The 120,974-nt window shown below is 47.0% G+C and overlaps 4 protein-coding genes across 5 annotated transcripts; 2 read left to right on the plus strand and 2 right to left on the minus strand.

Annotated features, from left to right (window-relative positions):
* Positions 1-15,053: 15,053 nt before the first annotated feature.
* On the minus strand, positions 15,054-30,248 carry EMP1 (epithelial membrane protein 1). Of its 2 annotated transcripts, XM_050899249.1 has the most exons (6): positions 30,155-30,248; positions 22,178-22,245; positions 18,685-18,802; positions 17,630-17,732; positions 17,382-17,522; positions 15,054-16,773 (listed from the first exon to the last, which is right to left on the minus strand). In XM_050899249.1, the coding sequence occupies exons 3-6, from the start codon at positions 18,760-18,762 to the stop codon at positions 16,610-16,612; spliced, it is 486 nt and encodes a 161-aa protein (XP_050755206.1). In that variant the 5' UTR covers positions 18,763-18,802; positions 22,178-22,245; positions 30,155-30,248; the 3' UTR covers positions 15,054-16,609. The 2 variants fall into 2 exon arrangements, with proteins under 2 accessions (XP_050755206.1, XP_050755197.1); XM_050899240.1 differs by lacking the exon at positions 22,178-22,245.
* A 24,232-nt stretch (positions 30,249-54,480) lies between these two features.
* GSG1 (germ cell associated 1) lies at positions 54,481-68,900 on the plus strand. The gene is given in 9 exon segments (XM_050910135.1): positions 54,481-54,528; positions 54,531-54,607; positions 55,145-55,161; positions 57,817-57,843; positions 60,912-61,253; positions 63,789-63,836; positions 67,097-67,249; positions 67,373-67,484; positions 68,585-68,900. Coding segments are annotated over 9 exon segments (1,140 nt in total).
* Positions 68,901-71,494: 2,594 nt separating this feature from the next.
* FAM234B (family with sequence similarity 234 member B) lies at positions 71,495-92,530 on the minus strand. The gene is made up of 13 exons (XM_050910285.1): positions 92,494-92,530; positions 85,970-86,362; positions 84,919-85,017; positions 82,076-82,264; positions 80,429-80,559; positions 79,596-79,743; positions 79,102-79,243; positions 78,295-78,438; positions 74,723-74,804; positions 74,336-74,491; positions 73,606-73,723; positions 72,216-72,442; positions 71,495-71,795 (listed from the first exon to the last, which is right to left on the minus strand). The coding sequence occupies exons 1-13, from the start codon at positions 92,528-92,530 to the stop codon at positions 71,790-71,792; spliced, it is 1,872 nt and encodes a 623-aa protein (XP_050766242.1). The 3' UTR covers positions 71,495-71,789.
* A 20,851-nt stretch (positions 92,531-113,381) lies between these two features.
* On the plus strand, positions 113,382-119,314 carry HEBP1 (heme binding protein 1). The gene is made up of 4 exons (XM_050913814.1): positions 113,382-113,604; positions 113,755-113,893; positions 115,448-115,628; positions 116,946-119,314. The coding sequence occupies exons 1-4, from the start codon at positions 113,527-113,529 to the stop codon at positions 117,115-117,117; spliced, it is 570 nt and encodes a 189-aa protein (XP_050769771.1). The 5' UTR covers positions 113,382-113,526; the 3' UTR covers positions 117,118-119,314.
* Positions 119,315-120,974: the final 1,660 nt, after the last annotated feature.

Here is a 120,974-nt window from a genome sequence, read left to right on the forward strand (position 1 = left end):
GAGTGTTGGAATTTAACCCCATCCATAAAACACTCCAGTACTCTTGCTATCCCTCAGCTCTGGTCCCCAGTCCTAGTCCTGGCTTTGCTGCTCTGCCAGACAGATACACCTCCCTGCATTTCTCACTTCACTTGTCCACGCTTCTACCACCCTGCTGCTGTCCTCCTGACCCACATGTCTTATGTCACTGGCTGTGCACTGCCTCAAGGACTCCTGAGCAGAGCTGGGACCTCAGGGGCCTGTGATGTGGTTTTTGTTCATGGAGGTCTCCTTGAGCTGTCGATGTGCTCCTGTTGAAGGGAAGATGGCAGACAAGGGGGGTTTTTGCATAGTCAGTGGCTGGACATCTACTGTTTTCCTGCCCTTCTCTCTCTCGGTAGGCTTCTCCCCATTCAGCCTCATGACCTCCCACAACCCGTGTAATAGTCTCCCTCCTGGGAGCCTCCCAAGTGCCTTGCCTCTGGGACAAGTGCCCCTCTTGAAGACACTCTCTTTGGTCACTTGCAGATTTCCTGGGAGGAAGGAGATGGGAGTTGGTCACCTTTATTCATTTAGGCTTGGTGGAGTTAACCTGTCCTGTCAGCAACTTCCTCATCAATGTGACTCTCCGGGATGGCTTTCACAGTGCTGAGGAAGAGGAGTGCACAGAGAGGAGTGGGCAGTTGCCCCTCTGCCAGGCTGTCTTGAGGACTTTGGTGACTGCTTTCTCTCAAGCCACCATGCTCTCACAGAGGAGAGGACTGAGTGACTTGCTTGTACTGTGAGGGCTTGAAGAGTCACATTACGCACAGAGGCTCTCAGGTGTTGCACAGAGGCATGAGAGGATGGAGATGCTGGCTCTGGGAGATTTGTTGGTGGGTTGAGAGGCTCCAGGCAGTACCCTGATGCTTGAGTCATTTGGACTACATGTGCCCTGGGGGTCCTAGAAGGATCTGAGACTCTTGAGATCCCTTACTTCTCATTGCTTCCAGCTGGCAGTCCTCAGAGTGGGCTCTTCAGTCCAGTCAAGGTTTGTGGTGTTGGGGTTTGGCTTCAGAAGTGCTTCTGGGGGTTGTGTTCTGGCAGGGTAGACCCGTTCTCAGGTACTGGTTCCCTGAAGGCCTTATGTTTGTACTTAGCTCTGTCATTGCACTGCAGGATACTCTAGACCGTGATTTATGAAAGCCCTTAAAGCTGTGTTTGAGCACTCCAAATTAGACTTTCCTACCTCACAGAATTATTGTGAGGGGAAAATAATAATTCAGGGTATATTTGATCCTATGAGGAAACAGAATGGGCATGGAGTTGGGCAGGAATATTAACACAAGGTGCAGAGAGTGCTCAGATGCTGGAAGTGCTTCTGTAAAGAAAATCTGGAGTCATGGTTTGGTTGTGGATTACTTTGTGGCTTTCATTGCTAATTGTCAGAGGGGATTACCTCTGCGTTGGAAGAAAGCACCAAAGTAACTGTTCAGTATAGAAGATGGAGAATGTCTCCACTTGCAAAAGGTCCAAAAAGGTTCAGTGTGCAGCAGGTGAGTGGCAGTTAAGGCTATGGTTTCGAGCAGTAGATGCTGAAGTGCTCATATTGTTGTTGCATCCAGCATGCTCCCCAGGATGGAGAAGGGCTGGTGCTGGCAGGTGTAAATGGCTTATGCGTAGTGCTAATGCAGAAACTGGTTAACTCTATTGCAGATAGAGTTAGGATTAAAACTGGGCTAGGCAATGGCTGCACTGCTACCAGGGGTCTGGCAGGGCAAGGGTGAATGTCTTACACATAGTCCCAGAGCTGTTAGGATCTCTGGGCCCGGACTTGTTTCCAAGCAGTTGAGCTATCCCTGAACTCAGCCTGATCCCATGGCATATCTTGTCCTAACCCCCTCCTTCCCAAATAGCTTTCAGTCTTGTGCTGGTGATATCAGGCCACCAGCTTGCTCTTTAGGATCCACAGATATTCCAGGACTGCCAGGTCCTGAGCCCTGTGTATGTGGCTATTTGGAATAAAATGAGAGAAGAGTTGAAGGGATACTTAAAGCAAACATTTAGGCACTGATATCAACAGAGATGAAAGTGCACCAGCTTAAATTAAGCATTAGTTTGAACAATGCAAAGTTAGTGCATCTTGGGGGAAAGACATGTAGAGCTGGAAAGGCAAGATAACCCTAACATAGCAGGTAAGCACCTTATCAGAGTCTGTGGTTCTGTATGGTCATCATCAACCTCATTAGTACATCTTAATTTTGAGTTAGGCTATCATTTGCAGAATCAATTATAACTTAAGAAACTGAGGCCGGGGGGGGGGGAGGATAAAGAATTAAATTAAGCTTAAGGATGCACAAATTGTTTAAAAATTGCTGGGTCTGAATTTCCTATCATGTGCAAAGTACTTTTTATCTCATTTGCCTATTCCTCCTTCTACCCATCTGACAATGACTGAGCTGACAACTACATTGTTTTTTAAAAAAAGCTAAAGGAGAAGCAAGTGCTGTGGACAAGACACACAACCATGTCGTTTGCTGACAAATCTCAGGCAGGTGCGTGGTCTGACATGCATACAGGTGAGCTGGCTGTAGGCACGGGCAGAGCGGGACGCTTCCTAGGGAGGCAGGCTGCCCAGAGCGGCGGAACGGCAGGATCTGCCTCTGCAAGAGGAGACTGGTACCAGCCACTTGAGCAGTAAGCACTGGCAGTCTCTGCCTCCTCGCACTGTAGGCAGAGCAGGGCAGCCTGGCTGGTGTGTCTGTCAGGAGCAGGTTTGATGGTATTTGGTCCTTCTGTCTCCCTGGGTGGGGTTTGTCCCAGCACCAAGTGTTGCTACCCTGCCCCAACACAGTGGCAGATCCCACACGGTCAGCGGCTTGGGTTTGGTGCTTTCACTGCTGTCACGTGGATCTGATTTCCTGCCAGGGAAGAGAGGTTTTCTGTTTAAAATAAAATATTTCCAGGGTCTTGTCACAGCTAATATATACGACCTTTTGTCCTGGGTGTCAACACTATATTTTGCCTGTGCTGCTGGGCATTTTTGAACTAGCTCTGAACCTCTCTTCACAGGCACACACATGCACGCTTGTACTTATGCAACACCCATTAACAGGAAAGAACACTCAGTATAAACACATACACACATAGAGCCATATGGACACATGCTCATTAACTGAAACTAGGCCCATGTACTGAATCTCTTTGTTAGCATCCAAATCCTGGCCAATCTGCCAGTACTTATGAGATGCAAGACTGGATCACTTCCATTGTCTGTCACTTAAAAGCTGAAAATTATTTCGCTGGACCCTGGCCCTTGCTCCCATATTCTTTGAGAAATAGCATTGACATTTTGTTTGAATGCACATGTGGATGTATTTATATTTTGTGCGGTATACTACATGTAAGCTATAACTGATGCTTACTCCTATGAAGATGGCTAGCTCAAGGCATGCAAATAACTTAAGTTGTCAGATCCACCTTAAGCGGACAGAAATACAGTGAACTGCACAGGAGGGAATTTCTTCTTATAAGTATACTGCACACACTGGAAAACAGTCTTTTGATGATAAAAAGACTTAATTTGAGGAACAAAATTGAGTACCCAGGAAACGTCACAATTAAGTTTGGTGTGAACCTGAATTAATTGCTTTGGCATCCCGAACCATTCACCGATCTTTAAATGCAAGAGCACATGGTGTTTCAACACAGGACCATGCCTCACTGAGCAGGCACAGTGGGAGCAGCTTTTGGGAGAGGTCAGAGCTTGGTAGCAATAAGGACTGCAGAGCACGAAGCCTTTGCCTTAGTCACTACAGATATTGGAAAGCTTGAAGAGAATGAGATGGAGGTCCCCAGGCTGGACACAGAGGTATCTTCACATTAAGACTGTTAAGTGCTGTCAGGACAATTCAGAGGCAGTGCCTGCCTCTGCCACATCTTTCTGTGTAATGTTGTGGAGGTCAGTCAGATCGCTGTGGCAATTTACTGAGACTAAGTTTGTGTGTGCCACTTTACCCTCTCATCAAATGAGAAAAGTATCTTATGTGGCCATACATAAAGATATCTTAAGATCTCTCTCCAGTGTTTGAGGTCTGGTCCTGCGAGCAGATCCCTGTATTCGGCGCAGTACTCTGTGGGCAGAAGATGCAGCCAGGTCTCATGTCATGAACGCGTACATCTCCTGGTCATGACTTGTGTATGTAAAATTCTGCCCTGGAAGCCAGGGCTCCAAGCAGCCTCTGTGGTGAGCAGCGCCCAACCTTCAAACAGACCAAACTCTAGCTTTTCTTCTTGAGATTTCTCCAAAAGTTTTGGTCTGCCTGTCTCTGCTAAAAGAGCCTGTCTTTGGAGGGGGCAGGGAACTGCAGTGACCAAGAGTGGAGTGAGCAAGCCAAGTCTGGCAAAATCTTTTTCTGGCGAAGAAGAGAGTCCCAGACATGGGGACTTGGGAAGGGTGGGCTGGCAGGGAAAGCTTACTTGCAAGCATTTTAAGTCATCCAGTTGAATCCATGCTCTGCACCAATGCTGCAGACCATAATTTTCCCGAGGGCTTGGTATTTTAAAACACACTATATGTATTTGATCTGTCTTCCCTCTAAAAGACTATCGGGAAGATTTGCCAGTGATTTACAGTGCCCGTACTGGGGGGAGGGGAAGCAGATCATTAAGCCTCGAATACAGCCTGCCATCTGGATGGGCTCAATGCGCAAGAAGGTGTAAAGTTGGGATGCAAATATGCAGCACTTGGTTCTCAGCCAAAACAGAGCTTGTGCTCAATTGTTTAAAAGCAGATCTACGCAGACATGACTTATTGCAGGGGAGGAAAGGGGCTGATGGGAGCCCTTGGTGTCTGCTTTGCAGAAATCACCACTACAGCTGAAACCCATGGGAGCTGTGCTTTGAGTGCATGGAGATTTCTATACATGGGCTATTGGTGTCTTGATAGTGGCACCTAGGATTAATTGATCCTTTTGACATTTATCTTTGTGTTCTTGTGTTTCCCATCCAGAGGGTTCACATTGGTGGGAAGTTTCCTGGTTTTTCCCAAATCAGGAATCCTGACCTGAGGTGACTGGTGGCTTAAGGAGATGCATGCAACCTTCCTTCTACCTCTGTGTGCAGACAAGAAGATTAATACAGCTAGCCGCATTGAGAACATTGCAGTGGGTTGTAGAAACCCACTCTTCTCTCTCTGCCTTTACCATGGACTCTGAATGTGATGCTGAGCAAATCACATACACCCAACTTTTCAGTAGTGGCCACGAGCTGTTTCCTTTTGTATGTAGAGGCAGCCAGCCACTGTGGTGGCCAAAATTAATGGTCAGCATTGCAGATATTTAGCTGTGATCTGCCAATGAGTCAATTCCCCTGTCTCTAAAATGCCTGTGATAATGGTTTGGTTTTGTAAGGGTGACTGGAAGACAAAAGTCCTTTTGAGTTTGGGAACTGTTCAGCAGTGATAATAACGAGGCAAATGTAAAAGCCCAGGAGGGAAGCAGAGCTCTGTATGCTGTGCAGTGCACTGCTGGAGTGCAGATAAATACAGCCACACAGTGAATAAGGAAGATAGCCTCATCCATGGAGCACTTCTGTATGCTGAATGAGGCTGTGGGTCCAGTAGAAAGGGGAAGAATATAAGATCAGTTAATTAAAATCATACCTCTATTATTATTCCTGTTTCTAGAGTTTGGTCCTTCTCCACAATCCATTTGGTATCAAATCAAGGGCGAGTGGGAATAAAATGCTTATTTTTAGAGACTCTTGTGGGGTTGAAACTTGTATTTGATATTAAAAGCCATTTCCTGTCCATATTTGAAGTTGGTATCGTGCTATTCTGCAGCAGTTGCTAGTGGAAACTGTTGATGTGTTGGTACACTTCCATTATCCATCACTCTGCTCTGCAGTTCGGGAACTGGAAGGCATGCAGGTGGCTTTGTTTTAATATGTAACCTCATGAAGTTCAACAAGGCCAAGTGCAAGGTCCTGCACACGCGTCGGGGCAATCCCAAGCACAAATACAGGCTGGGAGGAGAATGGATTGAGAGCAGCCTTGAGGAGAAGGATTTGGGGGTGTTGATTGACAGAAGCTCAACATGACCTGACAATGTGTGCTTGCAGCCCAGAAAGCCAAGTGTATCCTGGGCTGCATCAAAAGAAGCATGACCAGCAGGTCGAGGGAGGTGATTCTCCCCCTCTACTCCGCTCTCGTGAGACCCCACCTGGAGTACTGCGTTCAGCTCTGGGGCCCCCAACATAAGAAGGACATGGACCTTCAGAGGAGGGCCACAAAGATGATCAGAGGGCTGGAGCACCTCTCCTATGAAGACAGGCTGAGAGAGTTGGCCTTTTCAGCCTGGAGAAGAGAAGGCTCCAGGGAGACCTTATAGCAGCCTGCCAGTACCTAAAGGGGGCCTACAAGAAAGCTGGAGAGGGACTTTTTACAAGGACGTGTAGTGATAGGACAAGGGGTGATGGCTTTAAACTGAAAGAGGGTAGCTCTAGACTAGATGTGAGGAAGAAGTTCTTCACTGTGAGGGTGGTGAGGCACTGGAACAGGTTGGCCAGAGAGGTTGTGGATGCCCCATCCCTGGAAATGGTCAAGGCCAGGTTGGATGTGGCTTTGAGCAACCTGGTCTAGTGGAAAGTGTCCCTGCCCATGGCAGGGGCGCTGGAACTAGATGATCTTTAAGGGCCCTTCCAACTCAAACGATTCAATGATTCTATGATTCTATTATCTATTTAAAGTGTAAATGGCTGTCTGCAGTGCCCTTTGAAAAGGCAAGGGCTGTTGGAAGCTTTCAACACTCGTGGGAACTAAGAGTGCACATGTGATAGAGAAGAGTGGCAAATGTAATGCAAGATAATTGCTGATGGCTTTGAGGATTAAACCTGAGACATTTGCCCTTTGAGTACCTGTGGGAGCTCTGGAAGGTGGCAGCACTGGGAAGCAAGAGGAAGGCAGTCCCCAAGGAGGCAGTGTGGTGGGGGGTGACAGGGCATGTGTCAGCCAGTCCACCCCTGGAAAGGTTGGGGATTAGATCGGGAGAAGGGCGCTTTTAGTTAAATAATGACAAATGGTGCCTACACTGTCCCTGTTAATCTGGCTGTCTTGAAGGTGGGAATGCAGATAGTAACCTTGTTTTGCATATCAGGAACAGTCAGGTGTAAGGTTTTGGTAGACCCAGAAGGCAGAAGTAGTGTAATTTCTCCCTCTCATACTAGAAATCCGTCTTCCCAGACCTGCTGGAGGTGACTTTGCAGCCACGCTCTCAACCTTTTTAAAATAGGTTATGTGAAACTATGAAGGTTGAGATGAATCCATGCATATGAAGGATGCTGTTTTAAACAGAGCAAGTCCAGACAGTGAAAGAGATGAGAAGCAAGAGCTCAGGGTTTGTGGCTTCCCATCCATTGCACCTTCTCATAGAGAGAGCACTCTGATGAAAGAAGAGCTCCATTTTGCTTGGATCCCATTAAGATCAGTGATTCTGGGGAAAAGAGTAAGGTTACAACATAGGGACGTGGATTTGTTCTCTTAGCTCCACCTGGCGTGACACGTGTGTGGCTGTGCAGTGTTTTCCACCTGAATTGCATCTAGATCTGACTCTACTATGGCACAAAAGCTTTGCTGATATTTGGAGATGGGCAACACAGCTAGAACGGTCAGAAAATTAGGAACAGGCTAACTTCCCTGATCGTGGCTTCTCTGAGCAAGTAGTGCTTTTATCTATAGCATATGTGTTGATCTAAGTGGCATTGATTTTCCCCTGGGCCATAAAGAGCTCCTGCATGACTCCCAGCTTGCTGCTCTACCAAACTTTGCTTCCATCTCTGCAGTAGGGAGAGGGTAGAAGTCATCTAGGGAAGGATGAAAGGAAACAGTCATGGTAGAAAGCATCTGCTTTTCATTAAGCTTTGCCTTAGAAGCAGATAGTGAAAAAATCAGTTTTTTCCCTGTGAGTGGAAAAATAAAATGAGACAGAGAGACCCAGCATAGGAGAAGGTTAGCGTGGGCGCTTAGTATGTGTCAAAGCCATAGTCATCTGAATGTGAATGTTTGTAAGGGCCAGTGTGCAGTACCGGCTCCATTGGCACTATGGGTCAGCCCAGTCTCACTCCCTGTGCTGCACTGGTTCTACTCCAAAGCACACTGGATCTGGATGCGACTGTGCTTGATTCTTCATGACTGATATCTGCTTGAGGGTTTGTGAATCCTGACCTGAATGCCCTTGTTTGCTAGTCACATTGTGAAAGTAATATGGAAATGTTCTCCTTGGAGGCCTGTCTCCTTTCACCACTCATTACTGCTTGTTAGCTGCAGGCACAGGTGAAGCAGGCAGCTGCCCAGGACAGCAGCTGGGGAGGTGGTGAGGAGTGAGCTGACCACCAGCTTTACCTGTGCTAGCACGCAGCAAGCATGGCCTTAACAGCCAATCCCCCCTCCTGCCTGGGGGGCAGGATATCCCCTCCTTGCCCTCTGAGCTCTCTGCTGCCAGGAGAGGCATAGTTGAAGGCTATAGAGTAGCTGGATCAGTCCTGCCCCCCAGATCTCTGCTGAACTGCCTGCTATGTCCACAACCTTACCCTTTCCCTTGTCCCAAGCGCAGTACATTGCAGAAAGAGCCCGGGAGGTCCCCTCTGATATCCTGCTCCTGTGGAGGCAGCCTTAGAGGTGACAGCTGAGGGAGCTGTGTGCCAAGGGTGCAAATGGCTGGAGGGAAAGGGAGGTCGTCTCTACAACATCTGAGAGGTTAGGCTGAGGGGGCAGAAGGAGGCACTTGTCCAAAGCAGAACAGAAACTCCCAGAACTCCCCAAAGCCATGGCCTTTTCCTGGACCTCTCTTACCTCTGCCAGAGCTTTGATGATTGGATCAAACAAATGCTTTATAATTTGCAGAATCCTCTGAATTTGAGTGGAAGAACTCACCTCCTATGCTCAGCTTTATTTATCTCCTGTTGTTTGGGCTCTACTACACTTCCACCCCATGATTCCCTTTTCCCCAGCAAGAGAGCAGTCGTGCCTCTCTCTGGGCATCCATTATACAGCAGGGACCACTAGATTTACTGCATCACAAATACAAACTTTGCCTTTATTGCAGCAAGGTCATTGCAAATCTTCTGGTAGGCACATGGCAAAAAAAGCAATGACTGCTCTGATCTCTTTGTCTCCCTGCTGTGGGGTTTCAAGGGTGTCTGTGTTCAGTTTTTTTGGCTTGGGTGTTTGAAATGAGATACTTAAATTGATGGACCTTGCTGAGCCTCTGCAGCTTCCACATATTTCGCTGGCAACTCATCAGTATTAAAACCACATCCCTGAAAGCTGGTTACCTTAATACAGATTTAGCTACTGGCCTGCTGCAATCAGTCTTTAGGAACCTAGGGCTCGCTCTTTGGGAAACTGAGAAAGACCCTGTTTTGTTAAGATCCACTGGAAGTGGAGTTAGCTGGAAAGAGTGCCCCCTGAAGCAGGAACTGTGGAGGTCCTAAAGGACTGTAGTCTTTCCATCTTCAGGCCACCCCAGCATCTCCTCCATTCTCTGCTTCCACCCTGCTTGCCCCAGCTTGATGCAATTTCTCTGCCTCAGTTTCTCTGACAGTACACAGCAGAGGGGATGGCATTAACTGCAGGAGTGAGGGGCAAACCCATTTATTTCCTTGAGCCCAAAACAGCTCTCAATGGCTGAAGGGAATTGAGCCACAGTCATCTGTTCAGGCCTGATGGTTAGAAAGTTTTTGCTCATTACCCCATAGAGTTTCTTCTTCCATTTGTATTTGCCCTGTAGGTTTCTGATTGGCAATAAACGCTCCCACAATGTTACCTTTTATGTGGGACAAGATACCCCTGACATGCCTCTTTCTTCTTCTACATGACGTGCCACAGGCCAGCAGGGAGCCCATCTGAGGGCTGCCGAGTGAGGCTGGGGCATGCTCCTATTTCTGAATTATACTGTGATAAAGCAGCACTGTCCCTGTCTGGGGATGCCCATGCCTCAAATCATAGGATCGTAACATATATTCAGCAGAGGCTTTTACTGGACTTGCACTGACCTCTAGTGACAATGCAGGGGACTGGGGTCTTCAGCCATCAAGGGGCTGAGAGGTCACACGTGGGACCTCGGCTCTAGATTGTTTACAATGGTTTGCCCCAGTTTTTGGCAGGATTGTGCACATGAGCCTCTGGTACTGCCTTGGGGAAGCTAGCCTACTGCCTGATCAGGGTCTGTCTGCTTGGTAGACGACTGCAGTGAGTCTCAGGTGTCCCAAACTCCATACACCTCCCCACTAAACCACTTGTCCTTCCGCAACACAGTGCTGTGATGGTCTTCAGGTCTTCTGCAGTGTTTGTTCTTCCTGTCCATCTCATTCTCCCTCCCATCCATAAATCTAATCCCCCATTTCTTTCTGCTGCCCCATTCCTGCATGGCATCTGATCACTGCCAGTCCACCCTCCTGGCTAGGTAGTGCCCATGCTTCTTGTTTTTGGGGTGGTCCTGAGTATTTCACTCCTGCCTCTCACCTCTGCCTTCCCCTCCCCACACCCTAGCTCTCTTGCAGAGCCTGCAAGCCCTTTCCAGAGCTGGGATGCAAAGTGCAGGAGTTCTGGTTTCTTTGCCACAAAGCTGCTTGCTGTGCTGCATGGTTGATCATCCTCTATGTGATCCACATGAAGCATTTCCTGCTTCAGAATGCCATTTAGAAACAGAACCCCCTAAAAAAATACATTCAGGCTGTGCTGAGGCTATCTTTTACCTCCCTGTGTCTGTAAACAAAAATGGTGGGCGCTTTGGACCCAATCCTGGGAGCTACTAAACATGTTCCCAAAATGCTGAGCAGCCTCAGCTTTTAGGGACATCAGTAGGACTCATGGGCTGTCAGCAGCTCCCAGGGAGCCCTGCATTGCCCAGGAGCATGGCAGAGACCTGCCATGGCTGCAGTGTGAGGAGCACGTGGAAGCCTCTTTCCCAGTCCCCCCCACCCAGTCTCTGCATGCTGACCCCCCTGACATGCCTACAGCACCACCTTTTCCTTGCTTGGCTGAGCTGCCCTGGTGTGTGCATATATGGTTTCTGGGCTCTCATAACAAGATAGTGCCTCATTCAGTTGATATTCCCCTGTCTCAGAGCCACACATCCCCCTACCCTCCCAAAGCCCTAGGAAGTGCTTTTACTCACTGAATTACAGCTCAGCCCCCTCAGCTCCACATTATCATCAGAGCAAGGCCCAAAAAGCTCTACAGTGAGCATGTCAATCAAATGAACCTTTTATTCTGGGATTTGCTTCCAGAGGAAGAAATAAGCTATGATGCCCCACGAAACTCAGGAAAAAAAGTCACATCCATCTGTGAATGCCAAAAGCCAGGCTTCTGTCCACCTGCAGATTTATCTGGAAGGTGGCGAGAGGCAGGAGCACACCCAACACCCCTTCCTTTAGCACCTCGGACTGCGTTTGCTCTCCAGGTCATCTGTATGAGAGTGGCCATACTCACAGGGCAGAGCTCCACAGCACTGCCTCTTCCCCTAGACCTCACTGCAGATAGATCCAGCTCTGTTGCCCAAAGCTTGACACTGGGATTAGCCTAAGAGATCAGATGAAGCACCTTGGCTTCTCACAAATCTCTGCTGAGGAGCATGCCTCCTGTACTTGCCTCTAGGCATATGCTGGCGGAGGCCCCTCACCCTATGGATTGACCTCTCTGGTCCCTGGCTAGCCTGGTCCACATGAGAAGCCTGAGAAGCGGTGGAACAGAGGAAGGCTGCCAGCTACAGCCTTCCACGCTAGGTTGAGCAGAAAGGCAATCAAGTTTCCTAAGCACTGTAACAGATGACAAGGTGTATATTTATACCAGATACCCACATACTTTGAGTGAATTGTGCAACATAAGATTTGTCATCATGCATCAGATCACTGTGTATCTAATCCAATACCATGGCTCTGACAATGTCGGGAGAGCTGAGCTGCCTGCAGTGATGCACCTTGCCAACTGTGCAATGCGGGAACAGAGGGTCTGGGATTAAAATTCCTCCCCAGTTCCTCCAGCAATCAACTGGTACCCTGACTGCTCTTACTATCTGAGCAGGCAGAGCTGCAAATGTAAATAATCACAAGATTAGGCAGCCTTCTAAAGACAACTAGTACAACTGCAGCATACATTTCTGGGCTGCCCCCTGGGCTGGATATATTTTGAGTGGGATAATATTTCATGCTGATTTCACCTTACTTTCCCCTGTTAAATGATTCTTGGGCTAACTGCGCCCTGGATGCCAGCAGTGGAGAGTTACTCCAGTGCTGGAAGTAACCCATAATCTTTTACATCACTCCTAGCATCACCTTTTATGCCTCCCATGATCTTCACATTCCTTGCACACTTGGGTTTTTTTGTTGGTGTTGGTGTGGTTTGTTTTTTCTCTGTTGTCTTTGCTGCAAGGGAATCAAGCCATTCTCCGCTCTGGGTGTGCTGGCAGGCAGCTGCATTCTGTAATGGTGCTGCTGCCTTTGTGTTTGCAGTGCTGTCATCACCCCTTGATCAGCCCAGGAGTCAGTTACTTTGCTTGGCCGGTTTTGTCTTCTGCCATTCATTCACAGAGCAGGGCTCTCCCCTGAGCTGTCTGCACCACCTTTTGCAACACTCCCATGAACATGTACAGATAATTTCAAACCCGTTAATGTGAGCAGTTATTGGACTACTTCTTCCAAGCCTGCATAGCTTGACTCTCTGGTCAGAGCAAGAGTGTCTCTTGCTCTTGCCCCCTTGGCTGTCCCTCATTTTTAGCGCTTCCTGAAGCTGATTTACTGTAGTCAAATGCCCTGAATTAGTCAGTCGTTTGTCTATGGAAAATCCTTTCCTCCTTGCACTGTGACCTGCAGAAAAAGGACCAGGGAGGGGGAATCCTTCCTTTGCTCTGCAGTGGGGTCTCAGGCATGGAAATAATTTTCTTTCTCTGCTTCCCCTCTTCCAAAAGCTTCTCTTCCTAGTGCAAGGACTATGCTGTGAAGTAATGGAGTCAGTTTTGGTCCTGGCCCTTGTGAGGCTTGGTCCCTGAAATCGTTGTAATGGCTCTTGCAGGACTGCCATGACTTTGTGTCTCACAGTCTGTGTGCCACTGGGTCAGTGTCGCTTCAGGCTGTGTTGAAGATGATTTTTGAGCAAACACCCGTCATATGACACAACCAATAGTGCCGTTTGCTTCTATCCTTTTCTGCTTCCTTCTGTTTTGTAATTGATTCATCTTTGTTGGCATCTGCTTTTCTGTTTGGTGTGTGTCATGATTTAACTCCAGCCGGCAACTAAGCACCACACAGCTGCTTGCTCACTCCCCCCATGGCAGGCGGGATGGAGGAGAGAATCAGAAGAGTAAAAGTGAGAAAACTCGTAGGATGAGATAAAGACAGTTTAATAGGTAAAGCAAAATCCACACGCGCAAGCAAAGCAAAGCAAGGAATTCATTCACTACTTCCCATGGGCAAGCAGGCGTTCAGCCATCTCCAGGAAAGCAGGGCTCCATCACGCATGACGGTTATTTGGGAAGACAAACGCCACAACTCTGAATGTCTCCCCCTGCCTCCTTCTTCCCCCAGCTTTATATGCTGCGCATGACGTCCTATGGTATGGAATATCCCTTTGGTCAGTTGGGGTCAGCTGTCCCAGCTGTGTCCCCTCCCAACTTCTTGTGCACCCCCAGCCTACTTGCTGTCGGGGCAGTATGAGGAGCAGAAAAGGCCTTGACTCTGTGTAAGCACTACTCAGCAATAATGAAAACTTCTCTGTATTATCAACACTGTTTTCAGCACAAATCCAAAACTAGCTACTCCCCATGCTAGCTACTATGAAGAAAATGAACTCTATCCCAGCCAAAAGCAGCACAGTGTGTTCTGTCCTGCCAGTGCCCAATGTAATTGCCTGCCTGCCAGCCCCTAACGTAACAGGACTCAAGATGGTGGTGGGAGCTACCAGGTGTGGAGCAAAGACTGTCTCATTTGGAATGGGTTATACTTCAGGGACTACATCGACTAGGTTTGCCAGATGCCAGAGGACCCACTGATTTTTTCCAACTGTAGATTAGGGCACTGATCCTTTAAAAGCCCAAGTGGTTTTTCAGGCAAACCAAGCTGCCCAGAGTGTCCAATAGCCTTCATATCCTTGCTGAGCTGCCAATGACAACAGTTTGTGGTGAGGCAAAATTTGTTGGAGACCATTGTTCAAAAATTGAGACCATTGCCTGTGACATGTCCTGGGCATCTCAACAAAGTTGGGATTGCTTTGTCATCCTGTAAGGTATCATATTGTCACGTGTGATCTGTGCCCTGCTAGAAACAGGGCACGGATACCAGCCTAGCAGTGCGCATGCTCCTGCAAAGCTCCCTGGCTAGCATCCCCCGGTGTTCCCACCTCAGCCCCTGGCTCATGTCTCACCTGCCAGTGTTAGCTTGTAGCCAGAGGAGCCTTGTCCCCAGTGCTTGACTGGTCTTTGGTTACCCTGCACTTAGGAGTGCCAGGAGGATGAGGCACAGCAGGACTCCTGGAACCTCCTGAGACCAAGACAAGTGTCCACCCATCACACACCATGAGCCTTCCCACACCCAGCTGTGTTTGAGGTCCTTCTCTGGTGAAACTTCAGTTCCTGAAGATTCATGTCACTGTTCTGCCCTTAAATAGCATGTGTCTTAGCTCTCCCTAAGGTGGATTAATTGATAAAGAAAAATTTCCTACCCAGCTGATTCCCACTAGGCCTTACCTCACCTCATAGCTCACAGGATTGTGCCCCAAGTTTGCTGAGATCTGCCTGTGTCCTGGACTTTGGACTCCTTGCTCAAGCTCTAGAGCTGCTGAGGTGTTTGGTCAGACAACTCTAAGGAGGCAACAGCTATACCAACTCAAGTGGCCCAGGCAAACACCTCGGTGTTATACCTCTCTGTATTATCAATGCTGTTTTCAGCACAAATCCAAAACATAGCCCCATACTAGCTACTATGAAGAAAATTAACTCTGTCCCAGCCAAAACCAGCACAAGGGGTGAGCTTTGATTCAGTGAGAACAGCAAATGCTTCTATTAACAAATATCTGAAACACTAATAAAAAAAACAGAGAAAAGCTCTTTATAATAAAGAGAATCAGATTTTATTTTTATACCCTCAAAGTTAAAAATATGCATTTCAAAATATTTACAATGACTATATATGAAATAACCTTTGTTAATGAAACAGCAATATACAGTACTAGAATATATCCACCAAATTGATAAAGTCTACATAAGAAGAAAACGTAACAGAAAGAGAGAAAGAGAGAGAGAGGTAAATAGCATCCATGCACAATCTGCACCTGTATGTTTTTTTATACTCTCTGCCTTTTAGTTGTGGATGGAGTCACAGGAAGTTTTGACCTCTTGTCCCTTACAAAAGCCGCTTGTGACTGAGATTCTTCGAACTGACAGAAATTTGTGGGTTGCAGCAGTATCAATGCTTTACTTTCCCATGCCAGCTTTTCACATGGGGACCTTGTGTTACAGAGTGGACTCAAAATCTCTCAGCAACCCTGGGAGGTAGGTATAGTTTTATGGAAGAATTTGGCAGATGGAAAAGCACTGGGTTAAGTGACTGGCCTAAGGTTGTGCAGCAAGGAGCAGAACTCACAAGCCACTGCCTCATCTCTCCTAATCTCTCATTAGGGAATAGATTTCCTCTGCTAACCAGTATCATCTGCCTTTGAGATGAGCTGTGTCACAAGGTAGGGCTCTCAATTAATACCATGTACTGGGTGATGATGTGGGAAAAAAACCCTGCCTACAGATAAGGACTTGTCTCAGTAAAGATCTGCAATGTTGTAGTGCTGTTACCATGTTCTGGAGCTAAACAGAAGATTTTAGTGTAGACACACACCCAGATGATTCCCTCCCTGCATGTGCGTCATTGAGCAACTGCATCCTCTGTAATTAGGAACCCCTGTGTATCTTAAACCCCACACTTTCTCTCTCTCTCTCTGTCTCCCCCGCCCCATCATCCACGTCTGTATATTTGCCCTTCCTACCTGATTCAACCATGGGAATGTCAAGTAGTAGACAGAACAGCAAAAAAATTTGCTACGTTATTTCTGTAGATATTTTAATACAAATTTAATCTGATTTCTATTGGGTTGCTTCTCAATTTTATGTCTTTAACTTTCACATGTGTGCATATATATATATATATATAAAAAAATGTAACAAAAGGCCCATCCCATTTGTTTCAATGGACAAAAAAAGGGGTCATAAGCCTCACTGCCCAACCCACAAGGCACACCGAAAGGTAAGTGAGAAGGGCTCTAGGAAGGGAAAAAGATGTAGCCCTTGTTTTTGTGGTGCCCTTCAGTCATCACTGCTGAGCTTGAAGCTCTGTGAAGGTATGACATGACTTTGCAGAAAAGGAGAAGAGCTGTCTGGGTCACTTGCAGATTTCTGGTGCAATGGCCCCAGGAGTGCTAGATCAGTTGGAGCTGTTTCTCCCTCTCTTTGATGAAGGAGTTTCTGAGGATTCTAGCTTTGTTAGTGATTTTTCCATGGTGGTGGCAGTGGTGATGATGGTGGCTGTTTCTGTCTATTGGCCCAACAGTTCTCTCAGCAGAGCAATTCTTCCCCATTCCCAGTAGCCAACCCTCTCCCCTGGACTCCCATCAGCCTTATTTTTTCCTAAGAACAAGGTAGAGGATGCTGATGATGAAACTGAAGCAAAAGCAGATCCAGGCCAATATGAAGCAGTAGCCGTGGTGAGAACTTGTGGACTCGGGCATCTTGCCTGTGAACCGAGCTGTGTAAATGGAGACTCCAATCAGAATGCACAGCCCTGTGGGAAGGAAGGGGGAGAAGAAAGAGAGTTGGAAAACGCACAGAAACCAGCATTGCTGCAGGGCTTCTGAAGTACTGTTGTCCCCTGAGATTGTAATGCATGTCTTGTGCCATATGAGAGAGGGGCTGCTGCCCATTAGGCTTATTTATGGAGGATTTCTCTTGCAGACGTGATGACATAAGACACTTGGGGCTTGTTTAGTGGGTGCCATGGGGAATAAACCTTTGTTAGGAGGAAATCAGTAATAAGATCTGCAGACAGTTTAGTGCTACGTGTTGAATCCCATGAGCAGTAGCTGTCTAACTGTTTATTCCCCTGCCCTCCAAAATATTTGAATCCTTTTTGTTGTCTTTCAAAGGTATTTTGCAAAACCCATTGGGCTCTTCTAATGAAAATCTGGAAATATTTTCATTATATACAGTAAAAAAAAACCCAACACTTTCCAATTCCTCAGTACTTTGTTTTATCGAAAAAATGGGCCACTGGAAACGTTTAGCTGGCTGACAGCCTCCCCTGATGGCCATGTGTGGCAGACACGTGTGGCTACTTGTACTTGCAGAGGCAGCGGGACGCATGCAGAGCAATCGCAAGGCGTGCATACTTACAGCAAACCAGCATGATGGCTCCAGTGATGTAGAAACGTTTGCCTTTCTCCAGGGTGAACAGCTGGACAATGAACATGACAAGCGCAATGACGGAGAAAATGATCGAGAGGATCATAAAGGCTTGCACGGCTTTGAGGGAAGCTGTGAACACACAGGGAATAGATTTGAGAAGGTCAGGACTCAGCCTTGGTATTGTGCACCAAGGTCCTGCAATTCATCACCACAATGAAAATGCAGATGTATCTTACCCTCATCACGACTGTTGACTGGCAGCTGCTCGCAGGTCTTGTTGCACAGTAGCCAGAGTCCCGATGAGGCCGTTCCTAAGTTGGAAGTACCCACCATCCAAACCTGAAACAGGATGAAGCAGTTGCGTCAAGGGGGAGGGGGGCTTCCTTGCTCTTCTGGCCAGTTGTCAGACTGAACCGTAAGGGGAGCAAGAGTAGCCCAAGTGCCACGAGACAGAGAGCTGAAAAAGTCAGCATGTGTCAGCAGCAGATGAACAGCCCAAGCGGGTGGGAGATGACGCAGGCTTCCAAAGCCAGGATGCATTTAGTCCAGGCAAAACACCGGGGAAGTCTGTTCCCATGATCGGGGGGAAATTGCTCAGACCATCCTCTCCTTCTCCCCCGTGCGAGGCGGCAGGAGGGCACGGTGGGGCGAGCAAGCTGCCGAGACGGGTGCGAGGGGCCCCCCGAAATCCGCCCCAGCGGGGGGCGGGGGGCGCGGGGAGACCCCGGCCGCGCCGCCCCCGCCGAGCCGCCAGGGGTCACCCTCGCCCCGGGTTTCCCCAGCGGCCGGAGGCGGGGGGGGGGGGGCGGCTGCCCCCCCTTTGCTTGGGCTTTCCATCAGGAGCAGCGCTGGGAGCTCTGCTTGTGGCGGCCCCCCCCCAGCCCCCGGCAGCGGGCTGCTGCCGTTAAAACAGACAGGCATGGGGGAGCGCCCAGTTGTGCAACAGCCTGGCCGCCAGATGGGATGATAAATACCGCTTCAGAGCCGTCATCTGCTGATCTCCCCTGCTCCTCATTGCGCTCTCTTGGATGAAGAGTGTTGAGGTGCCGCTGGCTCTGGGATTTGGGAGCGGGAGGCAGCAGGCAGAGGCTGCGTCCCATACCACCCCGGCTGCCTTTCTGCTCCTTGAGCGCACCCATCACTGCTTCATATTTACTCATGGCCGTGAGTGGGTGTCCCTCACCTATAGACCTGAGCACCCACCCACCTGTCCCCCTGCCAGCTGTATAAAGGGCTGGCTGCTGCTGCGGAAGGCGACAGCCGTGTCTTATCCAGGGTGGTCTCTACTTACGTTGGCAATGGTGGAGACAAAGAGCATGATGACAGTGGCGATGTGAACCACAAAGATACCAGCCAGTAGCACCAACATCTTGGGTCCCTTCTAGGTGGTGTCACCGATACAGAGAACTCTAGAGGAGAACAAGAACAGAGGGAGGAGGTGAGGGGAAGGGCTGAATCAAAGAATAGCATTACTATAAGCTTTATTTACATGCAAGAAAACAGATTGATCTTAAATCCATTCTGGAAGCATGTAGTCACAAAAAAACATCGCTAAAACCTTTGTCAAAATCTGCAAGAGAGTTGCTCAAGAGGTTAAAGAAAGCCTGGAGGTAAAGGAACCAGTCTGGGAGGAGATGTAGAGCAGGGGTAGTTAGCTTGGGGGCATTTTAAAAATAGCCTGTGTATATACACAGGTTGCTTAAATTGGTGTGTGGTTATGTAAAGTAAAAATGACATACTCCAGGCCTACACTCCAGGAAGAGGAGTTTTTGCCTACAGGATTCACAGAGGTCAGGAAAGATTTTCTTTTCCTATTCTCCCTTTCCCTCTCGTGGCACAGCCTCCTCCAGCTGGTCTGGGACACAGACAGGTGGTGTGGAGTGGAGGACTGTGTGTTCCTGGGTGCATCAGATGTTGAGCAGCAGTGGAGAGTGGACTGAGGGGCTACCCCTACTCAATGGCCCGCTCCATTATGTGAAGAAAATAACCAGAACAGAAACACCACTGAGGTGTTCTGGGGGAGAGGAAGATGCTTAGGTTTGCAATGAAAACTGCCTGTTTCCCTTTTAAAACTTGAGGCATGCAGATCACTTTATTACTGCAATAAGATTCTCTTATAATGCAAATTCCTCTTTGGTTTGTTTTGGGTTTTTTTTGCCTCTGTGCCCTGCAAGCTTTTACTTTTTGTGAGAGTCCCTGTCATTGATGAACATGTGATTGGAAAGGGAGGGGAATGTGCTTTAGATAGCTCTCATGACACTGTTAGTCAAGGCTGCTGACTTCTCCCCTGAAAACGTGAAATACAAGGAACAAATCTAAGCTGTGAGAGTGAGTGCAGACAATTCACACAAAGTGAGTGAGCATATTTGTCCTCCTTTCAGGCATTTATTAGTAATCGTGCAGTATAGCCACAGAAATCAGGCAGAAAAGTTTACTGGGTCCACTTGGTGGCCGGTGAAAGACTGCTTCCTAGAAAGTTTCACAGGGCTGTGTTGCTCTTTCTCTTGGTAGTGCTGGTACTGAAGAGCAGTATCAAGTATGTGATTAATGTTGGCTGTCACATTATTTTGGTCCAGGTGACTCAGGTAAGGTTTGACGCTGTCACCATTTGTACAGGGTGTGGTAACATTGTCATGGAACAACACAATTATACTTTATGATGTCTTTCACGCAAACTGTAACAAAAGGCTTTGTAAAGTCCCATAAACGTGGAGTTTTTTACTCAATGACTCCACCTTCTCCACTCATGTCTTTCCTCTCATTGTGGCCATGTGTGGGAGTGTATTCCTGTAAAGTACTGCAGCTATTCCTTGCACTGCTTTGCATACAGTTTCCCAAACCACAGCGGGCAGGCAGGCTTCTCCATCAGTGGCTCTTTGTCCAGTTCAGTATTAGCTGATGACCAGGAGGAATTCCTTGAGTTCAGGATCTCAAGGAACCAGCTCTGTTAGGTCACTCCTCCCACCCAAACAAGGCCACTCCTTAGAAAGACAGATTAGGTTTGGTGACTGGTCCTATCTCCTCAGCAAGAACTTGTCTGCTGTGAGGTTTCCTTCACCTGGGAGAACTCTCTGGAGTTGTTTAGCCCAGGCTTGCTTGTCTGCTTTGGGGTGTCCCAGAAAACTCCTCATGGACTAGGGCTTGATTTGCCTGGATGGCCTGGTCACTGTGCCCTCTCTTGTCACAGTACCTCCCTTAGTGATAATCTTGGAGAAAGTACAGCCTTCTTAGGAGTTCCTCTCTGACTGTAGTGACAGTCATTTATGAGTTCAGCATTGCTAAAATCCAGGTTCTCAATACTACATGCACGCTACCACATGAACACACCTGACCTGAGCGTTAAACCCCTTCTTTCTTTTGACTGCAACAGGAATGAGGGTTTCAAAATGCTGGATGGCAACTGATACGGATATCGCCCCTGTACCTTGAGTTGAGAAACTATTGCTGTTGCCATGACTAAGTTATATACCTGCAGCAGGTGCCTTGAATAGAACCTCTGAGTCAAATCTTCCCATCCCTTTGACTACTCGTCATCCTTTTTTCTGATTACCTTGGTTCTTACACAAACTGTAACGAGTCCTCTTGCCACCATAGTGTATTGGTATGCATACACCAAACTGTGGCAAATTTGCCTGCTGTGACTTTTGCCTTTACTGAACAGTGGCTAAACTTTCTTCTTTCTTAGATGGACGTATTTTTCCATGGCCTCTTTAAAAACTAATTCAGCAGTTTTTTTCCCGATTATTTTTGAGGACCTTCAGAAAAGCCCTGTACTTGAAAGACTAAAAACCTACTTTCATGACACCCTAACGGACTAGAACAGTCCTTTTAAATGCGTCTTCTGTTTGCATTCAGAAATGAAAATGAGGGATAAATGTTACTTTTCAATGTGAAAAAAAAACCCTACACCCAGAACTTTGTCCAATATGCTAAGAAAAAAACCAAATGCTTTATTCCCTTTGCTTTTTCTGCCCTGTTCTTGCACTGCTTGAGAGCACTGTTAGTTCAGGTGCTTTCAGTGCACCTACTTCCTGAGCATGTCAGCACCTATCCATGAATACACACGCTATCAAATGCAAACTCCCCCGGGGATATGTGCTCACAGTTTAGTTTTGATTCTTTGTGAGTTAAAGCACAAGCCTCCCTCTCTATTCATTTGCTTTCCCCTTCCTTCATCTCTCCCTGCCTTTTAAATAAAACACTAGAGAACAATCCCAAAGGAGCAGTGGGTGAACGAACGGCATTGAAATAGAGTCATCTCTGTCTCTGACGATACAGCACAGACTTTTCCTCCCATTAGACAGAGAAGCTGGCAAAGCACTGGTGACAGGATACTCTTTCCATTTGTTAAGTGTGAGACATCTTTCTCCGCTACAGGGTGGGGTCACATTGCTGGAGCAATAGGACACAATTGCATGCAAATGCCTTTTCTTCCATTCCCCTACCTAAACTGCAGCTGGATTTGGAGCTCCTCAGGCTCTTCTTGGGCTATGAGTCAGTCTTAGCCTTCCTAGAGCTGCCAGTTTTTTCCACTGACTCACCCCAAAGCTCCCAAAACCACAATTATTTAACCCTGCAAGTGTTCAGGACACTCTGTCAGTTTTAGGACTGCTTCTCAAGAACCAGTCAAGCAACCAGGTTGTGAATCCTGCATTGAGCCTCCTGGCGTGCCTTCCAGAGGAAAGACCCCAGCTAAGCCAAGAAAAACAGAGCTGAGACATAAGAGTAGAATGACTACTGAGGTAGGACAGGCTGGTGGGGAAGAAGGAGTGAAGGTCATGCACCTGCTGAACAGCTTGCGTGAGTCAAGAGAAGATCTTGCACTGATGAAAGTGGACTGAGTTTCCTTTTCCTGGGTGATGGATGAGGAGAAATAACAAGCCACACCAACAGTAACAATTAATAACAATCACCACAGCAGCCTTCAGCACAAAAAAGCCTACAGATAAGCATGACAGACTCCTATCTGTGTAGAGACTATTTCTCTGACCATGCAGGAGTACACGTACTGGGGAACGACACATAGCTCTGCTGCACCCTAGTTCAAGTTCAACCAGGCAAGCACTATCCGTTAAAAACTAAGACAAAGTCTACTCATGCAGGCAAAGTGTAGCCACCCGTATCGCCCCTCTGTGTACTTAAGTGTTTCGGATCCTTCTATCTGGAGGGCAATCTGGAGAAGTGAGTCCTTGCCCTTGGTTTGCTGCTTCGCAAAGCATCAGGATGGAATGCAAAGTGCCACTCGGAGATATGAAAAAGGCCAACGGTATAGTTCCTCAAATACAGGGAGTGGGTTACTCAAGAGGGTAAGCCAGATTAGGTAGTCGTCCTTTGTTTCTGGCAGAAGGTGCACTGCAGTGAAAGAAGTAGAGGGCAAGTGTACAGGATGTTTCTGCAGGAATGATCAGGTTGGTTGGGGTGAAAAATCAGAGCACTCTCAACTGAATCTGAAATATTTCAGATCTGAAGTGTTCCTAAGGGATGTAGCTCATCTGACTTCCATTCCCATTCTCCTCTCTGAACTGAGGTTCCTGCTTGGGACTGCCTCTCCCAGGGTGAGTTGGTGAGGTGTACTGTGAGAGATGCTGGCTGAGGGGAGAACTCAGCCAATAGCCTATAGCAGCCTATAGTGTCTGGGGAGCAGAGGACCTGTAAATCACACCACCTGTGAGCAGCGTGGTGACCTCTGACTCCTCTAAAACTCGTTTTTCAGCTGAATTCCCTTGGGTTTGATACATTCAGTTTCTCAACAAGGGAAAGATGGCATTTTGGTGAAAAAGCAAATGCTTTTGGCCAGAATGTCAACAAAAATCTGCATAGATTGAAAGCAACCAAGATGAAAGAAATTCTGCCTTCCCCAGCTGCCACCACAGAATATAAGGAATGCAGTAGTAAGTCAGACCAGTGGTCTGTCTCACCCAGTATGCTGTCTCTCATGGTGGCAGTAGGAGATCCAATATTTAGAGAAAGCATGTGAACCTGGCCACTGTCTGAGGTAGCACAAAGTCACACCAGGAATACTGGTGGTTCGAATCAGGGCCAAGGCCACTTGGAAAGGAAGGGGAAAATTGGAGAGGACGGGACAGAAAAAGAAAACTATTTGATATTGTTTGAGACAGCCACAAACTGCCATCTCTGTCACTGGTGCATTCCTCGGTGCAAAGCCAACCCACAAATAGCAATGCTGCCATGATGCTACCAGTAAGGGAAACCTCGGGGTGGGATAAAAACTTCTGCACAATTTGTAGAGCTGCCTTTTGACTGAGCTGAGGCCCTGACTGCATCTTAGCCCTGCTACAGCTGCACGCCTTGTCATTTTGTGCAATATGAGCATGAGTCCTCATTGTGCCCAGGGTCATTTGGCAGGATGCAAAGATGTGAAGATCTCTGTGATCTTCTGGTGGCATGGTGACTTTGGACCCATCACATTGTTAATAGAAAGCTCATGACAACATTAAACAACCACAGGGAAGGATCTTTTTGCTTTCACCCTTTGCTCTGTTTCTTGCTTCAGATCCAGCTGAATCCAGAGTCCTTGCTGACTCCAGACTTTTATAAACCACTGTACGCCAGCACTGCTGTTGACAACCTGGTTTTGACAGACTGGCCTGACTCAATTTACAAGTCAGATGCTTTTTATAGACATGTGGATGAGTAGGCTGGTGCCTCTGGAAAGAGATTTCACTCATGTGGGAAAAGGGTTGGGCAGGAGGTGTGCGTGGGCACACGGGGACCTTTGGAGCCTCTGGTTTATGGCAGTGAGAAGATTTTGTGCATGCATGGGTGGTGGCTGTGGTGACCACATGGGGTACAGCGAGGCTGTAAAAGTAGCAGATGAATGTCAACAAAAGGAAAGTGTAGAGCAGCCTGAGGGGCTACAACTGGAAATAAGTTTAAGTAAATGGAAGATTTTGTCTGGTTCTTGGCAAGTGTTTCCTGGTGGTATGGTCTCCAAGGGATCAGGGGAATTGCTTTCCCAGGGGAGTGGTAAAGCCCCAGCATCTGAATCATTTCTTGTGAGACCAGACAAAGTCCTCAAGAATCCACCCTTGGTAACGAACCTCCACTCGCTGAGAGATGCAAGGGGGAGTCATGAAAAATGACACACAAGGGTTTTCCAGCTCTCATGCTTGTGATTCATATGAGAGTGGGGAAATATCAGAGCTCTTAGGGCAGACAGTGAGAAATTGGCATTTTCTCCAGAAGAAACCACCCTCAAGCACTCAGCCATGTGACAACATCAGCTGAAACTCCAAAGCTCGGTTGGCAGTAGGAAGGGGAAGAGACAGCTGCCTGGGGCCTGGCAGGCAGCCAGCAGCCGCTGCTGGAGGAAAACACTGTCACTCCTCACACTAGACATGCAAAGGAAGGGCTGGGACTGATGGCAGCGAGTAAGAGGGAGGGGTGGGGAAGGGGACCTCAGAGCTAATGGAAGGACAGAAGTGTTCCTTTGCACCTTTGGAGGTGCAGTGGGGAGCACCCTCACCCCTTAGCATGTTGGATGGTCCCTGGGTGGGTTAATTAGACACGGGAGTTGCCGGGACTTGCAGGGGTTCAGGCAAGATGCCGAGATACGCAAGAAACATTTGTGGGAGGACTGACGGTCTGGGCGATGACATGGTGTGTGTAGAGGTGTGCATCTGCAGCTCCGCGTGGCTCCCCCTGTGAATGGGAGTGTGCATCTTTGGTTTCCCTGTGAGCAGAGCTGAACCATGTGTGTGAGTGTGTGTCTGTCTGTGTGCGTGCTCATGCATGGCTTCCTTATGGGTGCGCATATCTATCTGTGCGACTTTGACACTGACAGTGCCCATGTGGGAGAAACCATCTGACAGCTCTGACAGGAAAGTTCAGGTTACAGTGTGGTGCGAGCAAAAGTGCACAGATCATTTCTGGTGGGAATTCCTGCTTTTCCTCCTTACAACAGCCTTTAGATAGAGGTAGAAGGTCTGTGGAGCCCACATCAGCTGTGCTTTTGGCTGCATTTTTAAATTAAAACTGCAATTCTCTGATTTACATAGACAGTTTTGTAAAGATCTTCCCTTTATTTTTCAAGGGAGGGTAACTCTGAAAAAGAAGTGGCTCCTTATCAGATAGCATCCCTCTCTCAAGGTACAGCCTATGAGACACTGAGGTCAATGCAACTCAGGCATCTAAAGAGTCTGAGCTTTTGGGTCAGTCTGCCTCCAGGGTGTCCTTGTTCCTGCAAGCCAGCTTGGAAAAGACTGTGCAGGATTAAATTGCAAAATTGTGTGATAGCTCCTTCTTTCAACCCACAGTGCACGAGTGATGGACTGGGGGGAGCAGGGGCGTAAGCATAAAGCAGAAGCGAGAGGATGCTGTGAAGCCTGGAGTTGGTCGGTGCTTTGTGCAGGGTGGGGTAAAGGTGGTCGTGAGGTAAAATGCCCCATCTGGCTTCAAGAGGGCTTCTTACACTTGTGATTAGTATGGGCTGGCAGAACGGTATAAGGGTCATTCTAGCTCATGTTACATGCAGAAATGGCTTTCCAGGAGGCATCAAGAACTCCCCTTGTCGGGGCACACCACGCTGGCCTGGCTGCAGCTGCTGGAGGCCAGCTAGCAGGCAGGTTGGCTCAGCTGCCTGAGCTGGCATGACCAGCGGCTCTGACAGTCTCAGAGCCCAGCTTTCCTTCAGCAGTGGTCCATGTTCCTGGAGCTGGTCTTCAGCAACCCCCTGACCAGCCTGCTCCCAGCTCTGAGCATTTTGCAGCTCTCCCCTCTTGCTCCCACGGCTCTCACTGTCCTTTCCAGATGCTTGCTGGGGCTGGTAGGGGAGATGTCTCTCCGGAATGAGAAGAATGTGGACTCTGGACCCAGTCGTGGCAGCTGCTTTCACAACTCCCCTCCTTGAGCAGACTCTGCCCTGAGAGGGCAGAAGGAGAGCGAAGGTCCTCGTCCTGGATTTCCTCTAATCCAAACGTATTGCCAGGTGGCCCCACATCACAAGAGCTAAGACTTTGGCGTGAGTCACTGCTCACCTGCCGTCAACCACTCCAACGCTCATAGTTCATTGCATTTCTCTGCAAGGCTGGGGATGACCTAGCCCAGGATCTGTCCCTGGGTTCTCATCGTGGGTGTCTCCCCATGCCTGTGGTACAGACTGGTTTTCACAGGGGAAAGGGGATAGATCTTAATTATGAGCTTGGCAAACCAGTCACTCCCACGGGCAACGTGGGTTCTGGAGCTGAGTTGTCCTAACCTGTCCCTCCCTACCATGACAAGGCATGGGCTACGTTTGGTCTTACTCAGAGAGCAGCTTCCATGTACTCTCTGCCCTGCTGCAAACAGTTCAGGAGGAGGAGGGTGCGTGGAGCTGCAAATTTGGCCAGGGTTTCCTTTGTTCATTGTCCGGCTGTTCTAACTAAGGAGGTACTTTCCAAAACTCTCCCAGCAGGGTTTAAAGAAATCATGCTCCAGATGGTAGCCCCCAGATGTGCTGCTTTGCTGCCCTCCCTGCAGTGTAACAGCAGAAAGCAGTTTAAGAAAGGAGGCACTTCAGATTTCCCTCTGGGCAGTTTATATGGGGAACTGCTGCTGGACCCTGTGTCATGCTGTGGGATGACTGGGTGTGGACTGGCTTTGACAGAGGATCTGTATAGTCACATCTGAACTGGTGCTTCAGCATGTTTATTCAGGGCCAGTATTACAGCACTGTGCCTACCAGTTAGTTATCAGTCCTGGCAGGGGTGTCAAAAGAGCAGGGCCATGGCAAAGAGCCTCCTTTTCTGTGCACGCTGCTTTGCCTCAGCAGAAAAGGCCCATGAAGTACTAAGCATCCATCTTCAGATGGGGAGATAGGAAATCCCCTTCCTTGCCCTCCCTTTTGGACGTGTAAAAGAGCACCTCTGGATCTCTTACTTCTCCCTTCCTTGAAGGAAGAGTAAAGAAATCTCATCTTTTAGTCCTTTTTCATTACTTTTTTTGCAGGAGAACAAGAGGAAGGAAAAAATTAGGAGTGCCACGCCCTGCAGCCTGCCCTGTGTTGTGTTGGGTGACAGTGCTGTCACCTCCCTATTGAAGGGTACAGGCACGGGAGCCCACTGAGACCAAAGGGATCTAGTAGTGCTATTTCTTGCGTTGTGGGGTACTTGAGGTCAGAGGGCAAATCTCAGCCCGGCATCAGATGCCTCCCCCTTCGCCACTGGGTGTAGCACTCAGTGAAGAGAGCACCCATCCAGCAGCCAAAGGGAACTGGGGGGGTGAGCAGGTGGAAACGTGCCATGGAAGGGCTGTCGCAGCTGCCGCGTGGGGTTGATGGGGCCTGTGAAGCCCCGTGGGAGCGGGCACGGCTAAGGAAGCAGGCTGTACCCCACCATCCTTCCCGCTTTTGCTCTGAGGAAACTCAAGCAGGCGCAGGCTGAGTACCATGTGCCAGCCTTGCAGCTGGGAGGGTGTGAATAGAGGAGAGGAGGATTCGTGCTTGCAGCAAATGTCCCCCATCTCATTATAAACAAGGCCCTGAGGTTGGTCTTTTAAAAAAAAAAAACCGCTGGCTATTATCAGCAGATCTCCCAGAACTGTTTCAAAATACAACCTCTGCTCCACCCCAGGCCACCAAACAGTAATTCCTGCATGCACTTGCATTGCTTGCACACTGCAAAATTCAAAGACCACTGGCTAGGCCAGCAGGGCTGGTTTTCCAAGCCCAGGGCTCTCTGTCCTCAGCAGGGTACTGGGGAGCACTAGCAACCCTGCAGCTCTGAGGCACCCACTCCAAAACTGGGTGTTTCTCCACAAGATCCCATGTCCCTCCTCCATTAATGTGTCCCTGGGTGTGGCTCAACTCCATCTCTCTCAGATGTCTACCTCAGCATGGCACGTGCCCGGTGGAGATGCCCAGCTCCACACGAGGGTAGCCTGGATGAATGGCTCAGGCTGTGCCACGTGTTTGAATGGTTAGTCATAGCTGGGGGGAGCTTCCATGGGAGCCTACTGGGCAGAACTCCTTAGGTGGGTGTGCAGTGCCTCACATGAAGGAGCTGCACGTCAGAGTGTGCTTCCAGGCACTGCAGTGTTAGTGATAGTGAGATACCTCAATTTTGATCCTTTTCCTATGCTGAGCCCCAAGGGAGCAAATAGAAATAAGCTGCCTTTAAGCCTGCACTCTCTCAGTGCACACAGTCCCCAGGTTTGACAGCTGTGTGAGGTGGGCTGGGTGGAGGCATTCGGCTGACTTGAACCCCTGTTATTAAAGGAACAATAGCTAATGGGCTCCAAGTTTTCACACTCTTCATGCCCAGCTCCCTCTTGTGTGTTTGCTCAGAAAAGAATCCCACTCCGTCCAGAAATGTCACGTGGGCAGTTCCTGGGCAAAGGTGCTCTCAGAGGTGCCTTGAGGAATTCAAAGCTTTTGAGTGAAAGTTGCCACAGCAATTTTTTTTTTTTTTTTTTTTTTTTGCAAACTGATTTCATTGTTAATTGTGGTAAATTACAACTTCCAAAAACGCTTTCTACCCAGACTGATTGCTGACTGCCCTGGAAACACTCGCTGCCTCAGTCAGCTTCCCTACCACTCAAACACATCTATTTCTCAGGCAGGAGGCACCCCTGCATGACCGAGCCACAAGCAGTAGGGCCAGGGGGGACCTCGAAATTCACAAAATCCATCCTTCTGCCACAAGGTTAAGGCCAGCTCACCTTCTTGGCCATTCATATAGTAACTGTCCACAGCACCAGCCTGAGCCCCAGCCGTTCCTGGCCGGACTGGGCTAAATACTGTTTCAGTCTCTTTCAGACACATGAAACTGTGCAGGGGAGGGCTAGGTTCCTGCAACAGGAACCAAAGCCTGGTGCCAACAAACTGCCTTTGCTGCACTCCCTTTCTCAGACCTTAAAAATAGTTCAGATTTGACCGCAGGATACAAACCATAGCAGACAGATGAAGTGAGAGAACTGGTGACCAAGAGGAGGGAGGGAGGGGGTGGTTGCGTGGAAAAAGGCAGGTGAATAGGGAAAATTGCCAGTCTCTGCAATCCTACACTTCCCATCAGTGCCTCCCTCCACCACACCCTACCATGCAGCCCGCGGTGCTCTTAGCAATTCCACCCGCTCCCTCACTTCGCCTCTCAGTGCTCCCCACTCCAGGGTCCGTGCTGCCAAGGAAGGCGTAGCATGCATTTCTGCCCATCGCATGGCTTTGCTTAAGAACTGGGGCTTTGCTTCAGCTTCAGGAGCCAAGACCCCAACAGAAAAAGAGAAGTCCTCTCCATTTTACCCCAAAATCTGCACCTTTGGGGCCTCTCAGACTTCACTTGGAATGATTGTTGTTGTTTTAAATTAAAGCTTGGCAAACTACTGATGGAGGGGAGAGAGACATGCAGAAAAATGCGAGCGAGAGCCAGAAATGCTGAACCAGCAGCCCTAGTTTCAAGCAGGTGTTTTCTCACGTTTGTAAACAATGCTACTCCAAAAGCGCATGGCAGCTCATACGCCGGGGCTGGCCCAGATTGGGCACCCTGTGCCTGCGCCCTGGCTGCACATGCCCTGGAGGTGAAAATAACATTGCTGCTGCCAGCACTCTACGGTTGCAACTGGGACGCCTTGCAGTGTCGCTTTGCCCCGTAACGCAGCTGGATTTCAAAACAAAAGCTGAAAGGTTAAGGTGCGTCCCGTAGCCAGCTCGTGTGCCAAGTTGAAGAGAAGTGGCAGAGCAGAGGAGAAAAGCAGGCTGGAGCTGCTGGGCGAGGGGAGCAGGCACCAGTGAGGGAGAAAAGTCGCTGAGGATTTTCAAGAGCAGCTCTTACCGTGTGGGCTGGGGCCAGTCCTGGCACCTGTAGGAGCAGGAGCGTGCTGGGCTGCAGTGCTGATGTCCGTGAGCGCGGAGCTGTAGTGAAGGGGAGTGACCTGGTGGTGGTTTAAGTTTCCTCCGGTGGTGCAGGAGGGTGGTGTCTTTCCGCTCTCTTTTAAAGGAGTTACTATGAATCAGTCTGCCTTTAAAGAGAGGGAGAAGGGGGAAAAAAAAAATTAATGAGCTACGCCCTGCTTTGTTGGCAGGGAGTCAAGAGTTGCTGGGAGGAAACCAGAGTTTCAAAGAAATCTGTGCAGGGCTGTATCTGACTCAGTGTGCAGTACAGAGACCGCAGCCTGGAAAAACGACTGACGCTGATCCAGCTGAGTAATAGAGGCCCACAACAGCATCTGTTTATAAAACTAAACTTCTGGTTGTCATAAAAAAAAATGTATAGTTACAAATGTGGCAACCGGACTTCAACAATACAAACACTCAAACAAACAAACAGCCGGTTGGCAGGGGGCATCGTGAGGCTGGGTGAGTCACAGCATGCCCTTCCCGTGCTGCACAGAGAGAAGTCACCGAGGTTGGCGGCGCGGGGGAATGCAAATCAGACCTGTGGGCTTGGCATGGACAAGACTTTTGGGAATATACCAAGGAGCAGGGATGCTCAAAATGCAGCTCTGGCCTGGTGGTGACTCTGGAGCAAGTTGGCCAGATGGTGATGGTTTGCTTTCATGGAGAAAGAGCAGGCAAGGAAGATGAAATAAGGAGTTTGTGATTCACAGTTTTCTGAGGTCAGCATTTCTTGTCATCTTAAAGACCTCTAAAAATAGATCCTTTACATTTGCAGAGAATTGACTGGTATCGTTGTCTTGTGGATGCTACAGGCAAGATTGAGTGGGGATGTGCTTGAGATGTGGGTGAAGGGGAAGAAGTTTGTCAGAAAGCATCTGGGTTAAAATGTGATCCATATTGTGATAGAATTGGTGATCTGCTACTGCAAGGAATCAAGCCTGCCTTTGCAGACGCCCAGAAAGATAAGCAGATACTGATAAAATACCTGGCAAAGGCCTTTCCCGCTTTAATGAGGAGGACACTGGATTGCCTTTATTTGAAAGACAAAGCTGGTGCTCTTTGAAGTCTACACAAATTAAAAGACCTTGATATTTTTCAGATTATTCCTTCTCTCTGGTGTTATTGATATGTGTCTGGTCTAATTTTAGACTACAGCAACCTGCTTGAAAACAGAGCTATGGATAAAAGAGCAGCAAAGACGACATATATGGTGGGCAAAGACATCGTGCCCAGACAATCCCATGGGAATTTTGCCACTGATGGAAAATAAAGACAGATTTTTGTTCCCCAAGGATAGAATAAGCCTAACTGTGTTTAATATCTATGGGTTAGAACGTGCTTCTTGGTGATATACATGAATACAATATCCAGGGAAAGGAAAATATATTTGCTTACCCTGCAGAAGGAGCTGGCATTTGCATTGAGCTGCACTGTCCATTTGCTCTTCCCTGTTCCCCCAGCAGAGTTTATTGGAGTGAGGGATGCTCATCTCCACACAAAATACTGCAGCGCACAGTGCCAAAGCAGACTCTGTGGACCAGAGTTCAGCTGTGGTGGAGCATCCTCTGCCCCAGACCTGTTCACAAGTGACTGTCCACCTGCCAGAGGCAGCTGCCTGCACACTCGCAGAATTGCTTATCTGAGACCCAGCAGCCAAAACACCTGCATCTAAAACACACTCACATGGGGCAACAACAGTGGAGCCCCGTAAGAAGCTGGATATGAAGTGATCCGTGACTGGCAAAGCATTATTTGTCCAGAGAGAGCAAACTCATTTTGTACAAATTGCTCTCTAGCCTGGGAGGCCGTGTCAGGCAATGGCCAACATCAGACGCTTCGCAGGGAGGCAGCGGGGTTCTGCAGCGTCAGCGGCAGCTTGCCCACAGGAGCATTGCTTCCTAGCTCTCCATCTGGAAATGTTGGTGCCCAGCCAGCAGAGTAAAGAAAAGGAACCAGACAGGCCACATAGGCTGTGACTATGGCCCTGGAGGAGCACTGGTACCCTGCCAGCAATTGGCTTCATCCCTGTTGCTATACCTGTCAAGCCGGGTATGAGAGGGGGTAACAGCGAGTGTCAAACAAACGAAGGTGCGAATAGCTGTTCCTGTTTGGGAGCAATGCTGCATGTGGGCAAGATGATGGTTTAAGCAGGTGAGGGTACCCCCCTAATGTCAGGGTACAGTGAGGTCAGGGGAGAACTCAGCTTCCACTGAGCAGATTGGCAGCTCTTTGGGATATTTCCACCTTGCATCTAGACAGGGAGACAAGGCAGAAGTGAGAGAACTTCCTACCAATAGGTAAAGGTAGGAGAACATTTCAAGTTGATAAGATTTGTCATGTTTTCTGTAGCTGTTTGTGGATGAAGCGTTAGCTCAATAAGCCTTTATGTGTGTGTGATGGAGAACCAGCTCTATCCACCCATCTAGAGAAGAGGCCAGTCTTTCTGTGTGCCTCCAGCAACTTCTCCCTTTAGTGTGTGTGGTTTTCACAAGGCAGGTTGCAATAGAAAAGCCATGATGTAAAAAGTCTCATCATGGGATCAAAAGTCTAAAGCATGCTGCCAGTTTCACACACTAAGTTTGAATTGCCTAAGATCCCCACACCATAATCCATGGTGTCCCTTGACCTAAGCATCACTCATTTCACAAGATTTTCTGAATGCCTACAGCCAACTAACAGGAGGTGATCAGCTCAAAGCCATGAGAATTTAAGCTGTGGGAATCTGGATTGGCATTTCCACAGGCAATGAGAGGGTGAAGCTTTCCCATGTGTGCCATGCCTTTGCTGAAGCTCTTCCCAAACAAGCAGCTTGCAGCTGCTGTATGTCTGCTTGTTTTGCCATGCCCCAGACATTTGCAGACATCACTACTGTGTGTGAACAGTAGCCCTTGGTGTAACAAGATGAGCATCCACAGTGACATTAGATAAGACAAACATTAAGTTTTCACAAGCCTAGATCAAAGGAGGAATTGATGACAAGGAGTGGGAGATGGGGTGTGGAGTTAGGGGTGGGAGAGGCATGGTCAGGTTCGGCTGGAAGCATCCAGAACAGATCGTTTCTAGAGAGGGGGGTGCCAGGCGAAATAGGCCGTGGTCTCTCTGCACTTTCTTCAGATGCCAGAATCTATGCTTGGGAGAAGTCTGTAGCTGAGTTCCCATGCTCTCTGGGATGCTTTCAAGTACAAATTCAACAGGAATTCAACATATGCTATTTGGACATCCTTTTCTGGATAACTATCTGCAAACACACATTGCATATTAAGCCCTCCCCAGTCTAAACAGCATGTCTTTCCACCTAAAGATACTTAAACCCTTTCCTCTCTCTTATATGTGCTATTTACCCTGCGCAACATCCTGCTGGCTGGTTGCAGGACAAGTGGAAATGATATGCTCCATGGTGTTTGCTACTTCTCTGTTTGTCATGACATGGAGAAGGCGGGGTTGAGCCTGAGCTAATGTGTGGGTTTAAAAAAACAGAAACCAACAAGTTTCATACTGCTCTGTAGTGGTGTAACTGATGTGTTTATGTGTGTATCCTGGGATTATCCATGTGATACAGTAATTTGCAGAGACATATGATACATCTCAGAGTCATATGATAAACTGCATTTATCACGCGTGACCCTGTAGGGCTTCAAATGGGAGCATTCATCCACTGGAGAGGAAAGGGCGATGGTTCCCTTATTTATAGCTTCACTAAGTTCTAAGGAAGCAGATATTGGAAGTCACACCTTTATGGTTTTGGTTGTTTCTCTAATGTGTCTTGTTATGTTCCTGTCCTCCCAAGGACTCCTAGATTTCCAGTACTTATGGACGCTGGCTTTACAAGCTCAGTGATACAAGAAAGGAGTGGATTGCAGTCAACACTGAAGAGATGTAACTCTTCCTGTGCACAGTTTGGTTTTTGTTTTTATTTTTTTATGGTGGCAGGGATGATCTCTGGCCCAAGTACTTTGGTAAACTGTATGAAGAACAAAACCTACAGAAACATCTACATCTGATTTTTCCAAAATCAATAAGGACTGCCAGACTGACCAATCTTTTGAAAGTGGGTGATAGGTACAGAGTTGAAAATGCCCTGGGTTTATAGTATTTGTGTAGGAATGGTTTGTCACAAAGCTTGAACAGGCAAGAACTGCAATAGTTCCCTCCAGGACTTGAGCGTTGAGTAGGGTCTATGCCAGAATGCATTCCCTGCATCCCACCTACTACATCTGGGAAGCCCCCAAACTTTCCTTGTTTCTTAACAGGAATAAAAAATGAATATGGGCATGAGATAAGGAGACAATTCCTACCATAATTTGCATAGTGATTAGAATTTAGTTTTGTCCTACCATGTGAAAAGGACCATACACTTCCTTCTTATGTTGGAAAGGGAGATGAGGATGGATTATGATTCCTCTGTGCAGTGGGTGGACTGGCATCTCACGCTGTCTTAGAGTACTAACATTCACATTGTGGTCTCTGCAGCAGATTTGGAGATTCTGCCAGACTGGGTAAATGGCAATCCATTCGTAACTGGCTGAGGGCTTTGGACTAGTTCTCAGGGGGTCAGTTAGCCCAGAAGTGCCTTGCCTTCCCAGGCGCTCTTGGGTGGGCTGAATGTGATCCTCAGGCTGAGGTTCTGAACACCTGGAGGAGGCAGCATGAGCTGGCTGGTGCTGGGAATAGAGACCTGAAGCTGGGAAAACATAACTTTATTCCATGCTCTGGAGCAAAAGAAGGTGTGGTGAGATGAGAGCCATCTGAAATGAGGCAGTCTTCCCCTGCTTTTATGGGAGTGGGGGAACTGCACTCCCCATTTCATTTTCCCTTACTTTAACCTCTACCTCAGTCTCTTCCTTTTTTCCATTGGAAACAGCCCAGCTGAAGACATTTGCTTGTAATGTGCAAATGGTACCTCTGCCCTGGCAGACCCATCTGAGCTGTCACTTTCCCCAAGAACCTCTCCCATTCCACATCAAAGAGGTAGTGGCTGGTGGTACTCTTCACCTGCACATGAAGGCCTCTCTCATCCATTCTGGCAACCAAGAAGGTTTTCTTTATTGCTTTCTCCTGCTCCTGGCTCATTTCTACCTCTGCCTTCTGTGGCTTCTGTATTGTGTGGTACACACTACTGATTGCTTCACCGACAGGTTTTACCACGTTAGTGGAGGAAAAAAAAATCCTGCAAGCACCAAGAAATGGCATGAGTTGACAGTGCCTTTTTGTTCTCCTTTCATTCAGTGCTGACAAAGGGAATTAGCTGCATGACCGTCCTGTGTCCTGGACTGCAACTGTGTCATTGGCTGTGGAAATGGACCTTGGCTAAGAGGCCAAGGCAAAGGCAAGTGCCATTTGTGCTGTGGCTGAGGTTTGATAATGGGACATCTTTCTATTTACCTGCTGCTCCCATGGGCTGTTTGCACGTGCTAGCTCTACTCAAGGTTTGCTGGACTTTCTTCTTAGAGCAGATGTCAGTGTCCTGAGAAAGTTGTAGGATCTGCCTCTGCAGTCAGAGATAAGGTTTGGAGGGTGCATGAAGGCTAACTGTACCTGCTTCTCACTCTCTGCAATATCTTGCTTTTTTTAATCTCAGGATGCATTTATTTAAGTAACATTGTAGCGTCACAGGCTCTACATGTATGCAGGAAGGGAGAGTGCTAGCCTAGGAAGATAAATGGCAGAGACTGCAAGGGACCTGGCATATGAACAAACCAAGCAGGCAGATTACTTACTCAACTGAACTGAAAGAAAAGCCCAGGGAAGGCTTGCTAGGGAGGGCAGTGGTACCTGGACTGGTCTCCCAGTGAGGGGAAGGGTTGGTGGGAGGGGAAAAGCACCAAGCTCAGTGCATAGTGAGGAGGGAGGAGAAGGAAAATAGGGAAGTGTAGCTGAGATGGAAAGACAGGCTGGGCATCGACAGGGTCAGGGCAGGGCAGAGAGGGCTGAACACCATGGGTGATGCAGCCAATAAGGAAAGCACCTCCAAGCTCCAAGTCCCTGAGCAAAGTGCAGAGGGCTGGCAGGAGGCTGGAAAGTCCTCTCCCTCCTGTTGCTGTTGCATGGCAGAAGGGAGGGGATGATCTCTAGGCTTGCTTTTTCATTCCCTGACAAAGAGGGAAACGATTCCTGTGACTGCAGAGGCATGGTTCCCTTCTGAAAGAGGAAACTTCTACATATGGGCCAGCTTCTGAGTTTATTTGCAGCAGCACAGAACTGGAGCAACTCACATTGACTTCATGGCAGTCTTCCTGATTTTGAATCAAGGATTGAAGCAGTGCCACCATGTCAAGAAATTGGTGGTAAAGAGAGAATTTGTGAGGGGGGAAAACCTCTCACCTCAGCACAGAGACTGAGCATTGAACTAAGCTCTCTCCTTCCTTGCTACCTGCTCCCCTGTTTCTTGCCAGCTGTCCATTGGTCTTTTGAGAGGGAACATAAATTATGCTTTGCTTCCCCTCGCACACACATGCTCCTTTTCTGTGCCTTATGCATTCACAAACACAAAAATTTTCATGACTCCATTCCTTCTCCTTTTGTAATGTACAGTCACCACTTTCGTGGCTCCCTTGTGTTTGAGGCAGGATATGGGCAGGAAATAATAACACAAGATTCAAACTGGAAAAATGCAAACCTATTATCTGGGGGAAAATAAACCCAAAGTTAGCTATTCAGAGGGCGGGAGCCTTTGGAACTTGCAAGAGAAATAAAGCTGGAAGTAACTTAACAGGGACAGCAGACAGCTTGGAGAAGAGCTTGCAACGTGATATAGCACTTAGCTGGGGAGAAGGCAGCCAATGCATTTAGAGCTCTTCAGATGCTGATATCCCTCTGGCATCCACAAATCTCAGAGCCACATTTCACCCCTGGAGAGGCCCTATCAGTGGTAATGACAGTGAAAGCTGAAGGTTCTCATTGCTGAGAGGATTTCCCTCAAATCCTATGGCAAGGGATCGCTCTAGAGTAGTCCCAGCAGTGCTGTGGGACTGAGGAATTGCCTGGCTGGTCTGTTGTACCTTCATACTAGTCAAAGTCAGAGGCATCATGTCCCTGTGCAGCTCCATGCTGGGAGCGTGGGGGAAGACATGAGCTAGACAAGGGGGAGGAGAAAGGGAGCATTCACCACATTGCCTGGCTCTGAGGATAGTTAGATAGCACAAAGAATTAAAAGCCTGGCCTTTTTGACTTCAAGTGTGGTTATAAAGGGTGATGCTTTGTGAGTGTGGAACAAAAATCAGCCAAATGTCTCAATGGCACAAAATGGTTGCTTGAATTTGATAGATGTGTCTGGGCATTGCCATCTCTGTGAGACATATGATCAACTGGACAAAAAAAGTGAGAACGAATGAATTGAAGCAAAGGACACAGCAGACTGGTAAAGAGTGCTCCCAGGTGAAGAATAAGGACTCTTGGAGGTTAACTGAAGAAATGCTTAGGAGGATGTGGTTGAGGGAATTTTTGAACTTTGGACTGAAGCTTAAGGGTAACCCCAAAGCTGTAGGTACTGCCTTGCTGAGAACAAATGTTACGTCTCCTGTGATATGCAAGAGCATGGGTCTACTTTATAATACTGGTCCAAATTGGACTAGAGGGTGAAACTGAGCAAAATGAGGCACAGGCTGAATAACCTGCAACAATAGTTTTGTGGTGGCCAGGGTCGGTACGAATGATGAGTTTACTGGGTCAAGGTGAAACACAGAGGAGCAAGGGGCACCATCATCTTCATCATTTCCAGAAGAACAGGGCAAAAGCCTTCTGAGTGCAGGGTCTGATCCTCTTCACAGTGCTGCTGTGTGTGTGTCGGGGTGAGCAATGTGAAGGCAGGGTGATAGGCCACTCTGACATCCCATTTCTATTATTGTGGGTAAAGAGGCAGTGAGTCATGTGTTAGGAACTCCTATGAGGTAATTGAGTTACATCTCTTATAGCTGGTTATACTCCTTAAGCTGGTGATGTTTTCTACAGGTGATGGGGAAAGAGGCCCTTCTGCCTCATGGACCACTTGCAGAGCAGCTATTCCCACAAGGCATCACCAGCAGCTCCATCTGGCTGGCTGTGGAGTCCTTTTCTCTGTAAGAAAAGTGGTCAGGGTGGAGGGGAAGGGCGGTACTCATCTCCTTTGAACCCTCCAAGTTTCATGGCAAGGATGGGCTCCATGTGACTCAGAAGCAGTGGTGTGGCCAGGCAGACCAGCTCTGATCAGGCAATGAATCCTTGTAAGCTGCACTGCTGCTTATGGAGGCTCCTTGTGCTGCCTCCCATTCGCTTGCTCCAGTCCAGTGCTGTCACCTTCATGGCTCATTGTAGAAGTGATATCCATACCACGGGCCAAAGAGTGGGCATGATGGAGCTCTGAAAGTTAACGGAGACCTCTGCATGTCACAGCTACCAAAATAAGTGATTGCAGAGTGAAAGCAGGGTGGAAACAGCAATGAAAAATAGAAGCTGCAAAGTCTTTGGTAGCTGACGTGCATCTCCGTCTCTCAGAGGGGTTTTACTGCTGTCTCTGCTCTCCCCTTTTGGGGGAGCAGGATATGCGGGTGCGTTGGAGACATGAATTCCCAGCCTTTCTCTTTGATGGAAACTGATCCCGCCCAATACTCACACAAGTGGCAACTGCTGGTTGTCCCACTCTCCACGCTAGCTGGCAGCTGAGTCTGTCCCAGCAGCAGCTGATGCTGCTCACCAGCGTGGGTCACTGGGTATGCACTGTGTCCCTCCCAAAATGCCTGGAGAGAGTTGCCGAGCTGAGAGGCACTGAGTCACAGGAGATCTGTGGGGGTTTCTCCTCCCAGGAGAGCAGTCTCTGAAGGCAGGCTGCTGCTCAGCCAGTGCCTTGCTGGGTACTATGTGCTATTTGTAAAGCTGAGTTCTTAATACAAGAAAGGCCAGCTTGTCACTGTAATTTAAAAATCCTTTTGCCATCTAGGGAAATGTCAGCAGGCAGAAACAAGTAATGGGAGGGTTTGACCCAGACACAAAGAAGCTGTTGTTTTCTGCCTGTCCCAGCTGTCAGTGATGTTGGGTTGCTCAATGCTGCTCAGGAAAGCAGCTCTGGAATTTCTCTGCCTTCCATAAAGGCTCAAGACATGCAAAGTGAAATGCCTCTGCCTGAATAAACACCTGCCAGACTGTCATGGGAAGAGCTGGGATGCTGAAATGCAACAGGCACTGGGCCCAAACTGGGAGTCAAGGAGAATCCTCTGGCAAAGCTGACATCTTGTTTTTGATTGCCTGGTTTTCGCCTGGTTTCCACCTGCAGATGTAATCAATACCCAGGTGGTGGAGTGACTACACTTGCCCGCTGTTGCTGCTGCTGCGTTTTCAGCTGCACCAAGCAGTGGGGAGGAATAGAGGGGAGGGGATGGGTGTGAGAGAAATTCCTGTCTCAAGAACCACAGAAGCATTTTCATGCCTGGGATACTTTCCTATTTGCTTTCCCCCAAGGTGGCCCCTCTCACCTTGGAGACAGTGTGGCACCTGAAACCATGGGCCACATGACCATGAGGTTATTTACAGCTGCAAAGTCAGGAGCAGAAGACATATTTTGCAGGTCAGAATCCCAGTTGGGGGAATCTGAGAGGCTGGATGTGGAGGAGCTCGGGTGTATCAGAAGAGGATATCAGGGTGACATCCTGGCTCAGAGAGCCTGTGGTTTGGCAGAGGAGAGTGGAGGATGTGCTGTGCCCACACTTGGCCCACTGATCTGTTTTCTGATTCATCCCACTCTTGATGGATGTCTCAAGGAGGACCCTTCTGTGTGCAGGCTTGTTCACACCTGGTGGAAACCTGCCCAAGGCATCCTTGCCTGCCATCGCCAGCCCCATAGAGAAAGGGAAGGGAAATATCAGGAATGATCCAAGTGAAGGGAGGCGAGGAGTTGCAGTGGGATGGTGCAGATCTGCACCGTATCCTCCACTGATGTGAAGAGCCCCAACCTTTGCCATGCAGTAACTCTGTTTTTCCTATGCAGCCCTCATATCCCCTGGAACTCAGTAACACAGAAACCAGCAAGCATCTGTGCCCAGTTTCTTCCATCCCTGGATTTGCTAGATTTAAGGTCCAGGCCATTAAAACAATTAGGTCTAGTTATCACAGAGAGTGTCCTTACATACCTGCTGTCTGAGCACGCTGCATCTGTAAAAGGCTGGTGCCAGGCAGTCCTCTGCACTGGACCACTCTCAAAGGTGAGCCCTGGCTGTGGAGAGCTCTGCCAAATGGGATCACAAGTAAGAAAGCAAGCGTCAACCTGAGCACTTCAAATGGTCAGTCTCGACAAAGAGCTCATCAGAAGGACCTCACAGGGCTCTGTGCTAACACTAGTGCTATTCAGCACACTTGTCATGATCTGGAGAGGAATGTGAACAGCAAGTTAACAGTTTACTTGTGGCCCACAATTATTCCAGAGAGGCAATATAAAGCTGACTGCAAATGGTTGCAGAAAATCTCCTGGCACTGAGTGGCTGGGCACTCCCTGGCAGATGAAGTTCAGCGGCAGCAAAGGCAAGAGAATTCCACGAGGAAGAAAACAGCCTGGCTGTACAGATACACTGAACGGCTCTAAGTCAGCTGCTGCCAGCAGAGAAAGAGATCTTGGATTCATTGCAGACAGCCTGCTGAAAACACTCTCTCAAGGCTCTGTAGAGGTCAAAAAGCCAAACAGAAATGTTAGGAATGAGTACAGAAGAAACAAAGAACAAGATTACGCCTCTGTGTACTTCACGGTGTGCTGAAAGTTTGAAAGTTGTGAGTGCTTCTGGTTACTCCTTTGAAGAGCATAGAGAAACACTAGGTAGAATAGAGAAGACATGAACAATGATCAGAAGTAAGAGACAGTTTCTGGGCAAGCACAGATTGCTAATCTTGGAAAAGAGATGCCTGAAAGGGAATTGCAAATGGTATGGAGAATGTCAACAGACAACTAACGTTCATGCAGTCCCATATCACAAAAACTAATGGCACCTGATAAAATGGTTAGGCAACAGGTTTAAAGCAAACAAGCTATGGACTTTTCCACGTAGGCATCAAGGAATAATGGAACTCATTGCCAGAGTCTGTTGGTGGAAGACAATGCATGAATGTGTTGGGCACATCTATGCAGCATATTTCCTTTGGTGACTGCTGAATGCAGCAGCACAGATGCTACCTTTGCATCAGAAGTGTCTTAAACAGCAGGCTGATGGAAGGTGAGCAGATGTACTGGGATGTAGTTTATGTTTCCTCTGTTTCTTATACTTCTTCCCTTAATACCTGGTGACTGCTAGAGAAGAGATACTGGTTCTTCAGTCTGGGCTAGTACAGGTTGTCTTACATTTTTAGTAAAACTTTTTTTTTTCCTTTTGCTACAGTCATTTCCCAAATTATTATCTGACAGCTGGTGAGATATTACAGGAGAAGCAGAAAGTGAACCAATGAGCTGGAGAAGACCACAAACTTCCAGGTGGAGAGCTGACATCTCTTATGGACATTCCTAATGTTCTTTGCACTGGTGTGCTAGGCCATGCCATAAACGGGAAATAGGGACTTTTGAGTGAAAGTAAGCAAAGATTGTGGTCATATTTTTAGAATGAGAAAAGCATTGTTTTCCCTATTAGCTTTGCCAGGGCAGTAGATGTCCTTAGACATTTAGAAGATAGAAGAGAGACATAGTCTTCTCTTGCTGGACGAGTAGTGAATACACTCTGGCTATCTGACCCAAATGGTTGCACCTGTCCAAGCAGGAAATGCCAAGTTCCATATCAGCAATGAAATTTGGATTCTGCGTATTTGCAACCGTGAGTAGAACATTTGCAGAAATAACTGAGAGTAAAATTTGTCCCCAGGGACGTTGATCTTTCCAGCTTGCACAGATTCATTGCTTGGGGCCAAATTTCAATTGAGGAGAATAATTTTGCATGAATAAGCTGGCAGGAGGTATAAACTGTCCACAGACAATCTTTGCAGAGGAAAAGATAACTAGCTACAAGCTCAGGACTGTGGGATGCTGGTAAGAGAAGCAAGTTGGTTGTGGCTTGGCACAGTTTCAACCGGTAAGCAGTCCTGGCCACAGCCTCTCTGGGGGTGTTTCACAGTGTAAGATCCTGTCACAGCTCTGGGAGAGGGAGAATATACTTTCTGCAGACAAAACTACATTTTGGTTTATTTGGCCCTTTCCATTTCAACTGCCTTGATTGCTGATGTCTGCCATGTCGTTTAATGACCAACCTCTACTCAGAGACTACAGCTTTTAAGATGATACACGTCCTGAACCATTTCAGCTGTGGTTCTGCTTTTTTTTCCTCTTCTGCCCGGTTTCTGACTCCACCTTCTCTGCCTGCCCACCCTCCTCGGTAGACAATGTTTTTCCATTTAATTTTATGAGACAAACGCAAGGCATTCTCATCCCCTCCCCCAGGCCTGGAGAAGAAGAGCCCACATCTGGAGGCCATTCACAGCTGGAAGATCTCTTCTGACATTCCTTGCTTTGAAATCCAAACCATGTAACTTTCTGTCTAAATACTCTGTGCAGGCATAGCAGAAAAGGGCTTTGTGAGGGGAGTCCGTGAAGAAGCCTGTGACCCCTACATCCTTTTGCAAGTGCCAGACTTCAAGGTTACAGACTTTCTTCCCCAAAAGGCAATTGTTATTTGGGTTTAGGGTTTCCTAGTTTTGAGGTCTCCAAATACCCACTTTGAAAGCAATTCAAAAAGGGGACTTTATTCTTCTGAGGTGTTAAACATACCCAGCAACAGTTAAATGAAGCTGTCTGAAGCATTGTGTAGGTTCCAACATCCACAACTGATTTTGTCCGAACAGTCCAGCCAGTGGCCTCTGGGCTGCATTTTGTCTGTAGAGCAGTTCACCCAGGCTCCTACTGACTTTTCCACCACCGAAGAATAAAACTTTGGATTTCTTGCATCCTCCTTGCCCACTTAGAGTAAATTGCTGTAATCTGACCCCTGCTTGCCAGGAAGGTGGATAATTTGTAATTCCATTTTAAATACCTTGGAACAGAGATTTACTTGTTATCTCTGCGTTTGCTTAGCCTGTATATGCTTTCATCTATGACTGCATTACCTACCTACCAAGTGCTTTACAATGCTGGCAGCCACACTCATCGATTTCGTAAATGCCCCTGTCATGACTAACAGGACAAAGATCATTGAGCTGCTGGTCTGGTATTTAAGGCCTGGCACAGAGGAAGCAGGTGTGTCTTTTCCCTAAAAAAAAAAATGAGGGAGGTGTGCTCTTTGTTTCCCAATGGGATTCTGTCTGCTTTTATGTTCTGATAACAGCCAGCGGCTCCCTGCACCCCATAACATGTCCCTTCGCTGAGGGAGCTCACTGGTCTGGCTGTGCAATAGCCTCAGGTGTTTCACACTGTATTGGGTCTCAGGGACCCAAATGGGTCCAACTACCTTGACTTCTGGTGTCACACCAAGGTACTGTTGCACTCATATTGTATGCCTGCTTGCCTGGAAACATCCGCCTCAATTTTCCTTCTTGTATTGCAAATCTGAGCAGACTAGAGAAGCTATATCCTTCTACGTTAGTATGATTTGGGAACTGTTTGTAGTTGGTTGTTGAATTTTTACTCTTAAAGAAAGTGAGCCTTATTCTGAGAAGAATAGATGTATGTGTATGTACATGCACTCAAGAGGTGGAGGAATACATCATAAAAGAGCTGTATCAATTTTCTAGTTCTCAACCTCTGAGTGATTAAAGGCATCCATTCACCTTTTTAAAAGTTAACTATTGCAGGATATGATTTATGCTGTCCTGTTTCACTTCATACTACTACAGACACTGTTCAGCTCATGTGTCTTAGCTGAGAGGATAGTAATAAACTGCTGAACAAGAGTGACTTAAACCATGACACATTTTATAGGGACTTGTCTGACTCAATTTAGCTTTCTAGGCTGCCCCATATAATGTAATGTAATATAATGGTCTGCATGTATTTGGGCCATATTCAGCCTACATGCTACCTCAGTTTGACTCACATGTTGTGACTATTTCCCTGAGAAGACTGCTGAGGGAACAAGGGGTTAATAGCTCTGGGGAATAAGTGACTTTTTTTTCTTTTATCAAGCTAGGATTGTTCTTTGTGTGATACAATCACTAGAACATCTGAAATAGACATGTATTTTGGGCAATATGGCTGCTTGTGCCTAGAGCTAGAGTGTCGCTAAGGCTTCATATACCCAAAGGAATACCTTTGTAGTGCTGGGATTAAATTTGCACTGGTATGAAAGACAAGCACAATGCTCAGTACTCTTACTGACACCTTATTCTAACAGTTTGAGGAAACAAACCAAGCCATATTATTACTAATGATTATTACTGTTATCTGCTCTATGGCAATGCTGAGAAGCTAGGGTCCCAGCATGCTAGGTGCTGGTCAGAAGTATAATGAGCCACCACTGCTCTTAGAGGTAAATGTGATGCTGAAATGCAATAGTGATCACTATAGCGTGGCCATCACAGAGATTTGGGTCCCTGTTTCAGAGTGCAAGGGTTGGCGTGAAAGGAAGCCATTTTCTTTTCATGTGCTCTTCGGTTTGGATACTTTGGGGAATGTTTCTAGACATGTGATGCTGACCTTCCCACTTCAGTTATTCTGTTGCTGGTGACCACATGGCTGTCATCAGGAGCAGTGAGACCTGCCTCTGGAGGCAACCAGTCCTGTCACACCAGGATTGTAGGCTCTTTGCCTGCTGTGGTCAGCTGGAGATGGTCACCGCTGCTGCTCCCACAGACTGCTCTGGAATTGTGGTTTCTTATCACTTCTGAAAATCTGGCTCTTGCTCCCAGCATTGCAATCAGTGTGCTTCCTTTTGACAGGGGGGTAAACCAGGGCAGGGCAAGGCTGGGACAGGCAGTTCTTCTGAAAAGCTGGGCTTGCACACACAGTGATGAAACTTTGTCTTGGAAGGATGGAGGCAAGTGGAATACACTGCTTAAGGGAGAAGATCCAAAAGAAAATAGCTGGAGTAATGGAAAGAGATTGAGTGAAAGGAAATTTTCAGTTGAATATCAGGAAATCTTTGCTAGCAACTGACTTTTGTTGGTGTGTGGAATAGCTTCCCAAGGGAAACCCAGTAATGGAAGCCTAGCCTATCAGTTCTGGTCTCCAAAACTGGACTGGACACAGGAGAACACACTGCAGGCCAGGAAATGAACTTGCTTTGGCTGGGACGAAGACTATGGGTGTGACCCAGCACCATAAAAAAACAATGCGAGTGTTGCCAGTCACCTCAGGGAACACAGGCTCTTAAACAGTAATCCAGTGCTGATCTTCCATCTCTCTTCTGCACTCGAAGGTGTTTCTTGTCAGTGTGGTGGTGGCAGAGTCACCAGGATATCCAAACCCATGCCTTTCCATTAAATTCTGCTGCGTGTTCCCTTCAGGCAGCTGTTAAGGAATGGTGTAAGAGTCTCTGAGATGCACAGAGCGTTAGGAGGAGAGAGCCACATCTACTTCTCACCAGCAGGGATGGGAGGAAGCACATCCATACTGTGTATGAGGCCTGTAAAGCTGTGTTTATTTGATTAATTGAAACTCACCCCTGCCTCTGATCTGGCAGAGGCAGGGAAAGGGGAAGGAATAGATGCCTTTCTACCAGGCTTGGTCTTACTTCACTTGTGCCCTTTGCTCCCCTGGGACTCCTGTCCAGTAGTCCTTACAGCAGAGGCAGGTGACACTTTTTTTCTCTCTGGTGCTGATGACTGGTCCCAGTGGACATCTCTGTCTCTTGCCAGATGTATCCCGGAGCAGCCATCCTCCTAGCACTTTTTACAGTCCTTCCCCATGTTCCCCAGTTATGCTAAGGTGTGTTAGCGCTGGGGTCCACAGGGCATCATGAGAAGGGTGGAGGCAAATAACTGTGGTTTTAAAAGTAAATAATTTAAGCAACAATAACCTCTCCACCCAGGTAATCACGGTGAACAAACATTCTGCATATCAAAGGTGTTTCTGGAGATAAGGGCTAGCACAACAAGACTCCTGCTTTCTTAGCTTTATCTAGTACTCAGCACTTAATGCCACCTAGCTCTCTGCTGAAGGCAAAGTCTTGTCCCTCTAAGCAGCAGTGCCCCAGTAGAGGTTACCAGTCATTTGTGCTTTTGTGCATTTGTGGGGAAGTCTTTGTGCTGACAATAAGCTCCTAGTGTGACAGGTATAGTATTTTCCAATGGGGCTGGATTTAACCCCTAAAACTTTGCCCTTGACTCAGAGAGTGCAGTATTTGTCTGGAGGAGGAGAGAAAAGGGACAGATAGGGAGAAAAACTCATTCTGATGGCTGAGAAATTCAGCTTCATAGTTGCAAACTGCACTTGTGCTTGCAAAGCAGGCTGAGACATTTATTTTCTCTTTTTTCTCTTTTAATTACCTCTGCAAATACCGCTTTCTGGAGAAAATCTCTGTTTCCTCAGCTAGCCAGCCAAGGGGACCTCTACAAAAAAAGTCCTGGAGATTGCTGCTGAAGATTTGGCCTTGTGACCTTCCTGCTGTATATTGACAGGCCATTACCATGTTGTGATGGTTGCCTAGCACGGTGGTGACAATTATGCTGAGGCACAGTGACAGCTGTGTCACACCAGAGGGCTGGTGAGGCTGAAACTCTAATATTCGTTTTGCAACAGTGCAGTGCTTGCATCAGTGTATCCCCAAGTCATGACTGCAGGTGTAGTGACAAGGTGACACTGTCTACGTGCTCACCTAACTCTATCACTGAGTGCCCTGCAGTGGCTCCCTGGTTTGGTGTTACCAACATCCCTGCGAACAGAAATGACCAAGCCTTGCTGTGCTCATAGAGATGAGAGGTAGAGTGGCTGAGTGGCAGTTCTGTAGACCTGTATAGCTGAGCTTGGAACTGTGTTCAAGAGCAATGCCTTACATACAAAACGATCCTTTCATTTGTAGTACAGTTATTTTTGCATTACGATGTAATGATCAAGACCGTGGCATGTAAGAGTCTGTGGGCTGTGATACAGAAACCTTCTTGTGGATGGCAGGGTTAGAGGCAAAGATAACCAACACCACCTCTGTTGCATGGCTTGAAAGCTTAGCAATGGTTAGACTTCAGAAAGTACCTGCCAAGGTGGGGATCCTGTTATCAGCAAGTGCTTCTAGTGGGGTTCCTATGGAGGTAAACTTTTAGCCTGATGGTACTGAACTCATTTATCAGGAAAATTTAAGTGCTGGCGTATTTGCATGTCACACAAATAATAGCGGGGAGGGCAACAACAGCAAGGTCAGCTCAAATTGCAGAGGCAGAGATGGATCTCTTGAGTGCATTTCAACAACGAAATGCAACGGCTACCTTCTTCTAGCAAAGTGTGTATGTGGGATGTGCCAGGGAGATTGAAGACAGTATCCTGGAACACAGTGCCACTATAGAGAATATGGGCATCATGGTAAATAATCTTTAGGCTAAAAAACTCAACAGTTTAGGAAAGACATAATTCCTAAATGTATGAGGGGAATAGCAAGTGGGACATTTTTATTTTTTCAGTTCCGCTAACCTCTGTGTCGAAGCGGAGCAGCAGAAGTATAACTTGGCACTCTTTAAACTCTTGGTCCCCTTAGAGCTCATGTCAGGGACCAGATTAGTGTATTGTCCAGTTGGCCCACACCTGTAGGATTCCTGACCCTGGAAATGAGGTACACAGGTGAGGACAGGAGGACTTGTGCCTTGTGCTATGCTCATAAGGGGAAGGGAAGCTGGGAAGGAGCTGGAGTACGGGCATGGCTGGTGAGATCATACTGGAGTACTGTCTTCTGTTTTCCTGTTTGTATTTCTCAAAGGATGCTGAAAACTGGAAAGGACTCAAAATATAGTTTATATAAGAGAAAGTTAAGAATTTACTTAATCACAGTCTACAAATACTTGACTTGGGAGAGAGATTTCTAATAGTAAACAATGCTGGCAGAAAAGGTCTCGTCGAAATCTAGGTTACACCTACACTAGTAAATAAAGTGATCCAGGACCAGTTCTCTGAACCTGAGAGCAAGTGGCACAGCATCCCTCTGAATAAAATTTCTTCTCCCCCAAAGAAGGTAGCCTTGCCCAAATAACCTGTTGGGAACAATGCCCTGACCTGTGGTGTCAGACTCAGCCCTGCTGTTGTTGGGAGAGTACTAGCTGCCACAAGCCAAAACTTGCCACGAAGCATGCTAACAGTTTAACAATGCAGAAAATTGCATGTTAGGGCTTGAGTGCATGGCCTGAACTGCTTAGCTTGCTAGTGCAGAAGTCACCTCAGTGGCTGGCAGTTGAAGGCCATCTACAAATAGGGTGTGCACTCTGAACTGTGAGGCTGGTTAGCCAGTAGGACAGTTTAGGGACAGTAAGTTCCTTGTAATTTGAAGTCTTTCAGTCCAGCTTGGATGTCATCCTAAAAAGACAGAGATGTAAGAGAAACCATGGCCTTAGTGTGGGCAGGAGAGAGCCCAAAGGTGAATGCTGTGCACGGGGTCAGATCAGGTATTTGCAGTGTCCAGCAGATGCACCTGTATTCCTGAAGGGTGTGATCACTACAGGGAAAGCCTCCGTGAGAACCTTCTAATGATTGGAAAGAGACTCATTCTCCATCATCACTGCTAGGAGCCCTAAGCTCTGTGGAAAGCACTTGATTAAAACTCTCTGCCTCCAGGATAGGAGATGGAAGCAGCACTCCCTGTGCTCCCTGCTGCTCTCTTCTGTGGGAAGTCTCAGCGCCTACACATAACCTAGTAGCCAAGAGGGGCTGTGGGGGCTCAGAAAAAGAGAGAAGCTTTTTGGGGGCGGACATAGGCATTCCAAGCCATGGACGTTTTCCAAGCAGTGATGCAATAAGCTGGCTGAGATCCTGCAGGCGTCAAATCACTTTCCCTGGATGTACATTTTGGTTATGTGCTAGTGAGCCAGGTGTCAGAGTCAGGGCCCCAGTGAAAGCCTGGGAGTGAGGAGGTGGAGAAGGAATAGTACAGAAATCTTCCCATTAGGAAATACAGTAAAGAAGGCCAGATAGGACGCATGGCTCCTCTGACATCCCTGCCTCCACTTGCCAGGATACGTCCCCAAAACAGCAATTGGTGCTGTCTGGGACACCTTGTGCCTTACCAAATTTGATCTGTGATCCACAGGCTTTGTTCTTTAGCAACAAGAAAAAGACTTCAGTAGCTCTTCTGTCCTAGAGGATCTCAAAGCCTCTTGAGGACCACATTTGAGCTTTTAAAAAACAGTCTCCAGATCTTCAGTGCAGAGGTTAAGCCAGCTGTGAAAATGGCTATGAAGGATTGTGGGGAAGTTCAATCACTCTAGATTTTAATTTTCATTTAATAATTAATAAATGCATTTTAATCTATGAAGAGAGGGGAACAGCAGATCTGCTCCAGCAAAGCTGTGATGCACACATTGAAGGTCTGTAATAGACAGTGGGTGGAAAGAAACACCAGTAAATTCCAGAATGGTTTTGTTGAGAATCTTAGCAATATTGCACTTCAAACATCACTGTCATCTCAAGCCCGGAGCATGACGATTGCAGAGGGAGGTGTTATCCTGGACTGCTGTGTTAGCCCAAACCAGGAGGTGTTCCAAGACTGGAATAGTAAAACATGTGCTACAGGACAGACGGACTTTCCTAGGGCTGATTGAGGATTGCTCAATACAGGTTGGACTTCAGGTGCCCATTAGCAGAGCCCTAGGACACCACAGGGCATTGCAACACAGACAGACTTACCAGGAGTGGTAAAGGGCTGTAGCACAGGCCAGTGACCTGCTTTGAGTCTCATGAAAGCGGAGTGGCTGACCTGTGACTGCATCCAGTTATGAATTGAAATGCTAGGGCTTTTGAAAGTCAGGATTGTGGTGCATTGGTAAAGCTGCGTATGAGGCTTCAGGACTAATGGGAGTAATTAAGGATGTTTGTTGTGTCCAGCACTGGATTAATGAAGGAGTGAAAGACCAGCTCTGCAATCTCAGTTTTAATCCAACCCTTTGAAAGCTGATTTCAAACCAAAGCAAAACAGAGAACTCTTGCTTTAAAAGGAAGGAGGGTGGGAAAGAAGCCCCTAATCAAATGTTCTGCTGACTCAAAAATCCTTTGGTGAAAACTAGCAGGGGAGAGTCATGCAGAGAGCTAGAGCTGAGCCTTCCCACTTCTTGCCCAGTGCTGAAGACTGACCATGAGTGACCGCAGCATGCTTAAGTAGGGTCACAGCTCTCTCAAAGCCACCCTCTTTACCATTGACCTAACCCCTAATCTTCACCCATGGTGTCCTCAGCATAGCTCACCTGCACATGCATCAGCCCAGTGGGAGCAGCCCCTCCGAGCTGTGTTCCCTCCTGTTCTCTCCAGCCAGTCTTTCTAGTTTCACAGCCTCTGAGAGGCTGCATGCTTCTTTTTTTTGTGTCATCCAGGAAACACACCCACCTCTCTCTCTCCAGCCCCATCTTCTGCCTCGCTCAGAGATTCTGTAACTCATGTGAAGGAATTTCAAGCAATGCAGACTACAGCCAATTAAAAAAAAAAAAAAAATCATAGAAATTGGAGATGGGAAAATCTTGCTAGCTCATCTAGTCCATCTTCTCACATTCTAGCCCAGCCCAGTTCCTGCAAGATTCTTGCCTACAGTACATTTTCCAGTGCATTATCCAGTCTGGTTGTGTATGATTTAAGCAATGGGCATCCTTTACTTCCCATGAGAGACTGTTCCACAGACGACTGCTTTTCACTGTTTGGAAGAGGTTTCTGAAGTTTTCTTTCCATTCTGCCTGACCTAATTTCTCTAAGCTCTGCCCATGGTAACACGCTAGCCAAATGTTCTCCTTCCTTCATGCTCACCCTGTTCAGGTGATGGCAAATTTTTCTTGTTCAGTCAAGCTGTTTAGCCATGACGCTTAATACTTAGTTGTAAAGCTCAGCAATTATAGTCCTTGGCTACCTGGGAAAGACTAATGTTGAGATTAGCATGTTAATGGGTGCACAGAACATAGAAGACATTGCTAGTAGCGTTGCCTCTTTATTATAATAGTCACTTGACACATCCCATCACAAGGTTTGGCTTTGGTTGCTTTTGCCTTTGCCAAACTTGGAGCCAACATCTTCTAGCTCACGTCTGCTTCAGCTGTTTTATTGGGTTCTTTTTGGTTTTGTTTTTAATTTGACGCAAAACCACTTAGCTGTTTCTGAGAACAAGGCTGGCAGGGGAGTATTCTGTTTTATCCACATTTAAAAAAAAATCTTGATGACTTTTTCTTTTAAAAAAACACCCTCTGAGCAATGTCTTGCTTTAAAATAAATCACAATTTTTCTGTCAGGAACATGCCTTTTGCCATCTATGACATTCCCCCCCCCCCCCCGAATTTGGCTAAAAAATGAGCCTTTGAATAATTGCAGCTTGAGCCTGCTCAGAAAAAAATAATGGGGGCTGGGAAGGACAGTTGTTTTTTTGTTTTTTTTTTTAACTGTGGGCCTGATGGAAATAATAGCACATGATTTAAGGCCCATGTTACAATGCACTTGCACAAAGGGCCCTAGCTGTGGCTGCAGGGTCACCTTGCTCTGGCCTCCCCTGGCCCAGGATGGTGTCACCACTCCTGGACCCCTCCTGCCCATGGCTGGGGCCGCCCTGGGGAAGCAATGTCCCTGCTCTGCATGTGGGACCAGGGTTGCCGAGGCAAGCAGAAACTTGGCTGTGAGAAAACAGGGAGGTACGGAGAGAGGAGGAGGAGAAAGAAAAGAAAAAAAAAAAAACGAAAAAACCCCAACCAAAAAAAACAGCAGAAGAGAGGGAGACGCCCATGTTCTCTGCCGGCAGTCTCCAAAATATTTCTCGTTTCCGTTTCCACCGACTGGGGCCCTCCCTTCCCCCAGGACATGTAGGGAAGCCTGGACGCCCCGCAGCTCCCCAGCCACGGCACATGTGCTGCATCCGCCCCGTGCCCACGACGGCGACACTGCCTGCTCCGCTGCTCATGGCACCGCCTGCTCCCTCTGGGCCTCCAAGGCACGGGGCCGGGGCCCAAACTTGTGTCACCACTGCCCTGTCCTGACCTCTCCCCTCCCCAGTGTACAGGCAGCCCCACCATGCTGCCCACTGCAGTGTCCAAGGGCAGAGGAGGCATGAGAACTGGGGTGGTGATCGGCAGCAGGACCGTCTGTGAAGCTGCAGCTCCAAAATGCCATGAAGGAATGGAAAAGGATCCGAAATCCTCATTAAATCTGGGAAAAAAGGAGATGTGCTCAATCATGGATAATTACCAGGACATCCAGAAAGATAAAAGGTGCAATTATAATACCTAGCACCGTTGTTTTCAAAGCACCCACTGTAACATAACCCCTCTGCTCAGCGCTGTGGAGAAAGCTGGTTTTATTATTCCCTTTAGACCACTGTATGAGACTTTGGCTCCTCTGACCTGTGCTCACTATCGTCTCTGCTCCATCAGGGAAGTCAGCCTGAGAAACTCGCTTGTGCCTTCTGGCCACCCTGGTTGCTGTACCTCTTGCCATGCTGCGTCTTTATTCATGAATCTTTCCCCTCCCAGTTTTCTCTCCCCTCTTTTTTTTTCTTGCCAAAGCAAGGAGTTTTTAATAGCTAAAGAACAAAAACACCTCCCACGCCTCACCTCAAAAAAGCTAACTCTCTGTCTTACTCAGTCTTTTTGATTTCCAAACCGCTCGAGCTAGCTTAGAGTCTTCCTTTGAAGCACTGGTTCCTCAAATACTAGTGCATGAGTATAACTTTAGTAAACCGTGTAGTTCCAATGGCCTCAAGGGGACAATCCACGTGAGTAAATAATTCAGATGTGGGATGGAGACCATGGCATTTAGCAGAGATGGAAAAGTTTTCTGTTGGATATTGTGATTTGGTTGGAATGAAGATATTACAAGGGAAGACACTGACTTCAATCCAGGATGGAGTAGTATCTGCCTTGCAGAAAATTTTAACAGTAGGCTTGAAGGTCTTCAGGGTGCCAAGATCGTATTAATGCAGGTGGATTGACTAGATAACCTTTGGAGGTTTCCTCTAGCTCTGTTTATTCTGATTCACCATAGTGAAATGGAGGAAAAGATAAATTGAAGCAAAGAACAATTGCTTTGACTTACTCATTTCCATATATGAAACCAAAGTGCAGTGTGGTTCAACTGTACTGTTTCAAATTTTTTTTTGCTTCAAAACTGGTATTAAACATCTCTGACTCCAAGATCACCTGCATATGTGATGTACTCTTTGCACAGATTAATTTTAGATCCTCCAGTTTTGTCATTATCAAAACATAGTGTCTCTTTCCCACCGGCTTTGTGCTGATTCCAATGTCAACAAGGATCAGCTGTGTGGTAGTTTTGCATTTGTGGGAATGACTATGAAGACCCAATTTTATAGTATAGGGAAACAAGAGCTGTTCTTGAACTATCAGTCCAGCCATACCTTACTCCGTTTCTGGACTGAGGTTTGTACCCTGCATTGTGCTCCATATTGCTGGAGCGAAATTGCTAGCAACACCCAATTAAAACAAGCACTGAATGTTTACTCCCCATCACTGCCACTGCTTTGACTGCAGTGTAAATGCACCACTAATGACTTGGCCGATGGGAGGGGAAAATTATGTGTCAGAGCCGAGTACAGAACCAGGAATTTGGGCTGTCAGCCAGCTTGCTAGATCACACTGTGTGCCTCTAATGAAATGCATTGATTTGTGACTCTTACAATAACATTTTTAGGAAATCATTTCACTGGCTATTTATTTGTGTGTTGGAGCGGCCTGATAAGGTTGGAAAACTAAAGCAGACACTGAGCTTACAAATCAAGAGCAAAATTTTGAGAATGAGGTTAATTAACCATTGGAATACCTTTTCTAAGGATGTGATGGATTTTCCATCATATTCGGTTGCACAGTCAATACTAGTTAGTTGTATCAAATATGTGCTATAGCTCCAGCAGGAGCTCTGTGTATGGCTAGAAATGATTGTCTTAAGTTCTTTGGGCTCTGTTACACCCGAGATAAGACTATGTTGTTGTAACGGTCCCTCTTGATGATAAAAAAAACTATGAGCCTATGACAGCCATTGAGTCTGGATGTTTGTGATTCTGTGGAGTAACAGACTGAGATCCCATAAGTGGTAGATTTAAAACTGGCAATAATTTTCATAAAGGGGACTACCAAATTACAAAGATACATTCTGCAGAAGTGGACGCCCTGCCAATCCTGTGGCTGATATAATGTACTGCGATGAATTAGCAAGCTCAAAAAGAACTAACTCATCAATAAAATTACAGACTTGGTACATTTCAAAGCATCTGGTCAGATCTCATGGAATTTCTTGGCTGCTACATGTTCAGTCAGAGAGAAAGAAATAGTGGGGAGAGTCCATGATCACCTTATAGTATTTCACTGGATGCCTCAGAAGAGCAGATGGGAATAGTGAGCAGTGGATGAGGTAAGGGTTTATCTACTTGGGGGTTTGTATGGACCCTTTCCTGGACTGGCTCCTCTTTAATATCCTTATAGGTCTATATAAAAAGTTGTCTTTTTCTTGTCTGCTTACAGTTTATGGTTGGCTAAATTTCATAAATAACATTTTTTTCTGTGTGCTCAGATGAACACATCCTAGAGTTGCCAGAGTTTAAGTACCCTGTGAAAAGCAACACCCTTTAAATAGTCTTATGTTTCCTATCTAGAAATTGAGGCATCTAGAATCTCTAGTGAGTCCTCAAAGTCTGTGTTGCTGCATTTGATTTTTTTTCTTTTCATGTCTACTTTCTATGTGGTTTTTGAATGGTTGATAACCATAAAGATTAGGAAAAAATCCAGCCAAGTAAGACTTGTTTTGAGAAAAAAAAAAGAAAAAAAAGTAGGGGGGGGAAAAAAGTAGTTAGGTCCAAACTGATGGCAAGCTTGTTTTTTCATCTTTAAAATGCATTTACTTATTCCCATTCAATCTTTATTTCTGTTCTGCCACAGACTTGATGTCTAGCAATGTAAGCTGTTCATGTTTAAAAACAGAATTCACCTTTAAATGTACTTAGACTAGAAAAAATATGCCTGGTGAGGACATTTGCAGAGCAAGAGTTAATGCATCATGCAAACAGCTAAATAAAGGTTACAATCTGAGTGGAATTATTCAGAGCTCAGGGAGAAATCTGGCATTTGCAGTCTGTCACTGGGTTTGAGAAGTCTGGCTCTCTCAGTGTCACTGCCACCCGGAGACATCCTGCTTTCTGTGTGGCAGTAAGGGAGGGGACGGCAGCGCTGGACGGTCTTCCTGTAAAAACAGCAAAAACAGGAACGGTGGGAAGTGTCATGTATGAGGAATGTGTGGAATGAGGGGTGAGTATGAGCCCGTCTTTGTCCAGGTTTCACAGAGCAATGTTATGGGTGTAAATAGCCACTCTTCCTCCTCTCTTTTCCTCTTCAGGACAGCTGAAGAGCCAATGTCAGGACAGCTTATGATCCCTGATAACCCTGTGGAGGATTGCTGCACGGAGGGCTATGAAGAGCCGTGGGCCTCTTGAGATCCGCCAGTTAAGTATTGCAATTTTTGGGCCCTATCTGGTAAGGGGTCCTCGCCCTTCTTTTCCACCAACATCCTTGGGAGTTGAGGGTGTCACTTTGGGGCGGGATACACACAAAGTATGTATGTGATACAGCCAGGATAAAAATGCATCACTTGTAAACGCCTGGGCTTTTTTAGAGTTGCAAATCTCCACAGAGGTGTTGTGCTACGATTGTGTTTTGCGTTTCATTTCCTTGTTTTGTTTCTATAAGCCAAGCGCTTGGCTGATTGCGCAGGAAATCAACTGCTATGGGCATTCACTTCAATGGGCGAACTTTAAACGAGTCACCAGGGACTGGCTGCTGCTGAGTTCCAAGAGAGAGAGACATCCAAAACGTCTAGCCAAGCCAAGTTATGGTGGGAAATATCATACAAAGAGGAGAAAACTGGAAGGCACAGTAGGGTGAAAGACAGATACAGCTTGGTTTTCCTGTCCATAATTGGTCAGATTAAGGCGAGGTTGGAATGGAGATTTAAAAAAAAAACCACATAAAATTTTGCTAAGGGAGGTTTGTTGGACATCAGGAAATGTGCTCTGGTGTTTGTGTTCTATGAGCTGTGTGCAATAATCTGGAGATGGAAACACATTGACAAATTTAATATGGTACTTGATAAAATATTGGAAAATGTATTAGAAAGAATAGTTCTGTGCAGGGCAGAAGGTGGAGCAAATACCCTGCTAAGCTCCTCCATTCATTCCTCCTTTTTCTTTCCCCAATGATTTCAGAAGTCTCCCCAGGCTCAGATAACTCAAAGATAACTCAAACCCCCCATATCCCCAGGTGAGGTAAAGAGGTTGTATTCATAGAAATGGAAAAAAGAGGAAGATAGAGGGGGAAAAAACATAAACGGAAGGAACAGAAGTCTAAACTTGGGTGTTGCTTCCTGCCAGCACACATGTGAGCAGCAGAGACTCCCAAAAAGAAGACTAGAGAAAGATTGCCATCTTCTGGAAGGATAAATATCTGCCATTATTCAGAATACTAAGTCTGATATATGTATATTTTTGAAATCATACCATATTTCTGATAAATTTATTTTTAAATCTGAATTCTTATCCATATAAATCTAATGCGGTCTCATTTCATCAATATATATGCTGTGATCCCAGCTTTAGAAACTGACATAGCATCCTGGATTTTAATGAGACTCTCAGCAAGCTTAAAATTAGGAACTTGTTAACATTAAGGATTATAAGCAGAAAGATGGACTTTATCTATTCTTGAGCCTGAAAACCAGGCTTTTTTTTACTGAGCATTTAGAAGCCAAACTTAAGGTGTCCAGATGCGGAGAGACTGAACAATGAAAAAAAATAAAAATTCCTACTCTCCTTTTAAACAGCATCAGCTGTTATTCTACCTACTTCAGTAAATTAAGTACATCTGTGTCAAACAGAACCTTGTTATTAATCAAAAAACCTGCAGACAGTCCATGGAGCATGGAAACATTTAGCATTGCTTTCAGCTAGCCTGTCTTAGAAATGATTATCTATATTAGAGGAGTTTATGCAGTGACTAGGATTAAAATAGCCGCAGAGCTACCAACCATTCTGCTCAGGGCAGGAAAGGTCAGGAGCCCGTGATGGCACAGCCCACATATGGGACCGTGAACCTGCTGGCTCCGTCTGCTGCTTGTGCTGTGCAGGGGCAGTTACAGGCTGCACGGTCACCCGGAGCGATGCGTACACCTGCCTCCCAGCCTCTGGGCTCAGGTGTTGAGATGAGAGCAGATGGACCACTGGTTTCCTCTGTCCCGGCAGAGCAGCAGGGCAGGCATGCAGGGAATCTGCCTTGCTCCCTCCCAGTGGTGGGAGCCTCACCCGCTTGGCACTGGGCAAAGCCTCTGTGAGGAAGACCGGGTGCATACTTTTGGGGTGCTCCTCTCCCTTGCAGTCCGATTCAATGCGGTGCTGCTCCATGCCCTCTAGTGACAGTTTGTTCTCGTGAGAGGTGATGCCTTTTTACTTTTCACTGTTCTGATACCAAACGAGGTGTATCAACACCCTCAGGTATTGTGGGAGCATTTAAACTTTCAGGACAAGAGCTCAGAGGGCACTTTGGGTGAGTCTGACTCTTTCTGTCTCTCCTTACTAGCTTCCCAAATTAATCCGATGTGAAGCTGCTGGGAGCTGGGATTCCTGGTGAACTTCGCACCTTGGTAAAAGCTGCCACTACGAGGGACACTGACAGTCTTCCCCATGCTCCCATCCTTTGAGTATTGGACTTTGACTTGTGACTGTTTCACATAACTCTGTCATGGTGGTCATGCCATGGTGCCAGTCTGCCACTCAGCAGTGCTTCTGCTAAGGGGCTCCTTTTGTCATTAAAATCTCCAGTGCCCATGGGGAGAGCTGGATTGGCATCTCTTCAGGGTCTGAAATCCTCAGTCCTCAGAGCAGATGCAGTCACATAAACTTCCCTCTCCCCATTTTTTTCTTCTCCCCTTTCTGCGACTGGCAGGTCTGGCCAGGAAGATATCCCAGAGCTGCGGGGCTTGTGGCCTTTGCTGTTCTGCTGAGAGAGTGCACAGGGCAAGGGGTGACCTGATGCCAAGGGTGCTGGTAGTTTCTGAGCTAAGGTCACTCGTCCCCTGAAGCATTGGCCAGAGAGCCGCCAGCTCACTCCATACAAGCTCCCAAACAGCCACTCCATGGAGATGGCTGGGGTCTTTCTGTGTTCTACGGAAACTTTCTACTCAGTCAATACAGGTCACCCTTCTGCACTTAATCCCAGTCTGCAGCACCAATCGCTTCCAGTATAATCTCCCAGAACAGCTGTGCTGTGATTGCATTGTGGATTACCAAATGACCATTTTCCACAAAACAGCTGCTGGCTGGAGGGATAGCATTTAATAATCACTGGGGGGGGGTGGGGGTGGGGGGGTGTGACGGAGGAGGGGAGGAGACAAAGGAGAAAGGGCTTTTGAAGCAATTGGGTTTCTTGGAGGATCTAGAGATGAGCAAAACAGCAGATAAAGCATGAGTCCCATTTCTGTATTGCTCCTCCAAATTAACAGGACTTTGAGGACTTGCTGCCAAGGTAAATTCAACTCTCTTTCCTTTTGGGGCTATCTAGATACTATGGTCAGTTATTGTCAGTAAGTGCTTGGCTTTTATGGAGGGAAACTTTTCTGACAATGTTCTCATGAAGGAGTAGTTCAGATTTGCTTCTCATTCCCTATGTCCTCTGCATCCTTGATCCAGTTCCTTCTTCTGACTCATTTGTTTCTTATATTTTTTTGCCTTTTTCCTTATCACTTGTTCTGAAATTATATGGCCTTTCAACTACTATCACAAATCAACTGGAGAGAATATTTTTCCCACTATTGAAGATTTAAATTAGAAAATTGATTTTTGTCAATATTATGAATGGAAAGATTTTTTTTTAAATAAAAGCACGAGCAAACCGAAACCTGATGACAGAAAATCTTATAATCAAGCATTGATGAAAAACTGAAAAACTTTGTGTGCTGAAGGTTTCTATTTTCAGATGAAAAATCATGTTTTTGAGGAGAGCAATTGTATCTATAATTTCCTTTTCAGTCATAAGCCAAATTTTCCACTGAAAAAACTTTCATTGAGGAATTTGCCACCAACCTTAGCCAGAAACCTTCACATAATTATCTGTTCCTAGTAGGTATCTGCTCTGTGAAAATGGTGATATCCAATATACCTTCAGATCATGGAAGTCATTAGTTATGGTATTACTAAGATGCTACCATCTCCAGGGCGCAGCATCTCCATTGCTGAAAGAAAGAAATGCTCTGGTGAAGACACAAAAGAAGCCAGAGTATAAAACAATACAGGAATTTTTCAGGAGCTGGGTATTTTCTTGCCTTCGATGGGGATGTTCTGGATCACTTACTGTTTTCTCAGCGTGATGAGATGCTAATGAAGTCCTGCTTTCCAACAGGAGCTTCAGCACCATCTTCATTGACCACATTTCTGAGCTTACTGGTTAGCAGAACAAATGCTTCTAACTACACCACTCTTAGCTGGGGTGCAGTCACAAACAATGCAAAGCTCAGCCTCGTATCATTTATTTATAGTAGTGTCCACAGTATGCCAGGCCTTTCTCACACGTTCAACGTTGGGTGAGTCAACAGAAGTTATGTGAAGAGGACCGGCAGCAGGCAATGTCTGTACAAACTGAATCTATTCATGGGCAAATAGATTTTGAGAGTCATAAATAGGAAAGGGTGGGAGTATCTGGATGAAGTTGTGCCAAACATAGGGAGTGCCATGTGGGAAGAGGCATGCGTTGATTACATGAAAGTTGATGTGTGGGTAGATGACATCTAATCAATCCATGGAGTGATAAGTTGGGGTTCTCAGAAGTCAGTGCAGGGTTTTGCAGGAACCGTAAAATCTTAAGCTTCCCGCTGAGTGAGAAAGACCACAGGACCCTGGTACACAAACTGCTTTCTGAATTACTTTTTCTGATGTGATGAAACTGGGAAGAGTGTTTGTGGCAATGTTCGCTCTTAAAAAAACCCCTTTTGGCACTTTGTGTGAGAGCAGAGACACTGTCATCCTACCACCCTACCAAATTTCTGATGTGCAGAGCAGTGCTTGCTCAGGTGGGAGGTACTGTTCTGGGGCTTGGACTCGAGCTGCCAGGTCTGGATAGCTGGGTATCCCTCCTGAGCAGGTCACTGCTTTGAGGTGTGACCTTCAGTGATCTGGGAACATTTTCCTGCCTTTCCCTACTGTGAAATCAATACACTCCCTACCTCCCTAGGTACAGTAATGAACTGCTTGAAAAAATGTTTTGGGGCACTTGGCAGCAAGAATTCTCATTTAGTTGGACAGAGCATTCTTCATGCCCCATCTAAAGACAACACATGGTATTCGGGGAAGTTGGTTAACAGTTTTTCCCTACCATCTCTGAGATAGAGTGAATATGATGTCCCTTTCATTTTGCTCATGTGCTCACCCTGATGCACTCAGACCTGCTATGTCTACTGGGTCACCCTCTCTTCCCCAGTACAGATATTCAGTGTACTTTGAAATGGTTGAAGCTGACCTCTTGCTCCACCGCCCTGGCTTTCAGGAACTGGTTCTTTCATGCTGGGTGAGCTGTTGGGATGTTGTGAGGAGGGCAGAGTGCTCATATCCCCTCCCCACAGGTGCGCGCTGGGAAGAGCTGGGATTTGTAAGGCTAGGTGGGACAAGTGGCTGGTGTGACAGTCCTTCCCATTTGTGTGTTATAGATGGAGCTGCTGAAGGGATTGCCATGGCGCCGTGCTTTCCTGGCTGTCATCCTGAACCTGCTGGCTCTCAGCCTGTCCACCACTGCCTTGCTCGGCAGCTACTGGTGCACCGGGACCCAGAAAGTGCCCAAGCCTTTGTGTGGGAAGAGCAAAGTCACCAAGTGCATCGGTGTCCCCATGCCGCCTGATGCAGATGCTAGCAATGTTTCATCCCAGGATGTGGTGCACTACAGCTGGGAGACCGGGGATGACCGCTTTGCCTTCAGATACTTCCACACGGGGATGTGGCTCTCCTGCGAAGAGAGCATGGAAGGGCCAGGTAGCATCTTGCCCAGGCAGCCACAACTTCTTCCCTTGTATTTCCTCCACAGGAGTTTGGAAATGAAGCAGGAGGCTGACAACACTTGGGAGAAAACCCTTCTTCATTTTCCTAGATGGCATCGGCCCTGTGCACTGCTGTGGTCATTATATTTCTGTCCTTCATTCGGATGTTTCCAAAGGGGGGCAAGGGAGAATGGTTGTTTCTTGTGTGCCCTTCAGTCTGGAATAGGGGCTGTGAAGTGCAAGTGGTGGTGGTGGTGGCAGTGACTTTGTGATGGCATCGTTCATCCTGATGTGAACTGGACTCAGCCTCCTTTCCCTTTCCCCATATCTACATTCCTACACACAGCTTTATACTCTCCAGGGCACTTCTGTGCATGTCCCTCAGAACTCTAAGCGGGGTGACTTTATGCAGTGTTGTCAATTTATACTTATCACTGTGAGGATTGCAACAGTTGGTGTTCTCCTTAAATCACCAAACTGAGAGGTTTTGTGAATTGAACAGGGACTGGGCTTTTCTTAAAAAAAAATAAAGGGAGAAAGGGAAGTATGGCCTTATAGATACAGAGAAAAATCTGGAGGATCTGAACCCAGAGGAACTAAAGCTAGGAGGCAAATTGACCTGAGGATTAGAGCTGCAGTATTGTAATTTTTTGAGTTGTTTTTGCGATATTGTGACAGGTTTCATTTGTGATTTTTGACCATGTGGGACCGGCACTGTAAACGCTGGAGTACCAGGGGCTGGTTGTGCAACCTGTACTAGACCCCTTTGGTGCCTCCCTTCACCCTTGACTTGCTCCTGCCCAACCATGCTGAAGTCCTTCTGCTGAAACCTGTGCCACGCCAGCACAGGTGGATGCTCTGCAGTGCACAGATGCTCTTTACAGCCTGGCACACATATCAAGGATCAAAATTGACCCGGAAGGTGGCCAACAGGGAGATTTGTATCTAAAGATACAGTGATGAAAGTCGCTTTCATCAGGCCCATTCCCCTAAGCCCACCACCCTCCCTTCAGCTCTCCCCAAGCACAAACATCTCACCTTCTTTAACTAAGCCACTGTTCTAGTATAGCGTTTTTCATTTTCTTTCTGTTGCTGTCAGAGTTTGAAAATAAAGAACTGGTGAATAAAAGCAGACAGAAGGGGGGTGGGAGCAGGAGGGAATGTGCTTGAAACTCTCACGTCCTAACGAGAGGGCTTCTTCGTTATGAGCATTTCCAGACATGCTGGGGAAGAAGATGTGTTTATTTGGGACTGGTTTGGGTTGGGGTGTGTTTCCATGGTGCTTGTGGGAATGGGACTGCATCCCTTGACAGCTTTCTCTGAAAGACTTGTCTGGCCACCAGGCAGTCCTGGAATAACCCCAATGCCTGAAGGAACACAGAGAGCGCGTTACATCTGGATTGCAGCAGAGCACGGGGTAGAGCACATATAGTCAGTCTCAGTCCCCTGCTTCCTGTAAATCAAGTACAACCCACCCACTGCTGTGGGTCTTTGAAGCAAGTGCATAGACAACAGCAGAAAAAAAAAGGGGCTACTATGAGCAAAAGGAGTTTGTGCTGAGCTGGAGAAAAGATTTCATTATTCAGGCTAATCTCAGGATCAGTTTAGATGAGCCATTACTGAATAACCTCATTAAAGTTCTAGGTGAAGTAGCAAACCACAAGTTAATGAGGACTGCAGATGGCACTAAACTGGGTAGCGTCTTGAGAGCTGTGGATGACAGAAGTAATACAGGAGATTGGGAGAGATTAGAACTAGGGATAGAAATTAAGAAAATGAGATTCTTACATGAGAAGCAGCAGGCTGATACTTCTGGGAGAAAATACTGTGCCAAGTAGAGGAGAGGACCCTCAAATGCAGTAATGCAGTATGCAGTACGAGAGACTTACAAGTAATAATGATGGACCCTCAGCTGAGACAATAGTTTGCATCTGGCCAACATAAAAAGCCAAAGCAAATATGAACACCATTTGTCCAAATAGCATGCCTAAAATGTGAGGACAGAAGACCATACTTCTGTGTGATTCTCTGCCACAGAAGAGGGACTTGCATCTCTGTCATGCAGCATTTCACTTGGGAAGATTTTTTTTTTGCTTTTTTCTTTGGGAAGCAGTGCTAGAACTGCTCTGCTGAGACTGGGGTGAATGGGAATTCACGTTGTCATCAGAAGTGGTGGGTCTGCAGCCTATTATAAGCTACATCCTTAATAGGCCTGACCAACAGTAATGTTGTGAATGAGTAGCAACAGATTTTCACATTCACCAGAGGCTCATAAGATTTACAAATTGCTGAAGTTTTTTTCTGTAAAGGACACTTCCAGTTTTCCAGGCAGACATTGCCTTCCCCTGCCTTGCCCCAGTGAAGGTCTGGAAAGATGGTCAGAAAGAGAGCAGAAGTGAGAAGATCTGATGGGTAGATTCAGGGATGACTGGAGCTATGCAGTGAAAAGAGACTGAGAGGAAGAGATATTCCTTTCGCTTATGTACCCTGCATTGTTTTGCAAACTAATACCTTTGTTTTTGTGTTTCAGAAGAGAAATGCCGTAGCTTTATTGAGCTTTCACCACCAGCAGAGAGAGGTAAGAGCAAATCCCCATACCCCACTGTAGCTGCCCAGTGCACCTCCTTGGGATGGGGGACCTGCAACATTTTGCCGTGTGAGGACAGCAGGGTGGGTCCCCAAAGAGCCAGGCATGAAATCCTGGCCTCATGGTTGCTAAAAGAGCAAAGATTTCCTCCCAGTTGTTTGCCTAAACTACTGCCATCTGTGAGGTCAGTGCTGGAAACCTCAGACCCCCTCCCATATGAAGTGGGATTTGTCTCATCTAAGAAGTTGCCCAGTCTGCGCTTGTCATCTTGCTGTAGTCAGCGGGAAGGTGATGGATGCCACCTGAGGGCAGTCCCTCCCACATATGCTACATGTTAACTCAGTGCTTCAGTTTTGGGGTCTAATGTGATGACTCTGGAAGCTGAATCACCTCTTACTTTGTGGTAAGTAAGTGATCAGGACATCTGAAAGTTACACTTTCAGGGTGAAGTCCTTGCCTCATCAAATACAAAACTTCATTTGGGTTGGAGAGCTCACCCCTCCTGTCATAGTCACATGTTTCAAATTATCCTGGGGATAACTTCAGTATACCTGGATGTATGTGTACATATGCAGTGGAGATTTTACTTACTGAAAGCTTTTCAACTGGTATGGGCTTGCTAACTATTCCCTGAGATGGAGGCTAGAGGCAAGTCATTTCAAAGGATGTTTGTATGTGAAGGGAAAGGCCTGGCGTGCAGAGCTTGTGTCAGCAGCGTTCAAGCCATGAGAGCAAGGGCTGGAACAAACGCTGGGGAACTGCAACAGCCAGCAGGGAGATGAGTACTTTCAGGGAGCTCATCTTCTTTTTCTGCCTCGTTTCCCCTATTTGAAACACACTGGCAAAGTCTGCTGACCTGCTTTTGTAAAGCGATACGCATTCCCAGGTGAGCAGTCTGGTGCGAGTGGCGTGCAGTGGCGTCACTGTGCAGATTAACCTGGGTCACTCTCGGCACAACAGCAGGGTAGCAAAACCTCCCATGCTTATTCTTTTGGGAAACAGTATTCACACAATTCAAATACTGCTGGTGTTACAAGATCATTTTGAAGTCACGCAGATCTCCACTTTGTCATAAAATGAATGACATTTACTGAATGCATTTACTGAATGACTCTTGCATTTACCACAAAACGCTCACTTCATAGGGAGTAGCAATGCATTTTTCTTCTTTCTCACCTTCTTGTGCTTCATTCCCTGCCCAGACCTCTGGCTCTGTTGCTTCCCATGTCTTCCTTATAGACTGTTTTCCTAAGAAAGGAGGTTTATGCAACCAGATTACGTGTCTTTGTAAATCTTCTGTCTGTCCCTCCTCACACTCCTCCTACTGCTCCTTGTCTAATTGCAGCCCAACATTGATAGAAAGGCCATGTTCTGTAAGACATTGAGCTCCTACAAATTAATTGTAAGGTCACTGTGAGCTTAAGCATGACACTCATAGTGACACTGTGGTCTTAACAGCTCTGTCACCCGCTTTCACCCCTTCCTGCACATAGCATCATCTTAAGATGACCTTGGCCTCCAGCGCAGCTGCCATTATATAGCTGGGCCAGCACTGGAGAAGGTGGTGTGACTGCTGATTGCAGGCTGGGCTGGCTGAGCTAGGTGTGTGCGGACCAGCTCCACATTACAAAGGCAGCATTACAAGACCAGATTACACAGCATGCATGGTGAGCCTGGACTCACAGGGAAAGTGATGCAGAGACCTCTGTGCATGTGTGGTGCCTGCAGCCTCCAGGACACTTTTGGCAGTTTCACCTCTAATGAAATAGTGTCCCTGATGGTGCTGCAGCAAGCCAGCCAGCTCCTTTAACCAGGGAATGCAGCTCATCAATTCCTGCTAAAGAGCTGGGTGACTCTATGGCACTAATGACGTTGAGGAGTCAAGTCAGTGCCACTTTAATGAGGGTTTTCTTCACACTCCTTTTCCCCAGTTGAATTGTCTCCTCTACAGCCATTAATAGTTGCTAACAGTAATGTTCACAGTGCTGCTTCATTTGTCAGATTAATATTTCTTCCTCAGTGAATCCTGTGCTTTTCCATAGCCCAGCATTACAGAGTGCCTTTTCTCATTCTCCTCCAAGTCATACTGCACAGCAAGCTCAGCTGTGGACTGTGGTATCACTTAAGTTCCACTCATAATCCCAGCATGAAAGTACCTGCACTGTGTTCAAGCAGCAGGGTGAGTGGTGAATGTTATTGCCCTAGCTGGATATCCACCCCAAGGAATGTAGTTTCCTTTTAATTGGGGTTTCAGTGAGAAATACAGGCTTGCAAGGGGCTTCCTGAATTCCAGAGGCCAGGTCCCAGCCGCAGCCATGGATGCACCATGCAGATCTTTACTTCACCAGTTGAGTCTCAGGTTAAAAGTTGTTTGCTTCCGTTGTTGTGATTAGAAACCTACTCTGAAGGTCATTATGCTAATGGGTAAGAACCTTCTAAAGTCCAGCTTAGATGTGTTTGTGGCCAACCTATGACCACTAGGTCTTGTGCTAATACTCAACAGCTTTCCCCCTGTGTCGTGGTTTAACCCCAGCCGGTAACAAAGCACCACGCTGCTGCTCGCTCACTCCTCCCCCCTCCCCCAGTGGGATGGGGAGGAGAATCGGAAGAAAAAGGTAAGACCTCGTGGGTTGAGATAAGAACAGTCTAATAGGACAACACAAGGAGAGAAGAAATAGTAATAACAATAATACTAATAAAAGCATATATAAAGCAAGGGATGCACAACGCAATTGCTCACCACCTGGAACCCGATGCTCAGCCCGTTCCCGAGCTGCGATCCCCTCTCCCCTGGCCAGCTCCACCAGTTTATATACTGAGCATGACGTCAGTACGGTATCGCATATCCCCTTGGCTAGTTTGGGTCAGCTATCCTGGCTGTGCCCCCTCCCAGCTTCTTGTGAAAATTAACCCTATCCCAGCTGAACCCAGGACACCCAGTCTTTTTCCCCTGGGTTTCCTCCTTGCTGTTTATGAATAATGCTGGCTTGCTTACAGACAGCATTTTAGTTCCTCTCAGCTTTTGCCATGCCAGACTAGCCAAGCCATCTTCTGTGACAGACACTCTGTCCCCTTCATCATCCTCTGAGCCCTTGCTCACAGGCTGGGGGGATTGCTTTTGGGTGTTCGCTGTTTTCCTTCTTTCCCTTCTTTCCAAAGGACATCCTTTCAGGATTGGGTTGGGAAGGGGGAGTACTCTCCCTTGAACGAGCCATCCTGTGTTGATGTAAGAAGTCTCTGGTTCCCGGCAGGAATCCTGTGGCTGTCGCTGGGATCAGAGATGCTGTACATCAGCTTGCTGCTCATTAGCTTCATCCTCCTGATGGTGGAAATGCTGCATACTGGCAATCCTGTCTGTGGGTTGAAGCTCAACGCCTTTGCTGCTGTCTCCTCGGTGCTGTCAGGTAAGTGTGTTACTGCAGGCTTGGAATCACAGCGGCAGGAGGGCCTCCTCTCCCACACAAGGCTGAAGTATGCTGCTCTGGCTCCTGCTGTAACTTCTTTGCTTTCTTGTCTTTTGTGTCCAGGTCTCCTTGGGATGGTGGCACACATGATGTACACTCAAGTCTTCCAGGCAACCGTTAGTCTGGGACCAGAGGACTGGAGACCACACTCATGGGACTACGGCTGGGCATTCTAGTACGTGAGCTCTGAAGCCATCTTCACCTCCCCAGCCTTTTGGGCTTCAGCCATGCTACACCCTGCCAAAACCCACCTCCTCCTTTCTCGACCTTTTGTGTTTCCAAAGACAGGTGTACCATGGTTCTTCTACTGCTAATCTCCTGTCTTTGCCTCATCCCCTGCTTTAACAAATAGTTGCCGAGTTACTTAATTGAGTAACTACCAAGGACTGGCAAAACAATGCGGTCACACCTAAACAAGTGCCTTCAACTCTGCTGACTAATCAGGTTTGCCCCTGTACTGGTTTGCCCTGTTTGGTCTCAGCTCTTCCCTGTGTGCAGAGGCCAGTGTCACACTTGTGATGATGCTCTCAAACATGCCTTGTTTTTCTGCAGTTTAAATAAGTTGCATGCTGGTTTGGCATCTTCACTAACTGATGTCCAAAGGGCCTATTCCTGCAGCACCAAGCCTAGACACATGCTTAAATATGTGGACACTGTAGCCAGAAGAGCAGCTGCAAAACACAGGTGGCTCAGGGTTCCTTTCTCTAAAGGCTAAAGAAGCCAACCACAGCTGATACGCCATAACTGACTTGAAAAACAGTTGGATGAGCCTTGCAAGTGCCCATGGAAAGTGCAGGCTCAATTTGCAATGCTGTACTGATGATGACCACATTGATTCTTAAGGCTTAAACACTCCAGTGCCATGTGCCAGCCATGGACATCAAATGTCAGCATGGCCATCTAGTTATGCTCAAGTAGACATGCCTCATGTCCAGGAAGACACTGAGCAGCCCTGCAATATAGAACTTGCTTCCAAGCTGTGCTGTCCTGCTCTGACCAGTTACAGGCTTTCCTGCTGCCCTTTTTATTTTCTCTGTATCCCTCCCTTCCCTGTGACAGGGATGACCAGTATTTACCCCACCAATCTAAGAAGGATCTTGTGGTGGGATAACCCCTAAGAACTGTAATGTTATGAGCCTTAGGCTTTCTAGTTCGTGTCCATGCCCAGCAGCTTCTTCTGCCTGGCAAATCAGGGTGCATCACGGTGCTTGCAGTTCAATTCCTCACCCTTCTTGGCTTCGCACAGCATGTGCTATTCTTGTGTCTCTCCTGTAGCATGGCCTGGGCCTCCTTCACCTGCTGCATGGCCTCTGCTGTCACCACTCTCAACACCTACACCAAGACGGTGCTGGAGTTCAAAAGGAACCACATCAAGGGCTACGATGGGAGCTTCAGGGATCAGCCTCAGCACCACCAGTGCTTCATACAGCAGCAAATAAGGAGCTACTATGAGCCCCAAGACAAGCCCCTCCATTCAGTCTCTGAGGGAGTCGACTTCTACTCTGAGCTGCAGCGGAAAGTGCTACAGCGGGAACCAGAGCTGGAGCTGGATGAGGTCTTGGGACAGATGATTGGGGAGGATCGCTGTTAGGGATGAGTGCGCAGGGGCAGAGCAGTGGAGTTTGGGAGGCACAAGAGCTCTGAACCAAACACTAGCACCACTGTTAGCAAGTTCTTGGGGAGCTCTTCCTTCCTATATGGTTTGGGGAGCAAGAAGAGAAGATGAGCACTGGGCCAGGGCAACAGCAGTGCCAACAGTAGCAGGGTGGGTACTCCCTGATCACCGTTTGATGGGTGTCCTCAGCTGGGAAGGGTGAAACTGGAGGGACATGTTGTTGGTGCCAGCTGTCTCCAAGCACTTTAAGACAGAGTTGAGGCAGATGTCCTAATCCCAGCAGTATTGCACCTTGGAATAGATAGTCAGCGCCACCCAGCTGGCAAATTGCAGTGCTGGGCCTCTTTGGGTGGTGTCACATTGACCTTCCAGCAATCCCCCTGGTTCAGTGCTATGGTGAAGGGCATCGGTGCTCATATTAATTAGCTGTAATCCTCTCTGAACACCCTATTTATTCTTCACTTCCAGGACCAACCTCTTCTCCCTGCCCCCAGATTAAAAGTGCTACTGCAGTAGGAATGGGGGATTGCTTTCAGACATCTCTCTCCTCCTCTTTCCTATCTGTAATGACTCCCACATGCTCCTTTCTTGCTTTTCCCCCCAAAATCTCCCATTCTGAGGTACCTTCCTGTCTGTCTCTTTCTACTGTGCTTCTCCACAACCTTTAAGAATCCTTGGCTGGGCTTTTGCTTTTTCCTTTGTTCCTCTTCATCTGTCCCCTTTTCCCCATTGTAAAAATACCACAAACAAACCCCAAATCAAGCAAACTCATAACCTCTCAAAGGTGAAACATTGATTCACGTGACACATGATGCTGTACACAGTATTTATTTGCTCCACTGCAGTTCACAGTTCAAATACATTTTCCCAACAATATACAGACAGACTCTTTATTCACAGTGGGGATGCGTGTGTGTGCGGGCAGGGTGAATTCACATTATGGAGGAGCTAACATCACTGCACTTGAATATCAGTTCTTTCAGGAAGAACCTCAGGAGAATAACTACTTCAGGTAACAGCCGCTTCACCTTTCCCAGCAAGGTGGTGGCTAGACAGGAGGGAAGGGGCACTCCTGTTTAATCCTCATAGGTTACTGGTCCTCACACTTTCAGTCCCTACTAGGCAGCTGTATTAACTGACTATAAACACTAACCCCTGTCTGGAGGAAAATGCCAGGCCTAGAGCCGTTGCTACAGTTGTGCTAATATATACAAAGCTATTTACACAAAAATACCATTAAACATATACAAACTGTTCACAGGCTCTGACATAAAGAGAGCAGGGCCCAAGGACCAGCCTTAGGGCTTGCAGCTAATCCTGAAGGGCTATACTGGAAGCTTTATATGGCGATGCAGGGACGGGAAAGAGACAGGGTGATATAGCAAGGAGAGGTGTCAAGAGCCCAGGAGAGCAAAGCCATGGTAGATGTGCCCATCTGGAGGGAGAGTCAAAGTCCTGCCATCACCTCACCACTCACAGGGAAGTGCGGGGAGGCTGGAAGGGCACGTGCCAGCAGGAGGACAGATGAGTCCTTCGCAATCCTCATCTCAGCCTGGCTCTGCCTAATGTCAAAGGTCAGACCTAGAAAGGCATACTGGGAAAACAGCTCCTACATTGTTGCCCTGCACTGTGGGGAGCTGCTGGGGCACCAAAGTGGTTGCTTTTTATAGGGTCATTTCTATTACAAGGAAATTCATGTAGATGCTCTGCAACTACAGCACAGGAGACCGATGGCACACTCAGAGGCACAGTTCAAAGCACTAAACATACTGTGAGCAAATGTGCCCTGGGGGTAGTCTGTTCCTCCTGGAACTGCACACAGGGCTGGGCTGGCAAGGGAATGGTAACGCTGAGCCCAGAATAGGGGTAAAATGCACAAAAAAGCTTTCCAGTTCTGCCCCTGTCTAAGTCTCTAAACCCTGAAGCAGTGGTGTGAGAATCAGCTTTGCTGTGATTGGATCTAGTGTGATCTTTACAGTGCCAGTGGGGATCTGCTGTGAATCTATCCCAAAAGGGCTGTGATGCATTTGCAAAGTGGGACTCAGCCCATTGGACTGCAGTGCGATGTTACAGTGACACTTTGGGTTCATAAAAAGCTTAGGGATGGATAGAAATAAGGTGTGAACCTTTTGCTTCTACATCACCGACATGAACCTGTCCTGAACTTGGGACTGGGGAAAGAAAGATACAAGCACAAGGCCTGGCAAATGCCATGGGGATCATCTTTCTCTAGATCAGGTAATTCAGCCAGAGAGCTAGTTTGTTTGTGAGTTTGGGGACAGAATGGAGAAGAGGGCTGAGAGCACAGGAAAGGTTGTAGACAAGACTAGCCCTGCAGGAGCCAGACAGAGGCTTCTCTCCAAAAATATAAAGATTAAAGCAGGTGGTGTCCTTTAGCCACACCATTTGCCTTGAGTCATCATGGCCCACTCTAGGCCTAGAGCTTGTTTGACTGCCTGGGAATACTGTTTGGACATAAAAAGGAGTGTCCTAAATCTCATTCATAAATTAAACATACAAAAAATATACATATATTGTATAAATTGATACATATATATATAAAACCTGGTTTTATATATATATATATGTATATAAATTCTAAATTCACATTTCTGTGTTACCTGGAAGGAAGCATGCAAGAACGGCATATGGAGGGGGAGACGCTGAACAAGGTTCCTCTGGTACAGGAAAGGTCTGCCTAGGACAAACCTGCCTCCAGCAGCATTCCCCAGAGAGCTGAAGAAAGGGGAACTGCTTTTAGCCCCCATTCCCTCTACACAGCAGTTTTCCTGAAGATCCACAGAGCAGCTTCCTGTATTCCCCATACAGGCCACAGGTCCAACCAAAATCTGAGGAACCACCAGGCTAGAGCTGGAGAAGGAAAGGCAAACAAAAACTAAAGCCAAAACCTATTATCATCCGGTCTGGTAGAGAAAAGTGGTAATTCACAGGTCAGCAACTGAACCTGGGCACCACTGTATGGAGGACCCTTGTTTGCCCATGTCAAAACAAGTGATCTCTGTCCCACCTCTCTGTTCCCTCTGTGAGTCTCTCAGTCTGTTATGACCATCATTCCCGGTTCTTTCTAAGATCCCCCTCCTGCCAAAGTACAGCTGGGTCTCACAATCTGTCCAGCTTATGCCCAAAGGGGCAGCCAGTCATCTTGCAAACAGTCTCTTTGCATCCCACCAGTCTCTTTGCACCCCAAAGAGCACCTAACTGTGTCTGTAGGGAAGAGACCAGGTGTTTTCAAAGGCCTGGATTTCATTAGGGATTCCTGCACAATCTCACCTTCTGAGGAAAGTCAACAAATTTCAGCCGGGCAAGAAATCGCCTCACTTCTCCACGGCTGATTTTTGGAGTGGTGGTGTCCTTTAGCCACACCATTCGACCCTGACTCATCATGGCCCACTTCAAGCCCAGCTTGCTGACCGAGAGAAATCCTGGTTGTTTTTCAGAGGTTGCAGTTGTTGTCACAGTGATGTGAAATGCATCCTTCTGGAGATCGTTAATTCCAACTGGTCCATCAGAAAAGGGTGAGAAAATATTGGTGAGGAGTAAATGATTACATTTCTTCCAGAAGAAATCTTACAGTCTTTACTCAGTCAAAACATCCACTGGACTGAGGGTATATTCAGTTTGACTTTACAATTGCATGTACCTTAGTTAATCAGGGAAAATGATTTTAAGTTAAAAATTTTCCATGGAAATAAACTGAAATTTAGATCAGAAATGGAAGGGTTTGGTTCCAGGTGACGTTTTTGAGCTTGACATAGGAGATGCACATATTTCAATAATGCAGTTCACTTTCAGAGAGTTTTCCTTCCCACACCTGTTAGCAGCTATTGTTTTACCTCTATAGAAGGGGAAATTGGTAAAGCACGGGCAAGTCAGTTCACTCCAGGCACTGCAGAATGATCTGTACAGACCTCAGAAATCCCAGTTTCTAATAAACCCCTCTAAAAATTATACTCTATTTGTTTTTGACTGAGCTGTGGTTTTGGTACAAATCCAATTAGATGTATCACTATGTAGCAGCTTTTCTGTGCTTCCTGGCCTACTGGACTCAGTGCTGGATGAACTGATCTTTTATCCCACATCCTGCCATGCTCAACAGGCTGGCTGTTGGTTGAACTGCTTTAGAAAGAGCAAGGAAATCCAACAGGGACTGTACAATCTTGTATAGATGTTAAATCCAGATCTGCTTTTCCCTGAAAACACACGTTTAAGTATTTTGGATTCTCCCTTTCAAAAAGAAAGAGGAAGAAGCAGCACAGCTGCTATCCCAGAGAGCAGGAGAAGATGGCCAACAAAGGCAGAAGTGTATCTGAGGTGACAGAGAAAAGTTTCATAGTGATTCTTCATGCACCACCTTAAATCATAAATAGCTCCATGGAAAGCAAGGGAACTTCTCTGTTGTAAAACATGCATGAAATCAAACTCGGACCTTTCCTTGCTTAAACATGTGCAAGAAACTTGATGGGTCTTTTATTTGCAAAGTAGGGGTTGGACAGGACCTTCCTTCAAGAGGAAGATGAATCTTATTTCCCATCGCTGGCCTATGTGTGGTGGACCTCAGGTGCTACCTTTAAAGGCACAACTACACTCCATTGTTTCTCACAGCTACCTCTCCCTCCATATTTCTTTTAGCCTAGGTAGTTTCTCCTCCATTTGTACTCACCTGCTGAAGCAATGACTTTGTCTGTTGCATTGGTGAGGTCCAAAAGGACTGTAGGAAAAACAGGATGGAGGAGATAGAGGTGGTGCAGCCCTGGGCGCTCAGGTCTGGGACCAGGTTGCTGTTGGAACGAAGGACAGACAAAAACGTTACAGCTGGCTACCAAAGAGGAGTCTAGCTTTGCCAAAGAAATAAAGAAGTTTTCTGACACTGCGCTGTCTTTACATGGATCAGAGAATCAAAAACTCTATGGTTTTACAGAGATGAAATCCTGCAAAGTTTTTTTTCTAAAACAGAAGTTGCTCTACAACTTCTGTTTGGTAAGGCTGAGATCTGGCTCTGTCAAAGCCAACTTGACGGGCAAAGCTACAGTCTGGAAGTTTGAGTTTCCATGCTGACTTGCGTGCCTGCATGCAGAGAAGAAGCGCTCTGGGGCTGGGAACAAATCTGCAGGAAAAATATCTCAGTGTTGTGGAAAAAAATGAAATTCACGCAGAAAGTTTTGGTTTTGTGGACGTGAATTTTGTGTCAATAAAGCTTTCTGGCGAAGAATTTGCACACAAAACCTCCTGTGTTCAGGCTCAGAGAAGTCAGAGTGTCAAAGCAAGAGGAAAAGATGTCCCTGACAGCCTTCTTATATGGCAGGTTTAAAGTTCAATTACATTAGGAATAAAACACAGAGTCTGCATGCGCCTCAGAGAAACCTCAAAGTGAAGAAAGGATGCTTGCTCACCAAACTTTGTAACGCAGGCTGTGCTTCATCAGCCCAGAAGAGAAAAACAGACTTCTTGTCCAAAGTCATGACTGACAGTGCATCGAGTTGTTGTTTCTGCCACGGGAGTTCCTGGTTCCAAACAGGGAGGCCGGATTTGCCATCTATCACCACCACCTCAAGGCAGGGGAGAGATCTAGCATTAACGGGTGTCCAGGTGTGGGTGTACAGCCAGCCACCTTGCAGTGGCATGGCCTGTGCTGTTCCCTTTCATGCCTGTGGCCACACAGTGATGAGTGTCAGCCACAGAAATGGGAAGAGTGAGGAGCAGTGAATGATTGTCTCTTTCTACCCAGCCTCCCTCAACTCCTATGCTGCCACTGCCCTCCTTGCCTTCACTTGTTTTACCTTTTTGCTCCCATCGCCAGTCTGTGCTTGCAGCATGAAGTCCAGAGTTTGGTCAGCATTGAAGTAACCTGGTACAGGCTGGCTGCAAATTTGGAAAAAGAAACACTCAGCCCCATCGCAGAAAAACAGGGATTTCACATGGAGGCAGCACAGTTGCTTTCATCCTCCATTCTGGCTCTTAAAAAGGCAGGATTTGCCATGCTAAATAAGATCTTTTATCCACTCAGAACTGTTCTGACTGTCAGGAACCATTTGTTGCTGGATCAGAAAAGTGAAAAATGATCAAGCAGCCCATGGTGCTTGTTAGCCATTCTTCAGAGTCGTCTTGGGGGGGGGCATCCCTTGTTGGGCTGTGTAGACATCTGTCTATCACCCTGTGACATGACTCTGTATTATTCTTCCCTTAGCATGAGAACCTGTACAGTTTTCCTATGGTCATAAAAAATTACCCAGTCCTTTCAAAATCTGCATCAGCAGATTTGACCTCCTGCTGAAAGTGGATTTCCCAGGCTGCCTTAGCTGTGAGAAATGGCTCTTAATATACTCACCATTAATGTCAGCCCATGATTCTTTGTTTTCTTACTGCTGGTCGTTTTACAAGCCTTTTTATAACCTTCAGCAGTTTAAATGAAATCCCCTCTCATCCTCTCCTTTCTGGGTGACATAACACTATTACTTGAATATCTCTCATTATAACTGTTTTCTAACCATCTTGCTCGCCTTTGGCTTTCTGAGTCTTATCTCTGTCTTCCTTAAATTCACCACAGCCAGACACAAGGTTCTAAATAAGCACAAATGATTCCTCAAAATTCACAGAATCAGAGATTTTATGGCAAGGCAGGTTCATCAGAGTATGTCCTCCCTCCTCTTGTTTATGACAGATTGCTGTATTTCACCCAATTAACCAAGTATCAGTAGGCTGACCTTGACTAGATCTACCAGCCATGAGGCTTGCTACAGACATACAAAGATGAGATGAATTCATTACTTCTCATGACAGTCAGTTCTAATGATTAATCTCACCCAAAGAAACATGCCTGCATTTTCATTTTCTTGAACATGAATGGCTTTCGCTCCAAGGCACTTGTTCTTGCTATGGCAAGATTAAAATGCCTGTTAGCTCCTATTACTTACACACACTTATGAACTCACCTCTCGGGCTTCTCTTTGATCATATAAACCCAGTGACTTAAATCTTCCATGCTAAAGCATTTTTTCCAGCCCTTTTCTCCAATTTTTTCCAGCTTCCCCTTTAAAATGTGCATACCAGAATGGCTCCTGAACAGCAATGCCACAGTACAGCAGTGGCTTGACTATTTATACTTACCACATCAAACAATGTCATTTGCTTTGCAGACACCTTTGGCAACCAGAACCAATGCTTCCAAGGCAGTATCATGGGACACTCCTATAGCTTGAAAGCTTTCCAGTAGCAAAAGGAAGTAGTAGGTAGTTCTATCCTACGGGCACAAACTTAAAACCCCTCCTAAGGTGCTTCTTCTCATGTCCCTTATGGGTTACAGTCAGCGGCAGATCCCACAAACTGAATGCAGACAGACACATGTATTTTAGATGCTACCAATCAACTGAAAAATCCCCTGGGCCCTTTCTCAAATGAACCAGAAGACTAGTAATTATTCCTGCCCAACAGTAATCCCCACAGCAACCTGCTATTAATCCTCTCTCTTCTGAAACATCCATTTACAACACAATTTTCAACTGCTTACTCAATTTCATGGTCTCTGAACTTCGCCCTTGTTTTATGACTACTGATTCTCCTTTATGGTTTTCCAGGGATCTTATCAAAAGCTATCTGGAAATGCAGCACATCCGCAGCAGCCAGGTTGTTTTTGTTGGAGGCTGTTCCCAAAGGGCTGGACTCAGTCTGCCTGGCTGGAGTGGTGTGCTTGGGGCAGGTTTACGCAGGAAAAGTGGAGCTCTCAGGTGGCTCTGTAAGCTTTGTCTGATTAGGAACTGGGTTTTGGTCTGTTTGACTCTGTGGTGACACCCCTGGGTTGAATTTGTCCACCAGCCTGTGTTGCTTAAGCAGAACTTCTCTACGTCCTAAAAAAAACCCAAAACCCTCTTAAATAAATGCTTGTCCACAATATATTCAGTATACCAGATTTCATCTCTCTTAACTCCGAGAAAACAGGCAGTCCAGGACTTCAGCACAGTGGCCTTGAACAAGAATTGCTTTCATTATTTTTCAATGCCTATCTCGCAGCTTCTGTACACGTGTTGTACTCTGTTCCTCAGGAGGTTACAGAACCAGAAAAAACAGGGCTGGAGTGCAGCAACCTAGAATACTAGTTGCCCAGAGAGGTTGTGGAGTCTCCATCCTTGGAGATATTTAAAACCTGACAGCACACAGCCCTGAGCAACTTGCTCTTGCTGAGCCTGCTTGAGCAGGTAGGTTGGACTAGGCAATCTCCAGAGGTGCCTTCCAACCTCAACAATACTGTAATTCTGTGAATGGAACAGGTAAAGCAGTTTTCAATCCTTCTTGATTTGAACCCATAGAAATTTTCCAATTCATTAGTGGGTTCATTTAGAAATTTTTTGTGCATAACTGATTTTACAGCATCTATGAACTGGCTTTGCTTAGTCAGTACACACTTACCCTTTAAACTAGACTCCAGACACATCCAGAAGTCTGCAGACTCTGGGCTCAAAACACTTTTAGTCTATCTCCTTTCCCCATAGCATGATCAACTAGCCATAAGTCATTCCTAAAGCCATTGCTTATGTCACCCATCAGCTCTCAAGAATGTGGACATTATCTGAATATCAAACCTAGCTGAACACCAATTTTTTTTGCTTAATGAAGTTCCAATGCCTTCTTCCTATAGATGCTCTTGACAGTCAGGTAACACTGAGCTGAGAGCTGCTTTCTTTCCTCTAGATAGCAGAGGAAGCAATTTGTTTCCCACATAATTTCCCTCAACTGTGCCCAACTGCCCTTTGCAAATATTTAATACTGGGCAAGCTGAAATTGCTGGTTATTATCAACCCACAGGATCTGGCAAATTACTTAATTTCCATGTGTGAAATTGGAGGATGAGCAGTATTATTTTAAGGTTTACATTTAGTATAGATGGTGTGCTGACTGCCATCAGAGTGCTCATTTTCAACTTTGAAGGAACATTAAGATCTGTGGGCCATACTCAGACACCGTCTCTAAATACCTAACATCACTAATGCAACTGCTCCTCTCCACTGAGCTGGTAAGTGGCAGCCCTGGACAGCAGATGGGCTGAATCACACATGAGTAATTCCCTGAATTCCAGTGCCACAACATTCTCATGACATCAATGTTGGGTACCTGAATCAAGCCCCTTATATGTGATCACTCACAAGCACACAGCTCAGATTTCCAGCCTTCTGTTCCTTGCTCCCCCTGCCCTCCTCACTGGCTCAGCCATGCATCCGCATACCTCCAGTTCTTAGATTTCTCTGCAGACTTGGACAATTCTTCTCAATTGCTTTCTAAGGAGCACATGTGCTTACAAGTGAAAGGCAGGAAATGGTACAGGAAGAAACAGGATAGAAAAATGTTCCCAGTATGTAACCTGCTGATGTTCTGCAGTTCCAGGGTCCAGTGGGGCTCCAGGTCCTGTCCCCGCAGTAGGATCACACCCTCTTTGGTTGTGATGAGCAGGTTGCTGCAGTTAGTGTCAGGTGTCTTCATCATCTGCAGGAAGTCAACACCCCCACTGGGACAAATGGAAAGCAGAGAGGAGATTCTGAGGCTTGTATCTGCACATCTCAGCACTAGCTGCCTGTCCACGTGGCAATTCATCCTACCTAAGATTTGAACTATTCTTGGAGAACCCCATCTTTTCCCCAGTGATGGAGCTTAGCTTCCTTTGGGAGTTCCTCAGTTAAGTTGGCTAAAGTCAGGTGTGGGGTCTTCTGAACATCGAGTTACTATAAAAAGCATGGAGTTCAGGGGTTCACATTTGTTCCCTCCCTTCATTCCTATCCAGGCTGACCGTGACCACAATTTGGCAGTAAAGAAGAAGGAGGTGAGAAATCCAGGCCCACAATGCTGTACACAGACTGAGCTTCCCAAAGGGACTCAATGAGCTGGGAACACCTTTTTTTCTTCCTCCACGTATGCATAAGGGGGTGGAAGAAAGGAACAAGGAGCAGGAGAAGCAAAGGACTCCCTTTTATCATACTCCGCACTTCTTTTGCTAGGACAAGCAAAGTTTCCTCCTCCTGACAGGGAGGAAACAATGGGTTCCCCAGAGTACTGTTATCAACTGGACAATGAAAAGAAGGACAGTATTGAAGTAGAAGGGACCATCTCTAGGAGCACTAAGAGGTGCCTACCCTTCCCCTCCTCTCCCAGCAGAAGCAAGGCCATCTCCTACCTGTAAATGTCAATGAGCTCTGACAGGTTGACAGATCTGCGCTTTTCCCACTCCGGCTCCTCCTGCTGCGGCATTGCAGGAAAGCTGTCCCGGTTTCTGGCTTGGGTAAAGATATCCCTCAGGGCAACTGCTTGAACATTTCCTGCCAGGAAGAGTAAAGATGAAGAGTCCTGCCTGCAAAAGTTAACTCCCTAGTAGCATGGAGGGTCGTTGGGACCACTGCAGTTGTGGTAGAAGGCAAAGAAATACCCAGAGCTGGAACTTCCCTGGCATGATGTGCCTTTGGCAAACTCCAAGGTACTCCAGGCTAGCAGGTATTGGTGCTCCTGCACTTTTCCACACCATGGCAGTGAGACTTGTTCCCATGCCCTCTACTCCTAGCTTTTACAGCAGAAGGCATGGTAGAAATATCCCAGGGATGCTCTGGGCCATTTTATGTAAAATGAATGTTTTCTCAGTAAGGTGAAGTGCTGGAGAGGCAAGGTGCATCTTACCAAAACCAAACAGGATATAGATGGCTCCCCGGCTGGTGATGTGGACTTGGGGCCCAATCACTTTCCCTTCTCCATTGGTGTTGTACTTCACAGGCCCACCCAAAGCAGTCCCAGTCTTTCCTGACACCAAGATGAAAAACACATCAGGCTGCAAAGAGAGAGATGTAGAGATTTTTAGCAATGCTTTCATGCACTTGTGCTGTCAAGAATCTTCCCTGGTCCCCACAGCATGAAGCTCCATTGCTCTTTCACCCCACAGCAAGGTCTAGCTAGTGGTCTCTTTCTCTTTGCTCAGTCTGGCTTCCCGGGTGTCTTATATTCATGCTTTTCTCTTGACTGCAAATGCATCAAAGATGGAAGGGACTTCAAAAACCTGAACTCCTCTAACAACATTAATGCTAGAATTGTGGGGAGGGATAAGCATAGAGGAAATCTGCATCTGAATTAATCACACAAGTATTTCTTTCTTTTGGATAAGCTGAATGCTCCTTTCTCCAGAGATCTATCTCAATATGGCTCCCTACGCTGCTGCTAAACACTCACTTCAAACCAAGCCTTCACTGAACAGAAACAGATAATTCTCAAGTCTCAGCCAGGGGTAAATAATGACCCTTCTGTTCATTCCCAGCTGACAAGATATGCAGGTAGTGTCATTATTGCTTGATCTCACTGCTCTAACCTAGTGAAAGAAAAAGGGTGCTTTTCAGAGAAATCTAAGGGAATGAAAATTAGGGACTCTTGCAGCTCCTGTTACAGGCTTTCCACATCAGGCTCCCTGTTCTTCCTCTAAATAGTCAAGGTCCTTTCAAACCTTGAGCAGGGATATGCTATACCTGTGTCTCTTTGAGAGCCAGAACAACAATATCCCTAATCCCATCTCCATCTACATCTGGAAGAGTTGCAGCTGGTGCAGCCAGGATCCCACTTGAAAGGTGGATGGAGTTCAGTGTCCAGATGGTCTTGCCTGCGGGAAGAACAGGATGAAAGAGATCTGCAGCACTTGGGGAACCAGCGGGAATCCCCAGAGGGTTCCACAAAACCTTCTTGAAGGAGGGAGCAACAGAGGTTGTTTCCCCCATTCTCTGAGAAGGGGAAAGACAAGCATACAAACTGGGGCAAGCTGCAGTGGGAAGCAAAGTTCTTCCCCCAGCATTTCTTCAAATTGTCTTTGAGTCCCTCCTCAAGTCCTGCTGTGCTTCCTTCTTAGCATCTCTCTAGAAAGACCTGAGCCCGAAACAATTCCTGAAATAGGAGAGAATATTTGAGGTTCACTCTTGGAAGGAGAACCTAAATGAGAGTGCTGCTCTGCAGGACAGCAGTTGTTTTCCTCAGCCAGCAGTAAAGCCTGTAGGTAGATGCCAGGAAAGGGAACAGATGGGCAGTTCTGATATTCAAAGTGCAAATCTGTGTCTCAGTTAAATTCCCAGCAGCAAATAGCCACTCCAGCATGGCATGCTCACTCCACCTCAGGGTGAAAGCATGTTAGCAGACGTGATGTCAAATGGTTCAGCAGTCCAGCACGGACCCAGCTGGAAACTCAGTAAAACCTGATTTGCAAATTGGCAAATAAATACGCAAAAAGGGCAAAATGAAATTCAATGCTTTTACTTTTCCATGATTCTTTTGCCAACACTTCTGCTTTTTCAATCAGAGTTTACAAATGCTTTTCTGCTGCTGCTGCTGTGTAGGATACCATTTTCCCCTGCATGACAAAGGAAACCAAAGGCCAGATCTGCAAACACTCGTGCACATCAATAACACTACTACTGCTGGTAAAGGAGACAGCCTATGGTCCTGACCATGCAAACACTGTGCAAGTAATCTGGTCCCTAAAAGCATCTGAAAGGTAAGTGCCGCTGCTCATTGACTGGATCTGTCACTTAAACCCAAGGTTTCTTGTATGTCTCCATTCTCTGTTTTGATTCCAAAAACATCCCTATACCTACCTATGAATATTTCTGCCAGTGAATTAATGTGGTAGAACAAGCAGCAATCAGTGAATGGAGGTGCACATGATCAAGTGATTAAAAATGCAATATTCACTCACATCTAATCAATTCTTCTATGGGCCTAATTTCTCTGGAAGGTTTCCTGGCTGTAGCACATGTCCTTATATAACTACTGCAAGAACAGTGTTAAGCTTTTCAGTGCTGTTAGAGAGGTGCTGAGTTGTACTAACAGCTCAATGCTGATGAGAGCAGACCTTACATATCCTTTATGCCATGGGGATGCTACAGGATAAGATTAACACTTTGAAATGTTCTGAGACAGTAGGATGGAGATGCTGCCACAGAGCAGGAATGGTTTGGATTCTCTTAGCCTATGTAACTAGAAACTCATTAGTGTTTTGACTCCTTCCTGTGTGTCACTAGATAACAGCCAACATGAAGTGCCAGCACTGAATCATTCATGCTTATTAGTCCTTTAAAGAAAACAAAAAAGCAGTAGCATATTTCTAATATGCTGGTAGTTGACTCTACCTGTGGAGGCACTGAGAAGGCTGAGGAATTTTGATGCTCCTGTAACAAGGCAGACAGGCTCTGCAGCTGCCCCCAGTGACAGCCCTTTGCACTGCACACTCCGAGTCTCCTCTGGAAGCTGGATAGACCACAAGGTGCTGCCATTCATACCAGAAAGGGCCACCACAGTTACGGAGGGCTTGGAGACACCTGGAAGAGGCAGGAAAGAGAGAGTGAAATCCCTTGGCATCAGAGACTATGTCCATGCTGCCTTTGGTCTTTGCACTTGAGTTCCAGCTCTAGCTCCTAGAGCTGAGTGGCTCAAGCCAGCCACATCCACACTGCCTGAAAGCAAAGGTCAAATCCCACCCCATGGCTGAGTCTCTCTGCCCGCAGAGCCTAGCAGTGATCTCCAGACAACCTGGGCTGTCAGCCAACAGCACAGACAATCATTGAGGTTGGACCTGAGCTCACAGCAAGAAACGTGGGCAGCTGGGCACAGAGGAACCAAGATCCTGGGACAACCTGCTCAGTTGTGCTGACTTCCTGGTGTGAAATGTACTGCTGTCAAACCAGACTGATCCTTCTGATCCCCTCTACCTCAAGACAACGGCTAGCACCAAGGGGAAACCTTAAGTGACTCCCAAGACAGATGCCACCTCATGTGAAAGTCCTGGGTTGTTTGTAATTCTGGAGCAGCAGAAGGTGATTGGCAATCTGAGAGCTTTTTCCTTTGTTTTCCAAATGAGTTTTACTATTGTGAAAAACAGACTGAATGCAACCAGTTGGTGTAACTCAGGGGTCTTTTCCTAATTCACCAGTTAGCACAAAATAATTGTGAAAAAAAAGTGCTCTATGCTGTTTCAATTGACTGTTGGCTCTGTTTCCAAATGTGAGCAACTTTTATCTCAGCCTGCCCTCAGACGTAATTGTGGTTACTGTAATCTCCACCTGGTATGCTCATATCACCATTTAAGATGAACTCCCATACATTTCCAAATAACAGTCCAGTTGACTCCTATCTTACCTGCAAAACAACACGTGACCTGATTACACAAAGGGCATATCTGGGTCACTGGCTAAAAGCAAGTCTGAGCCCACTCTCTAAATCAAACTCACTCTCTTCTCAAACTGAAAATCATCTGGCTTATGCTAAGGGGTTGCCCCAGCCCACGTGCTCTTCATTGGGTTGGCAGGGACCAAGGACAACTAACTCCTGACTGCAGCTCACAGCTGTTGTGTGTGCAAACTGGAGAAACAGCTAACAATGTCATAGCTTACTCCATCAGGTACCTATCCCAAGATTATCTCTACTTGACACTGTGTGAATGCTCTGAGCACAAGCTACAGCAGGGCTGATGTTCAGCTATGTGGGTTTAGGATTGTGATGTGCTTACACCTGCTTTAGTGTCTGCTTTTTGTCTTCCAGCATAGCTATAGCCCAGGATGCGGCTAGGTATGACTAGTTCCATTCAGAGCATGCTGAGAACTGTACATATGCCTGTGATGAAAGATAAATACAATGCAATGGCAAAATACAGAACACAAGGACAACCTCTACAAACTGAATGCAGCCTTTACGTTAACAGTATCTCCCTCTCTCACTTTCTTTTTTAACTTACTCCACAGTTTTCTCGCTGCTCATAGGTTTCTTTCTATAGGACTTGCTGTGAAATACTGAAGGCCTTGCTTGGGCCATGGAGAAGCAGCATTTTCCCTATCCTCTAACTATATTTTTATTACGTTACTCTTTGAAGAGCCAAGGCATTTTGCTCCCACAAGAGTTCTCTTCAGGCTGTGCAATGTATGCTTGCTCCCTGAATACGCCTCTGAGACTGAACAGATTCACGTAATCTCAGGTGATGCCAGGCTGAGCAGACGCAGTACAGCAGGCAGCTGGGAACCTCCAGGACTTCAGAAGCCCAGTGCAACAGGATGCCACCGGACTTGTATAACAGCCCCTGTATAACAGTGGCCAGTATCAGCAGGCTGCTGCTACGTTACTTGAGGGGTGTGAGGGTTAACAGAGAAAGCAAAAGCAGCCAGGAGGAGGAAGCAGGGCGATACCTGCTAAACAGCCAGGCACAGTAGCTTCCCCAACATCAGCCAGTCTATTATCTGTGAATTAACAATGACTTGAAGCCTGGCAAGTATAGGGAGTGACCTGGAGAAAAAGGCAGGAAGGTGAGGATGTTTCCTGCAACACCGACCTACAGCTGCTCTAAAAAAATCCATAATGCTCCCTGTTGGCAAGCAACTGGCTAGTTCAGAAGAACCAGAGCGCTCCAACAGTCACCTCTGCCATCGCTGTTCCTGTCGCCAACTACCCTTGGTAATGACCAGGACACTGGACCACAGATCAGGGAAGAGTTGAGACTCTACCACTGAATCTCATTTGTGACCTTTGTCAAGCCGCTTCCCTTCTCTGTGCTTCCACCTCTATGCCTGTAAAATGGAGGTAGTCAGACTGAGCTCTTTTGTGAAGGGCTCTGAGAGATAAGGGGGGGGAAAAACCCACCTTATTTCCAATTGCTATTTATAGAGCAGTGCTTTCTGATCGTTTTATCTCTGCCCCCAAACCAAGTGTACACAAATACAGGAAAAAGAGATTGACTTGTCCCAAGATGAGATAAGGGGAAATAGATGACGTTGACCCAACAGGTATGGGAGCACAGGCTTGCAATGAAAATTATGAGCAGCACAACAAAGCACAGGCACAGTACACCAGCCATTTTAAGGAACTCTGAAAAGAGCAACGCAGTGGATTTGAAGTGGCAGGAACTCTTCCCGTGCCCAAGACAAACATACAAAGGTCCGTACTGACACGTACAGAAAGAGGAATGGAAAGGAGCTGCGGTGCTTACCCATGACACTAGCATTCATCAAGGCAGTGAAGACAATGAGGATGTCAGGGAGCCCATCACCGTTCACATCACACAGCTCCAGCGGGGATAACACACCACCTGCAACAGTCACAGAGAATCACCACACTTGTCAAAAAGGCCATCCAGCCCATTTTCCACACTGGGAGAGGAGGGCTGGCCCAGAAAAGAGACTCATGGACAGCCAAGCCTCACAGAGTCTGCTAGGGAACCACCAATGCCAGGCAGCTCACACCATGGCAAGATCTTTCATTGCATGGAAAGGCAGAAATGTAGCATCTGGGTCAGAGAAAGGAGAGGGAAAAATGGAGGAGCTAACAGAAAAAGATTTCTGCTTCCCACTTCACTTTCTGAGGTGATGTGGGAGCCACATATCTTATGCAAGGCTTAGATTTGGAAGCCAGGGGCAGAAAGCAAGGAGGGAGAGACATATCTAGACCTGGCAGAAATTATTTCACAAACCACTGTTACTTTATTGCAGAAGTCAGAATGGGAGATACTTTAGAAATGTTACCAGTGGCCCATATAGGATGACAAAAGATCCCGAATGTTGATTTATGGATTCAAGCAGGACAAGACAAAAGAAATAAGGTTAGTTAAGCCAGTTAGAAGACACAAAGACTTCTATCCCTCTCCTCCCGAACACACCCACACAATTCAGTATGGAGGTGCTGGTGAAACCCAGGATGTAGAGAGGGAGGCACTATGTTTTAAAGTGGGCTGGGCCATCTCCATCTGGAACAGAGTGCACCATCCGGACAAAAAGGCAGGATGGGAGAAGAGTCAAAATGTTTTTTGGTGTTGACAGAAACAAGATTTTGTGGCACTGTTATCTACTGATGCCAGATTTCACAGGCCTCAGCTTGAAGAGTGAGCAGGACACAGCCGCCTGTCTAGTACCTCGGAGCATCTGCAGTGGTGAGGAAGGGCCTCTGCTCCGACCTGGCTCTCCCAGATAGGTCTCTCCCACTGATACCCAGCCTGGGAGCTGCCACCTCCCCCACGCCAGATGCTGTTCCTGGGGCTTTCTCACCTGCTCCCTGACCTAGGTTGCGGTTCCAGGTGTTATGCAAGTCTCTAGGGGGACAGGGAATTAGAAATGCACACACCAACACAAGAATCATCGAGATCACCACAGTGAGCAAAAAGATCGCTGTGCGCAGGTATGGCATGAGGGAGGGAGCAGCCTTCTGCTCCAAACTCCCAGCCGTCTCTGCAGGATAACCCTCGGGTGCGCTTTCTGATGTGTGCTGCTTTGCCATCCCAACCTCCACATCAGAGTCAGGGTCCTGCACCTCCTCAGGGGGGCTCTTCCCGTTCTTGACCCCCCCATTCTTCTGGATGTTGAGTACCAGGTCATCTTCACTTTCATCACTGTCAGCCTGAGTGAGGGGATCGTATTCCCCGAGGTCTGGGCTCTTCTTTCCTGAGGAAAGAAATGGAGAGAGACAATAAAGCATGAGTTCCTTGCTTTTGCAGGATCTCAGTGGAGGAAAGGCTGCAGTGGAGAGTGATACAGAAAGGATGACAGCGCAGTCTGCATTTTGCATGGATCCAAGTAAGAGGTGTGAGAGAAAAGACAGGGTTTGTCCATGTTTCAGAGTAGCAGCTGCAGGAGAAAAGATGCCGACAGTTTATTTCCCCAAGATAAAGGTGTATATATATAATATCTATATACATATATATACACACACGTATGTATGTATATACAGATGGAATTCATGGCTGATTTAATTCTAATACTTTCCTGTTTGGTAATGAGACACACTGACATGAAGTCACGCTTAATGCTCTGAGTACCTAAACCGCAGCACTCTCTTGACTTCAGACTCTGAACTCCTTTAGCATTTGCCAGCCTCTAATCCTGACACAGCTCCTCTTCACTTGTAGTCTGTGTTCTCTGAGGGGGTCTCCCTCTGCAACTCATTTTTCCCCTCCTCCTCCTGCCTGGTCCAAGCAGCACTGCTGCCTTCTAGTGTGCCACATCTGCTGTCCTGCTTCATGAGGGATAGAAGGGATAAAGCACTGCGTACAGTTTCTCTGCAGTGCTGGTAAAAATGGGTATTGACTCCCTGAAGACGAGCGCAAAGTGATTTTGCCCTTTTGGGCCAGTAACATACTGGTGTTTGAAGGGATCACGGCGGCCCCTCTAAGACATGACCTTCTCTGTATGGCTCAGCACTGCGAGAGGGAGTGCTCCAGCCCCTGCAGTAGGAAACCACAGTGCTCCTGCTCTGTTCCTGCTCCCACCAGAGCCGACAGCTTGTGCTTGGCCTTGCCGAGATAGATAACTTAGTACTGATGCCTTCAGATGGTGGTACTAGAAAGTAGCTTAGCTTTAGGTGTCTCCCCCACAGATGCCTGCCACATGGACGACTTCTCCCCCAAGCCCTAGACAGCCGCAGGGAGTCTGACGAGGGCAGGTACAGAGCCTGGTCGTACATACTGGCGTAAGGCCAGGGCCATCTGTTTATGGGGGCAGGCAAGATCATGCAGACTCACTGCCCTGAGCTACGAGTGGAGGATCACGTCTCAGGGAGCTGCCCTGCGCCACCAGGCTGGGCATGGAGCCATGGCCACTGCTCCGACGACTGCAGGGTCTCAGTCTATTTCTCTCTCTCTCCTGTTCCAAGGTGGGACTTTGCTATCCCAGATATCTGCCTCATTTCCCTTTGCCTAAAGCTGACCCGAGACAGGAGCTAACTTGTGCCTGAAGATGCCTGAGGTGATACATGCAAGGCATAAATAATAAGCAAAAATACGCAAGCTGTAACCACGCGCAGACACTAAGATGATGGGAAGGCTTTACAGAGCGGAAATTTAAGGGCTTTCATGATTATTCTTCCTGCATAAGATAATATGCCTTACTTCTGGTTTTCCTGTTAAAGGCAGACTCACAGTTACAGACGTACTGTAGTATCTAGTTAGTGCAACACACCTATTTTGCATCATCTAGAATCTATTTTGCAGCACATGCATCTAATTTCTTTCTCATTTCTCACCCTATGAAAGGACCTTCACTTCCCCTTCCTGTACCACTTACAAATGGTACTCAGTGTCAATTTTAGGATTTAAGAAAAACTGTCAATCCCACTAAAGGCCAAATGCCCCACACTAAGCGGAGCAGCCAGGACAACCCACTCACACTAAACAGAGGGAAATAAAGATATCCAACAAGATCACTTATCTAAATCAGACCCTTCTTTTTCGAACTATGGACTTCTACAAAACACTCATGTCAAAACAATCTGGTGCACATACACACCCCAAAAAGCTGTTCCTTGTCGAGGTAGAGCATCCAGCTAAAAGATACTACATTCCTATGGGATGGTCCAGTGTATCCCTGTAAGACACTGCATTGTTTCACATAGATCTGCCCTAAACATGCGTTCAAAGTGTAGGCTTTTCAGGAAGTCTTGATAACCTTGGCTCCATTCTGTGAGCAGCACAGAAGGCCACCGACCTTGGTGGCACACAGCTCTCTGCTCAGAGATTGCACAGACAGGGCAGTGTGAATTTCCCAGATGTCTATGCAGTAGGTTGTGCTGACAAGTTGCTGAAAGAGTACTCAGCAAAAACAAGAAATTCCAGAGAGGATTCGCTGGCAGGATATTTGCAGCTTCTCACTACAGATCCAGATGTGCCAGTTCAAGCCAGGTCAGAGTGGTATGAAATGGAAATGCTGCTGGCCCAAGAGTAAATGGTATTTAGCCTGGGAAGTCAAAGTCGGACAGTTATGTTAACCAGACTGCTCCCGGTTTTGGAAACTGGTGTGCTTTGAGTAAAACAACTCAACAGCATACTTACACTTCAGATATACTGTGATTTGTTTAATTATTCATATTCCAGACAGTCAACTCAGAAGACTGAAACCTGCTGTTCATCCTTGGGGCAACTAAAAGCATTGATAGGAATAAGCTTTACCTGGAACAGTTTTGTTCTGGATCTCTAGGACACAGAAAGGACCTTGAAACTATGGCTCACCCACTCCTTGAACTGGCAGGGATTGATAAGCTGGCAATATTGACAGTGGTGTCAACCACAGACGATCTGTAACAGGAACACCTTTCCTGCTGAGAACCACTGATCAGAGGCTAGAAAACAGCTACTACACAGTAACGACTTACAGCTTTTGGTGATCTACATAGGAAAGGATCTATTGCATTATAGGAGAGCTGCTCAGTCTTATTTCATGTCTAAGCCTGACCAGGAAGCAGAAACTGGCATTTCTTCTCCCTATCTTTCCTCAAAAGGTTAGTTGGCACTCTCACAAGGCACACCCACTCAGTAAGGTCAGGCATAAAATGCCCTGCTGATTGTTTTTTTAAGCCAAAAGGAGGGAAGACACTGCCCTTTAACAGCGGCTGTTGGAGTACTCACCTAGCACGTGGGAAACCCAATTGCATATCTAATCTCAGAGGATTCAAACACTCATCTCCCACTGTTTGGGGACAGCCCTAACAATGGATCTGTAGGTGTTTTGGGAATGCATCTGGAGGGCTGGTGAGGACGTGCTCAGCCCAGCCTCCCGAGGCTGTTCTGCGGTGCAGAGAATACGTAACTCATGATTCACCTGGCTAGAGAGAGAGCAGAAGGAACATGACTCTTCACCTGAGTTTTAGGTCACTTGCTGTGGGAAGGAGGGATACCACACCTGGCTTCCACTAATCACTCCCAAATGATTTTTCAACAGAGAAGCATAAAGAGAAAGACATAAACAGCAGTAAAGAATGTGTGAAAACAAGGGCAGTCTCACACCATTTAGAGAATTATGATTTATTGAGAAGTGCTCCGAAAGTCAAGTTCTTTCCTTTCTGGTCAACAACAAGGCTCAGGCTGGGGGAAGACAGTTTGTCCATCAGAAGAAAGCTAAAACTGCCTCTGTTGCAAGTGATCAGCTGTCACAAAATCCAATACTCCCATGCAGTTTTCAGCTTTCCATCGTGGAAGTAGAAATGCTAAGACCTGAGTTGGCCTCTTGGTCAAACTCTCACCCTATCTCCTGAAACGATAACAACTGCATAACTTTCATGATAAATTAGTCCCCGCACTAAACAAAACAGACTCCAGACCCACCTTGAGCACTTCTGTGGCCTTGTGTATGCAACAGATCTGTATAACTCACATCTTGTTATCCATCTTTTGCATAGCATCTCTAAGTGTATATAAACCTTGCATCCACTTTACAGGGATGGAGTTCATATCAGCAAAGTCAGTTTCCCTGCTGCTCTGTGTTCTCTCCTACAGGTATAGTAAATAAACTGCTTCTGTTCTGACCTGCTCTAAATTGTATTCTGTTTTTTCCACAGCACCAGTGATAAAACAGAGGTTCCTAGTCAGTGGCCTGTGGTTACAATCAATCTGAGGAACTGTTGCTCGTGGTCTGTGGCTAAGTTACTGGTCATGTTGCCCTGGATTTTTTTTTTGCAGCCACTAGAAGAAAAAGTAAACACTGAAGAGGGAGGTTTTCAAAGGCAGGAGAGAGAGAAAATACTCCAAACTTATCGACTTTCAAGGTCAGTTGGACTCTAAACTGCACTTTATGACTTTGAAAATCCCCTGTGCGTTTGCCTAATAGTATTTTTTGCACAGGCAGCTCTTGCAACTATTGCACTAGAAGAATGTGACCTCTCAAAGAAGAAAAGATGAATTGTGATCATGATTTGGAAAGGAGGCATCTGTGAGGCGATCTGTGTTGGAATTAGCTCCCACTCATAATGAAATACTCATTTCTAGTGCTGATGGCTTGAAAGATATTAATTGCAATCTTTTTTCTGTTTTTGACTTACTGGAAAGGCTTTTCTTTGCACTCACTTTGGAGTGAAAAGAGTAGATCTTGGACTTTAGACAAGTACGCTTTCCAGTGCGTTACTCTAATGATGACATACTGGTTCCAGTATCCTTTGTACTCGCTTCACGTTTTGTTTATTTGTCTTTTTTTTCCCAGCTGGCAGTTGGCAGGCACTAGGCACTGGGCACGGCAGACATATCTCTAAGCCCATGGGGAGATAAGTTGCCATATATTGATGTAATTAATTTAATGAGATGCAGCAGGAAAAAACAGCTATAGCAATAGGCTTTCTGCTTTCTCATTGCTGTTGAAAGCTGCATTTTTCAAGAGTTAACCACACAAACAACGTACGATACATGCAATTTAACCTAAGGACTGATGCAAGAACTGTTTTCTTAACTGCAGTTGCAAGGCCTGTGCTCTTTTCCAAATCAGTGCCTCCCAACAGCAGATATCAAACAGATCACGCTGGTACCAGAGGTCCTGGAAGAGATCTGTACTTGTTATTGTACAGTTCCCCAGTGGTCACACCTAATACACACACTTATACCCACCAGTTCGCACTTTTCCTGTATAAACTTCATGTCAAATATATTCCTTCCCATTTAGACAAACCAATATATATAACCAGGAGGAAACTAATTTGCAAAGAAAACTTCTTTGAATGAAATCTAACAGGCACTACAAAAACTAAGAAATAATGACTACCTGGTATGGGTTATTAAAAGCTGGGGGGAAGGGCCCTGAAGACATTACTGTGATCTTCATGGACCGATGGAGGAGGAAAGTATGACCTGCCCACTGAGTGCTGCTTCACAGACTGGGGCAGTGCAGGACCATAATTGTGTGTGGTGCCAGGGAGGAGCCCTCCCCCAGCAGCACACAGCTGGGCCCTGTCTCTGCCCCATGGCTTTCCAGAAAGCAAGACATGGTCAGGAGAGGCAACGAGGCACTTTCCCATTGGGTTAACGCAGCCAGGTGCATTGGCACCGTCTCCAGTCCATCCAGCAGCAACTAGCAGGCTCTCAAGATCTGGTTTCACACTGTATTTTCATTCCCTTTTAATCTCGTTGCTGAAGAGAATGGTTGTTGGACTGCTGCTCGCTGCCTTATCTTTGAAAGATCTGGTTCCCCGACACAATAGTCCCTTATGCTTGAATATCCTTTCATCTCGCTGAAGATTTCTGGCTGGAAGGTATACAGAGGTGGTAGGCAGACTTTAAACATTTACCTGGGTAATTGATGTGGCACTTACCAAACTCCTGGCCTGGCTTTTGAGGGTAAAACCCGGCAGGAGTGGATCAGAGAGAGACTAACGCTTTCTCGCGGTGGTGGCGGCTGTCGTAAGCCCTGTGCCCGCTTCTGCACGGCCTGCGGGACCCGGCGCCTCCTTCCGCGCAGTCCCGGCGCCGCTCCTCACAGGGCCGCGGCCAGGCCCAGGCCCCCCGCCGCCACACACGACGCCCCCGGAGCCCCGAGGCGCTGCCCTGTCCCCTGCAGCCCTCCCTCCGCCACGGGACCCAGGCAGAGGCCGCCGGCGGCCCCGCACCGCCTGCACCCCCAGGGCAGCCGGGCCTGCCCCTTCGCTCCAGCGCCTGGCCTCACCCCACATCGCCACATCACCATGGCAACGCACCCCACCGCCCCCAGGCAGCGGCAACCGCGCCTCCCCGCCGCCGGGCGCAGACTCGGACGTGCCTGCCCCGGCCCGGCTCGGCGCGGCGCTGCCCGGTGCTCCCTCCCTCCCGCGGGTGCAGACCCCTTACCCGGCAGCTTCAGCGCCCGGGACAGTACCGTAGCCATGCTGGAGAGGCACAGTGCGCATGCGCGCCACCCTTCCCTCCCCCTCCGCGCCTTCCCGCGGCCTGCTGGGAATTGTGGTTCTGCGGCGTGGGAGGCCCGGGGGCCGCGTCGCTCCTCGCCCGCGCGGCCTCGCTCTGCTGGGCCAGAGGGAGAGGGGTGGCGGGGGGCAGCCCCGGGGGTCCCTGCCACGGGGAGCTGCGGGTGAGGGCCGCTCGGTGGGCAGCCGGGGGGTGGGAGGGCCGCAGGCCGGCGGGCCCTGAGGGCGTCTCGCCATGGGGCTGTTCCCTGCCGGGAGCCGGCAGGCCTCCGGGTGGGATGGCACCGGGGCTCTCACCGGGGAGGTGGCGCTCTCCCGCAAAGACGGCTGCCCGCCTGGCATAAACTTGGGATTCCCACCGAAACCGAAGCTCTTCACTGGTTCCGTCGCCCTTCGTTTCCTCCCTGTTGTTTTACAGGGGCAGAGACCCCCAGGGCAGTGGGGGCCCGTGGCAGCGAGCTGCAACCGAGGACAGCCCAGATTTCTGCAGCCTGCACGACTGTGGTGGGCACAGACACGTGGAAAAATACGCTGCTTGTCCTAAGCGGTTTACACAGAAAGTGCCAGTCGTTTAAGTTGTTCTTGGTACAAATATATGCCTTCTTTCTTGGGAAGTTTTTGGCTGGAAGAAATCTTATTTGTTGATTTTGTTTTATTTTGCAATGGGTTTTTTTTCTTAATTACAAAAGACTGCCAGGGCGTTTTCCAAAGGTGTCCTTGATCTTCACCACAGCCTTCTGACTAAGCGAACAAGTGAACTCTCCCTTTCCCACGATGGGAAAGTTGAACAAGGAGGGTTTTGTGGCTTCCCCAAAGCCACAAGGCTCCAGCTTCCTGATTCCCAGGCCCATGGACAGGCCATCTAACACCATCACTTCTTCAAGTCATGATTTGTGCGAGAACTCTCAAGGCTGACTCCTTTGTCACAGAAGAGGAGAAAGGAGTATTGGCTAAATACATCAAAAAGAGAGTCTGGTTGGCTAAAGAACACATCATGTTTCCTCAGCATCTGCTGCTGCTTTCCCCGGTTTCAGGCACTGTTCCTGTGAATAATGTACTTACCCTTTCCTGTCCAGGTCTGTCCTGAAACTCTTTAATAACAATAAAGAAGGAGCAGAAGAGAGACACCAAGTGGTCTAGCTGGTGAAGAGAATTTTTTTTCAGATACAAACAGAAAAGAGAGTAGTTCTGATCCAAACCTTTTGGTACCAGAGGGATTTTTTCCATTGATGTCATCAGGCTTCAGATCAGGACCTTCCTGAGAACACAGCACTTGCGGGGGCAGTCCCAGGTGGCAAACTCTGGAGAAGCCATCAGAGTCATTATTTTTCTTTCCCTTCCAGGTCTTTCTGAATACAGAGTTGTCCTGTTCTGTATGCCATTTCCCCTCCTCCACCTTTTGATTTAAGAGCAGTGACGGTCCTGTATCTATGTAAATATTTACAGGAGAGATCCTGGATCCTTTTCAAGTCTCAGTTAGCAAAGCCTGTGATACACAAGGACAAGAGCTGTCCAGCAGAGCGGCTCTTTCTAAGAAAATGCTTCTGGCACCAATTAGAGCTGGGAGCAAAGGTACGGCAGAAAACAGCCAGAAGCAGGAACTGGAAAATCTGGTGTCCTCATTTGTGATCTTCTAACATCTGGCACACACACATACACTGCAAGAGCCCATAGTTTACAATGCTTGTATGTTTGTGGTACAGCATAGCCCACTCAATTTCATGCATCCCCACAAAAATGGCTTGTTCCCCAAGCCCTGAGATCTCTGTGAGGCTAATGGATAGCAAGGACAAGTGATTTGTGGTCAAAATTGGTGCTTTTGAGGAACATATGACTAAGCAAAGTGTTCAGAGGGTGTAATGATTTGCAAAGCATGAGAAATGGAGTTTTCCTTCTTTACATTGTGAATGTAAGCTGATTTGCATATAAATTGGACCTGTCAAGTGTACTAATATCAATCAAAAAGCTGTGAAAATAAGACTGAAGGTGCAAATAAATCATTCATTTATGTGACTGTTGCTGCTCAGTTTATTTATTTTTCCAAAGCAGTTTGAAAAAGCCAGATGCTGAAAAATGAGATACTTGGGGTTAAGCTTGGAAGTCTGAGAGCTTTGGGTTGGCAGTGTGGTCCTTTAGAAAAATGTTACAAGCCAAAAAGCATGAAAATATGCAGCCACCAGCCCCTCATCAGTGTTAAGCCTGTGCAGGCCCTCTCTGCCTACACTGGCACCTGCTGTCCTGTGTAGGGCGAAGACCCTGCGTGAGGTAAATTTGCTGTGCCCTGCTGGATGCCTGATTTCTGACCTGACCCTTTGAAATGCTGATGTGTTGGAGTTGCTCTACGGGTATGCAATATTCACCTGACCTACACAAATTGTAGTGATATCCAGGCTCCACCTAATAGGGCCAGTGCAGAAGACTTTGCACTTGATTCAAAAATGGTGGGACACACCATAAGGAAACCTTTTCAGTGTCACCTCTTTCAGTAACTTCTCTCTGTCACTCCACACGAAAGGAGAGGGGTGATGTCCTTGAACAGCAGCAGGAACACAATATGTGGGGACAGCTGCCTTGTCCAGAAATCCCACATAACACACGCTAGCCCTGCACCCAGGTTGCAGCTATCTTCTCTTTTTCCCCTCCTTTATTTCTTTCTGGGACAAGCCATGCATAATGTCCCTCCTCCCTTGCAATCAGTTTGTTCAGTTCTCTTCTGCTTTAGCCACTGGACCAGCCTACACTGAATGTCCCACAAGTGAAAAGCGCTGCCCTTTTTGTACAGTAATTCCCCTTGTACAGCTGCCAATCACTTAGGAAAGGATGGGACTAATGCAAACAAATGGAGAAAGAGGTTTGGGTTGGGCTGCAGCAGGGCAGGGTTAACTGGTGGGGTCCCACACCCCACTGCCTTGCTTCTTGCCACCTTTCGGCCAGAAATTACAGCCTTCTCCAGCCTGCCCACACAAGAACCTCCGGTACAGAAAGGACCCACATTAAACACTGCTATTGAAGGTCCTCAAGCTAGAGCAGGTGTATTGGGTTTGCGTGGCAAGGTTTTGGTAGTGAGGGGGCTACAGGGGTGGCTTCTGTGAGAAGCTGCTAGAAGCTTCCCCTATGTCCAACAGAGCCAATGCCAGCCAGCTCCAAGATGGACCCACCGCTGGCCAAGGCTGAGTCCATCAGCGATGGTGGTAGTGCCTCTGGGATAACATATTTAAGAAGGGGGAAAAAAACCTGCGCAATTGCAGCCAGGAGAGAGGAGTGAGAATATGTGAGAGGAACAACTCTGCAGACACCAAGGTCAGTGAAGAAGGAGGGGGAGGAGGTGCTCCAGATGCCGGAGCAGAGATCCCCCTGCAGCCTGTGGTGAAGACCATGGTGAGGCAGGCTGTCCCCCCTGCAGTCCATGGAGGTTAACAGTGGCGCAGATGTCCACCTGCAGCCCATGGAGCAGGTGGATGCCCAAAGGAGGCTGTGGCCCCGTGGGAAGCCCGTGCCGGAGCAGGCTCCTGGCAGGATCTGTGGAGAGAGGAGCCCATGCTGGAGCAGGTTTGCTGGCAGGACTTGTGACCCCGTGGGGGGACCCATGCTGGAGCAGTCTGTTCCTGAAGGACTGCACCCTGTGGAAGGGACCCACGCTGGAACAGTTTGTGAAGAACCGTAGCCCATGGGAAGGATTCACGTTGGAGAAGTTTGTGGAGGATTGTCTGCTGTGGGAGGGACCCCATGCTGGATCAAGGGAAGAGTATGAGGAGTCCTCCCCCTGAGGAGGAAAGAGCAGCAGAGACAATGTGTGATGAACAGATCACAACCCCCATACCTCATCCCCCTGCACCGCTGTGGAGGGAGGAGGTAGAGAACTCGGGAGTAAAGTTAAGCCTGGGAAGAAGGGAGTGGTGGTGGGAAGGTGTTTTAAGATTTAGTTTTTATTTTCTCATTAGCCTACTCTGATTTTGATTGGTAATAAATTAAACTAATTTCTCCAAGTCAAGTCTGTTTTGCCCGTGATGGTAACTGGTGAGCGATCTCCCTGTCCTTATCTTGACCCACGAGCCTTTTGTTATATTTTCTCTCCCCTGTCCAGCTGAGGAGGGGAGTGATAGAGCGGCTTTGGTGGGCACCTGGCATCCAGCCAGGGTCAACCCACCACAGCAGGTCACTGGTAGAGCTGCACAATGGAGTGATTGTACATGCAGTTCTGCTCTAAGATCAGAGGGGCAATCGCCTCCTGATGAGCTGCTGGGACAGGAGCTATTCTCAGCTGTCCCTTCCTCCAGGTGTCCGGAGGGAAGAAATAACCTGCATCTTTGCACTCCTATTAGTGCTACGCTAATGCTTTTACCTGTTCTTCTTATCCTGCCCTTCTCCTTTGCATGGCTACATGGACAGGGCCAGGAGCACCATCCTCTTTCCTCCCGTGCCTGGCTGAGCGTTCTGGTTTTGGCTGGGATAAAGTTAATTTTGTTCATAGTAGCTAGTATGAGGCTATGTTTTGGATTTGTGCTGAAAACAGTGTAGATATTACAGGGATGTTTTAGTTATTGCTGAGCAGTGCTTACACAGAGTCAAGGCCTTTTCTGCTTCTCACACCACCCCACCACTGAGTAGGCTGGGGGTGCACAAGAAGTTGGGAGGAGACACAGCTGGGACAGCTGACCCCAACTGACCAAAGGGATATTCCATACCATATGACATCATGCTCAGCAATATAAAGCTGGGGGAAGAAGAAGGAAGGGAGGGATGTTCGGAGTTACGGCATTTGCCTTCCCAAGTAACTATCATCACGTGCGATGGAGCCCTGCTTTCCTGGAGATGGCTGAACACCTGCCTGCCCATGGGAAGTAGTGAATGAATTCCTTGTTTTGCTTTGCTTGCATGTGCGGCTTTTGCTTCACCTATTAAACTGTCTTCATCTCAACCCACGAGTTTTCTCACTTTTACCCTTCCGATTCTCTTCCCCCATCCCACCGGGGGAGAGTGAGCGAGCGGCTGTGTGGTGCTTAGTTGCCGGCTGGGGTTAAACCATGACACTGAGTCCCTCCATGACAGAGGACTCACATGGGAGCAGATATTTCAATAAACAGGAAATGCTTGTTCAAGCAGTGAAGGCTAACTGGAAGAGACAACAAAAGCAAGTAAAACCAGGACAAGTGACAATAACATTTCTAGCAGGTTTGCTAGAACTCCAAGTTTGCTGGTACCTACAGCAAGCACAATTCAGGCAATTTTAAATAGTGCAGATGATTGTAGAGTTTCTAATGAGCCCAGGCAGTAAAACCAATGCCAGCCCTTTGTAGACCCCAGCATGAGCAAAAGGCCAAAAGATGGTTGGAGCTCTGCAAAGGTTTCAGCTGTGCAGTCCCAAGGCTGTGTGGTGTGCCCACATACTGTCACGGGGCAGGCATGGTGTGTGTTAGTTGAGGGAGTTACCGTGGGGGGCTGCCCCAGCCAAATCCCTGATGGGTCCGTCTCTAGAGACTCCTCCAGTCCCAGTATTGTTCTGCGAATGCTGGGTGAGAGTCCTGTGGCTGTGAGCCTGGAGGGAAGTGCCCAGTGGTGTGTGAACTGGAGAAGCAATAAATGAAGAGAAGGAAAGAGTAGATACTGAGAGGATATGTTATGCACAAGGGGAGGCAGTGTCTCCTGCAGAATCCTGCAAACTGCCCAGCTCCAAGCATACATCTTGATGCACCCTTGGGAGTTACCCTCTTCCCTCTAACCAGTTGGGTCTGGCAACATCTGGTCGATGCGTGCTATGAAGTGCTGTGCAGTCTCTCAGTGCCAGGCCTGTGTCACTCATTGTTCTTTGTGGCTTCCTCTGACAGCCTTGCCTCCCCACGTGAGCTCGTGGCCATGCCGTGGGCAATCTGAGTCCTCCTGCAGGTGCCTGTGCTTGGAGCAGTGACAGGCAGACAGCCCTTGCTTTCATCCCAGCTGGGCAAGGCAGGAAGCTTCAAGCAGCAGAGACATTTCACTCACTGATTTGCAGCAGTCCAAAGCAGGCATGAAGTGGTACCAGGCGGGAGAGCAACACTTCACAGGAGCTCAGCACTTGCCTTGATCTGATGTGAGAGAGAAGTGACTGCAGCTGTGTGGGCGAGACCTCAAAGCAGTGGTGGTTTGCACAGGGACGGGCAAGAGAACGGGCATTGCAGTGGTGGAGGTGACTGGCCCCGTAAGCCAGCCTGGGGAGAGAGGAGCTGTTTCAGGCAGGCTGCTTTCTGGCTTGTGCATGGGGCTGAGCCAAGTCAGAGCCCAGCAGTGGCCAGCAGGCCCTGGGGCAGCTCCAAAGACTGATAATCCTAATAATTGCACAGGAGCATCTGTGGCACTTCAGAGCTTTATTGAAATCCCTGGTGGCTCATGTGTGGACTTTTAAAAGGTCTCCAGCCCTACAGCTGTCAACATCTCAGAGCCAGCCTGCCGTCTGGTCCCTGGGAGGTGTCAGGAATTCCTCTGCAACTCCATCTCACTCACGGTGCCCAGTTTTTGCACTCTGAGGGTATTTTGGCTCAGTGTGTGTATGGCAGCCAGGGCTGGACACAGCGGCAGCATTGAGGAGAACCTCACAGCTGCTGCCGTTCCAGATGGCCCTGGGCACAAACAACCTGCAAGGCACAGGGGCTTACAGGGAGGGTTTGAGCCCTTTTTGCCCTCAGCTTGCTAAATCTGCACCTGCCCAAAGTCTGCAGGCTAAACTGGGCTCTGGGAAAATGAGCACAAATGTTTCTGCAGGTGTTGTTCTTGCCAGGGGGATTTTGCTGTCTCGGAGCTCTTGTGTGTCCTGAGAGAACCACAGACAGACATGTGCAATAGCCTGTTTGCATATCATAAGCGAGCTTCATGCTGAGGCTACTCAAATTTAGAAAACTGACTGCAACCAGTAGTCCTCACGCAGGAGAGCAGATCAAACACCCTGCAGTTGCTTACAACACAGTCACAGAGATGTGGCAACAAAAAAAAAGGGAGTTTCTTGTTAGTTGGTTGTATTAAAGTTCCCAATCTCTGCTTAGTGTGGTACAGTGATGGCATGTGGGCACTGGGTGTCTCTGAATGCAGCCACAGTGGTGATGGTGGGCTGGGCAGTGCTCCTTTCACATCACTGGGAATGTGGATGGTAGCAGGCAGGAGACAGGGAAGGGAAGTGCTACAGCTCCCTCCTGTCCTGCCTCCCTCACTACTCCCTGAGGAGGCACAGGGAATGGGGAATTTCTGTGATACACACTCCTGCCTGCTGAGAGCCGTGCTGAGGTAGCACGCTGCCAGCATGAGACCAGGACATCAGGCACACAGTGCAACGCTTCACCAGCACAGGCTGGGTTTGGACCAAAGTTTTGGGAGTGTGTTGCCACGCCTGTGTGGGTTTCCCCATCAGGTTCACTCAGCTGGTGTCTCTGTGCCATGCCGTGGAGGGGTTCTTGCTCAGAGCTTTCCTCCATCCAGCATCTCCATCCCACACTGACTGTCAGCAGTTTGTTTCCTCTTCACAGGGAGTTGCAACAGCAGCGTAACAGGACTGTGTTTGCCGCGTGCTGAATGGGGAACAGCTGGACACAGATGATTGTTTGGGTTATTTGCCTGTTGCCTAGACATTTTGTTTGCTTGTTTTAGCCCTGAAAAAATAGGTTTCCAGTTCCTCCAGAGGCTGGTCTGTGTTAAGCCTGTATATTGTGGGCTGCTTTTGAAAACTGGTGTTTTATAACTTTGCAAATGAGTGTCCTGCTGTTTCAGTGGCAAGGCTTCATAAACAAGGCAGTCTTCTCAGAAATTTCCCTGCCACACAGCCAGCGGGACTCAGGGAGCAGGAGCAGCCAAACGCACATGCTTCTGGTGTCAGAGAAGCAGATACCCCTGAGTGTGGTCCCAGTTGGACCTCTCTCTTGAGTGGATGTGAATGGCTGACTAAATGATAGTGCTGGCTGTTGTTTATGGACTGTGCTTAGAAGGATGCCACTCAACTTTCCTCCTGATCAGCTCCTCACCTGGGGTAAACCAGCATCACTCTGTTGCAATCATAATACTGCGTTTGTAACTGCTCTGTTTGTAACACTTGCACATATCCTCTGGCTCCTTACTTCTGGGTGTTTGCTTTTTTTCTGAGCAGCTGGACAGTTCTTCGCCCCGTGCGAAAAGCATCTTTTTTCTCACTGCTGAGCGCAGACGTTTTGGCTATGGAAAATGGAGTTAAATAAGAATAGGCTGGTCAGGAAACAGAGGATGTTGTTGCCAGCTGATACTGGAGAAGTAATATCAGGAAGAATGCAGATTTGGCCAAGGCACTTGCAAGCAGTGCCATGGGTCTAGTCATGAGCCTGGGTGTGCAGCAATTGTGCAGCTTCGGGCTGTGGCAGCTGCACATCCTCTCAAATCACAGCAAAATGTCAGTCTGACATGGACATGGGACCAGAGTTGGGGGTCCACCTCTTGCTTCACAAAAGTCATCACTTTAACACCTTGTGTTTCTTCGGAAATCTCTTTATTGAGTACTGACCAGACCTGAGCCTGTTTGATTTGGCAGGCACGGACCTGGGGGAGCAGGGCAGGGGGAAAAAAAATAACAACACTACAGCCGATTCATCCCTCCTTGTTTATTTCACCAGAAATAGATTTGGCAGAGTGCATCAGGAACGAACTAATCAGCAGGGAATTAATTGGCATGTTTGTTAAAAGGCAGGAACAATGCGGTGAACAAATTCATGGCTGGATGGCCGGAGGGTTCAAGCAGCCAGAGAGAAGCGCTGCATAGTGGAAACTGTGACTAGTAAGAGAAGTCGTACAGCTGTGCTGGAGAGCCAGCGGTTGAGAGCTGCCCAAAAGAACCCGGGGCAAAGATATACGGGTGTCCTTGCAGACGGAGCTGCTTTCGAGAGGGGCTCCATCGCCCAGGCTTTCCTTCCCATACGGCTCCCATGTGTGGGGGGAGATGGCTAGCTTGCAGGAGTGGGAGGGAGGGGTGGGAGAGGTACAGCTGGAGGAGGCTCCACGGAAAGACTGTGGAAACGCGGAAAGCGGGGAAATGAAGAGGGACACGTCACTCTTTGCAAGCTGAAATGCAGAGGGGGTGGTGAGGAGAAGAGAAGTAGGGAGGCAGAGATTTGGAAGCCTCGTCACAGGACTGGCCTCAAGAGCACAGGTAACGCTTGTATGCAATTCTCTGCCTTCTTTCCCAGGAATATTTTGTTTCTTCCTCTGGAGGAGACACATCCATCCACCTCGGAAAGAGCTTGTTGGGTTAAGGGACTCTAAAGGCACCTGTGGGAAGAGCCAGGAGAGGAGGGAACATGTGCAGACTAGCATGGACTTGGAGTTTGGAGGATTGCTACATTTCCAGAGAACAGGGGTGTGCAGAGTGAAAGAAGGAGGGAGAAAGGAAGAGCGAGCAAATCCTTAGAGACAGCAAGACAGCAGACATGGAGAATGCAAGGTCTGTGGGTGCCTATCCAGGGAGAGAGAGGAAACTTCTTAAGAGGGAGCACCAAGCTCTAAATGAGACAGAGATGGAGATAAGACATATCCTGAAAAAGCAGGTACACCTGGAGAAGAGGCAAAAGGTGTCTATTACCTCCTCAAAACCAACAGTACTTTACTAATGTTATGATTTGCAGTAGATGTGTGCTTTGCACCTGGATGGCTTTTTTTTTTCTTCTTTAGCATCAGTATGCCTGCCTGCTGGCAACAGCATCACCCTAGCTGTCCATCATCGGGGCTGTCAATCAGATCCCTTTGTTTAGCAGGATGGTCAGGCTATTGGAGGGATTCAGGTGCTCTTTGCTTTCACACAACATCCAGGTAGCAAATGAACAGTGTAACTCTTAATTATATGCAAAAGCACTTTTAAACTCAAATATGTTGCCAAACTTGAAAAAGTCAAGATACTGGTATTCCTACATAACCCAAAGCTGGCTGTGCGCAGGTACCAACATACAGCATTATACCCACACACATGTAAACTGAAGAATAATACATTACAATGGATTTTTAACAAGGACTTTTGAAACAGGTGATATTCTAGCTGTACCACTGTGGCTGAGTTAATATTGTAGGATCCAATTTTTTAAATTGCTTTTGGCATCTTTCTTGATCTTTCCACCATTACATAATACTACAAGCATATGCTAATGTTTATATTACCCTGATTTTTTTTGCTTGGAGAGCTAACAAATGCCATCTGCTTTGCAAGTAGAGCTTGCAAATTCTTTGATTGTTCTGGACTCGCAGTCTTGGCAGCTTTCTCCTCTAAAAGCTCAGAGTCTTTTCAGGATCCCAGTCTGGGAGCTCTGGCAGAATTGGCATTAACTAAGAAATTGTGTGCAGCTACTATATGTTTTTTTAATGTGAAGCTGTTTGGTTTATAGCACCTAAACCTTCTTTGACTTTATACATAAACCAGAACATTTTAGTTGGGTGTGTGTAAGTAATAGAACCTTAAAATATTCTTAAAATATGGCATATGGAAATAAAGATAGAGAAATTCCAACAGTCTGCAAAAATACCTTTATTATCTATTGAGATCCTTGAGAATCTTAAACTTACTTTGATGTTTAAATATCCATTACCATTGGAGTGAGAGCTACATTTTATGTATTTATGATTTACCTGAGATCAAACTCCCTGATTCATTTAAAAGTATATTTTATTTCTCTGCAAATAGCCCAAAACCCAGTATCACTCTTCAGCTTTAGTTTGAAAGCAGCTCGAAAGGAACTTGGGAAAATTATGAGGAGAACGGATCTCAAATGAAAACCACAAAGCTAATTCACTTGCAGTCCAATATTGCAGCAAAAAAATCCTTCATTTTAGGTATCACTACAGTGATTGCTAATTCTAATCAACAAAATCCTTCTCTCAAAGCAAGCATGGGGTTGAGCTAACACACCAGGATGCTCATGCATGGCATCAGGAGAGCATATGTGTTTAGAGCAGTCAGACGTGCAGGGAAAAGTTTCAAGCCCTCTTGATATACAAGGGGCAGGCAAGCTCTGAATCGTAATGCAACAACTCACATGTCTGCAATAGGAACACTGTGTTCTCCTCAGGCTTCAGAGGAGAGAGGGCTCTCTGAAATGAAGCTGTGTTTGGCACCGGGAGAGGATAACCTAGGCAATTCCCCCATATCCTAGCAGGCAGCACAACACATGAGCAGTAGTGAACTTCAGTCATCACACTTGACCTCAGTGTGTCAAAGTCTGGGGCAGGTACCAGTGAAATCTCAGGGCTTTGTTGTCATTCCCCGCTGTGTGTAAGGAGGGATGGGCACTGGAAATGGAGTATACTGGAGCAGTAAGAACCAGAAAGAGTGAACAGGAGAGGGACAGAGATGGGGGTTCAAATCCTGACAGCGCTCCTTTGCTTTCGGGCAGGGATTCAGGCTTGGATGGCACAACTGCCAATCCTGGCAGGGCTGTGCTCGGGGTATTGAGCTAGCAGAGCTCTTTTATCGTGTCGGAGTGAGGAATTGAGAGGTTAAAAGAAGAAAAACAATATTGTGTAATAATGAGACAAATAAGTCTGTCTTTACTGCTTGCAGATGAAGAGACTGTCCAGTGAATCACTGAGCCTACCCTGCTCCAAGGGCAGAATAGGATGTGACTTTCTGACAGAGAGCATGCCATATTATTGTAATTAATAGTAACAATAACAAAGTGTCCTGGTTCTGGCTGGGATAGAGTTAATTTTCTTCCTAGTAGCTGGTACAGTGCAGTGTTTTGGATTTAGTAGAAAAATAACGTTGATAACACACTGATGTTTTCAGTTGTTGCTAAGTAGTATTTATACTAAGTCAAGGGTTTTTCAGCTTCTCATGCCCAGCCAGCAAGAAGCCTGGAGGGCCACAAGAGGTTGGGAGGGGACACAGCCAGGACAGCTGACCCAAACTGGCCAAAGGAATATTCCATACCATATGACGTCATGCCCAGTATATAAACAGGGGAGTTGGCTGGGAGGGGCGGATTGCTGCTTGGGAACTAACTGGGCATCGGTCAGTGAGTGGTGAGCAATTGCGTTGTGCATCACTTGTTTTGTATATTCTAATTGTTTGAGTAGTATTATTGTATTATTATTATTATCATTATCATTATTTTTCCTTCCTTTCTGTCCTATTAAACTGTCTTTATCTCAACCCACGAGATTTTTTTTTTTTTGTTTCTCTCCCCCATCTTACTGGGTGGGGGGAGTGAGCGAGGGGCTGAGTGGAGCTTAGTTTCCAGCTGGGGTTAAACCACGACACAAAGCTACTATGTTGTTAGTGTTATTCTCTGGATTTAGGAAAAAGCTTTCATCCAAGGATGTGAGAGAGTTTTCCCTGCTTGTCAATCTGTGTTCTACCCTGACAGTATTTTCCAGTGCAACACTGCAGTGGATCTGAAGACATATTTGCAACAGGCTTGGGATCTGGTTCCTATTACAGATGACCCTGCAGACTTTTTCTGCTAGAAACCTTGTTAGTGAATATCCATTTGCCTTCTACAATTCCACCTAAGAGAGGGAAGATTGCTCAATTTCTGTGTAAGTGTCTGAGATATGGGAATCTATTTCAACGATGATTATAACCTGATGTTTACTATGATAATAAATTACAGTAGGCCCTCAGGAATGCAGGGAGCAAAGCTACAAAGAAACTGGTCCGTGAGGGGCCCTGCAAATAGACCATGCGGGTCTTGTGATTCATTTGGACACCTGATGTTTTAAAAAGTTTGAGATCAAGTAGGGTGGATTTTCAGTATTAGATGTAGGTGGAATTTATCACCACCCTTCTTTTAACAAATACAGAAAGATGAAGGTATCCCATCCCTGGGGTACTGAAACAGGTGGGAGGTGGAAAGGGTAAGGAATGGACAATCTCTTCAGGAAGTTTTAAAATGAGCTGGGAAGCCACACTGCCTCCTTGATGTTGGCATCATTTTCAAATCATGTGCAATTAGAGACACTGGCGTCTGGTAAGTCCTTTCTCATCAGAGAAGATTAAAAAGGCATGTGCAGTGCATAGTCATCAAAAGAAAGAGAAAAAAAAATCTAGAGGCTGGACTATTTATCTGGAAAAGCAGAGAGGCAGAGGAGCTGTGGTGTCAATGCAAATAGTTTCAAGAAGGTCCATGAAGACCTTTTTATTATGTGCCTTGGTGATATCATCAAACCTTCTTAGAGATCTTCATTTTGGCAGCTCTGAGTTGGGGGGAAGAAGAGGTGTATGTATGTGCGACATAGGAAGAAGGTAATTTATTTTTTTCCTTTAAATGAATACTGCAATTAGAAGAAGAATACTGAGTACAAAATACATCCTGACAGGTGGAAAGTATTATTTTTAAAGTAACATGACATTTTCCATCAGTATGGCTATATTCATACTGCTATTTTAAATAGAAAAATAAATGGAGTTGCAATTAAAATACACTAGTGATTGAATGTAAGAAAGGCACAAAGTAAAAGGATTTATTTATATACTGCTTTATCTGCTATAGCTCCTAGTAGGTTTTGAGGTGGCTGAATTCTTCCCAGATGGTTAGGAGATGGGGGTTATATGATATTCAAAAAGCAATTTAATGTCCTCGTATTTTGCAGTCAGGTCTTCAACTTTTGATGCATGTACCTGAACAGGGGAATAATTTGGATTTTCTGAATGTGCCCACTTCTCACATGAGCCCCTCCATCACTGTGACTACAGATGACTGAAATCATCACTAAAACCCATGAACTTGGCAATGCATTTTTACTGTTTGCTATGTGCAATATGTGCATAATTGATATTTCCAGCCAGTTTCTACCAGAACAGCTGTTCATGACATTTTAAAAAAATAAAAATATCAGTTTCAACACTGAGGGACTACTTAATTAAGACAGAATAACAAATTAATATGAGTAAGCTGTGGAGAGGCTGATCTATCCTCTTACATTTAGAGATGGGACTTGTCCAGGCAGGCCTGTAGGTTAGGGTTGACTTCCATTGGCTTGGGAATGATGGTAAACTCAAAAGAAGACAAGGAGCTTAGGTAAATGCTCACATCAGTTCATATACTCTGTCTTGTCTACTCTGCAGATTTGCTCAGGAGGAACTGACCCCCTGACACCAGGGCAAGGTGGAGACAGTACACGGAGGGTGGGGTTGCCTTTGAGGCTCCATCACTGGGCAGCATCTCAGTTATTGCCACTGGCTAGTGGATCAGATAAAAAAGAACAATTTTTTATTCTGGCCTCTATTAAATCCTTGATAAATTGCTTCACTGGTTGGTACCTTGCTTTCCCTAATTGCAAAGTGGGGATGCAGCTATTTCCGTACATTGTAGTACCTCCTCCTGACATTGATAGAACATTTATAGCTATAAGGTGCTATCCCAACAAGGCTACATATGAAGCAAAGCTGCTTTCCTAGCTGCTGCCAGTTGATGAAGCATCTCTGTACCACTCAATGGCTTGAAAAAAAAGTAAGGAGGTTTGTACTTGTGAAAAAGAAGAATCCCTGCGCTTCTGTAAAAGCTAGGCTGAGCAACTTGAACAACATTTTAAAGTAATACATCATCAGAGAGAAATTTGGTGTTGGGGTGACAGATGGGAGGTTGAGAAAGAGAGGAAAGAGAGAAATAAAGCAGTTAGCAAGACTTTTTGTCTCCACAGAGCAGGGGGAAGTCAAGATCCTACCAACAGCCATCATGGTGACTCTTCCTCTTTTCCTCTTCTTCGTCCTCTTGCCCTGCAGTAAATCCCAGGGGGACTTTCTGGACCAGCATCAGAAATGGAACTACAGAGAAGGCGGTAAGAGGTGGTGGTGCGTCAGCCTGGGAGGTGTTCAGTAACTCACAGCTGAAGATTCGCCTATTTTGTCCTTGGAGTGACACAAACAGTGCTCATTCATGAGTGCTCTTTCTTGATTCCTGGGTAGCTGCTGAGATTTCTGGAGAGAAAAATGGTTTTAGAAATAATCAGCTGGGGTATCCAGTGACAGCAGAAAACTTGGGCACCTGGAGGCAGAGAATTATGCTGTGAGGGAGAGTTATCTGCTTTTTAATTTAGATCCTCCATATGTTTAATATTTGGCATTTCATTGCGACTCAGTTCAAGTGATGAGGAGTGGAATCAAACTCAGACCACTGGCTCATGTTTTCTTGTTCTGTCACATTTATTTTCCTCTCTTCCATGGACGTCCTGCTAACCTAGCTGACAAGGTCAACATAGAAGGCATTAACAGCATTACTCAAACCCTTGAGAAATGGGGAAACAGCATCTTCTGGCAAATGAAGCACACTCTGCTGAACAACCCAAACGCTTTACTGCCTGAGTTCTCCAGGTAATTCCCTTCATCTGGAGGTAGGATTCAGTCCTCTCCTGGGTGTCCTTCCCTGAGCAGATTTCATCTTCTTTAAGATGAACTTTCAGATTGCTCAGTTGTGGGGAGATGAATCCCACTGTCTTGGCATCTGTTGTGCTAGCAGCTCTGATTACTCTAGTAAACTGAATATTCTGCTGACTATTTATTGTGAAACATTCTCAATTGCCATGACGGTATTAGAAGAATTATCCTAAAGAAAATGTAGGCTGTCCTTGGCACCTCACTCCTGTGAGAACAGGCTGGAAAAATGAATTGTGCTATAAATCCACACATGGACTTGGCCACAGGGCAGGGAAAAGAAGCTGATTTGGCCTGTGATGTTTTTTATTTCAGTCTCTAACATCCAGATCTGAGAAAGCTAGTCACTAGTCCATGTCATCATGTTCCCCCCTTTGCATTGCAGGAAATATTAATGATTGAGCACACTCACAAAATTTACTTCAATCTCATATTTCCAGAAACGGAGTGGGAAAGGCAATGAAAGAGAGAGAGAAGGGAATACTGGGAATTGCTAGAAACCAAATATCACTTAAATCAGAATTGTTCGTAAAGCAAGTGGTCCTCTTCCACAACTCAGCTTTCTCTTTAGGAAAAAGAAAAAAAAAAAAAAATTGTCCGCAACTGCTATGCATTGAACCAGTTGAAGAGGAAAGGCTAGAAGAATAAAATGGCACTAGTTAGAAGGTCACACAATATCTGTACAAATTAGGGTTTCAGGAGGATATAGTTGATAGATTATGTGTTGGCCTTTGGGATCAAGTGGATTTCTCCCTGGCTGCACGGTGGCTGTTGTTATTAGCACAGAATTCATCACAATTTTCACACTGCCAGTGCTGAAATTCATTGGTGCCTAAGATTATCAGGGCCGACATTAAGTCATGTATTTGGAAAGCTCTAACGTTAGTCCAGGGCGATGTAATGAGACTATTCAGCCATATTTCCTGCATAGGCCTTTAAATTAAGAGTTTGCTGGGAAGGACACAGGCTGGTCCATTAGAAATGTTGAGGACCGACAGGAATCCATGGGAATCACTGGCCCAGCCTCCAAGTCTGCTCCTGGTTAACAGCAAGGCTAATTAATACTAATTAATATCAGGTAAGATTAGAGTGTGCATCAGAGCTTTGTAACACCCAAAGGGAGACTGAGAGAAAGCCCTTCAAGGGAAGGGACAGGGTTACTCCCAAGCACACTGGTGCACCAGTGCAGCCCTCACCTTGCCAAATCCTGATGTAAAACCTGGCTCTCCCCCTCCCTCAGCTCAGGCAGAGGCACAGCCTGGCATGACCCAGGGGCTGTGCAATCACAGCTGCACCATGGCATGCAGCAGCCTGCCCTTCATTGGGAAGTCCTCATAGGTGATCCCTGCGCATTGCTGCTCTCTTCTTCTCTACCCCTGCTGGTTCCAGCCAAGCAGGATGGTTTTCATCTCCTCCCTTAAAGCAGGAATGCTGTGAAGTGCTTCTGGGAGCTCATAAACCAGCTGTCATTTGGCACCGAGCCAGCTGTACTTCGGTGGTGATGGAAAGACCATGTTGCCCATGCTAGTCCTGAAGCTCGTGGTTTCCTGGGTTCAGACAGGGGCATCTCAGATGAATTCCCACCACCCAAGGGGCAGGGTGGCTTTGGAAACATCTTTTAATGGTTGCTTGCAACTCTTTCATCATGAAGGGCCCTTACCCACCAAGAAACACAAGGCCATGGTAAATTATTTTGCATGCTCAGGAACACTCCCCACACTGAGTTATTCTCCTGTATTATTCTCTCTGTAGTCTCCGCCCTGTCTCTGCAGCTGTGGACAACCTCGTGAGGGAAGTCCAGTCGATAAGGAAAAGGCTAGAAGAACTGAACGAACGCCTCAATGTCATCAGCAAAACTGTCCTTCCCATCCGACTGAACGCTCTGCAGAGCCAGAGGCGTGGAAATACTCAGCTGCGGAGACTTCCGATGCATAGGAGAAGGTTGTATGCTCGCAGGAGACCTCAGAGGAGTTAATTCTCTGCCAGAAAAAAAGGGAAATCTTTATTTTTTTCATCTGCTTAAGCCTTTCTCAATGGGATGCTGCTAGAGAGAATAAAGTAAAGCACATACAAGTCAGCTTTACTAAGGAGACCAGAACTTCTGCATTTTGTTGCTGCCTTTCAAACCTAGGTCAGTAGATGAAATCTGACCCTGTTCTTCAATGATGGCTGTTTTGTGTTCCAAGCAAAATGAGTTGACAAGCTCAGTCTACTTGAGTGTGAATACCTTTAGGCTATACAGTCGTTCTTTCTGCTTACTAGAGGAAGCTCTTTCTGTAAAGATCAGGTGAATTTCTCTCTCTGTCCTATTTTTAAAGCACTCTATCTGAAACAGCTGGAGAATTTGATCTTCGAAAGTGCTGAATGCTCGATGAATGCAGAAAGATAGATTAGTGCTTGGCACTTCCAGCTGGGCAGGGAGGGGAAGAGGAAGCTATGTTTTAAAATACAGCCTTAACCTATTCTCCATCAGTGCAAAGAATGCCTTGTTCACACGTTCAGAGGGTGGGTAGGGTTGGATAACCTTGGTCTGTTCATCACGGTTCAAGACTGAAGATGTGTCAGATTCTAGAGACCAAATTTGAACATCCATCTTCTGCAAAGAGCTTTTTTTTTAGCTGCCTGGAACTGGGCACTCAGAACCTTGTTATTCAGCAGATATGTTCAGAATTTCCAGCATTCTGAAAGACATCGCATTGACTTCTGCCAAGACCCTTGGAAACCAGGGGATGTTTTTTCAAAACTATTTAGATACCTAATGGCATAGATAGGTGTCTAGAAGGATTTTCCAAAATAGCTTAAGAGACAGTTCAGTCCCCCAAATCACAGATAATAATTCAATTGGTGTCTAATTCGCAGAGTATCTTCTCCACATGCAAGCACTGACCTCCAGACATCTCCCAACTTCCTTCAGCACAACTAAGATCTGTAGAAGAAGAACAACTATGCACCCTAAGGACTTTGGTGCCTCAGGGAGTACCCAGAATACCCTGCCTTCAGCTTGTCTTTGCCTGTGGCTTCCTGACAGTAAAACTGGTGATAAAAACCAGTGCAGAAATCAAGTTATGCACTGAACAGAGGATAGAGTGAGCTTGCCCTTCAGGTCTCTAAAGGTAAATCCAATACAGAGATTCCCATCCAGCGTTGCAGCCAACTGCGTACCTGAAATCTGTTGAAACATAGGCAGGAGAGTTAGAGATGAAAACAAACTGTTTTTTTAAAGGTCTGGACGAAGCAATTTATGAGAACAAAAATAAAGAATGGATTTATGTCTAAATGGTTGTGGGGGAGGCTGGCATGACAGTTGTTTTGCAAACACTCTCCAGTCATAAACAGTGAGGATGCAGACTAGCTATTTAAGGATGCCCAAGGCCTGAGTTTATGGAAAGAAGTTCAGTGACACTACAATAACCTCCAGAGGGAAAGGGGAAAAGCTAGTTTCGTATGAAATCTTTCAGAATGAACCAGAAGAAGTAACACAGTCAGCATTTTGGCTGCAACCTGGGAGTTGAGTGGGGGAGGTGTGAGGAGTGTATGAGATAATCTGATAAATATTTCCCGGATGTAAATTCTCTGAGTTCAGGTTTTCAGAAAATAACAAAACTCTAACTTGGAAGGTCTCTCCTTGACTTTTGCTTGGGAATTTGAAACACTGCTTAGCTAGACAAGGGAAAAATCAAGCCTGTGAAAAGGCTGATAAAAAGAACCAGTTGTGCCTTTGGTGAAGTTGTCATCATAATTTCTCAGGAGATGTGGAGTATTTTGATCCCAGAATATATTTACCTAAATTACAAGGAATAACAGGAGAGAAAGGCCCCCTCCTCGTTATTCTGCATTCAGAGCTACTAAGCTGTGCTGTACCATCAGCTGCATGCTTGCACAGAGTGCTGGTCCCTCTGGGGGATGCTTTACACACTTTGCTTGGGGCTGTAGGGACTGCTGGTCACTTTGGCCTATCTGGAGGAAGAATACAACATAAATGTCAGTCTTCATGTTCATATTTTAGACATGGGCATTTTATCAGGCAACCTGAAGTTGTATAAAATCAATTGAGGACTACTTGAAACAGAAAGATGAGACTTCCCTCAGTCCCTCAGTCACAGGTGTCGGGGGGTGGGAGGCCAGACCAGGTCACTGCATGCTTTTACTTTTTACCTAGATGTCCATCACCAGCTTCTGCCAAAGACAGAGGATTGGGCAAGATGGACCTCTGGTCTGACCCAGTCCATGTATTCCTACACTGATATGTGCAAGCTGGTATTTTTGGCAAAACTCCTCTTCTCAATGGAGAAACTCACTGTTTGTTTTAAAAGAAAACAAACTGTAGCATGCAATGTATATTACAATTTTGCGATTTCTTGCATAATGGTGAATAAACCAAATAATATAAATGGTTAATAAATGACTAGAACTGTGGCCTTGTCACCACTGATAGCAGCCCCTGTCATTCACTCTGCAAAAGTCCATGTCAGGCTCCAGGCCTGCTCCCTGACCTGAACATGGCCTGTTTGATCAGATGATCGTGGCCAGCTGCTTTAACTTCTTTGCCTTTGCACGACCCTCTCTCTAGATGGAAATGCTTTAATGCCACATTTCTTTTATAATTTTCTTTTTTTCTCTTTAAGAGTATAGGGAAGTTACGCATCCGCCTGCTTCTGTGCCACTCAGCTTCTATTTGAGGAGGCAGGAGTCCAGCTGAGCAAGCACCTTGAGGTGCCTCTGCCTGATCTGCCTGGAAAGGTTGGTCTGATCCATGGCTGCCCCAGGGACTGGTATTCGATTCCTGCCTCAGCTACCCTCTTCTTAAACGATCCTGGGCAAGGCACTTTCTCTAGCTGGCACTTGTCCTTTGACGTGGCTTATACAACTAAAACCCACTTGTGATCATGAAGGATCCAAGTCCTCCGTGCACATAAATATATCCAGCTATATAGGCCATCTAAGCCTCCTGTTGTGTCCATTTACATATATTTCTGGGAAGGGACCTGGCTGGAGTTTTAAACGGAGTAGAGCGGTTGGGCTGTGAACACATGCAGAGGTCAGCGGATCGAGAGCAAATACCAGCAGCAGGTTCTAAGATCTACCCCTTACCTAAAGCTTACAACATCCACAGAGACACGGAGCACTGCCTTAAGTTCACTGTCTTAAAAGACAACAACTGTGATCCCCCTTAGTTCCGTTTATTAAAAAAGAAAGTTATGATTTTGCAGTTTCAGGAAAGCTGTGCCCCTCCACGCTATATATTACACACTTTTGTCAGTACTTCCCCTCGCTTGTATTTTATTTCCTGCAGATTTCCTCTCTGCCCCAGATGAATACCACCTGGTCCCGCACTTTATTACTCTTCACACTTCTCGGCGCCCTCCATTACTTCACCTCCAGGGCCGCCGCCTTTCCGCTCCCAGACCCCGCCGCGGCCGGATCTCCTCCCGGCCAAGTCCCACCGACCCCGGCTGCCCCGGCTCCGCGCCGCCGCGGCGCAGCCGGCCCTTCGGCGCCCCCTGGGAGCGGTGCGCCGCGCTGCAGGCGGCGGGGCGCCCTCCGGGCCCTCCCACCTCGCCCGAGTCGAGCCGAGCCGAGCCGAGCTGAGCGGGGCCGAGCCGGGCCGAGGCGAGCGGCGCCATGCTGGGCATGATCAAGAACTCCCTGCTGAGCACGGTGGAGGCATGGCCCTACCGGGTGCTGAGCAAGGGTGAGAAGGTAAGTGGCGGGGCGGGCAGCTGGGCTCTGTTCCCCCGGGGGTTTTCTGCGCCAGCCGGTAAGAGGGGGAGCGGGTGTCCTCTGGGCAGCGCTTTCCTCCCAGCCCGTCCGGGCAGCTGCCAGCTTCTCCATTCCTGTCTGCTTCCCCAGGAGCAGCTCAGCTACGAGGAGAGGGCGTGCGAGGGCGGGCGGTTTGCAGTGGTGGAGGTGGCAGGGAAGCCATTCGACGAAGCCTCGAAGGAAGGGGTGCTCAAGCTCCTCAAGTACGTCGGAGGAACCAATGACAAGGGTGAGAGATGCTCCCCGCCCCGCGGGGCTTGGTGGATGTTTGTGGTTGACCGCCGCTAGCAGAGGCTTGGTGAAAGCCGGCTGGATGGAGGCGACAGCACCGCGGGCCCACCTGGCTTGCAGCTCCTGGCACCGGAGGTCTGTGATGGGGGTGGCCCCTCGCTGGGAAAAATAAACTTGCCACAAGTTAAAGCGTGCCCAGCCAACTCATGCTATGAGTCCACTCCTAACCCATCTCTGTTTCAGGGTAAAATCTCAAAAATTATTTGTTTAAGCAGGAATGAGTTACCTTTCAGCTGGGATAACGTGAAGACAGGCACACGTGTATCTATCACAGCTCCCTGCGTGAGCAGTAGCTGATGAAATCCAGGGTATCTGGGGCACTTCAGTTCTATGATGTGCCCTTGTAGGCAGTGAAATAACTTTTAGGACCTTGATATTTTATCATATACTCTGGCTATTTTTGTTCATGAAAGGGTAATGAACAATGAGCTTGCTTTTTAATGGTACTTCATAATGTTTTATAATGGTGCTTCCAGGTGATTGCTTCTAGTTCTCAATTTACTAAAGTATGTGCATCGGTAATCATCCGTAGCAGGAGGAGATGACCACAGAGTAGTTCTGAGACATATACATTTGCTCGCACACCTTTCTCAGGCATCTGGCAGAGGCACTTGTATAGTCTGTATGGGAGTAGGAGCTGGATGCAGAGGGAAATGGCATTTACAGCAGCATGTTTTGAAAAGGTGATGGTTGCTGTTACGGTAGGAGAAAGGGTGCCTTCTATAACATGTGCCACAGAGACACATACGGTATCAAAGCAAAATAAATAAGAACGATGGCTTGATCTCAACTGGTTCTGTGGCTGCATGATCCTGAGGTTTGGATGTTCCCTACTGCTGAAGAAGAAGAGGGAAGAAAAATGTTCTTCAGTGCCATGTGGTACCTCTCGGCAGTAATGAGCAGAAAAGAAGCATGCTGTTCCTGGAGTGGTGGACAGCATGGACAGTCCTGCTGAAAGCCATAACAGTTCTGAGTTTTGGGGCACTGGAACTTGTAGGATGTCTGGAAGCATTTGGAAGGGTTTAGGAGAAAGCTCCTGTCACCCAGTATTGCCTATGGGCTCACCACTAAGTGCAGATGATAACAATTTAAATACTGATGTAGATTTACATGTGCCAGTGACCTGCCCCGGAACTATAGACCCTGTTGTGTTAGGAGTGATTTGTCAGAAGAACAGAGTGTCTCGGTGGCATGAGCTATATGGTTGAGAGCCACAAAACCAGGACCATTCATAAAAAGCCCTCCAGAGGTCACCTGGGGCCCTTATCTCCCAGGGTCCTTGTGTAGTCAGTGGAAAGGGAAGTTTGGCCCAAGGAGACGTCTAATGTGGCTGTTCTGCATGCCCCAGACGACCCTACTCTTGACTGACTATACAAGGAGTTCAGTGTGAGGAGTTTTCCTAAACTAAAATTAGCTTTTGTGAATCGCCTGTTAATTCTGTGAGTTCCCAAGAACCTAGACTTCTCTAGTAATGTCTATGTGTCTCTTTCAGGGGTTGGAATGGGCATGACTGCTCCTGTCTCCATCACTGCTTTTCCTGCTGAAGATGGCTCCTTACAGCAGAAAGTGAAGGTCTCTCTGCGGATCCCAAGCCAGTTTCAAGTCAACCCTCCTTGTCCTAGTGATGAAAGCATTAAGATTGAAGAAAGACAGGGGATGACCATTTATTCCACGTAAGGAACGCATCCTGGGATTTCCAGTCCCAAGTGCTGAGGTCTCTAGCGTGCTCTGAAGAGCAGTGTTTGTTTTACCAGGTGACTTGCTGGACAGGGGGCGCGTGTGGTAGGAAGAGATGGAGGGGTCTTTCTAGACTCAAGACAGGTGTTTCATGTCATTTCTTATCATTTGTCATGCTGCACCGATTTGGAATATGGATTTTTTTTCCCTGGGAAAACAAGTGTGGAGGGTAGCCGTGAAGGGCTTTTTGTTTCACCTGGGGGGGGTGAAGAGCAGGGGAGGGTGAATATGAAGGTACTGAATTATTTCTAATCTGAAAATTATTGTTTTCCACACTTTCTGGGATCAAGATGGTTCTTAGTCATCAAGAATGTCCTTTTGTGTGGTTCGGATCAAACTACAGGTGTCAGCTGAAGCCTCATTTAGATGGACTCATGCCAGAGTCCATCATGGAAACAAGCAGCCATTGCATTGCTTCGAGTCACCTTTGACTGTCTTCGACTGTTGACTGGCAAGCTGGACTCAAACTAGCATCACAATAGCAAAAAGCTCTTCACCTTGTATTTAACCCCTTGGACGTTCCCCTGCTTCCTTGCTTGAACTATTTTGTCTGACTCTGAAGTGTCTGGCTCCTCCCTTGCCTGCGACTGCTGCCTGGCCTTTGCTGTGGGTGTGGGCCACTTCTGCAAGAACAGGCTGTTTTATCTTAAACCTTGGCCCTGAGGCACAGTGGTGAGGTGCAGGTTGATGTGGAAACAGTTCCTGTTGGTGGGAGGTCAACATAAAACTGACCGATTCCAGCCCACCCCTTTTAAATAGCATTGTGGGCTGTAATTGCTAACTTCTCTGTTCTTACCTCCCCTTTTCCTTGGGCTAGCTAGAGTTTGGCTTCCCTTCATGATCTGGCTTCCAGCAGATGATTGTTCACACCACAGTGAACATGGTTGTTGACAGCATTCATGTAAGGACTGTGGGCTGAGCAGACTTGGAGATAACCTCGTGTTCTAGAAAGCTGTTCCTCTGATATGGCGTTGATTCAAAGGGCAGGGCCGTTCTGCTGACTGATATACGTGGGTCTGTTTGGGGTCTGCCAATGGATGACTGCACCCTAGCTGTGTAACCCTTGAGACTTAATCTATCACAGACAAAGCGTGCTGATTCACAGAGAACAGTGCCTGCATGAGTGCATGTTGGCGGGACCTGGACCAAAATGTGTGGCTAAATATATTGTGGCTATATATTGTTCTCCCTCTCTTCCTTTCTGTGCTTTGCCAGGACTGCTCAGCACCTCTCCATGTTTGGTTTCTTTGCAGGCAGTTTGGTGGCTATGCCAAAGAGATGGATTACGTGAACTATGCTGCCAAGCTGAAGTCTGCTCTGGGGAGTGAAGCTGCATACCGCAAGGATTTCTACTTCTGCAATGGTTACGACCCCCCTATGAAGCCTTATGGGCGACGCAATGAGGTCTGGTTTGTGAAAGAGTGAGGGTCTGGCTCCCCATGGTGCTGGCTTGCACTGATAGTCTCCCCATGCTATGTTCCTGTCCTCTTCAAAATAAACTGATAATTTGGCAGAGGCAGAAAACCATCATTCCCTTCCTCCACACCTATGCCTTGGTCTTTTATGGACCAACCATTTTAGAAGAACACTGCAGACCCCCCTGACAGTCCTGCTCCTTCATTCCAGACCAGGTCCTTAACCACACAGATTCTTATGATCTCTCCGTGGCTTGCTTTTATCTCCCTTGTGCTCCCAGAGTTCAATGCTGAGACAGCCAAAAGTACTTAATTAGCAAGACTGGTGCCTGACAGGAGTCACGTCCAAGTGCTGGCAGACTACTAGTCTCACCTGAGGCAGGCAGGGGAACGTGATGAAAGTGCATACAGGGACTTTTTTGTCTTCTTGAGCTTGCTGCAGCTGTAAAACGCTGCTTTTATCTGTGCCATTCCAAAAGCAGTCTAAAGGGACATAGGCATTGCTACCAACACAGCAGTGAAAATAAGCATCCTTTATGTTGACTCATAGTGTGCAGGAGAGCAATGCTTCTGTCATCTGACTGAGAAATGTCATTTAGAGGAAGATCCAGGTTTCTCTTTGCAGCTATCCTTCTGTTTGAGGAGAGACATTTTGGGATGTGTTATGTCCTGATCCCAGCTAGCAGCTGGACAATGTGACGTGGAGATCCCAAGATCATTCATCACCTTCCTGTTACTTGTGTGTGACATTTCTTTAAAACTAGCCTACACAAGGCCCAAAGCTGAAATGTGTGTAGTAATCTAATTGAATTAGAAAAATACAGGCTGTGAAAAAAGGAGGTGCCTATTACTTGTGATCTGAGGGTGCATTTGAAGAGTGGTGAGCATCTAGTTGAACTACTGTGGGTACAGATCTTTAAAAAAACTCTCTTCTTAAATGGTACTAGTTTCTGAAGGGCTACTCAGAGCAGCTGTCTTCTTTAAAGGAGGAGGAAAACCTGGCTGTTCTTGAAAACAGGGATTTACGTCAAATAATGAGTAGGCTTTCGGAAACTTCAAATACAATAGTAAGGGTGGGCCTTGTTTTAGGAAGACTGGCAATGTTTAACTGTTAGGCATCAAACCAGCATTATAGCTGTCAGCTCTGCTAGGGAGGCAGCAGGATGCCTGCAGTGGGAACATGCTCACACACCATGCTACTGTGGGTGCCTGTATAATTTGTTGCCTCAACTAAAAGAGGTGTGCTCCTCTGATGCTTAAGTGTCCCAAAGTTCAGATGCTTTCCAAAAGCCATTTTCCCCCTGGAGCTGAAAGAGATTTGTCATATGGCATCCCAGGTTCTGGCCGGTCGAGCTGTTTGATATGCGCCTGCTTTCTGAGAACAAATCTCAGCAGTAAAAGGAGAAAACCTGAGGTTCTGATGTGCTTTCCTTTTCTCTCTTGCTGAACCCTGTAAGAGCTTTGCTGTGGACCTCACGAGAGAGTTTCAGTCACCTGTGTGCAAGAGCACCTAGTCAGGATGGGTAAAAAGAGCAGATATTTAATTTAAAAAAAAACAAGGGAAAGCTATTAGCTGCAGTTGGTGATTGCAGTGCAGGGGAGGAGGAATCAAAAGGGAAATCAAGGCAGCCAAAGAGTTAGGCTTTTGAAGTTTTTTAAGGAGCAAAGACCCTTCTAAGGCCATCCCTGAATCCAAAGGGACCTATTCATGTCCCAGATTATCTTTACCTGTGTGGGTGAGGAATGGAGGGGCACAGTGCTGCCTGGTTTATGTGTTCCCGGGTTCATTTTGGAACTTGTGTGTAGGCTGTGGATACAGTCCTTTCTGGCTATATGATCAAAATCCTGAAATTTCTCAAAATTTCTCCTGTGAAATCTCAGATGTTAGGAAGACCAATAATAAACCTGGTATGAACAGAGCTGCACATCTCAGCAGCATGGGGGTTTTTTTTCATAACATGCATACACTCTGAACAGAGAGCGAGAGCTTCTGACCCAACAGTGAGAATAATCACGTCTGTAGACTCTGCCTGTGCAGCCCTGCTACTGGCCTTTTGCATGCAGTAGGCAGGGTACAGTTTCATAAACAGTGTTAACTGATATCAAAAGCTTATGCAAACTGAATTGCCTTTTCTGTACACGCAAAGATGCCTGTGTTCTGTCTGCATTTTCTAGAGTTTTTAAATAAAAAAATAATGATATTGTGATTTACAATTTCTGTGCTGATCATTGACTTTGAGCTCAGATATTTGTTGATTTGAAAGACTTTAGGTTTTCAGTTTATCTTTCTGTTTGGGGTACTAATTGTGTTGCAGCATCTATAAATGGTCATAATACTTTTTCCAATAAATAGCTATTTTAGGTATCCTGGTGTGGCCCTGCATTATCTGACTGTGCGAGATGGGAGCTGAGGGAGTAATCTCCTTCTTCGTTGGTTCCAGACACTGAGAGGCTTTGATGTATTTGTGTTAATGTAGAAACTAGGGGGCCTCCTCACCTGAGGAAAATTGTGTGTTCACTTGTGTGTTCCTGTGGCTGGGGTTCACGGACAATGTTCAGGCAAATATTCATGACTGATTTTCAACATGACCTACTGTCTGGAAGTGTTAGACATATTGTCACACTGAGGTCCATCTAGCTCAGTGCCCCGATACCAGTGACTGACAGTAGTGGACACCTGAGACAGATTACAGGATCAGTGCAACTGTGGGCTGAAAACCTCCTTTAAATATTTCCCTGTCTCTAGTACAATGTGGCTCAGGGATTTTTGTTACTGTGCTTGGTGGACCCAGATAGACTTTATCCCATACATTTGTCTAGTTGCTTTTTAGACTTAGGGTAAACTTATTATCCGTGGCATCCTTTCATCCTATGGCAAGGAGTTCCTTGCATGTGGAAGGGCAGAAATACTCTTTGGCTAAAGGTTTCCAGCAGGTTGTCTCTCTGCGCCATAGGCAGCTGGATTAGCCAGCTTTTTGATACACCTCCATCGCTGCAAGTGCATGTTTGTTTGGACAGCCAGACTCGCCGTTGGCATTAGAGGGTTTCCAGCAACCTCTTTGTGCTGGGGCCAGGAGTCAGAGGTGTGCTCTGGATTTTGACCTCAGGCCAGCGTGGTCACAGCTGCTCTGTTACATGCAATTGACTCCTGAACTGAAGTTAAAAAAAACCAAACAACTTTTTCTCTGCCCCCTCCAGTGTTTGTTGTCCAAGGGATAATAGTACAGCAGATTACCTAGAGACCTCCTTGCTCCTCTTCTGTGCCTGTGCAGTGCCCTTTTCTGTCTCAAGCAAACGCTAAAACGGGGACATTTTTGTGCTTTTCTGATGTTCGACAGGGCATCATGATGTTAACTGCTGTGTGTGGACTTAAGAAGACAGTACAGGGGAAACTGGAAGGCAGACATTTCTTTTTGCTTAGGCACCTCAGTGGTGTTGGCAGCTGCCTTGCTGGGTTGTTGGGATGTGGTGGGTGTGTGCAGCAAAGGCTGCATCGCTGCCCATGATCCCTCTCCCATCGCCTTGCTCAGTGGTGAAGTGGAGCAGCTCCATGGCTGCCTGTGCTGCCTGCTGGGCTGGACAGGCTCAGCGAGGTAATGGCCTTGGGAATTATCTCTGCCTTCCAGAGACAGGAGTGGCCTTGCTGCTAATTAGCAGCTGGGCAGGTCCCTCCCAGTGCTCTGCAAAGTAGTGGTGTGATGGTGATAGGGCTGGGCACCGGAAGGGCCACATTTAAACAGAGCCAAATTCAAAAGCATAATCTTGATGGGAATTATACGCATGCTGTGTAGATTTAGCTGTGCTGGATATACTGGCTTCCTAAGCTACTCCACTTCTTAGTAACATAATCTGTGAGAGTTTTCCAGC

Source organism: Gymnogyps californianus, chromosome 1, assembly GCF_018139145.2.
Source record: "Gymnogyps californianus isolate 813 chromosome 1, ASM1813914v2, whole genome shotgun sequence".
Classification (NCBI taxonomy): domain Eukaryota; kingdom Metazoa; phylum Chordata; class Aves; order Accipitriformes; family Cathartidae; genus Gymnogyps; species Gymnogyps californianus.

Bases quoted from the DNA above. Each gene is read 5' to 3' on its own strand.
- EMP1 (XM_050899240.1), bottom strand. From the start codon at position 18,762: ATGTTGGTGCTACTGGCTGGTATCTTTGTGGTTCACATCGCCACTGTC. The intron at 17,523-17,629 runs GTAAGATACATC...GTGTGTTCACAG, and splicing joins AGTCAACAGTCGTGATGAGG to CTTCCCTCAAAGCCGTGCAA. The intron at 16,774-17,381 runs GTAAGTATGCAC...TCCTTCCCACAG, and splicing joins AGCCATCATGCTGGTTTGCT to GGCTGTGCATTCTGATTGGA.
- FAM234B (XM_050910285.1), bottom strand. From the start codon at position 92,530: ATGGCTACGGTACTGTCCCGGGCGCTGAAGCTGCCGG. The intron at 86,363-92,493 runs GTAAGGGGTCTG...TTCTTTCCTCAG, and splicing joins CCGGGCGCTGAAGCTGCCGG to GAAAGAAGAGCCCAGACCTC. The intron at 82,265-84,918 runs GTAAGCACCGCA...TGCCTCTTCCAG, and splicing joins GATGAATGCTAGTGTCATGG to GTGTCTCCAAGCCCTCCGTA.
- HEBP1 (XM_050913814.1), top strand. From the start codon at position 113,527: ATGCTGGGCATGATCAAGAACTCCCTGCTGAGCACGGTGGAGGCATGG. The intron at 113,605-113,754 runs GTAAGTGGCGGG...CTGCTTCCCCAG, and splicing joins TGCTGAGCAAGGGTGAGAAG to GAGCAGCTCAGCTACGAGGA. The intron at 115,629-116,945 runs GTAAGGAACGCA...GTTTCTTTGCAG, and splicing joins GGGATGACCATTTATTCCAC to GCAGTTTGGTGGCTATGCCA.